The following is a 144,179-nucleotide window of genomic DNA, read 5'->3' as shown; positions in this document are numbered from 1 at the left end:
AGATTCTGTCATGACTGGCTTAGTTAAAATGTGCAGGGAAGGGGTATCAAGGCAGAGTACTGTCTCACCAGATCTTAGGCCTTACGTTCAGTTACAGGATGAAATTTCTTTACAGGGTGAGCATATCCTTGTGCGAGGTGAGAAATATATACCTCCAGTGTCCCTTAGACCCCGTATCATTGCACTGGCGCATGAGGGCCATCTTGGCCAAACCCTCACTGGCAAACGTGTCAAGGCTAATTTTTGGTGGCCCGGTGTAGATGCACAGGTGAAGGGTTGGGTTGAACAGTGCCAGCTGTGCAAGGAGTCTGAAAAGAGACTACAGGTTTGTGCTAGTAAAGATGGTGTGGGAAAGATTATTGCAGATGATGGTGTATGGCAGAAGATCTGCATTGATTTCATAGGTCCTTTTCATGATCTGGTGGATGTCGAGAAATTCGCCTTGGTTGTGGTTGATTCAACCTCTAGGTGGGTTGAGGTTGCTTTCATGAAGAGCATTACTGCAGAGTCCACCGTCAAGGTTCTTGATGAGATATTTCGACGTGAGGGCATTCCCTCACTGGTGTTAACTGATAATGGTACGCAACTTACCTCTGCCATCATGGAGGATTATTTTGTTTTCCTTGGATTGAAACACTTGCGTACATCGCTCTACAACCCACAAGGGAATGGACTTTGTGAGCGAATAAATAGGCTTGTTAAGGGTACTATGCAGCTCGCTTTAGCGTCAGGTCGCCCTGTGCAGAAGGAGATCAAAGAAATGCTGTGGGCATACCGTACCACTGTTCATAGCAACATGTCTGCCACACCTTTTGAGCTCATGAGGGGGAGGGTGCCTGGCACTAAACTCATTCCCACTTGGCTACATGAAAAGGGAAAGGGTGTGGGAGGTGACTCCAGGGGCAAAGCTGTTCTTTCCAAAATAGCTGAAGGGGACCTGGTAAAAGTCAAACCTGGGGGTAACCAGAAGATGTTCAATAAATTTAGGGGACCCTACCAGGTGAAGTCCGTGATTGGCAACTATGTCAAGCTACAAAATGGCCAAACGTGGAACCTCCGCAGGGTAGCACTTTACCAAAGAAAGCTTAGGTCTGTTCCTTCAGCTCAAACTTCTAAGGATGTGGTTGCTGATAGAGCTGGCAGACCTCTTCGCTGCAGGGTTGTTCCTGCTTATTTGAAGGACTATGTGTAACTTTGTCTGTTTAAGGGAGAATGTGGGGTTGAATGCCTTGTTTCATTTTCTTCTGCTTTCCAAGAGCAAGTAATGTGTTCAATTATGCTTTGTTTTTCTGGTGTACCAGCTTTTCTTCGAAAAAGGTTACTGTGAGCTTTCGACCTATTTCTATTGCTGCATCCTTTTCTTTCTCTGTTTAAGAAAAGGAGATGTGTTATATTCATCCTTTTGCCTTGTGTCATGACGTGTGTCGCGCGCTGTGCTCGCGCTGCTCCGCTCTGTGACATGTCCTGTGTTCCATCTAACGGTTGACAGTTGCCCGTTAGATCTTGTGCACGATGGTTGGGTTTTCTACTGAGTAACTGAATAAACTACCCTGATCTTCACGACGTTGGTGTGCCGCCTCTACTTTCATTTACAACATATTAATAATAAAACATTTCTCAAATCGGGAATAAAAATCACTAGTGTCTTCATCGGGTTTCTGTTTGCAGGCTGAGATTGCATCCCAGTCCTCCTTTTTAGTTGCTAACAAACGTGGCAAAACCTGTACTAACAATCCTGGTAATGCTTTAGTTTTATCCCCAAGACCCAAACCTGGGGTTCGACCAGTCTCTTCCGTTTCTAATGCAGCCCAATCAATCTTTTGGTCTCCCACCTCCCATTCCTTTTCTTTGAGTTTCTCGTAAATACCGGCAGGCAATAACACTTTCAATATTTTCATAATGTCGGGATAGGTGTAATCTCCCATGAGTAACATGTCTTTTATTTCACGGTGAAAACCTGCAGGGTCTTTATCATGACTGGGCACTATTTTCTTCATTTCCAATAATTCCATTTTAGTTATAGGCGTGTATACATACACACGTGTAAGGGTATCATCAGTATTCCTGACTGGATGTACTTCTCGTAAAGGATTCTGTTTGTCAAAGTCAAAGTGAAATGGTTTCCTGACTGGGGGTGGAACAGAAACAAGATGTGGAGTCAAGAAGGTTCTATATTTGTGGCGTTGTTCTAAAATCGTTTCGATTAGATCGGTACCTAGACCTCTCCATCTTCTTAGGAGTAAGTCTTGCAGTAAATTATATAACGGACCTGGATCGGATGCTTGGTTTTCTTACTGTATAATGAGGTGTTGGGTCATGTATATACCAGCTAGTCGCTGTTCTTCTGGAGTAAGACTTAAAAACGTTTGCACTACCGAATCATCTTGATATATACTGTCATCTCCGGCCCACTGTACTGCGGACCGGGCTAGTTCCTGATCACATAGGGTATTGAGTTCTTGATAACCTATCCTTTCTTTTAGTACTTTGTCAGTCATTTGGAATACATGCTCAAGGGTACATCGCTCTGGTATCGGACAAAGGTAACGTTCCTTGGTTTCGAACGTTTCTTGTTTATGAATGGGTCTATCGAAGGGCCTATCAAAAGGGTGCGGTCTAGGGAGTTTCTCTCTACCTACATATGCTATCATTTTTTTATCTGCCAGTTGCGACGTTTCTGCTAGAGTCTCTGATTCATTCTCCTCCTGCGAGGAGTTTGGATCGTCTGATTCGAGTGGCTCATCAGATTCTCGACGGGCATGTATATCTATTATTTCTTTACGGATCTTTCTAACCATAGCATGTACACTTTTCTCTTTATCATGTTTACCCTCCGAAATATTCTGGCTCCATCTGTTCAATCTATCCATCTCATTTTGTGGAAAACCTGCCTGATCTTGTTCTCTTATCAAGCAATTAACAAAAAATCGCATGATTAAACCTTTGTTCTCAACTTTCTGACGTGACATGGCTTCACCAACACTCTCCGGTCTTTCTCCTGTTCTAATAAAATGATACAATTTGTCTAGATGGTCTGGCATTTCTGGTAGTAATTGCAAATAATCTGTAACACGTCTTAAACGTAGGGACGCTAACAACATGGGTCCTGTCGTACCAGGCACTGTGTCATATCTGCAATCTGTAAGCTGTTCTCTAAGCTGTTCTGCCGGGGCACCTCTAGGTGTCCGTGCCATTGCGAATTCTCTCATTGTCACTCGGTGTAACGGTGGTGGGGTTTGATAACCTCCTGTAGCACCTCCTGAGGCGGAGGCTTGAGCATAACCTGGCTGTAGGGTCGGTACCTGCTGTAACTGGGTTGGAACCTGAACCGTGCCAGTCCCAAAAGGATTAAGAGGATGTAGTTGTTGAATACCAGGGGGAACGACAGGTAAGGGTGCAGGAAGCGGACCGGGAGGGGTCTGCTGTTGCGGACCTGGGGGCTGATGATCATGGGGCAGGTTATCGTCAGGTGGTACACGGGCAGGTACATTGGTATATGCGGGGGCTACATCGTCTAAATAGGAAGAAAGGAAAATGTCTGCTGCGGTCTTATGACGTAATTTAGTCGGAACCAATGGAGGGGGCAGATTTTTCGGTGTTTCCGGGGTCGCCTTGGGCAGGCCCTCGGCCAGGACTGGATACAATCCTGTCAAAATGGCATTACTCTGTCTGTCGTGTTGTTCCATTCTAACTCGTTCTCCTTCTTCTAGTAGTTCTTTTTCTTTGGCTTTTTCAGAATCCTCTCTACTTTTCTCTGCTTTTCTAAGTGCTTTCTCTGTCCGTCTGTGTGCTTCTTTACGCCATAATTCAATGGCATCTTTCTGTGACTGTCTGGCTTTCTTTTTCCACAACGCTTCTTCTACTCTCATGATGCACTCGGCATCCCATGTCCCTGTAACGGGCCATCTCTGATTCTCTGCTAAGTCCTTCGTGTAATCCACCCACAAGTCGAGATATAATATGGCGTCTAAGCCGTGCTTGTGGTACATAAAATGACCGGGAGTGTCCCTGGGTGGGATGGGAACAGCTTCCTCAAGTATCCCTTTTCTAGTTCCTATCTGTCTCAGTTTAGAGAATAGAGGCATCGCTACCTCGATCTAGACACTATACAAAACACAGTACGAAATGCGAACAATCACTCATACCACGACATTAAAGCACATTGAAACATTTCAAAACAAACAGCAAATACTGTATAATTATATACTAGATGCACTGCTAAACAGTACAGATACACTGCTAGAACAGTGCAGACCGGGTCTGCGTACCCAAACCCGTCTTGACCGGACAAAATTTAATGCACCCGTCTAGATGCGTCCCCAGCAACGGTACTCACCGGGAAGCACGGAACAGAAGGCCTCGTAAACTCGACTGGACTGGACTGGACTGACGTCACTGCTTCTGCCGCGCACTACGCATGCGCCTCGACGCTACTGGTGGGCCTCTCGATACCTCGGACACTGCTCTCTCGGCTGGGCTCTGGTCGGGATCCTCCGCACTCCTCACCGCCTCGTCTGGATGTCGATCGCAGTCTCCGTCACCTCCGTAGGCCTGAGGGAGATACAGGAAATCCTACGGGTACACGTAGTTGTCCGTCACGGCTGTGGCAGGGGGCAAGGCCTGCGACGCATCGCCGGCGTGTAAGGTGGGGGAGGGGTCCCTATTCGGGCGCCAAATTATGTGGTAAATAAAGATTTACCGTATACTGAATTTCTATGCGGTATAAGTTCAATAAAATAGCTCAATCAAAATGAGAGGCAGAGTCCGTGGAGTCTGAGTTTATAAGGGTTTTATTCCATGTAATGGAATGGTTCGAACCATGGTATCATGTTCCATCACCACGAAGGTTCAGGAAGGGATAGACAATGCTTTATTAACAGTGCACATTATATATAGTAAATGCATACAATGGTGAAGGATACTGAAGGCGTAACAGCTGAAAGAAACGAGATAAGAACACATGTGCGTAACAGAAGGCGTGCACAAGGGCGTACACGGAGGTGTGTGCTAGAAACGTCACATGAAAGTGTCACAAGTGGGTGGATTCATAGAGGAATCCTGCAGTGTCAGCAGAAATATATGGCTGGATGCGCGCGCAGGCAACATGACGTGTGATTGACGTGGAACTGGAGGGTGAAGGGGACTTGACATTTAGCACTATAAGGGGAGACAGAAGTCTGGCGTGTCAGAACAACCTAAACCCAAATCATATCTGATATCTTGTGTTTGAAGAACTGTTTTATCTAGAAGGAAAGGTCTTTCGGGTAGAGGCTATTCTATACTGACTGCTAGTGCGTGCATATGTGTCTACGTGTCTACGTGTAATGCGAGGGGCCATGGGCCTACCATGGTAACAGGAGCAATGAATTTCGTGCACGGAGACAGAAAGGCCGGGCCCTTTGCTCTGCAGCTGGGGAGATGTTTACCTAAATCACTAGACAGGAATGTATTTTCGAGGAGCGGAGCAGATAACTTGAAGGCTAAATTGTCTTGGCAGGCAAGCAGGCCGAGCCGGGCACCGCTCGCCACGCAGGGAGTAAGGTAAGGGTCATGGATGCAGATCCAGGCTGCAGCTTTCTGAGGCAGAAGGCAGAAAGGGCTCGATGGCAGAAATCAGGGCCTAACTCAACAGAGTCAGGAAAACGTGAAAGTGCACCATGTAAAGACGGTGGCACGGCATACTTAGGAACGGAATTATCGACCCATTCATGGTGGATCTGAAAGAAGACATGTTAACGTTGGACGCAAATGTATTTGCGTCTTCATATCTGGTCATGGAGGGAAATTACATGTACTTGAAGCACGTACATGGAGCCGTTGGGGTCTACGTTAGGGGACACAATCAACCATAAAAATTCCAATTACCTCAAAACTACCCAAGCCAACCACTATGTTGTAAGAACTGTTTAAGTTTTGGCCACCTTAAAGAAGAATGCAAAAATGAGAGTTGTAAGTTCTGTGGGGACATAGGCCACAAACACACCGAATGTAAACCTTATGCCGCAGTACTGGCACCATTAATCTTTAAGACAGTTAGTGATGGAGGCACCGGGGAAACACCCAACATAAAAAACAAGTAATACAGGTTGAACCTACCCCTACCCCACAGGCAGAACAGGAACAAACCAAGGAAAGTACACAGGTAGTAGATGAGACTCAAGTGACAGAAATAGTGGAAAGTGAAAAGAAAGTTAAAGGGATGTCAGACATAGACTCACAAGTGGAAGACAGGGAAATAGATTCAGATTGTACTCTTATCCCTACAGATATATATAACATCATCAAAGAAGCCAAGGACAGGGCTCAAGAAAAAAGGGAAAGAGAAGAACAGACCTCCCAAGAAGAGGAAACAAAAACCACCGAGGACCAAATGCAGATGGTTAAAAAAAGAAATAAAATCAAAATTAAAAAGCAAACGGCGGACCCAAGTGGTCCGGCCGCAACAGAACAGAAAGAAAATAGGAAGAAAACTCTACCAAAAGAGAACTGCTCAGGGTCCAGGTATAGTGTACTAGGGGACCTCTCAGACTCAGAAGACCTAGGATATAGCTTATTCTCACAAGAGGTAGGAGTAACCCCCCACAAAGACCTTTTTCTACAGTCCCCATACTTAGGGGGAGCAGAAGAAATTGGCGGGCAAGAGACGCAAAATAGTGAAAGCAATCAGCAAATATGTGACAGCATCTGGTCGCCATTGAGCTTTGAAAATGTTCAGGTTTAACATGTATTGTATATCGTGCAAAGTAATCACCATTGCAAATATAATGTTCAACATCATATCATGGAATGCCCGAGGAATGGGCTCACAATTAAAAAGAGCGTCAGTGTTTGAGCTCTGCAAAGTACAAAAAGGGGACATTATATGTTTACAGGAATGTGCAATTCCCCACTCCACGGACTACAGTCACATATCCAAATATTGGGAAGAAGGCCCCTCCAAATGGTCTGGGGGTGGAAACAAGAATGCTGGAATAGGCATTCTCATAAAAAACAAAGAAATGTCAATCCTTGATACTAAAATTATGCAGCCAGGCAGGGCTATGATGGTCACCATACAATACAGAAACACCACCTTTAAGGTCTGTAATATTTACGCACCAACCGACAAGAATAAAAGAATGTCCCTGTTTGAAATGCTCCCACTTTTTATTGCAGGTGCAACCCCAATGGTGTTAACAGGGGATTTCAACTGCATCATAAACCCCACAGACAGATGTGGCAAGAAAAATTGTTACGAAATTGATAAGTCTGCAAAATGTCTCAAAAACAAGTGTAAACATTTGCAACTGTCAGATACAGGGGCAAAATCAGGGTCAAAACAAAGGTTCACATGGGAAGCAGAAAGTGGCAAAGTCAAATCAAGAATTGATTTCATTTTCACCTCCAAAAATATAAAAGCAAGGAATTATGAAACAAACGAGAGTGGTATGTCAGACCACCAAATCTTGAAAGCAACCGTTGAAATCTCAAACATGTGTCAAATGGGGAGGGGTGTGTGAAAAATGAACACCTTGTTATTACAAGAGGAAAATATATGTAAAAATTACAGTGATATGTACAACAACTTAAAAACCAGAAAGGAAAGTTTCCCATCCTTAGCAGAATGGTGGGAAGAGGTAAAAAAACAAACACAACTTTTTTTCAGAAAACAGAGGATGATCAAAAGCAAGGAAAAGTTTCACAAATTTGATGAAATACAACAAAGAATGATCACACTAGAAAACCTGGAAAGGGCTGGAATGGAAGTAGGGGAGGAAAGAGAAAAAACAAAAACAGAACTGAAAGAATGGCTGAAACAACGAGGGAAAGAATACATTTTTAACTCCAGGGTTAAGATCTTTGAGGAAGATGAAAAGTGCTCAAGGTTCTTTTTCAAAAAGGCACAGCAAGTGCAAAAGGTAATGAATGAACTGAAAGACACAAATGGACAAACACAAAAGGGCACAGAGAAAGTAGGGAAAATAACAACAGCCTTTTTTTCCCAATTGTACAAAAAAGAGCCATCAGATATAAGTGCATGTGAAGATTTTCTAGGGTCTTTGCAGAGCTCTTTATCCCAAGAGGAACAACATTTTCTAAGCACCCCCATTTCAGGAGAAGAACTCTTCCAAATCATTCAGGAAGCCCCAAAAGGATCAGCCCCTGGGCAAGACGGCCTTCCATGGGAGTTTTACAAAGCTTTCTGGGGGCCTATTGCAAAGGATTTTTGGAGTCTGTTGAAAGAATGCTTGGAAAAAAATGTTTTACCCCCCTCCTTTCCACAGGGCATCATCAAACTGCTGGAGAAAAAGGGGGACAAGCTGGACATCAACAATTGGAGGCCAATCACCCTCTTGAATGTGGACAGTAAGATCCTAAGTAAAGTCCTGGCAGGAAGATGCAGAAAGGTGCTGGCCTCCATCGTGCACCCAGACCAAACATGTGCGGTCCCAGGAAGGAAAATCTGGGACAGCTTGACCATCATCAGAGACACCTTGTGGTTAGCGAAAGACAGGGGGAATCCACTTGCTATCTTGGCCCTTGATTTCCAGAAAGCCTTTGACTCCCTAAGTCATGAATACCTTTTTAAAGTGCTCAGGAAAATGGGACTCCCAGAAGGTTTCATCCAAACTATTGGCTTAATATACACTGGATGTGAAAGCCAGGTCCTTATAAATGGTACACTATCTGAGGGGTTCCACATTGAATCAGGGGTCAGACAGGGATGCCCCTTATCACCGGCACTCTTTGTATGTGCAATTGAACCTCTCCTATGTGCCATCAGGAAGGACAAGTGCATAACTGGCCCTCTGGTACCGGGCAGCCAAGGCAAACAGGTCAAATGTGTAGCATACATGGACGATGTCACCATTGCTTGCACTGACGCTAGATACATAAAAAGAACTTTCCTTATAACCCAACTCTTTTCCCTAGCAGCTGGGCTACAGGTGAATGTGGAGAAAACACACTGCATGACGGTGGGACAGTGGGACAAACTGTCTCAGCTGCCAGTGAAACCTTCCAAAGACCCAGTAAAAATACTGGGGATTCTTTTTTCACAGGACATGAAGGGAGAAATAAACTGGGAGAAGATCCAGACAAAGCTCAAGCAGAAAATGGCGCTCTGGACGACAAGAACACTTTCCATGGAAGGGAAAGTCTTGATGCTGAAAGCAATATGTCTACCAATCCTGATGTTTATTGCCATGATTTTCCCTCCATCATACAGGTGGACAAAAGTGACTCAAAGACTTTTTGCAAACTTCTTTTGGGGGTCAAAAATTGAAAAACTAAAAAGAGAGACAGTTTTCAAACTACCCACAAAAGAAGGGAAAGACCTGCCAAACCTCCATGACTTCCTGATGTCACATTTTGTTAAAAACGTACTGGGGAATGCAAAGAAAGACTCAAATGTGGCTGCCTACACACTGTTTGCTACAAGCTTCATCTTATCAAAAGAGGGCATATGTAAACTGGACAATACAAAGCCTTTTTTACTAGAACCACCCCCTGCGTACAAAGGCATCAAACCTTTCTTCAAGAAGCTGGAAGAGAGGCAAATTCAAGCGAAGGACATCGCACCCCAGATGGCCTTAAGCAAAGAACTGAAAGAAACGGACTCAGTGACAATGGTAAAAAACTTATCAGAGAAGCAATCAGGGAAGGTTTGGGAGATGGTGAACCACAAAGACTTGACAAACTCCCAGAAAGACTTGGCATGGATGATGGTATCCAAATGCCTACCAGTGAAGCAATTCCAACATGCAATGAGACTGTCAAAAACAGCAAGATGCCCAACACCAGGCTGTGCAGCAGATGAATCCCTGATGCACTTCATTTGGAACTGCGGCGGAGCACAAAGCATGTGGAAGGCAATGGGACAGCTCATTAAAGAATTAACAGGACAGGCATCCCTGTCCTATGAACTGGTTCTATATGGGTTGGGCATGAATTGCAATGCAAATAAAGAAAGGACACTATGGAGAATAATAAACTGTGTGAAAGAGGCGATGTGGGAAAACAGGAACCTTTCCTTGTACAAACACCAAGCAATCACGGAAAAAGAATGCCAAAAACTTGTTTTCACTAAAATGTTCTCTTACATGTGCATAGACACCCATAGATTTGGACAAGAGTGGGCAAAGGAAACCTGGGAAATCAGGGGTTGGTCTGGATGGGTAAAATGAGAACTCTTGATGGAAAACCACCAAAGATAGCCTAATGCGCTTCTTTGAGAATGGTTAAATGTACAGCACCCAAATATAAGGGACTGCTTAAAATGTAAACCTGACAAATAATTTTAAATAAAGTATATTTTTACAACAACAAAAAAATAAAGATAGAAAAGCTTATTTTATGATATCTGGTCAAGTACAGGAAGATTTTTGTCATTAATTTGAAACTTTAGCACAGTGCAGACAAGTACCCAGTGTCTTCAGCTACGCCCAGGCTTACCCCAAAACCCAAACCTAGTCCTGAACTCTAAAAATACTCCTGTACCCCAAAACAAATATTTATCACTAAATCCTAAAACTATATCTGAATCCTTAAAATACCCAAATATCCCAAAACATATACCTTAGAACCCCAAAACATATACCCCTATACCCATACTTGCCTTATCCAAACACTAGCAGCCTGTCCCGACCTTGTCCGGGAGCTTTCAGGCTTCCCCTACCCCCGCCTGCCCCAACATTGCCCAGCGGCCCGTGCCGCCGCCCGCCCCGTCCCCCGCCTGCCAACTGGCCCGACCCTCGCCTGGCCTGAGTCAATGGAGGTGTTAGTCCCCGTCCCCCGGCTTCCCCGACCCCCGCCTGCCCCGACATTGCCTTTTGTAACTCCCCATCCCCCACCGGGCCCGACACCCGCCTGCTTACCTCAGCTGCCGTTCCTGAGTTGACAGCTCCTTATCGCTCTGCTCATCACCGCCTGTCCGCCGCCGCTCCTCCCCCGCGCCATGTCCGCCTCTCCGCTGGTCGCACCGCCGCTGGCCTGTCCGCTGCTCCTCACGTGACCGCACCTCCCCGCGCCATGTTCGCCACTCCTCTGACGCCGCTCTGACGCCACTCCTCGACGTGAGCACGCACGTCGCGGCCGGCGCTACTTTGGGGGGACTACTTTTTTTTTAAAATACATCTTTTTAAATAAGGTTTATTTTTAAACTTTATATAGCCTATAACCATCTACACACCCTGACGATTTCTATGGTGTATCGGGTGTGTAGATTGGCACAGTGGTTCCGGAGTTTACCCGCCTCAAAGCCTGAAAGTTTCTCCTTTATTATAGTAGTATAGATAAAAAAAAATGCTTTTACCATTCCTGCATTTACAACGAATTTCGTTGTATATGTATGCGTGGTTAAAGCATATAAAATGTAATGCTATGCGTTCTAATGGAATTGCGGAGTCATGGTACTTTCATAATGAAAGTATGCGGAGTGATGGTCTGCTGAAAGAAAGTTGCGGAATAATTGGTGTTTACCCTCCACCGGTAAGTACATTGGTGGCACGGCGGCCCACATCTCCAGCAACATACTCATATTTTTTCACCACCGATTTGAAAATTGCACAGGTCTCTCTCATTGATGGCCAGCACCGACATATACTTTTAGACACACCTCCCGTCACAAGTTCTAGAATTGTGAACTTTAGAGCTGGGGAGCTACGTTCGAATCTCGGCATCAGCTCAACATCCTGTGATTCCAGGCAAATTGCTTTGTCTCCCCGTGCCTACCACAAATGAATGTGTTCTTCTGTAATGTAAATTGTGCTCATGCCATGTTGTCGAGTTCGCGCTATATAATATTGCAAGGAAAAATAAAGTAGGGAAACTCGAGTTCACACACTACTGAATGCGCACTCTTAAGTGCATCAGCAGTGCACTGTGAATGGGAGCGTTTCACAGGACTGTCACAGATAAGAAATGCTATCAAAACGAAATCCTACAAAACAATATACTACTGGCTGGCAGCAATTCATACCCGGACAACGTCGGGACGGGCTGCTAGTATATAATAAAAGTGCACTGACATATGCAGCGTAGACACCACACATCTCCCTCCTTTTAACAAAAAATAAAAATTAACCACTAACATGAGCAAGAAAATAATTTTTACAGTATTTACCTACTAGGAGTCCTTCTGGATCTTGAACACCTTCTGACAGTAGAAGAACTCTGACCATTATTAATCACTGGATCATTAACAGAGTTGGTTCTGGCCAATCAACCAAAATTCCACCATTGACCATTGTCCAATTTTGCATCATTACCTTTAATTGTGACTTTATGTGCAGGATCACTGGGCCCGATTCACAGAATGAATTTAAGACTCAATCCTAAACTTACTACTATTTTGGTGTCCACAGAATGCCCCTACTCATTTTGGTATTCACAGTAGACACTTACTCGTTTCGGTATTCACAGAAGTTAGGACTCCTAACTTTAGGACTCCTAAATGCCTATTGTGAATACCAAAAGTCTTAAAATTAGGATTTTTCTCAATTTAGTAGTAGTAAAGTTAGGAGTCGTAACTTTAGGACTCCTAAATGCCTTCTGTGAATACCGAAAGTCTTAAAATTAGGATTTTTCTCAAAGCAGATGTGCTTTTTGTTTTCAAGGCATCTGCTTGGAACTCCCCCTAGGTTAGGGGGGAGCCCAACATCATCACCTCTCTCATCGCCTAATGTTTTTATAGAAAAAGTTCACTTTTGTGCATTGGTTATATGCTTTTGAACATGTAAAACTGCTATAACAAAGCATCTGAGGATGATGTTGATTTAACTGCTACATTACCCAGGGTAAGTAATAACTGAATTTGATGCTCTACTTTCTGACTGACTCTTCATTTACTGGGAAGGTGGAGAGGTGGTCATGAGTGACCCTAAACAGCTGCCCCGCCTGTCTGATCATCGGCAGGTAAAACATGTCGCTGTCTTGAATGATTTTGGATATGGTCTGGAGACCATTTCTTGGTTTGTTTGTGAACTTGATAGGCCTGCAGACAGCTTTGGAGATACAGGGTGGCTGTGCACCCTCTGCCAGGAGACTTGGTGAAGTCGTGTTTTTCTTGAAAACGCCCGGGGTTTGACTAGTGTTTGGGACTTGTGATGCGCAGTATGATTTCAAGAATTGGTGCGGTCTGCAGGCCGGTTTTTGGCCTTTGAGCATTCAGTATGGTCCGAGAAAGGATCTGTGAGAGGGACATGGTCAGGTACAAGCAGCAAATTTGTTTCTCTTTATTCTTGAATATGCCCTGTTTTAGCAAGTTCTGCTGTTTGAGGTCTCGTTGTTGCTCTGATGATGCTCGGTTGGAAGATAGGCAGCCTGCGCCTCCAAAAGGCACCCCAAACTTTGACATGTATGTGAAGTATGACCATGGCCCTATTATGTTTAGTACATTATGGCACACATATACAAGGGACAACGCCGAGTTGTAGTGGCCTTTGATGAGTACCTTTGATGAACAGATATTGAACTTCTTGCAGGATAAATAATTTGCAAAAAAGAAGCAAGCAGTCGATGTTTGACTATTTTCAGGTATGTCAAAAGGAAGCTAAGCAGAGATGGATGAGAGCAGAGAAGTAGGCCCGGAGAGGGAAGACGCAGGCCATAACACAAAAGGTTATAGCGTACACCCCTCACTCACTTTCCTTGCCCTTGTTGTATGCTGGCACACTGGTGCAGAGACTGGATGATGGGGATTGGGAGGCTTTTAAGGAAAGAATGGGGTGAGTGTTAATTCGGTCTGATGTGGGTGATGCAGAGAAGAAGATCATGGCTGACCAGGCCTCTCATTGGGACCGTGAAGTGGCTTGACAGTGCTTTTTGATTGAGCCAAGAACCATATTGCCTGAGTTATTTACAAGTAGCAGCCGTCCCGACGTTGTCCGGGTATGAATTGCTGCCGGCCAGTGGTATATTGTTTTGTAGGATTTCGTTTTGATAGCATTTCTTATCTGTGACAGGCCTGTGAAACGCTCCGATTCACAGTGCACTGCTGATGCACTTAAGAGTGCACGTTCAGTAGTGTGTGAACTCGAGTTTCCCTACTTTATTTTTCCTTGCAATATTATATAGCGCGAACTCGACAACATGGCATGAGCACAATTTACATTACAGAAGAACACATTAATTTGTGGTAGGCACGGGGAGACAAAGCAATTTGCCTGGAATCACAGGATGTTGACTTGATGCCGAGATTCGAACGTAGCTCCCCAGCTCTAAAGTTCGCAATTCTAGAACTTTTGGCGGGAGGTATGTCTAAAAGTGTATGTCAGTGCAGGCCATCAATAAGAGAGACCTGTGCATTTTTCAAATCATGGTGAAAAAATATGAGTATGTTGCTGGAGATGTGGGGCGCCGTGCCACCAATGTACTTACCGGGGGAGGGTAAACACCCATTATTCCGCAACTTTCTTTCCGCAGACCATCACTCCGCATACATTCATTATGAAAGTACCATGACTCCGCAGTGCCATTATAACGCATGGCATTACATTTTATATGCTTTTACCATGCATACATTTACAACGAAGTTTGTTGTAAATGCATGAATGGTAAAAGCATGTTTTTTTAAATGTTTGGATAAGGTAAGTATGGGTATAGGGGTATATATTTTGGGGTACTGAGGTATACGTTTTGGGGTGTTTGGGTATTTTAAGGGTTCAGATATAGTTTTGGGTTATGGGGTACAGGGGTAGTTTTAGCGCTTAGGGATAGGTATGGGTTTTGGGGTACAGGCGTATGTTTAGGGTTCAGGGCTAGGTTTGGGTATTGGGGTATAGGGGTATTTTTAGGGTTCAGGGGTACTTTTGGGTTTTGGGGTACAGGGGTATTTAAAGGGTTCAGGGCTAGGTTTGGGTTTTGGGGTACAGGGGTATTTTTAGGGTACAGGGCTACGTTTGGGTTTTGGGGTACAGGGGTATTTTGGGGTTCAGGGGTAGGTTTGGGTTTTGGGGTACAGGGTTATTTTTATGGTTCAGGGCTATGTTTGGGTTTTGGGGTGCAGGGGTATTTTTAGGGTTCAGGGGTAGGTTTGGGTTTTGGGGTACAGGTGTATTTCAAGGGTTCAGGGCTAGGTTTGGGTTTTGGGGTACAGGGGTATTTTAGGGTTCAGGGTTAGGTTTGGTTTTCGGGGTTAAGAAGTATTTTTAGGATTTAGGTATAGATTTTGGTTTTGGGGTATAGGATATATTTAGAGGGTAAAGATGGGTTAGTGTTTAAGGGTGTTGGGGTCGATATGAGAAATGGCATGAAGGGCAGAATATAAGAACATCAATTGATGGATATAATGCAGGACAATGTCATACATTCGCCCCAAAACAGAGATTTGATTCTAAATCCATCACTTTATATGCACTCCACACCACCTCAGCCTTGACCCTGTGCCTCATGGGAACATTCCAGGCCTAACTGTCAATCCAAGTCTTTCTTGGACTGGTCTCGAGCATCATAGGAATGATTTTTGGCTATCACCTGTCTTCAGCCAGGATAGCTTGACTCCAGTGGTGTGGAGAACATGGTACTCACGTCTGACCATACCCATAACACTCGGGGTGACAAATGCAAAAACAACAGTTGATGGACAGAATGCAGAACAATGTCATACATAAATCCCAGTACAGAGATCTGGGCCTAAATCCATCGTTTTTTTGCACTCCACACCACCCCAGTTCAGACATGGCCATATGCAAATCAGCCTTGACACTGTGCCTCATGGGAACAGTCCAGCCCGAAGGACGCAACATACCACACGCCCCCAGCATTTGTCAAGCCTCCCAAGCACGAGCCCACAGCACAACACAGACACGCCCACAAGGGACTACTTTTCTGGCATGGTTCTTGGTATCTGCATAGGGTGTGTTACCGCTACAACGCATCTTTTACAACGTAATGCTGTTACAACGCAGCTATTACATCGCAAATACCATTACAATGCATGCCATTACAACGCATGGCATTACATAGCAGATGGTATTACAACGCATACCATTACATCGTAAGTATTGGTAAGTATTTTTTATTTTTTTATTTTATTTAATATGTTATTATTGATTTAATTATTATTAATTATAAAAAAATATTTATTTCGTTTTTAAATATTATAAATTAAATATATTAATTTAAGTATTTTTTAAAATAAGTATGAGTATAGGAGTATATGTTTTGGGGTACTGATGTATATGTTTTGGGGTGTTTGGGTATTTTTAGGTTTTAGGGCAGTGTTTGGGTTTTGGGGTACAGGGGTGTTTTTAGGTTTTAGGGCAGGGTTTGGGTTTTGGGGTACAGGGGTGTTTTTAGGTTTTAGGGTAGGGTTTGGGGTTTGGGGTTCAGGGGTGTTTTTAGGTTTTAGGGCAGTGTTTGGGTTTTGGGGTACAGGGGTGTTTTTAGGTTTTAGGGCAGGGTTTGGGTTTTGGGGTACAGGGGTGTTTTTAGGTTTTAGGGTAGGGTTTGGTTTTGGGGTACAGGGGTGTTTTTAGGTTTTAGGGTAGTGTTTGGGTTTTGGGGTACAGGGGTGTTTTTAGGTTTTAGGGCAGGGTTTGGGTTTTGGGGTACAGGGGTGTTTTTAGGTTTTAGGGCAGGGTTTGGGTTTTGGGGTACAGGGGTGTTTTTAGGTTTTAGGGTAGGGTTTGGGTTTTGGGGTACAGGGGTGTTTTTAGGTTTTAGGGCAGGGTTTGGGTTTTGGGGTACAGGGGTGTTTTTAGGTTTTAGGGCAGGGTTTGGGTTTTGGGGTACAGGGGTGTTTTTAGGTTTTAGGGTAGGGTTTGGGTTTTGGGGTACAGGGGTGTTTTTAGGTTTTAGGGTAGGGTTTGTGTTTTGGGGTACAGGGGTGTTTTTAGGTTTTAGGGCAGGGTTTGGGTTTTGGGGTACAGGGGTGTTTTTAGGTTTTAGGGCAGTGTATGGGTTTTGGGGTACAGGGGTGTTTTTAGGTTTTAGGGCAGGGTTTGGGTTTTGGGGTACAGGGGTGTTTTTAGGTTTTAGGGCAGTGTATGGGTTTTGGGGTACAGGGGTATTACGACTTTATATAAATTAAATTAATTAAATTAATTTTATTTAATTTAATTAAATTAATAACAATATTTACAATTATTAATTTAATTGTATTAATAAACGATTACAATTAAATTATATTATTTAAAAATGTTTAATTAATTAAATTCTTTTAATTTTATTAAATATAATTATATTATGTATTATTTATAACTTAATTAAATTATAATTATATTTATTGTAATTAATTGCATTATATTATTTTCTTTTTATAAATGTTTTATATATCATTAATTATATTATTTTAAATATATTAAATTAATATATTATTAATTTAATTGTATTAATAAACGATTATAATTAAATTATATTATTTAAAAATGTTTAATTAATTAAATACTTTTAATTTTATTAATTATAATTATATTATGTATTATTTATAACTTAATTAAATTATAATTATATTTATTGTAATTAATTACATTATATTATTTTCTATTTATACATTTTTTATATATCATTAATTATATTATTTTAAATTACTATAATTAAATTAATTACTGTTTTAAAAATGTTATATTATTTTTATTATTTTAAATTAATTTAATTAACTTTATTACAATTTTTTAAAAAAAGATATACTTACCAATACTTACGATGTAATGGTATGCGTTGTAATACCATCTGCTATGTAATGCCATGCGTTGTAATGGCATGCATTGTAATGGTATTTGCGATGTAAAAATCGCGTTGTAACGGAACGCGTTGTAAAACATCGCGTTGTACTGACACCAATCCCTGCATAGCCTATGTCCTTCTGCTGCAACTGCCCTTTCGAACGGGGTATTGAGTGTTGTGATTGGTGCTGTGGTTCCCGAGTTTACCTGGCCAAAAGGTGCAAGTTCTCTCTTTATAATAGTAGTATAGATGGATAGATTAGGTGATAGGGGTTTGAGATTTGGCTTGTAAGATTGCCTCTCTATGTGTATGGTCCATGCCATGAGTCTTCATTTGTGTTTTCTTATGATGCCACAGCTGACATTTAGTTGACAACAGTTTGAGAAGTCTTTGATCTCTGACACCTATTTCCCCAGACAGCACTTGATGCCCAAAAAGGTATTTTTAAAATTAAGAAAATGGTATCATTTTTCAATTTGTTATTTTTTTTATAACTATGGGTTTTTGACCTCTAATTAACACAGGTTCTCCGATTATATCAAATTATTAAATTAAACTGAACGAATAAAGACTCATTTGTATCACTGTTTAAGAATCTTGAAACCCATTGCATATAATTAAAGTCTCTCGCTTTAATTTAACACAGAACAACAGAGTAATTTATTCAATCTACTTTTCAGCACGTATTAATGGATCTTCACCGCTAATGAAGATCCTCTAAAAATTAATTCATAGGATCTGTCCTCACTGCTACACAAAGCGCAAGTGATTTCAGATATAGAAATTGTTAAGGGCAGAAGACAAAAGAAATGTTGCAGACACCAGTCCAACTAATCTAAGTCTCTTTGAGTGTTAGGACAGGTACTTTTAAATGTTATATTCCTTAAAAATGTATTAAAAAAAATATTCACGAGCTTAACGTTTTGCTGTACATTCTCATTGAATAATAAAATAGTGCTTCTGATTTTAAAAACAGACGTTTGTATGCAAATATCTGCAAAGGAATATGGGTATTTAGTTATTCCACTGAGACTTATTGGTATTCAGAGAGAGGCCTTTGCTTACACGCCTTTCTTGTTGTAAATAGGCTATTTCCACTTGCGTCCTGGAGGACTGAGTAAGCCTGTTCTTTTACCACCAGGCCGTGCCCCTTCTCTTTGGGTTTTTCCCTTTAGTGGGTCTGGGTAACATAGTTTTACAGGTTTTTAAAGCCTTATGCCCACCACCCCTTCCTGATTGTACTTTTAAGGTCATGATTAGTTGGGTGATCACCGTTGTTTGCCAGGTTGCAATGGTTTGTTCATTAAGGTTACCATCCTTCCTGGCAAAATTCCACAGACAGTAGATGGGCTGAATGTAAATATTTTAGCCCAGGGAGACTTCCAAGCAATTTAAGTATGTTGCCTCTGTTTAGGATGTCATGTCATCCCTGGGACTCATACTCTGGTGTTAGTAGTATTTGTTGTGGTTGTTCTTCTGACCACTCAGTGGTGCTGCTATTGCAGACTTCATGATCAATTCCCGGCGATGTAGATATTTCTATTCTCCGACTGTCAACTTTGAACGTATTGCTCTTTTCAACGTCTTGTACTGTGGTGGTTAGCGGTGGACTGGTGCTCTGGTTGTTCTCTTTCCCTTTTGCAGCGAGGTCCTTTCTTTGGGGTCCCAATTCAGTTTCAAAGGTTGCTGCCCATGGCCAGTTCCCATGTATACTTTCCAAGGGGGCTGCTTTCACCAAATGTAAAGTTTCCATATTGTAGGATAGTCCTTATTGCGGGACGGGGAGATGAGCTTTTAGCAGGCTGGATAGTGGTGGTCATGCAGTCCTTTCCTCGTGGGGTTGTTTTGTTACTGCAAAATTATTAGACCCATGCTTATTTCCATTTTTGTCTTTTTGTTCCATGACCTTCCCAACAGGCTCCTATCAGTGTTCCTGGGTTCCTTACTCTGTTGCAAGTTAGAGCCTTCATTCCCATTAGTCGTTCCTTTTGTCCCTTCCTTCCGCTTCGGGGGCTTAATGCTGTTTTTGAATAGTTGTGATGTCAATCTACCCACTTGCCCCTCCTTTTTCCTTTGTTACATTGTCCCTTCGTAAGGTTCTCTTCTTTTTTTGATTTTCCATGTTGCCTTTTCTTGAGCTTAGTTCACTCTCTGTTTGAATGCTGCTCTGGGCTTGTTGTTAGCTTTTTCCGTACTAGGGATTCAGTACACTCCCCGATATTTGCTACTTTTTCCGCTTTGACCGGGCTCTGCTATACTACTGGCATTGTTATCTCTTCATTTATTAGGCTCTTGTTCCTCCCTGCTGCCATTGCTGGGGACCACTCCTTTTTAGCGTCAATTGAAGTGTCCGTTGTGTCATCTGAAGCCCTTGTGGCATTTAGCGTATTGTCTGTTTCTCTAGTTACGCCAAATATTGGAAACATTTTAGTACCTTGCTCCATGTTGTCTACTAGTTGTTTGTCTCTTGCTTTCCTTTCACATTTTTTTTGTCTTCTTGTTAGTTTATTTGGTTTAGTTGAAATGCACGGTTTTAGAACAGGAGCACTCTTATTTCAGCTGGTTTTTATTTTGCTTTGTCATCTTCTTTCTTTTCCTCCTGTTTAAAGGGGTCTGATTGTGTTTTACTTTCAGCTTCTTTAAGCTTTGTGATTGACGTATGTTTCTGTCTGAGGGCTATTATTTGTTCTAGGAGGGTTGGAAGGAGGCTAAGCTTGTCGATGATTGGGCCGCAGGTGCACATACTTCGCTCTAGCTTGTATTTTGATTGTGCTGCTATTATTAGCTTGTTAAGTTTATCCAGTTTGGTGTCTATCCCTGCTATGGGTAGCGCTATGATGTTCGTTAGCTCTATTTGGATGTCAAGCTCACACGATTGCAAATTAAGTGCCTTTGATGGATGATTGAAGGGTATCTATCACAGACATAAGGAGCTCCGGGTGGGTTATTATGTCTTGCTGGGATGTTTGCTTTGAGCCCATATGTTGTTCTGAACTTGACACAGGATTGCTGATTGTTGTTTGAATGGTATTCTGGATAGGTATCATCGCTGTTTTATTTCTTTCTAGGTTTTTTCCCAAGTAAGGTAATTCCCCTTCATTTTGCATTGGGGCGTTATTGTCCTCGGGTCCCTCTATTTTGGTTGAGTTTTGTGATGACTCCTCATTACTTCAACCATGAATTTTCTAGATCTTCCAGGTCGTTTACTTCATCTAAGCTAGTCCTGCTAATCTGAGCTTCTGTTCTGAGGGCCTGAAGTATGCTCACGTTTGTGAAGTCAATCAATCAATAATAGATGACCAGTAATCTTCAGTCTTTCCCCAGGTTTAATGAAGTAAACGGGATACACAGGAATAAATGTGAAAAGGGCTCAGGATGGTCACTCCAACTGACTACGGAGCAGTTCCAATCCTTGGCCCAAACATTCTATTATAAGTAATGCATGGAATACAAGAAAAGCACAAAGCAACATTCTAACATTAGTCCATACTAATTTAATAAAGAGAGAGCCCAAACCTTTGAGGCGGGTAATCTCAGGAACCACAGCACCAATCACAACACCCAATACAGCGTTGGAAAGGGCAGTTGCAGCAGAAGGACATAGGCTACGCAGTCGCCCACCATATACATTTAAAAGGTAAAATAACCATGCCAGCAAAGTAGTCCCTTGTGGGCGTGTCTGCATTGTGCTGTGGGTGTGTGCTGGGGGGGCATGACAAACGCTAGGGGTGTGTGGTACGTTCCGCCCTTCGGGCTGGACTTTTCCCATGAGGCACAGGGTCAAGGCTGATTTGCATATGTCCATGTCTGAACTGGGGTGGTGTGGAGTGCAAAAAAACAATGGATTTAGGCCCAGATCTCTGTACTGGGGTGAATGTATGACATTGTTCTGCATTCTGTCCATCAAATGTTGTTTTTGCATTTGTCACCCTGAGTGGTATGGGTATGCTCAGACGTGAGTCCCATGCTCTCCACACCACTGAAGTCATGCTATTCTGGCTGAAGACAGCTGATAGCCAGAAACAGGTTTTAAAATGGTTCAGGAAGGAATTGGCTTGGCAGGTTGGGCTGGATTGTTCCCATGAAGCACAGGGTCAAGGCTGATTAGCATGTGGCCAAATCTGAATTAGGGTGGTGTGGAGTGCAAAAAAACAATTGATTTAAGGAGTGCAAAAAAACGATGGATTTAGGCATAGTTCTCTGTACCTGGGTGAATGTATGACATTGTTCTGCATTCTGTCCATCAAGTGTTGTTTTTACGTTCTGCCCTTCATGCAATGTCTCATATCGTGTGCTGGTGATCTGGGCGTGTGTGGGGCGCGGGATTACGGGGAAAAAAAGCAAGCGTTGTGTGAAATATTTCATTGTTTTTTCTTCCCAGGTTCTGTACATTCCAGCTCCGGGTGTCCACCCTGCTCCCTTTAAATACCCCTGCACCCCATAATCATAACCCACCCTTACTCCTTAAAATACCCCAACACCCTTAAACACTAACCCATCTTAACCCTATAAATATACCCTGTACCCCAAAAAACAAACCTATCCCTAAACCCTAAAAATACCCCTGTACCCCAAAACCCATACCTTGCCCTGAACCCTATAAATACCCCTGAACCCTAAAAATATCCCTGTACCCCAAACCTAGCCCTGAACCATAAATATAACCCTGTACACCAAAACACAAACATACCCCTGAACACTAAACTACCCATGTACCCCAAAACAAGCCCTGAAACCTAAAAATTCCCCTGTACTTCTAAACTCAAACATATCCCTGAACCTTTACGCTACTCCAAAACCAAAATTTACCCCTCAACCCTTAAAATACCCCTATTCTAACTCTGAGCTTAAAACATCACTATCAATAGCATCTAAATGCAATACTCTCAGATGCTTTGAGTAAATAATTTAACATGCTTAACAGCATATAAAATATTCACAACGAAAACATTAGGTAATGAGAGAGCTGATGATTTTGGGGTCCCCCCTAACTTAGGGGGAGCACCAAGCAGATGGCTTGAACACAAAGAGCATAAACAAAAAGCACATTTTGTTGAACTTGAGTGTTGTTCCCATCATTTTAGGACCACCCCAAGCACAGTTATTGGCAACAAACAATCCCAACCAAAGGCCCTGCAAAGCATTATGGGACAGGATTAGCAGTGGCAGTGAATATTATACAGCCTGATTCATCATTCTCCCGTTTTGCGAGCCCCTAGTAGCGACTCATAGCGAATCGCTATTAAGGACTCGCAAAACGGGATTCATGTAGAAATTGCATAAAGAAATACGATTCCTACATATTCCTTATTTGCGATTAGGAAATTGCTAATCGCAAATAAGGAATAACTCCCCATGCATTCCTACGGGCCAAAAGGCCCATAGGAATGAATGGGGAGCATTATTTATTTGCGATTAGCAATTTGCTAATCGCAAATAAGATAGCGATTTGAAGGGTGCCAGGGGTGTCCAAAGGACACCCTGTAGCACCCCTCAAATGAAATTTTACACAGGTGTTGCACACACACATGTCCAAAGGACATGTTTGTGTGTAACATGCAACTCAGAAAAATGCATTTAAATGCATTTTTCTGAGTTTTCGCAATTTACCAAGAGGTCTGACCTCGCGGTAAATTGCGGCCAGAAATTGCGAATTCGCAAACAAAAATTGGATGATGAATTGCATTTAAGGAATCTCAAATAGAGATTCCTTAAATGTAATTCCTCGCAAAATTGCGAGATCACAATTAGCGATTTTTGCATTTGGGATGCGGAATCCCAAATGCAAAAATCGCACTCGCAAAGGGCCAGATTCTCAGAATCTGGCCCTTTGCAAGCCGATTTCGGCTTCATAAATTAGGTTGATAGTATCCAATATCAAAATAATTCTACAAAGAGCTGCAGTTCCACTGGTCGTCCCTAGATGTGCCTCACAAGTCAAATGCAAAGCATTGAAATTATTCTTACATCAAGCTGCAGTTCCACTGGTCGTCCCTAGATGTCCCTCTCGAGTCAAATGCAAAACCATTGAACCCTTTCATCAAGCATTTGGATTTGACTCGTGAGGGACATCTAGGGACGACCAGTGGAACTGCAGCTCTTTCTAGAATACTTTTGATATTGTATACTATATCATATTCACTGCCCACAGCTAATTTCATCCCATAATGCTTTGCAGGGCCTTTGGTTGGGAATGTTTTTGCCAATAACTGTGTTTGGGTTTGTCCTAAGAGGATGGGACCACAACTAAATCGTTCAATAAGATGTCCTTTTTAGTTTTCAAGGCATCTGTTTCCTACTCTCCCTAGGTTAGGGAGGATCCCAAAATTATCAGATCGCCCACTGCTTGCCATATTGTTAGATTCACCATTGTAAAAAGAACTACATGCACTTTAGTACCTAGACTCATCTCCCACAAACCTTTGCATCGGGCACAAACAGAGGCTATTTAAACTACTCAAGCCAACCGCAATGTTGTAAGAACTGTTTAAGTTTGAAGAATGCAAAAATGAAAGTTGTAAGTTCTGTGGGGACATTGAAGAATGCAAAAATGAGAGTTGTAAGTTCTGTGGGGACATAGGCCACAAACACACCGAATGTAAACCTTATGCTGCACTACTGGCACCATTAATCTTTAAGACAGTTAGTGATGGAGGCACCGGGGAAACACCCAACATAAAAAAACAAGTAATACAGGTTGAACCTACTCCTACCCCACTGGCAGAACAGGAACAAACCAAGGAAAGTACACAGCTAGTAGATGAGACTCAAGTGACAGAAATAGTGGAAAGTGAAAAGAAAGTTAAAGGGATGTCAGACATAGACTCACAAGTGGAAGACAGGGAAATAGATTCAGATTGTACTCTTATCCCTACAGATATATATAACATCATCAAAGAAGCCAAGGACAGGGCACAGGAAAAAAGGGAAAGAGAAGAACAGACCTCCCAAGAAGAGGAAACAAAAACCACCGAGGGCCAAATGCAGATGGTTAAAAAAAGAAATAAAATCAAAATTAAAAAGCAAACGGCGGACCCAAGTGGTCCGGCCGCAACAGAACAGAAAGAAAATAGGAAGAAAACTCTACCAAAAGAGAACTGCTCAGGGTCCAGGTATAGTGTACTAGGGGACATCTCAGACTCAGAAGACCTAGGATATAGCTTATTCTCACAAGAGGTAGGAGTAACCCCCCACAAAGACCTTTTTCTACAGTCCCCATACTTAGGGGGAGCAGAAGAAATTGGCGGGCAAGAGACGCAAAATAGTGAAAGCAATCAGCAAATATGTGACAGCATCTGGTGGCCATTGAGCTTTGAAAATGTTCAGGTTTAACATGTATTGTATATCGTGCAAAGTAATCACCATTGCAAATATAATGTTTAACATCATATCATGGAATGCCCGAGGAATGGGCTCACAATTGAAAAGAGTGTCAGTGTTTGAGCTCTGCAAAGTACAAAAAGGGGACATTATATGTTTACAGGAATGTGCAATTCCCCACTCCACGGACTACAGTCACATATCCAAATATTGGGAAGAAGGCCCCTCCAAATGGTCTGGGGGTGGAAACAAGAATGCTGGAATAGGCATTCTCATAAAAAACAAAGAAATGTCAATCCTTGATACTAAAATTATACAGCCAGGCAGGGCTATGATGGTCACCATACAATACAGAAACACCACCTTTAAGGTCTGTAATATTTACGCACCAACCGACAAGAATGAAAGAATGTCCCTGTTTGAAATGCTCCCACTTTTTATTGCAGGTGCAACCCCAATGGTGTTAACAGGGGATTTCAACTGCATCATAAACCCCATAGACAGATGTGGCAAGAAAAATTGTTACGAAATTGATAAGTCTGCAAAATGTCTCAAAAACATGTGTAAAGATTTGCAACTGTCAGATACAGGGGCAAAATCAGGGTCAAAACAAAGGTTCACATGGGAAGCAGAAAGTGGCAAAGTCAAATCAAGAATTGATTTCATTTTCACCTCCAAAAATATAAAAGCAAAGAATTATGAAACAAACGAGAGTGGTATGTCAGACCACCAAATCTTGAAAGCAACCGTTGAAATCTCAAACATGTGTCAAATGGGGAGGGGTGTGTGAAAAATGAACACCTTGTTATTACAAGAGGAAAATATATGTAAAAATTACAGTGATATGTACAACAACTTAAAAACCAGAAAGGAAAGTTTGCCATCCTTAACAGAATGGCGGGAAGAGGTAAAAAAACAAACAAAACTTTTTTTCAGAAAACAGAGCATGATCAAAAGCAAGGAAAAGTTTCACAAATTTGATGAAATACAACAAAGAATGATCACACTAGAAAACCTGGAAAGAGGTGGAATGGAAGTAGGGGAGGAAAGAGAAAAAACAAAAACAGAACTGAAAGAATGGCTGAAACAACGAGGGAAAGAACACATTTTTAACTCCAGGGTTAAGATCTTTGAGGAAGATGAAAAGTGCTCAAGGTTCTTTTTCAAAAAGGCACAGCAAGTGCAAAAGGTAATGAATGAACTGAAAGACACAAATGGACAAACACAAAAGGGCACAGAGAAAGTAGGGAAAATAACAACAGCCTTTTTTTCCCAATTGTACAAAAAAGAGCCATCAGATATAAGTGCATGTGAAGATTTTCTAGGGTCTTTGCAGAGCTCTTTATCCCAAGAGGAACAACATTTTCTAACCACCCCCATTTCAGGAGAAGAACTCTTCCAAATCATTCAGGAAGCCCCAAAAGGATCAGCCCCTGGGCAAGACGGCCTTCCATGGGAGTTTTACAAAGCTTTCTGGGGGCCTATTGCAAAGGATTTTTGGAGTCTGTTGAAAGAATGCTTGGAAAAAAATGTTTTACCCCCCTCCTTTCCACAGGGCATCATCAAACTGCTGGAGAAAAAGGGGGACAAGCTGGACATCAACAATTGGAGGCCAATCACCCTCTTGAATGTGGACAGTAAGATCCTAAGTAAAGTCTTGGCAGGAAGATGCAGAAAGGTGCTGGCCTCCATCGTGCACCCAGACCAAACATGTGCGGTCCCAGGAAGGAAAATCTGGGACAGCTTGACCATCATCAGAGACACCTTGTGGTTAGCGAAAGACAGGGGGAATCCACTTGCTATCTTGGCCCTTGATTTCCAGAAAGCCTTTGACTCCCTAAGTCATGAATACCTTTTTAAAGTGCTCAGGAAAATGGGATTCCCAGAAGGTTTCATCCAAACTATTGGCTTAATATACAATGGATGTGAAAGCCAGGTCCTTATAAATGGTACACTATCTGAGGGGTTCCACATTGAATCAGGGGTCAGACAGGGATGCCCCTTATCACCGGCACTCTTTGTATGTGCAATTGAACCTCTCCTATGCGCCATCAGGAAGGACAAGTGCATAACTGGCCCTCTGGTACCGGGCAGCCAAGGCAACATGGACGATGTCACCATTGCTTGCACTGACTCTAGATCCATAAAAAGAACTTTCCTTATAACCCAACTCTTTTCCCTAGCAGCTGGGCTACAGGTGAATGTGGAGAAAACACACTGCATGACGGTGGGACAGTGGGACAAACTGTCTCAGCTGCCAGTGAAACCTTCCAAAGACCCAGTAAAAATACTGGGGATTCTTTTTTCGCAGAACATGAAGGGAGAAATAAACTGGGAGAAGATCCAGACAAAGCTCAAGCAGAAAATGGCGCTCTGGACGACAAGAACACTTTCCATGGAAGGGAAAGTCTTGATGTTGAAAGCAATATGTCTACCAATCCTGATGTTTATTGCCATGATTTTCCCTCCATCATACAGGTGGACAAAAGTGACACAGAGACTTTTTGCAAACTTCTTTTGGGGGTCAAAAATTGAAAAACTAAAAAGAGAGACAGTTTTCAAACTACCCACAAAAGGAGGGAAAGACCTGCCAAACCTCCATGACTTCCTGATGTCACATTTTGTTAAAAACGTCCTGGGGAATGCAAAGAAAGACTCAAATGTGGCTGCCTACACCCTGTTTGCTACAAGCGTCATCTTATCAAAAGAGGGCATATGTAAACTGGACAATACAAAGCCTTTTTCACTAGAACCACCCCCTGCGTACAAAGGCATCAAACCTTTCTTCAAGAAGCTGGAAGAGAGGGAAATTCAAGCGAAGGACATCACACCCCAGATGGCCTTAAGCAAAGAACTGAAAGAAATGGACTCAGTGACAATGGTAAACAACTTATCAGAGAAGCAATCAGGGAAGGTTTGGGAGATGGTGAACCACAAAGATTTGACAAACTCCCAGAAAGACTGGGCATGGATGATGGTATCCAAATACCTGGTACACAGACAAAATATCGATTTTTAAATATCGATATACAAAAATATCGAAGTTTAAATATCGATGGGACAAAATATCGAAGGTAAGTAATATCGACAGTCTTACTATCGATATTGGTATGATATCAGTAATATCGAAGTTGTAAATATCGATGTCAATAATATCGAAATTAATAACTTCGATGTTACTAATATCAATTTTTAAATAAATTTAGTGTATATTATATTGTATTTATTATGTTTTATTATTTATTTTTAATGTAATTTAATTAAATATTGTCTTTTACTACTGTAGCGGGTTGTGGGTTTATAGGGGAATAGGGTGGGAAGTAATTTAATTATGTTAAATTAATTTTTAATTAGTAGGAATTATTAATTAATTAATTGTGAAATAATTTTTAATTATTTTTAATTAATTGATTAATTGATAAATATGTTCTGTATCGGGTTATGGGTTTATAGGGGAATAGGGTGGGAAGTAATTTAATAATAATTAATTAATTGATATATGTTTGTACATATTTTAATTATTAATTAGTTGGTAATTAATTAATATTAATTATTTAATTACATTAATTATTTATATATATAATTTATTGTTATTCTTAATTAATTAATTGGGAAAAAAAATATTAATTATAAAATTAAATTAATTACAGCAAATGTGCTAATATATTTACTTTATTGTTATTGTTAATTAATAATTAATTGGTAATTAAATAATAATAATTAATTTTGGGTAAAGGAGTATTTTTAGGGTTCAGGGTCAGTTTTCAGTTTTTGGGTAAAGGGGTATTTTTAGGGTTCTGGGTCAGTTTTCAGTTTTTGGGTAAAGTGGTATTTTTAGGGTTCAGGGTCAGTTTTCAGTTCATGGGTAACGGGGTATTTTTAGGGTTCAGGGTCAGTTTTCAGTTTTTGGGTAAAGGGGTATTTTTAGGGTTCAGGGTCAGTTTTCAGGGTTCAGGGTCAGTTTTCAGTTTTTGGGTAAAGGGCTATTTTTAGGGTTCTGGGTCAGTTTTCAGTTTTTGGGTAAAGGGGTATTTTTAGGGTTCTGGGTCAGTTTTCAGTTTTTGGGTAAAGGGGTATTTTTAGGGTTTAGGGTCAGTTTTCAGTTTTTGGGTAAAGGGGTATTTTTAGGGTTCAGGGTCAGTTTTCAGTTTTTGGGTAAAGGGGTATTTTTAGGGTTCTGGGTCAGTTTTCAGTTTTTGGGTAAAGGGGTATTTTTAGGGTTCAGGGTCAGTTTTCAGTTTTTGGGTAAAGGGGTATTTTTAGGGTTTAGGGTCAGTTTTCAGTTTTTGGGTAAAGGGGTATTTTTAGGGTTCAGGGTCAGTTTTCAGTTTTTGGGTAAAGGGGTTTTTTTAGGGATAAGGGTCAGTTTTCAGTTTTTGGGTAAAGGGGTATTTTTAGGTTTCAGGGTTAGTTTTGGGTTTTTGGGGTGCAGGGATATTTTTAGGGTTCAGGGTCAGTTTTTGGTTTTTGGGGTACAGGCGTACAGGGTAAAAACAAAAAAATATTACATTAAATCAAATAAATTACATGATAAAAATTAAAATTACATTAGATTATTAAGTGTTTTATTTATTTTATATGTATTAGTTTTAATTTTGTTTTAATATTTTTATTTAATATTTGTAAAATTATATGTATTTTAAAATTATTTTTACATTATTATTAATACATTTAATAAAACGATATTTTTGATTCCGATATTTTTGTACTACGATATTATTCTTTCGATATTTTTGTACTTACCTTAATGAAGATAGGATCCCGATATTTTTGCTGTCGATATTTTTGCTCCGATATTTTTGCATTTCGATATTCTGTCTGTCGATATTATGTCAGACATTCAAAATGCCTACCAGTGAAGCAATTCCAACATGCAAGGAGACTGGCAAAAACAGCAAGATGCCCAACACCAGGCTGTGCAGCAGATGAATCCCTGATGCACTTCATTTGGAACTGCGGCGGAGCACAAAGCATGTGGAAGGCAATGGGACAGCTCATTAAAGAATTAACAGGACAGGCATCCCTGTCCTATGAACTGGTTTTATATGGGTTGGGCATGAATTGCAATGCAAATAAAGAAAGGACACTATGGAGAATAATAAACTGTGTGAAAGAGGCGATGTGGGAAAACAGGAACCTTTCCTTGTACAAACACCAAGAAATCACGGAAAAAGAATGCCAAAAACTTGTTTTCACTAAAATGTTCTCTTACATGTGCATAGACACCCATAGATTTGGACAAGAGTGGGCAAAGGAAACCTGGAAAATCAAGAGTTGGTCTGGATGGGTAAAATGAGAAATCTTGATGGAAAACCACCAAAGATAGCCTAATGCTCTTCTTTGAGAATGGTTAAATGTACAGCACCCAAATATAAGGGACTGCTTAAAATGTAAACCTGACAAATAATTTTAAATAAAGTATATTTTTACCAAAAAAAAAATAAAGATAGAAAAGCTTATTTTATGATATCTGGTCAAGTACAGGAAGCTTTTTGTAATTAATTTGAAACTTAAGCACAGTGCAGACAAGTACCCAGTGTCTTCAGCTACGCCCAGGCTTACCCCAAAACCCAAACCTAGTCCTGAACTCTAAAAATACTCCTGTACCCCAAAACAAATATTTATCACTAAATCCTAAAACTATATCTGAATCCTTAAAATACCCAAATATCCCAAAACATATACCTTAGAACCCCAAAACATATACCCCTATACCCATACTTGCCTTATCCAAACACTAGCAGCCTGTCCCGACCTTGTCCGGGAGCTTTCAGGCTTCCCCCTACCCCTGCCTGCCCCAACATTGCCCAGCAGCCCGTGCCGCCGCCCGCCCCGTCCCCCGCCTGCCAACTGGCCCGACCCTCGCCTGGCCTGAGTCAATGGAGGTGTTAGTCCCCGTCCCCCGGCTTCCCCGACCCCCGCCTGCCCAGACATTGCCTTTTGTAACTCCCCATCCCCCACCTGGCCCGACACCCGCCTGCTTACCTCAGCTGCCGTTCCTGAGTTGACAGCTCATCAACGCTCTGTTCATCACCACCTGTCCGCTGCCGCTCCTCCCCCGCGCCATGTCCGCCTCTCCGCTGGTCGCACCGCCGCTGGCCTGTCCGCTGCTCCTCACGTGACCGCTCCTCCCCGCGCCATGTCCGCCACTCCTCTGACACCGCTCTGACGCCGCTCCTCGACGTGAGCACGCACGTCGCGGCCGGCGCTACTTTGGGGGGGGCTACTTTTTTTTTTTAAATACATTTTTTAAATAAGGTTTATTTTTAAACTTTATATAGCCTATAACCATCTACACACCCTGACAATTTCTACGGTGTATCGGGTGTGTAGATTGGCACAGTGGTTCCGGAGTTTACCCGCCTCAAAGCGTGAAAGTTTCTCCTTTATTATAGTAGTATAGATAAAAAAATGCTTTTACCATTCCTGCATTTACAACGAATTTCGTTGTATATGTATGCGTGGTTAAAGCATATAAAATGTAATGCTATGCGTTATAATGGCATTGCGGAGTCATGGTACTTTCATAATGAAAGTATGCGGAGTGATGGTCTGCGGAAAGAAAGTTGCGGAATAATTGGTGTTTACCCTCCACCGGTAAGTACATTGGTGGCACGGCGGCCCACATCTCCAGCAACATACTCATATTTTTTCACCACCGATTTGAAAATTGCACAGGTCTCTCTCATTGATGGCCAGCACCGACATATACTTTTAGACACACCTCCCGTCACAAGTTCTAGAATTGTGAACTTTAGAGCTGGGGAGCTACGTTCGAATCTCGGCATCAGCTCAACATCCTGTGATTCCAGGCAAATTGCTTTGTCTCCCCGTGCCTACCACAAATGAATGTGTTCTTCTGTAATGTAAATTGTGCTCATGCCATGTTGTCGAGTTCGCGCTATATAATATTGCAAGGAAAAATAAAGTAGGGAAACTCGAGTTCACACACTACTGAATGCGCACTCTTAAGTGCATCAGCAGTGCACTGTGAATGGGAGCGTTTCACAGGACTGTCACAGATAAGAAATGCTATCAAAACGAAATCCGACAAAACAATATACTACTGGCTGGCAGCAATTCATACCCGGACAACGTCGGGACGGGCTGCTAGTATATAATAAAAGTGCACTGACATATGCAGCGTAGACACCACACATCTCCCTCCTTTTAACAACAAATAAAATGTAACCACTAACATGAGCAAGAAAATAATTTTTACAGTATTTACCTACTAGGAGTCCTTCTGGATCTTGAACACCTTCTGACAGTAGAAGAACTCTGACCATTATTAATCACTGGATCATTAACAGAGTTGGTTCTGGCCAATCAACCAAAATTCCACCATTGACCATTGTCTAATTTTGCAGCATTACCTTTAATTGTGACTTTATGTGCAGGATCACTGGGCCCGATTCACAGAATGAACTTAAGACTCAATCCTAAACTTACTACTATTTTGGTATCCACAGAATGCCCCTACTCATTTTGGTATTCACAGTAGACACTTACTCGTTTCGGTATTCACAGAAGTTAGGACTCCTAACTTTAGGACTCCGAAATGCCTATTGTGAATACCAAAAGTCTTAAAATTAGGATTTTTCTCAATTTAGTAGTAGTAAAGTTAGGAGTCGTAACTTTAGGACTCCTAAATGCCTTCTGTGAATACCGAAAGTCTTAAAATTAGGATTTTTCTCAAAGCAGATGTGCTTTTTGTTTTCAAGGCATCTGCTTGGAACTCCCCCTAGGTTAGGGGGGAGCCCAACATCATCACCTCTCTCATCGCCTAATGTTTTTATAGAAAAAGTTCACTTTTGTGCATTGGTTATATGCTTTTGAACATGTAAAACTGCTATAACAAAGCATCTGAGGATGATGTTGATTTAACTGCTACATTACCCAGGGTAAGTAATAACTGAATTTGATGCTCTACTTTCTGACTGACTCTTCATTTACTGGGAAGGTGGAGAGGTGGTCATGAGTGACCCTAAACAGCTGCCCCGCCTGTCTGATCATCGGCAGGTAAAACATGTCGCTGTCTTGAATGATTTTGGATATGGTCTGGAGACCATTTCTTGATTTGTTTGGAACTTGATAGGCCTGCAGACCGCTTTGGAGATACAGGGTGGCTGTGCACCCTCTGCCAGGAGTCTTGGTGAAGTCGCGTTTTTCTTGAAAACGCCCGGGGTTTGACTAGTGTTTGGGACTTGTGATGCGCAGTATGATTTGAAGAATTGGTGCGGTCTGTGGACCGGTTTTTGGCCTTTGAGCATTCAGTATGGTCCAAGAAAGGATCTGTGAGAGGGAATTGGTCAGGTACAAGCAGCAAATTTGTTTCTCTTTATTCTTGAAAATGCCCTGTTTTAGCAAGTTCTGCTGTTTGAGGTCTCGTTGTTGCTCTGATGATGCTCGGTTGGAAGATAGGCAGCCTGCGCCTCCAAAAGGCACCCCAAACTTTGACATGTATGTGAAGTATGACCATGGCCCTATTATGTTTAGTACATTATGGCACACATATACAAGGGACAACGCCGAGTTGTAGCGGCCTTTGACAAGTACCTTTGATGAACAGATATTGAACTTCTTGCAGGACAAATAATTTGCAAAAAGAAGCAAGCAGTCGATGTTTGACTATTTTCATGTATGTCAAAAGGAAGCATACAAAGATGGATAAGAGCAGAGAAGTAGGCCCGGAGAGGGAAGACGCAGGCCATAACACAAAAGGTTATAGCGTACACCCCTCACTCACTTTCCTTGCCCTTGTTGTATGCTGGCACACTGGTGCAGAGACTGGATGATGGGGATTGGGAGGCTTTTAAGGAAAGAATGGGGTGAGTGTTAATTCGGTCTGATGTGGGTGATGCAGAGAAGAAGATCATGGCTGACCAGGCCTCTCACTGGGACCGTGAAGTGGCTTGACAGTACTTTTTGATTGAGCCTAGAACCATATTGCCTGAGTTATTTACAAGTAGCAGCCGTCCCGACGTTGTCCGGGTATGAATTGCTGCCGGCCAGTGGTATATTGTTTTGTAGGATTTCGTTTTGATAGCATTTCTTATCTGTGACAGGCCTGTGAAACGCTCCGATTCACAGTGCACTGCTGATGCACTTAAGAGTGCGCGTTCAGTAGTGTGTGAACTCGAGTTTCCCTACTTTATTTTTCCTTGCAATATTATATAGCCCGAACTCGACAACATGGCATGAGCACAATTTACATTACAGAAGAACACATTATTTTTGTGGTAGGCACGGGGAGACAAAGCAATTTGCCTGGAATCACAGGATGTTGACCTGATACCGAGATTCGAACGTAGCTCCCCAGCTCTAAAGTTCGCAATTCTAGAACTTTTGGCGGGAGGTGTGTCTAAAAGTGTATGTCGGTGCAGGCCATCAATGAGAGAGACCTGTGCATTTTTCAAATCGGTGGTGAAAAAATATGAGTATGTTGTTGGAGATATGGGGCGCCGTGCCACCAATGTACTTACCGGGGGAGGGTAAACACCCATTATTCCGCAACTTTCTTTCCGCAGACCATCACTCCGCATACATTCATTATGAAAGTACCATGACTCCGCAATGCCATTATAACGCATGGCATTACATTTTATATGCTTTTACCACGCATACATTTACAACGAAGTTCGTTGTAAATGCATGAATGGTAAAAGCATGTTTTTTTAAATGTTTGGATAAGGTAAGTATGGGTATAGGGGTATATGTTTTGGGGTACTGAGGTATACGTTTTGGGGTGTTTGGGTATTTTAAGGGTTCAGATATCGTTTTGGGTTATGGGGCACAGGGGTAGTTTTAGCGTTTAGGGATAGGTATGGGTTTTGGGGTACAGGCGTATGTTTAGGGTTCAGGGCTAGGTTTGGGTATTGGGGTATAGGGGTATTTTTAGGGTTCAGGGGTACTTTTGGGTTTTGGAGTATAGGGGTATTTAAAGGGTTCAGGGCTAGGTTTGGGTTTTGGGGTACAGGGGTATTTTTAGGGTTCAGGGCTACGTTTGGGTTTTGGGGTACAGGGGTATTTTGGGGTTCAGGGGTAGGTTTGGGTTTTGGGGTACAGGGTTATTTTTATGGTTCAGGGCTAGGTTTGGGTTTTGGGGTGCAGGGGTATTTTTAGGGTTCAGGGGTAGGTTTGGGTTTTGGGGTACAGGTGTATTTTAAGGGTTCAGGGCTATGTTTGGGGTTTGGGGTACAGGGGTCCTTTAGGGTTCAGGGATAGGTTTGGCTTTTGGGGTTAAGGACTATTTTTAGGATTTAGGTATAGATTTTGGTTTTGGGGTACAGGGTATATTTAGAGGGTAAAGATGGGTTAATGTTTAAGGGTGTTGGGGTCGATATGAGACATGGCATGAAGGGCAGAATGTAATAACATCAATTAATGGATAGAATGCAGAACAATGTCATACATTCACCCCTATACAGAGATATGATTCTAAATCCATCACTTTATTTGCACTCCACACCACCTCAGCCTTGACCCTGTGCCTCATGGGAACATTCCAGGCATAACTGTCAATCCAAGTCTTTCTTGGACTGGTCTCAAGCATCCTAGGAACAAATTTTGGCTATCAACTGTCTTCAGCCAGGATAGCTTGACTCCAGTGGTCTGGAGAACAAGGTACTCACGTCTGACCATACCCATAACACTCGGGGTGACAAATGCAAAAACAACAGTTGATGGACAGAATGCAGAACAATGTCATACATACACCCCAGTACAGAGATCTGGGCCTAAATCCATCATTTTTTTGCACTCCACAGCACCCCAGTTCAGACATGGCCATAAGCAAATCAGCCTTGACACTGTGCCTCATGGGAACAGTCCAGCCCGAAGGACGGAACATACCACACGCCCCCAGCATTTGTCAAGCCCCCCATGCACAAGCCCACAGCACAACGCAGACACGCCCAGAAGGGACTACTTTTCTGGCATGGTTCTTGGTATCTGCATAGCCTATGTCCTTCTGCTGCAACTGCCCTTTCCAACGCTGTATTGGGTGTTGTGGTTGGTGCTGTGGTTCCTGAGATTACCCGCCTCAAAGGTTTGGGCTCTCTCTTCATTATATTAGTACTAGCAGCCCGTCCCGACGTTGTCCGGGTATGAATTGCTGCCGGACAGTAGTATATTGTTTTGTAGGATTTCATTTTGATAGCATTTCTTATCTGTGACAGGCCTGTGAAACGCTCCGATTCACAGTGCACTGCTGATGCACTTAAGAGTGCGCGTTCAGTAGTGTGTGAACTCGAGTTTCCCTACTTTATTTTCCTTGCAATATTATATAGCGCGAGCTCAACAACATGGCATGAGCACAATTTACATTACAGAAGAACACATTGATTTGTGGTAGGCACGGGGAGACAAAGGGATTTGCCTGGAATCACAGTATGTTGAGCTGATGCTGAGATTCTAACGTAGCTCCCCATCTCTAAAGTTCGCAATTCTAGAACTTGTGGTGGGAGGTGTGTCTAAAAGTGTATGTCGGTGCTGGGCATCAATGAGAGAGACCTGTGCATTTTTCCAATTGGTGGTGAAAAAATATGAGTATGTTGCTGGAGATGTGGGCCGCCCTGCCACCAATGTACTTACGTGGGAGGGAAATTTCTTTCCGCATACCATCACTCTGCATACTTTCATTACGAAAGTACCATGACTCCGCAATGCCATTATAACGCATGGCATAACATTTTATATGCTTTTACCACGCATACATTTACAACGAAATTCGTTGTAAATGCATGAATGGTAAAAGCATGTTTTTTAAAAATGTTTGGATATGGCAAGTATGGGTATAGCGGTATATGTTTTGGGGTACTGAGGTATATGTTTTGGGGTGTTTGGGTATTTTAATGGTTCAGATATAGTTTTGGGTTATGGGGTACAGGGGTATTTTTAGGGTTCAGGGCTAGGTTTGGGTTTTGGGGTATAGGGGTATTTTTAGGGTTCAGGGGTAGGTTTGGGTTTTGGGGTACAGGGGTATTTTAAGGGTTCAGGGCTAGGTTTGGGTTTTGGGGTACAGGGGTATTTTTAGGGTTCAGGGCTAGGTTTGGGTTTTGGGATACAGGGGTATTTTAGAGTTCTGGGCTAGGTTTGGGTTTTGGGGTACAGGGGTATTTTTAGGGTTCAGGGGTAGGTTTGGGTTTTGGGGTACAGGGGTATTTTAAGGGTTATGGGCTAGGTTTGGGTTTTGGGGTACAGGGGTATTTTAGGGTTCAGGGGTAGGTTTGGGTTTTGGGGTACAGGGGTATTTTTAGGGTTCAGGGGTATGTTTGGGTTTTGAGGTACAGGGATATTTATAGGGTTCAGAGCTAGGTTTTGGTTTTGGGGTACAGGGGTATTTTTAGGGTTTAGGGATAGGTTTGGGTTTTGGGGTACAGGGTAGATTTATAGGGTTAAGATGGGTTAGTGTTTAAAGGTGTTGGGGTATTTTATAGAGTAAGAGTGGGTTATGATTATGGGGTGCAGGGGTATTTAAAGTAGGGGTGGGCGGAATTGGCGCTAACTTGGTACAATAAATCCGCAATATTTCGTTCCGTCAGATTTCCAATTATTAAAACAGAAACCTCATATATTCAAGGTAAAATAGCAAGTATTTCTACATGCTGAAATGCATATAGTCATTTCACAAAAGTGAAATTAGCTTCCAGCAAGCATTGAGAGAGGTGATGATTTTGAGATCAAGCCCCTGCAAACCATTATGGGACGAGATTAGCAGTGGGAAGTGAATATTATAGTATCCAAATAATTCTACAAAATGCTGCAGTTCACCTCGTTCTCCCCAGTTGTCCCCAAGAGGCAAATGCAATAGCATTTAAAATATTATACATCAAGCTGCAGTTCACCTCATGGTCCCTAGATGTCCCTGATGAGGCAAATGCAATAGCATTTAAAATATTACACATCAAGCTGCAGTTCACCTCATGCCCCTAGATGTCCCTGATGCTGCAAATGCAATAGCATTTAAAATATTATACATCAAGCTGCAGTTCACCTAGCCGTCCCTAGATGTCCCTGATGAGGCAAATGCAATAGCATTTAAAATATTATACATCAAGCTGCAGTTCACCTCGTCGTCCAAAGATGTCCCTGATGAGTAAAATTCAAAAACATTGAAACCCTTTCATGAATGCTAAAGATGATGCTAAGCTTATCCCATAATGCTTTGCAGGGCCTTTTAGTTGTACTTTTGCCCATAACTGTGCTTGGGGTGGTTCTAAGAGAATGGCACCTCCACTGAATTACTATTTAAAGGGAGCAGGAATGTATAGAACCTGGGAAGAAAAAACAACACTCTTGACGGAATAATGCAGACACGCCCACAAGGGGCTACTTTGCTGGCACGGTTCTTTTACATTTTAAGGGGCAGATTTATGAGGCCCTTGCGCCACGTTTACGCCGCTGTTGCGTCACGCAAGGCGGCGTAAACGTGGCGCATCCCTACCAATGATTTACAACGTGACGCATCTAGGCAGATGCGTCACGTTGTAATGCCCTGCGCCGTTTGTGGGCGTTCCGGCGCAGGGTGGGCGTTCCGGGGCAGGTGCGCCTCGCAAAAGTGGCTGAGTGAAATCTATGAGATTTCACTCAGTCACTTTTAAGCCAATGCTGCGTCAAAAGCCTGCGCCTGCTTGAAGCAGGCGTAGGTCTTGACGCAGCATTGTTGAAATGGGACACCCCCGAGCCTTGCTGGAGCTGCGTCGCGCTTGCGACGCAACGCCAGCAATGCGCCACATTTCCGGCACAGATGCGTCACGCATCTGTGCCGTTTTTGCACCATGGTGCGCCGCATTATAAATGCGGCGCACCATGGCTGGCGGAGCTGTGGCGCACTGTGGCGCATGTTAACTGGCGCATCCCTGGGGATGCCCAAGTTAACATAAATCTGCCCCTAAATGTATATGGTGGGCGTCTGCATAGCCTATGTCCTTCTGCTGCAACTGCCCTTTCCAACGCTGTATTTGGTTTTGTGATTGGTGCTGTGGTTCCCGAGTTTACCTGGCCAAAAGGTGCAAGTTCTCTCTTTATAATAGTAGTATAGATGGATAGATTAGGTGATAGGGGTTTGAGATTTGACTTGTAAGATTGCCTCTCTATGTGTATGGTCCAGGCAATGAGTCTTGATTTGTGTTTTCTTATGATGCCACAGCTGACACTTAGTTGACAACAGTTTGAGAAGTCTTTGATCTCAGACACCCATTTCCCCAGACAGCACTTGATGCCCAAAAAGGTATTTTTTAAATTTAGAAAATGGTATCATTTTTCAATTTGTTATTTTTTTTATAACTATGGTATTTTTGACCTCTAATTAACACAGTTTCTCCGATTATGTCAAATTATTAAATTAAACTGAACGAATAAAGACTCATTTGCATCACTGTTTAAGAATCTTGAAACCCATCGCATGTAAGTAAGGTCTCTCACTTTAATTTAACACAGAACAACAGAGTAATTTATTCGATCTACTTTTCAGCACGTATTAATGGATCTTCGCTTCTAATGAAGATCCTCTAAAAATTAATTCATAGGATCTGTCCTCACTGCTACACAAAGCACAAGTGATTTCAGATATAGGAACAGTTGAGGGCAGAACACAGAGGAATTGTTGCAGGACACCAGTCCAACTAATCTAAGTCTCTTTGAGTGTTAGGACAGGTACTTTTAAATGTTATATTCCTTAAAAATGTATTAAAAAAATATTCACGAGCTTAACGTTTTGCTGTACATTCTCATTGAATAATAAAATAGTGCTTCTGATTTTAAAAACAGACGTTCGTATGCAAATATTTGCAGAGGAATATGGGTATTTAGTTATTCCACTGAGACTTATTGGTATTCAGAGGCCTTTGCTTACACGCCTTTCTTGTTGTAAATAGGCTATTTCCACTTGCGTCCTGGAGGACTGAGTAAGCCTGTTCTTTTACAACCAGGCTGTGCCCCTTTTCTGTGGGTTTTTCCCCAAGTTGGTCTGGGTAACATAGATTTACAGGTTTACAAAGCCTTATGCCCACCGCCCCTTCCTGATTGTACTTTTAAGGTCATGATTAGCTGGGTGATCTCCGTCGTTTACCAGGATGCAATGATTTGTTCATTAAGGTTACCATTTCCTTCCTGGCAAAATTCCACAGTCAGTAGATGGGCTGAATGTAAATGTTTTAGCCCAGGGATAATTCCAAGCAATTTAAGTATGTTGTCCCTGTTTAGGATGTGATGTCATCCCTGGGACTCATACTCTGGTGTTAGTAGTATTTGTTGTGGTTGTTCTTCTGACCACTCAGTGGTGCTGCTATTGCAGACTTCATGATCAATTCCCGGCGATGTAGATATTTCTATTCTCCGACTGTCAACTTTGAACGTATTGCTCTTTTCAACGTCTTGTACTGTGGTGGTTAGCGGTGGACTGGTGCTCTGGTTGTTCTCCTTCCCTTTTGCAGCGAGGTCCTTTCTTTGGGGTCCCAATTCAGTTTCAAAGGTTGCTGCCCATGGCCAGTTCCCATGTATACTTTCCAAGGGGGCTGCTTTCACCAAATGTAAAGTTTCCATATTGTAGGATAGTCCTTATTGCGGGACTGGGAGATGAGCTTTTGGCAGGCTGGATAGTGGTGGTCATGCAGTCCTTTCCTCGTGGGGTTGTTTTGTTACTGCAAAATTATTAGACCCATGCTTATTTCCATTTTTGCCTTTTTGTTCCATGACCTTCCCAACAGGCTCCTATCAGTGTTCCCGGGTTCCTTACTCTGTTGCAAGTTAGAGCCTTCGTTCCCATTAGTCGTTCCTTTTGTCCCTTCCTTCCACTTCGGGGGCTTAATGCTGTTTTTGAATAGTTGTGATGTCAATCTACCCCCTTGCCCCTCCTTTTTCCTTTGTTACATTGTCCCTTCGTAAGGTTCTCTTCTTTTTTTGATTTTCCATGTTGCCTTTTCTTGAGCTTAGTTCACTCTCTGTTTGAATGCTGCTCTGTGGGCTTGTTGTTAGCTTTTTCCGTACTAGGGATTCAGTACACTCCCCGATATTTGCTACTTTTTTCCGCTTTGACTGGGCTCTGCTATACTACTGGCATTGTTATCTCTTCATTTATTAGGCTCTTGTTCCTCCCTGCTGCCATTGCTGGGGCCCACTCCTTTTTAGCCTCAATTGAAGTGTCCGTTGTGTCATCTGAAGACCTTGTGGCATTTAGCGTATTGTCTGTTTCTCTAGTTACGCCAAATATTGGAAACATTTTAGTACCTTGCTCCATGTTGTCTACTAGTTGTTTGTCTCTTGCTTTCCTTTCACATTTTTTTTGTCTTCTTGTTAGTTTATTTGGTTTAGTTGAAATGCACGGTTTTAGAACAGGAGCACTCTTATTTCGGCTGGTTTTTATTTTGCTTTGTCATCTTCTTTCTTTTCCTCCTGTTTAAAGGGGTCTGATTGTGTTTTACTTTCAGCTTCTTTAAGCTTTGTGCTTGACGTATGTTTCTGTCTGAGGGCTATTATTTGTTCTAGGAGGGTTGGAAGGAGGCTAAGCTTGTCGATGATTGGGCCGCAGGTGCACATACTTCGCTCTAGCTTGTATTTTGATTGTGCTGCTATTATTAGCTTGTTAAGTTTATCCAGTTTGGTGTCTATCCCTGCTATGGGTAGCGCTATGATGTTCGTTAGCTCTATTTGGATGTCAAGCTCACACGATTGCAAATTAAGTGCCTTTGATGGATGATTGAAGGGTATCTATCACAGACATAAGGAGCTCCGGGTGGGTTATTATGTCTTGCTGGGATGTTTGCTTTGAGCCCATATGTTGTTCTGAACTTGACACAGGATTGCTGATTGTTGTTTGATTGGTATTCTGGATAGGTATCATCGCTGTTTTATTTCTTTCTAGGTTTTTTCCCAAGTAAGGTAATTCCCCTTCATTTTGCATTGGGGCGTTATTGTCCTCGGGTCCCTCTATTTTGGTTGAGTCTTGTGATGACTCCTCATTACTTCAACCATGAATTTTCTAGATCTTCCAGGTCGTTTACTTCATCTAAGCTAGTCCTGCTAATCTGAGCTTCCGTTCTGAGGGCCTGAAGTATGCTCACGTTTGTGAAGTCAATCAATCAATAATAGATGACCAGTAATCTTCAGTCTTTCCGCAGGTTTAATGAAGTAAACGGGATACACAGGAATAAATGTTCAGAGGGCTCAGGATGGTCACTCCAACTGACTACGGAGCAGTTCCAATCCTTGGCCCAAACATTCTATTATAAGTACTGCATGGAATACAAGAAAAGCACAAAGCAACATTCTAACATTAGTCCATACTAATTTAATAAAGATGGAGCCCAAACCTTTGAGGCGGGTAATCTCAGGAACCACAGCACCAATCGCAACACCCAATACAGCGTTGGAAAGGGCAGTTGCAGCAGATGGACATAGGCTACGCAGTCGCCCACCATATACATTTAAAAGGTAAATTAATCATGCCAGCAAAGTAGTCCCTTGTGGGCGTGTCTGCATTGTGCTGTGGGCGTGTGCTGGGGGGGGCATGACAAACGCTAGGGGCGTGTGGTACGGTCCGCCCTTCGGGCTGGACTTTTCCCATGAGGCACAGGGTCAAGGCTGATTTGCATATGGCCATGTCTGAACTGGGGTGGTGTGGAGTGCAAAAAAACTATGGATTTAGGCCCAGATCTCTGTACTGGGGTGAATGTATGACATTGTTCTGCATTCTGTCCATCAAATGTTGTTTTTGCATTTGTCACCCTGAGTGGGATGGGTATGCTCAGACGTGAGTCCCATGCTCACACCACTGAAGTTATGCTATTCTGGCTGAAGACAGCTGATAGCCAGAAACAGGTTTTAGAATGGTTCATTCTGGTTCAGGAAGGACTTGGCTTGGCAGTTTGGGCTGGATTGTTCCCATGAAGCACAGGGTCAAGGCTGATTAGCATGTGGCCAAGTCTGAATTAGGGTTGTGTGGAGTGCAAAAAAATGATTGATTTAAGGAGTGCAAAAAAACGATGGATTTAGGCATAGTTCTCTGTACCTGGGTGAATGTATGACATTGTTCTGCATTCTGTCCATCAACTGTTGTTTTTACGTTCTGCCCTTCATGCCATGTCTCATATCGTGTGCTGGTGATCTGGGCGTGTGTGGGGCCCGGGATTACGGGGAAAAAAGCAAGCGTTGTGTGAAATATTTCATTGTTTTCTCTTCCCAGGCTGAACCCTATAAATACCCCTGTGCCTCAAAACCCAAACCTACCCCTGAACCCTAAAAATATCCCTGTACCCCAAACCTAGCCCTGAACCATAAATATAACCCGGTACACCAGAACACAAACATACCCCTGAACACTAAACTACCCAAGTACCCCAAAACAAGCCCTAAACACTAAAAATTCCCCTGTACCTCTAAACTCAACATATCCCTGAACCTTTACACTACTCCAAAACCAAAATTAACCCCTGAACCCTTAAAATACCCCTATTCGAACTCTGAGCTTAAAACATCACTATCAATAGCATCTAAATGCAATACTCTCAGATGCTTTGAATAAATAATTTAACATGCTTAACAGCATATAAACAATTCACAACAAAAACATTAGGTAATGAGAGAGCTGATGATTTTTGGGTCCCCCCTAACTTAGGGGGAGCACCAAGCAGATGGCTTGAACACAAAGATCATAAACAAAAAGCACATTTTGTTGAACTTGAGTGGTGATCCCATCATTTTAGGACCACCCCAAGCACAGTTATTGGCAACAAACAATCCCAACCAAAGGCCCTGCAAAGCATTATGGGACAGGATTAGCAGTGGCAGTGAATATTATACAGCCTGATTCATCATTCTCCCGTTTTGCGAGCCCCTAATAGCGATTCATAGCGAATCGCTATTAAGGACTCGCAAAACGGGATTCATGTAGAAATTGCATAAAGAAATGCGATTCCTACATATTCCTTATTTGCGATTAGGAAATTGCTAATCGCAAATAAGGAATAACTCCCCATGCATTCCTATGGGCCAAAAGGCCCATAGGAATGAATGGGGAGCATTCCTTATTTGCGATTAGCAATTTGCTAATCGCAAATAAGATAGCAATTTGAAGGGTGCCAGGGGTGTCCAAAGGACACCCTGTAGCACCCCTCAAATGAAATTTTACACAGGTGTTGCACACACACATGTCCAAAGGACATGTGTGTGTGTAACATGCAACTCAGAAAAATGCATTTAAATGCATTTTTCTGAGTTTTCGCAATTTACCACGAGGTCTGACCTTGCGGTAAATTGCGGCCAGAAATAGCGAATTCGCAAACAAAAATTGGATGATGAATTGCATTTAAGGAATCTCAAATAGAGATTCCTTAAATGTAATTCCTCGCAAAATTGCGAGATCACAATTAGCGATTTTTGCATTTGGGATGCTGAATCCCAAATGCAAAAATCGCACTCGCAAAGGGCCAGATTCTCAGAATCTGGCCCTTTGCGAGCCGATTTCGGCTTCATAAATTAGGTTGATAGTATCCAATATCAAAATAATTCTACAAAGAGCTGCATTTCCACTGGTCGTCCCTAGATGTCCCTCACAAGTCAAATGCAAAGCATTGAAATTATTCTTACATCAAGCTGCAGTTCCATCTGGTCGTCCCTAGATGTCCCTCTCGAGTCAAATGCAAAACCATTGAACCCTTTCATCAAGCATTTGGATTTGACTCGTGAGGGACATCTAGGGACGACCAGTGGAACTGCAGCTCTTTGTAGAATACTTTGATATTGTATACTATATAATATTCACTGCCCACAGCTAATTTCATCCCATAATGCTTTGCAAGGCCTTTGGTTGGGAATGTTTTTGCCAATAACTGTGTTTGGGTTTGTCCTAAGAGGATGGGACCACAACTAAATCGTTCAATAAGATGTGCTTTTTTGTTTTCAAGGCATCTCTTTGCTACTCTCCCTAGGTTAGGGAGGATCCCAAAATTATCAGATCGCCCACTGCTTGCCACATTATCAGATTCACCATTGTGAAAGAACTACATGCATTTTAACACATAGACCCATTTCCCACAACCCTTTGTATTGGGCCTAAACGAAGGCTATTTAAATTACCCAAGCCCAACCACAATGTTGTAAGAACTGTTTAAGTTTTGGCCACCTTAAAGAAGAATGCTAAAATGAGAGATGTAAGTTCTGTGGGGACATAGGCTAAAACACACCGAATGTAAACCTTATGCCACAGTACTGGCACCATTAATCTTTAAGACAGTTAGTGATGGAGGCACCGGGGAAACACCCAACATAAAAAAACAAGTAATACAGGTTGAACCTATCCCTACCCCACAGGCAGAACAGGAACAAACCAAGGAAAGTACACAGGTAGTAGATGAGACTCAAGTGACAGAAATAGTGGAAAGTGAAAAAAAAGTTAAAGGGATGTCAGACATAGACTCACAAGTGGAAGACAGGGAAATAGATTCAGATTGTACTCTTATCCCTACAGATATATATAACATCATCAAAGAAGCCAAGGACAGGGCTCAAGAAAAAAGGGAAAGAGAAGAACAGACCTCCTCAGAAGAGGAAACAAAAACCACCGAGGGCCAAATGCAGATGGTTAAAAAAAGAAATAAAATCAAAATTAAAAAGCAAACGGCGGACCCAAGTGGTCCGGCCGCAACAGAACAGAAAGAAAATAGGAAGAAAACTCTATCAAAAGAGAACTGCTCAGGGTCCAGGTATAGTGTACTAGGGGACCTCTCAGACTCAGAAGACCTAGGATATAGCTTATTCTCACAAAAGGTAGGAGTAGCCCCCCACAAAGACCTTTTTTTACAGTCCCCATACTTAGGGGGAGCAGAATAAATTGGCGGGCAAGAGACGCAAAATAGTGAAAGCAATCAGCAAATATGTGACAGCATCTGGTCGCCATTGAGCTTTGAAAATGTTCAGGTTTAACATGTATTGTATATCGTGCAAAGTAATCACCATTGCAAATATACCGCCATATTCATGAAAATCGGCATTTGCGATTCTGAAATAGCGAAAAATAGCGAGTCGCTATTCAGAAATCGCAAATCCGAATTCATGAAGAATTGCGATAAAAAAAAGCGATTCGCACGCGATCGCAAAATCCGATAGCGATCCGATCGAAATTGCGATTAATCGCAGATTAATCGCTATTTCGGCCTACCCGCGGCTGGACTGCGATCTCGCAAATAGCGATATCGCTATTAGCGATATCGCTATTTGCGAGATCGCAAACTCGCGAGATCGGGAAAACGGGAAGTCGCATTTCGAGCCCAGTGATGACATCACAACCAGGAAGCTGCCGGTTCCCAGCACCATTTTGCACATTGAGGCAGAGAGACAGGGAGCAGATAGAAGAGCAGCTGCACATCTTGGCTTGTAGAGTGAACCACAGAGCCACAACCCATAACATGGCTGAGGAAGCTGCACCAGGGACCAGCAGCTCGGCTGGGAGGAAGCGAAAGCTCAAATTCAGCGAGCAGGAGCTGGAGCACCTCATCGAGGGAGTCGTGGCTAACCACGACCAACTGTTCGGTGCCAATTCCAGGAGGGTCCCGGAAATGGAGAAGAGGCGCATTTGGCAGGGGATAGCCTCTGCAGTTAACTCGGTGGGAGTGGTGGCCAGGTCCCTTGAAGAACTGAAAAAGAGGTGGTACGACCTCCGAGGCCGTGCCAAGGAGAAGGTGGCGGCGCGCCTTGGGGAGTCCTCGGGCACAGGAGGAGGAGGTCCGACGGTACCACCGAACACCGCCCTGGAGGACCAGGTGGAAAACACCCTCGAGATGGAGGCCGTTGTGGGTTTCACTGCACTGGACTCATCCGCCCCCACACAAGACACCCAAGGTAAGTGGCATGCGACTGCGACCCTGCCCCCTATGGATGTCCATGACCAAATAGGCCCCCCCAATGTCCCATAGGCATGTAATTGTTGCACATCAAGGATTGTCCTGAAGCATTGTGGGAGATGTAGTCTGGCCACAATATAGTAGTACCACAATGCAGCCATTGTGGGAGATGTAGTCAGGTCCCAATGCACACAAAGCCACTGCCATTCAGGGAATGTCACCCAGCATGCATGTAGCAACTGCACGTCTGCCAGATGCATACAACTAATGGTCCTCCACTTACCCCCACAGGTGGAGATACCAGTGACAGTGACAGGCTGGTGATCGACGACAGCGTCCTGGAGGAGCCAACACATACCCAGGCACCAGCCCCTACCGCTGCAACTGTACCACCATCAACTATCACCAGCAGCGTCCCACCTGCAACTGCTGCAGCGCCCTCATCTGCTGCCATCGCAGCCCCCATTGTGCTCCCTGCCACCACTGCTCCTCCCAGAGCTGCAGCCAGGTCAGTCACTCCTGTGGCCCCCGCAGCGACTGCCACAGCCACACCAGCAGGCACACCCCCAGCGACGAGCACACCTGCAACACCGGTGGCCTCACCCCCATCAGCTGGCACCTCAACATCCGGGGCTGCGCCACTGTCCAGTCAGCCCCCAGCCTCACAATCCGGCCAGCAGGGCAGGCGTGGCAGGTCACGCCAGCGATCCGCAGCTGCTACCAGGCGGGCCAATGGTGATGGACAGGCGCGGCTCAGCATCGAGCGACGGATGCTGCACATACATCAGCGCCAGGCACGGCAGCAGGGGGCAATTCACCTCCAACTATGCAACATTGGCCGCAACGTGGCATGTGTTGCTACCCAGATTGAAGGCATGAGGGCCGACCTGGCCGGTGTGGGCAATGGAATGGCCCGCATTGCTGCAGCCGTGGAGGCTAACACCCGCGCCATGAATAGAATGTACGGTGGCCAACGCCGGCACCACCGCCAACTGTTGACCCAGCTTGGCACCTACAGCAGGGCAAGCTATGTGTCGGCAAATGCCACATCCCTATTGGCGAGGCGCTGTCTGACACAGCAGCACACTGTCATCCAGTGCAGTGTGGACATGTCGAGGGTGCTGGAGACCCTTCACCACGGCTGTCGTGGCTCTTCACCCTCCACCCATTCCATCTGTTGTGGGGGGTGATGATGCGAGTGAGGGGGCGTCCAGCCTGAGCTCGCAATCAGCCTCACAGGCCCCACTACCCACCCGCAGCACCAGGACCCCCCCATTGCCTGACGCCCCGGAGGAGGAAGGCCCTCAGAGGCGTTGTGGAGGGACACGCTCTAGGCACACCTAGAGGACTGTAATCACCACTGGCACAGGCTGAGGTCAAGCCTGGCAAGCACAGCAGTATGGCGTAATACTGTTTGTGGGACTAATTTGGCACGGACCATTACATTTACTTTTGTGAATTGAACAGGTACTTTTATTTTGACCTTTGGCACGGACCATTACATTTACTTTTGTGATTGAACAGGTACTTTTATTTTGACCTTTGGCACGGACCATTACATTTACTTTTGTGAATTGAACAGGTACTTTTATTTTGACCTTTGGCACGGACCATTACATTTACTTTTGTGAATTGAACAGGTACTTTTATTTTGACCTTTGGCACGGACCATTACATTTACTTTTGTGAATTGAACAGGTACTTTTATTTTGACCTTTGGCACGGACCATTACATTTACTTTTGTGAATTGAACAAATACATTTCTTTTCCTACACACATTAGCGTTGTGTCTTCTTTACATTTTGCATGCATTGTTGATTAGTGGGGTGATGGCAGTGGTTGTACTAGAAACTGTTCACTGTGATGTGGTTGCGACGTCTGTGCCCTTCTGCTGGGGTCTCCCCTTGTGCATGGCGCGCATGTGCAGGTGGCCGGTTGTCCCCCTCAGATTCACTGCCAGAGATGTCAACAGGTATCCGGCGCTTGGTTGCAATGTTATGTAGTATTGCGCAGACAGCCACTATGCGGCAGCACTTTGCAGGACTGTAATACATGGCCCCACCTGTCTTGTGCAGTATGCGGAACCTGCTCTTGAGCAGGCCAAATGTCCTTTCTATGCAATTTCGTGTCCGTATGTGAGCAATATTGTAGCGCCGTTGCTGGGGTGTAGCAGGGTTGAGGTATGGGGTCAGGAGGTATTCACGGAGGGCGTAGCCACTGTCACCTGAATGGGAGGAGCAGATGGTGATTGCCTGTGCTGCGCTGTTACATCTTTGCAATGTGACATTTCAATCAAAGTGTACTTACCAAGTAGGTGTCCTTCCCCAAACTCTCCCCTGACCAGCCGTGTGTGGAGCGCGCTGTGCCGGAAGATGAAGGAGTCATGGGTACTCCCTGGGTACCGTGAGACAATGTCAGTGATGTATGTCTTGGCATTGCAGACCATCTGGATGTTGAGGGAGTGGTAGCACTTTCTGTTGCGGAACATATACTCCATGCCAGCTGGTGGGCAGACGGCGACGTGGGTACAGTCTATGCATCCGAGCACATGTGGAAAATGGGCTACATTGTAGAATTGTAGCTTTGTCATGTCCAATTCCTGTTGGCTGGCGGGGAATTTGATGTGACGGTGTAGCTGGGTGAGCATGGCGTCTACAAAACTGTTGAGGCAGCGTGACATGGTGGGCTGGGATATTCCCCCAGCGGCCGCTACTACCCCCTGGAAGCTTCCGGAGGCCAGGAGGTGCAGGCTACACAATACCTGCACATGTGTGGGCACAGAATTGTTTCGCCTTGTTGGGTGCTGCATGATGGGGTCGAGTTCTTGTATCAGCCAGGTGATCATTTCCCCATTCAGCCTGTATTTAGCATAAATCTGTTCTCTGGTTTGGCCCAGCAAGGTGACCCGCAGCCGGTAAATCCTTGCCTGCCTCATGCGTCACCTCCGTGCTGCTCGCTGTAGCCTTCGCCGCCTCACCACCATGTACATCCCAGGCATTGTGGAAAGCCTAATGCTGCTGCTGAATGTTCTTATGTGTGATTGGTCAGGCCTGGCCCTGTTGGTGATAGGACAACGGTTTTTTGAAAAAAAAATTCTATGCCTTTCATGGTTACCACCTGCTTTGAGTTGTCCTTATTTTGCGCCGTGCAAATAGCGATTTTTGGGTTTTTCGCAAATTGCGATTTTTCTTGAATGCCGATTGCGATTTTCTATTGCGAATTCGCTATTATTTTCGCAGATTCCGTGGTGTGTCGCTATTTCCGAATCGCTAATGCTCAGCGGCAGGGATTCTGCGATTATATTAGCGAATTCGCTAATATGTGTTAGCGAATTCGCTATTTTGTTGTTGAATGCCGATTACGGAAATTGCGCCCGCATTTGCGTTTTCGCAGCGATTGCGGGCGCAATTTCACTTCATGAATCAGGCTGATAATGTTTAACATCATATCATGGAATGCCCGAGGAATGGGCTCACAATTAAAAAGAGCGTCAGTGTTTGAGCTCTGCAAAGTACAAAAAGGGGACATTTTATGTTTACAGGAATGTGCAATTCCCCACTCCACGGACTACAGTCACATATCCAAATATTGGGAAGAAGGCCCCTCCAAATGGTCTGGGGGTGGAAACAAGAATGCTGGAATAGGCATTCTCATAAAAAAACAAAGAAATGTCAATCCTTGATACTAAAATTATACAGCCAGGCAGGGCTATGATGGTCACCATACAATACAGAAACACCACCTTTAAGGTCTGTAATATTTACGCACCAACAGACAAGAATGAAAGAATGTCCCTGTTTGAAATGCTCCCACTATTTATTGCAGGTGCAACCCCAATGGTGTTAACAGGGGATTTCAACTGCATCATAAACCCCACAGACAGATGTGGCAAGAAAAATTGTTACGAAATTGATAAGTCTGCAAAATGTCTCAAAAACATGTGTAAAGATTTGCAACTGTCAGATACAGGGGCAAAATCAGGGTCAAAACAAAGTTTCACATGGGAAGCAGAAAGTGGCAAAGTCAAATCAAGAATTGATTTCATTTTCACCTCCACAAATATAAAAGCAAGGAATTATGAAACAAACGAGAGTGGTATGTCAGACCACCAAATCTTGAAAGCAACCGTTGAAATCTCAAACATGTGCCAAATGGGGAGGGGTGTGTGAAAAATGAACACCTTGTTATTACAAGAGGAAAATATATGTAAAAATTACAGTGATATGTACAACAACTTAAAAACCAGAAAGGAAAGTTTCCCATCCTTAGCTGAATGGTGGGAAGAGGTAAAAAAACAAACACAACTTTTTTTCAGAAAACAGAGCATGATCAAAAGCAAGGAAAAGTTTCACAAATTTGATGAAATACAACAAAGAAAGATCACATTAGAAAACCTGGAAAGGGCTGGAATGGAAGTAGGGGAGGAAAGAGAAAAAACAAAAACAGAACTGAAAGAATGGCTGAAACAACGAGGGAAAGAATACATTTTTAACTCCAGGGTTTAGATCTTTGAGGAAGATGAAAAGTGCTCAAGGTTCTTTTTCAAAAAGGCACAGCAAGTGCAAAAGGTAATGAATGAACTGAAAGACACAAATGGACAAACACAACAGGGCACAGAGAAAGTAGGGAAAATAACAACAGCCTTTTTTCCCAATTGTACAAAAAAGAGCCATCAGATATAAGTGCATGTGAAGATTTTCTAGGGTCTTTGCAGAGCTCTTTATCCCAAGAGGAACAACATTTTCTAACCACCCCCATTTCAGGAGAAGAACTCTTCCAAATCATTCAGGAAGCCCCAAAAGGATCAGCCCCTGGGCAAGACGGCCTTCCATGGGAGTTTTACAAAGCTTTCTGGGGGCCTATTGCAAAGGATTTTTGGAGTCTGTTGAAAGAATGCTTGGAAAAAAATGTTTTACCCCCCTCCTTTCCACAGGGCATCATCAAACTGCTGGAGAAAAAGGGGGACAAGCTGGACATCAACAATTGGAGGCCAATCACCCTCTTGAATGTGGACAGTAAGATCCTAAGTAAAGTCCTGGCAGGAAGATGCAGAAAGGTGCTGGCCTCCATCGTGCACCCAGACCAAACATGTGCGGTCCCAGGAAGGAAAATCTGGGACAGCTTGACCATCATCAGAGACACCTTGTGGTTAGCGAAAGACAGGGGGAATCCACTTGCTAGCTTGGCCCTTGATTTCCAGAAAGCCTTTGACTCCCTAAGTCATGAATACCTTTTTAAAGTGCTCAGGAAAATGGGATTCCCAGACGGTTTCATCCAAACTATTGGCTTAATATACACTGGATGTGAAAGCCAGCTCCTTATAAATGGTACACTATCTCAGGGGTTCCACATTGAATCAGGGGTCAGACAGGGATGCCCCTTATCACCGGCACTCTTTGTATGTGCAATTGAACCTCTCCTATGCGCCATCAGGAAGGACAAGTGCATAACTGGCCCTCTGGTACCGAGCAGCCAAGGCAAACAGGTCAAATGTGTAGCATACATGGACGATGTCATCATTGCTTGCACTGACGCTAGATACATAAAAAGAACTTTCCTTATAACCCAACTCTTTTCCCTAGCAGCTGGGCTACAGGTGAATGTGGAGAAAACACACTGCATGACGGTGGGACAGTGGGACAAACTGTCTCAGCTGCCAGTGAAACCTTCCAAAGACCCAGTAAAAATACTGGGGATTCTTTTTTCACAGGACATGAAGGGAGAAATAAACTGGGAGAAGATCCAGACAAAGCTCAAGCAGAAAATGACGCTCTGGACGACAAGAACACTTTCCATGGAAGGGAAAGTCTTGATGCTGAAAGCAATATGTCTACCAATCCTGATGTTTATTGCCATGATTTTCCCTCCATCATACAGGTGGACAAAAGTGACACAAAGACTTTTTGCAAACTTCTTTTGGGGGTCAAAAATTGAAAAACTAAAAAGAGAGACAGTTTTCAAACTACCCACAAAAGAAGGGAAAGACCTGCCAAACCTCCATGACTTCCTGATGTCACATTTTGTTAAAAACGTACTGGGGAATGCAAAGAAAGACTCAAATGTGGCTGCCTACACACTGTTTGCTACAAGCTTCATCTTATCAAAAGAGGGCATATGTAAACTGGACAATACAAAGCCTTTTTTACTAGAACCACCCCCTGCGTACAAAGGCATCAAACCTTTCTTCAAGAAGCTGGAAGAGAAGCAAATTCAAACGAAGGACATCACACCCCAGATGGCCTTAAGCAAAGAACTGAAAGAAACAGACTCAGTGACAATGGTAAACAACTTATCAGAGAAGCAATCAGGGAAGGTTTGGGAGATGGTGAACCACAAAGACTTGACAAACTCCCAGAAAGACTTGGCATGGATGATGGTATCCAAATGCCTACCAGTGAAGCAATTCCAACATGCAAGGAGACTGGCAAAAACAGCAAGATGCCCAACACCAGGCTGTGCAGCAGATGAATCCCTGATGCACTTCATTTGGAACTGCGGCGGAGCACAAAGCATGTGGAAGGCAATGGGACAGCTCATTAAAGAATTAACCGGACAGGCATCCCTGTCCTATGAACTGGTTCTATATGGGTTGGGCATGAATTGCAATGCAAATAAAGAAAGGACACTATGGAGAATAATAAACTGTGTGAAAGAGGCGATGTGGGAAAACAGGAACCTCTCCTTGTACAAACACCAAGCAATCACGGAAAAAGAATGCCAAAAACTTGTTTTCACTAAAATGTTCTCTTACATGTGCATAGACACCCATAGATTTGGACAAGAGTGGGCAAAGGAAACCTGGGAAATCAGGAGTTGGTCTGGATGGGTAAAATGAGAAATCTTGATGGAAAACCACCAAAGATAGCCTAATGCGCTTCTTTGAGAATGGTTAAATGTACAGCACCCAAATATAAGGGACTGCTTAAAATGTAAACCTGAAAAAATAATTTTAAATAAAGTATATTTTTACAACACAAAAAAATAAAGATTGAAAAGCTTATTTTATGATATCTGGTCAAGTACAGGAAGATTTTTGTAATTAATTTGAAACTTTAGCACAGTGCAGACAAGTACCCAGTGTCTTCAGCTACGCCCAGGCTTACCCCAAAACCCAAACCTAGTCCTGAACTCTAAAAATACTCCTGTACCCCAAAACAAATATTTATCACTAAATCCTAAAACTATATCTGAATCCTTAAAATACCCAAATATCCCAAAACATATACCTTAGAACCCCAAAACATATACCCCTATACCCATACTTGCCTTATCCAAACACTAGCAGCCTGTCCCGACCTTGTCCGGGAGCTTTCAGGCTTCCCCCTACCCCGCCTGCCCCAACATTGCTCAGCGGCTCGTGCCGTCGCCCGCCCCGTCCCCCGCCTGCCAACTGGCCCGACCCTCGCCTGGCCTGAGTCAATGGAGGTGTTAGTCCCCGTCCCCCGGCTTCCCCGACCCCCGCCTGCCCCGACATTGCCTTTTGTAACTCCCCGTCCCCCACCTGCCCCGACACCCGCCTGCTTACCTCAGCTGCCGTTCCTGAGTTGACAGCTCCTCATCGCTCTGCTCATCACCGCCTGTCCGCCGCCGCTCCTCCCCCGCGCCATGTCCGCCTCTCCTCTGACACCGCTCTGACGCCGCTCCTCGACGTGAGCACGCACGTCGCGGCCGGCGCTACTTTGGGGGGACTACTTTTTTTTTTAAATACATTTTTTAAATAAGGTTTATTTTTAAACTTTATATAGCTTATAACCATCTACACACCCTGACGATTTCTATGGTGTATCGGGTGTGTAGATTGGCACAGTGGTTCCGGAGTTTACCCGCCTCAAAGCCTGAAAGTTTCTCCTTTATTATAGTAATATAGATTAAAAAAAATGCTTTTACCATTCCTGCATTTACAACGAATTTCGTTGTATATGTATGCGTGGTTAAAGCATATAAAATGTAATGCTATGCGTTATAATGGCATTGCGGAGTCATGGTACTTTCATAATGAAAGTATGCGGAGTGATGGTCTGCGGAAAGAAAGTTGCTGAATAATTGGTGTTTACCCTCCCCCGGTAAGTACATTGGTGGCACGGCGGCCCACATCTCCAGCAACATACTCATATTTTTTCACCACCGATTTGAAAATTGCACAGGTCTCTCTCATTGATGGCCAGCACCGACATATACTTTTAGACACACCTCCCGTCACAAGTTCTAGAATTGTGAACTTTAGAGCTGAGGAGCTACGTTCGAATCTCGGCATCAGCTCAACATCCTGTGATTCCAGGCAAATTGCTTTGTCTCCCCGTGCCTACCACAAATGAATGTGTTCTTCTGTAATGTAAATTGTGCTCATGCCATGTTGTCGAGTTCGCGCTATATAATATTGCAAGGAAAAATAAAGTAGGGAAACTCGAGTTCACACACTACTGAATGCGCACTCTTAAGTGCATCAGCAGTGCACTGTGAATGGGAGCGTTTCACAGGACTGTCACAGATAAGAAATGCTATCAAAACGAAATCCTACAAAACAATATACTACTGGCTGGCAGCAATTCATACCCGGTCAACGTCGGGACGGGCTGCTAGTATATAATAAAAGTGCACTGACATATGCAGCGTAGACACCACACATCTCCCTCCTTTTAACAAAAAATAAAAATTAACCACTAACATGAGCAAGAAAATAATTTTTACAGTATTTACCTACTAGGAGTCCTTCTGGATCTTGAACACCTTCTGACAGTAGAAGAACTCTGACCATTATTAATCACTGGATCATTAACATAGTTGGCGCTGGCCAATCAACCAAAATTCCACCATTGACCATTGTCTAATTTTGCAGCATTACCTTTAATTGTGACTTTATGTGCAGGATCACTGGGCCCGATTCACAGAATGAACTTAAGACTCAATCCTAAACTTACTACTATTTTGGTATCCACAGAATGCCCCTACTCATTTTGGTATTCACAGTAGACACTTACTCGTTTCGGTATTCACAGAAGTTAACACTCCTAACTTTAGGACTCCTAAATGCCTATTGTGAATACCAAAAGTCTTAAAATTAGGATTTTTCTCAATTTATTAGTAGTAAAGTTAGGAGTCGTAACTTTAGGACTCCTAAATGCCTTCTGTGAATACCAAAAGTCTTAAAATTAGGATTTTTCTCAAAGCAGATGTGCTTTTTGTTTTCAAGGCATCTGCTTGGAACTCCCCCTAGGTTAGGGGGGAGCCCAACATCATCACCTCTCTCATCGCCTAATGTTTTTATAGAAAAAGTTCACTTTTGTGCATTGGTTATATGCTTTTGAACATGTAAAACTGCTATAACAAAGCATCTGAGGATGATGTTGATTTAACTGCTACATTACCCAGTGTAAGTAATAACTGAATTTGATGCTCTACTTTCTGACTGACTCTTCATTTACTGGGAAGGTGGAGAGGTGGTCATGAGTGACCCTAAACAGCTGCCCCGCCTGTCTGATCATCGGCAGGTAAAACATGTCGCTGTCTTGAATGATTTTGGATATGGTCTGGAGACCATTTCTTGGTTTGTTTGTGAACTTGATAGGCCTGCAGACCGCTTTGGAGATACAGGGTGGCTGTGCACCCTCTGCCAGGAGACTTGGTGAAGTCGCGTTTTTCTTGAAAACGCCCGGGGTTTGACTAGTGTTTGGGACTTGTGATGCGCAGTATGATTTGAAGAATTGGTGCGGTCTGCGGACTAAGCATGGGCGGAAAATCCGTTTCGCTCGCGGATTTTCGGTAAATTCGCAATCCGCGAGATTCGCGAATCTCCCGCAAAATCCGCAAATCCGCGAGCAGCGGATTTTATGGCTTGCTCGCACTGTTCGCGTGAGTTCGCGGCTTCCCAGAACAACTTCGCGCCCCGCGAATAAGCGCTAAATTGCAGAAATACGATCTTAGCAAAACTGAAACTACTTACCAGGTTCAAAAGTTCAGGCTCATCATTAGTAGCCATTTCCTGTAGTGCTTCCTGAGGGGCCCCTCCAGAGTTCAGTTGCCTACTTGCAACTATTATGTGACCCTGCTCTGAACCTCAGAATAGTTACACATATGCCACAAAGGTCCTGAATTACAGCTAAGGGAGACAAGCAGGAGCCAGGCTGGAAGTTCAAATCCATTAATCAGCCCCTAATTCATTATTGTCAGTTGGGGCAGGGCAGGTGTTGTAACTAATTTTGCAACAATGAAAGCACTTAGCAAGTGCAAAAGATCACTAATCAGGAAGCACTAAGGAAGCAGGTGCCAGCTAAAAAAATATTCTGTGACACATTAATCAGCCCCAAATTATTTCAGGTCACTTGAGGCAGGGAAGGTGTGCTTTGCTTTGCCGCAAATAATGTACACTGGACAACCAGAGGGTGCGGTGATGAAACAAAGGGTGGCATGGGTGGGCCAGAGGGTGGCATGAGTAGTCAGAGAGTGGCAGTGGTGACAGAGAGTGGCAGTGATGAAGAAGAGTGTCCCAAACAGGCTGGACACGTAGAAACAACAAGTTCGCAAAACTTGCGACCCGACAGGTAAGTTTGCGTTTGCGAAATTGTACAAAACCCTTGCGAACTGGCAGAAACCCGCGCGAACACAAAAAAAAAAATCCGCAAATTCGCGAGAATTCACGGATTTTGCGGATTGCGAGTTCGCAAATCCGCAAAATTCGCGAACGCGAGATTCGCAAAATTCGCCCATGCTTACTGCGGACCGGTTTTTGGCCTTTGAGCATTCAGTATGGTCCGAGAAAGGATCTGTGAGAGGGAATTGGTCAGGTACAAGCAGCAAATTTGTTTCTGTTTATTCTTGAAAATGCCCTGTTTTAGCAAGCTCTGCTGTTTGAGGTCTCGTTGTTGCTCTGATGATGCTCGGTTGGAAGATAGGCAGCCTGCGCCTCCAAAAGGCACCCCAAACTTTGACATGTATGTGAAGTATGACCATGGCCCTATTATGTTTAGTACATTATGGCACACATATACAAGGGACAACGCCGAGTTGTAGTGGCCTTTGACAAGTACCTTTGATGAACAGATATTGAACTTCTTGCAGGATAAATAATTTGCAAAAAAAGCAAGCAGTCGATGTTTGACTATTTTCAGGTATGTCAAAAGGAAGCTAAGCAGAGATGGATGAGAGCAGAGAAGTAGGCCCGGAGAGGGAAGACGCAGGCCATAACACAAAAGGTTATAGCGTACACCCCTCACTCACTTTCCTTGTCCTTGTTGTATGCTGGCACACTGGTGCAGAGACTGGATGATGGGGATTGGGAGGCTTTTAAGGAAAGAATGGGGTGAGTGTTAATTCGGTCTGATGTGGGTGATGCAGAGAAGAAGATCATGGCTGACCAGGCCTCTCATTGGGACCGTGAAGTGGCTTGACAGTACTTTTTGATTGAGCCAAGAACCATATTGCCTGAGTTATTTACAAGTAGCAGCCGTCCCGACGTTGTCCGGGTATGAATTGCTGCCGGCCAGTGGTATATTGTTTTGTAGGATTTCGTTTTGATAGCATTTCTTATCTGTGACAGGCCTGTGAAACGCTCCGATTCACAGTGCACTGCTGATGCACTTAAGAGTGCACGTTCAGTAGTGTGTGAACTCGAGTTTCCCTACTTTATTTTTCCTTGCAATATTATATAGCCCGAACTCGACAACATGGCATGAGCACAATTTACATTACAGAAGAACACATTAATTTGTGGTAGGCACGGGGAGACAAAGCAATTTGCCTGGAATCACAGGATGTTGACCTGATGCCGAGATTCGAACGTAGCTTCCCAGCTCTAAAGTTCCCAATTCTAGAACTTTTGGCGGGAGGTGTGTTTAAAAGTGTATGTCAGTGCAGGCCATCAATGAGAGAGACCTGTGCATTTTTCAAATCGGTGGTGAAAAAATATGAGTATGTTGCTGGAGATGTGGGGCGCCGTGCCACCAATGTACTTACCGGGGGAGGATAAACACCCATTATTCCGCAACTTTCTTTCCGCAGACCATCACTCCGCATGCATTCATTATGAAAGTACCATGACTCCGCAATGCCATTATAACGCATGGCATTACATTTTATATGCTTTTACCACGCATACATTTACAACGAAGTTCGTTGTAAATGCATGAATGGTAAAAGCATGTTTTTTTAAATGTTTGGATAAGGTAAGTATGGGTATAGGGGTATATGTTTTGGGGTACTGAGGTATACGTTTTGGGGTGTTTGGGTATTTTAAGGGTTCAGATATAGTTTTGGGTTATGGGGTACAGGGGTATTTAAAGGGTTCAGGGCTAGGTTTGGGTTTTGGGGTACAGGGGTATTTTTAGGGTACAGGGCTAGGTTTGGGTTTTGGGGTACAGGGGTATTTTTAGGGTACAGGGCTACGTTTGGGTTTTGGGGTACAGGGGTATTTTGGGGTTCAGGGGTAGGTTTGGGTTTTGGGGTACAGGGTTATTTTTATGGTCTAGGGCTATGTTTGGGTTTTGGGGTGCAGGGGTATTTTTAGGGTTCAGGGGTAGGTTTGGGTTTTGGGGTACAGGTGTATTTCAAGGGTTCAGGGCTAGGTTTGGGTTTTGGGGTACAGGGGTATTTTAGGGTTCAGGGGTAGGTTTGGTTTTTGGGGTTAAGGAGTATTTTTAGGATTTAGGTATAGATTTTGGTTTTGGGGTACAGGGTATATTTATAGGGTAAAGATGGGTTAGTGTTTAAGGGTGTTGGGGTCGATATGAGACATGGCATGAAGGGCAGAATATATGAACATCAATTGATGGATATAATGCAGAACAATGTCATACATTCGCCCCAAAACAGAGATTTGATTCTAAATCCATCACTTTATTTGCATTCCACACCACCTCAGCCTTGACCCTGTGCCTCATGGGAACATTCCAGGCCTAACTGTCAATCCAAGTCTTTCTTGGACCGGTCTCAAGCATCCTAGGAATGATTTTTGGCTATCAACTGTCTTCAGCCAGGATAGCTTGACTCCAGTGGTGTGGAGAACATGGTACTCACGTCTGACCATACCCATAACACTCGGGGTGACAAATGCAAAAACAACAGTTGATGGACAGAATGCAGAACAATGTCATACATTCACCCCAGTACAGAGATCTGGGCCTAAATCCATCGTTTTTTTGCACTCCACACCACCCCAGTTCAGACATGGCCATATGCAAATCAGCCTTGACACTGTGCCTCATGGGAACAGTCCAGCCCGAAGGACGTAACATACCACACGCCCCCAGCATTTGTCAAGCCCCCCAAGCACGAGCCCACAGCACAACGCAGACACGCCCACAAGGGACTACTTTTCTGGCATGGTTCTTGGTATCTGCATAGCCTATGTCCTTCTGATGCATCTGCCCTTTCCAACGCGGTATTGGGTGTTGTGATTGGTGCTGTGGTTCCTGAGATTACCCGCCTCAAAGGTTTGGGCTCTCTCTTTATTATATTAGTATGGATAGATTAGGTGATAGGGGTTTGAGATTTGGCTTGTAAGATTGCCTCTCTATGTGTATGGTCCATGCCATGAGTCTTGATTTGTGTTTTCTTATGATGCCACAGCTGACAACAGTTTGAGAAGTCTTTGATCTCTGACACCTATTTCCCCAGACAGCACTTGATGCCCAAAAAGGTATTTTTTAAATTTAGAAAATGGTATCATTTTTCAATTTGTTATTTTTTTTATAACTATGGGTTTTTGACCTCTAATTAACACAGGTTCTCCGATTATATCAAATTAAATTAAACTGAACGAATAAAGACTCATTTGTATCACTGTTTAAGAATCTTGAAACCCATTGCATGTAATTAAGGTCTCTCGCTTTAATTTAACACAGAACAACAGAGTAATTTATTCAATCTACTTTTCAGCACTTATTTATGGATCTTCGCCACTAATGAAGATCCTCTAAAAATTAATTCATAGGATCTGTCCTCACTGCTACAAAAAGCGCAAGCGATTTCAGATATTGGAATTGTTAAGGGCAGAAGACAAAGGAAATGTTGCAGACACCAGTCCAACTAATCTAAGTCTCTTTGAGTGTTAGGACAGGTACTTTTAAATGTTATATTCCTTAAAAATGTATTAAAAAAAATATTCACGAGCTTAACGTTTTGCTGTACATTCTCATTGAATAATAAAATAGTGCTTCTGATTTTAAAAACAGACGTTCGTATGCAAATATCTGCAAAGGAATATGGGTATTTAGTTATTCCACTGAGACTTATTGGTATTCAGAGGCCTTTGCTTACACGCCTTTCTTGTTGTAAATAGGCTATTTCCATTTGCGTCCTGGAGGACTGAGTAAGCCTGTTCTTTTACCACCAGGCCGTGCCCCTTCTCTTTGGGTTTTTCCCTTTAGTGGGTCTGGGTAACATAGTTTTACAGGTTTTTAAAGCCTTATGCCCACCACCCCTTCCTGATTGTACTTTTAAGGTCATGATTAGCTGGGTGATCTCCGTCGTTTGCCAGGTTGCAATGGTTTGTTCATTAAGGTTACCATCCTTCCTGGCTAAATTCCACAGACAGTAGATGGGCTGAATGTAAATATTTTAGCCCAGGGAGACTTCCAAGCAATTTAAGTATGTTGCCTCTGTTTAGGATGTCATGTCATCCCTGGGACTCATACTCTGGTGTTAGTAGTATTTGTTGTGGTTGTTCTTCTGACCACTCAGTGGTGCTGCTATTGCAGACTTCATGATCAATTCCCGGCAATGTAGATATTTCTATTCTCCGACTGTCAACTTTGAACGTATTGCTCTTTTCAACGTCTTGTACTTTGGTGGTTAGCGGTGGACTGGTGCTCTGGTTGTTCTCTTTCCCTTTTGCAGCGAGGTCCTTTCTTTGGGGTCCCAATTCAGTTTCAAAGGTTGCTGCCCATGGCCAGTTCCCATGTATACTTTCCAAGTGGGCTGCTTTCACCAAATGTAAAGTTTCCATATTGTAGGATAGTGCTTATTGCGGGACTGGGAGATGAGCTTTTAGCAGGCTGGATAGTGGTGGTCATGCAGTCCTTTCCTCGTGGGGTTGTTTTGTTACTGCAAAATTATTAGACCCATGCTTATTTCCATTTTTGCCTTTTTGTTCCATGACCTTCCCAACAGGCTCCTATCAGTGTCCCCGGGTTCCTTACTCTGTTGCAAGTTAGACCCTTCATTCCCATTAGTCGTTCCTTTTGTCCCTTCCTTCCGCTTCGGGGGCTTAATGCTGTTTTTGAATAGTTGTGATGTCAATCTACCCACTTGCCCCTCCTTTTTCCTTTGTTACATTGTCCCTTCGTAAGGTTCTCTTCTTTTTTTGATTTTCCATGTTGCCTTTTCTTGAGCTTAGTTCACTCTCTGTTTGAATGCTGCTCTGGGCTTGTTGTTAGCTTTTTCCGTACTAGGGATTCAGTACACTCCCCGATATTTGCTACTTTTTCCGCTTTGACCGGGCTCTGCTATACTACTGGCATTGTTATCTCTTCATTTATTAGGCTCTTGTTCCTCCCTGCTGCCATTGCTGGGGACCACTTCTTTTTAGCCTCAATTGAAGTGTCTGTTGTGTCATCTGAAGCCCGTGTGGCATTTAGCGTATCGTCTGTTTCTCTAGGTACGCCGAATATTGGAAACATTTTAGTACCTTGCTCCATCTTGTCTACTAGTTGTTTGTCTCTTGCTTTCCTTTCACATTTTTTTTGTCTTCTTGTTAGTTTATTTGGTTTAGTTGAAATGCACGGTTTTAGAACAGGAGCACTCTTATTTCAGCTGGTTTTTATTTTGCTTTGTCATCTTCTTTCTTTTCCTCCTGTTTAAAGGGGTCTGATTGTGTTTTACTTTCAGCTTCTTTAAGCTTTGTGCTTGACGTATGTTTCTGTCTGAGGGCTATTATTTGTTCTAGGAGGGTTGGAAGGAGGCTAAGCTTGTCGATGATTGGGCCGCAGGTGCACATACTTCGCTCTAGCTTGTATTTTGATTGAGCGGCTATTATTAGCTTGTTAAGTTTATCCAGTTTGGTGTCTATCCCTGCTATGGGTAGCGCTATGATGTTCGTTAGCTCTATTTGGATGTCAAGCTCACACGATTGCAAATTAAGTGCCTTTGATGGATGATTGAAGGGTATCTATCACAGACATAAGGAGCTCCGGGTGGGTTATTATGTCTTGCTGGGATGTTTGCTTTGAGCCCATATGTCGTTCTGGACTTGACACAGGATTGCTGATTGTTGTTTGACTGGTATTCTGGATAGGTATCATCGCTGTTTTATTTCTTTCTAGGTTTTTTCCCAAGTAAGGTAATTCCCCATCATTTTGCATTGGGGCGTTATTGTCCTCGGGTCCCTCTATTTTGGTTGAGTCTTGTGATGACTCCTCATTACTTCAACCATGAATTTTCTAGATCTTCCAGGTCGTTTACTTCATCTAAGCTAGTCCTGCTAATCTGAGCTTCCGTTCTGAGGGCCTGAAGTATGCTCACGTTCCTGAAGTCAATCAATCAATAATAGATGACCAGTAATCTTCAGTCTTTCCGCAGGTTTAATGAAGTAAACCGGATACACAGGAATAAATGTGCAGAGGGCTCAGGATGGTCACTCCAACTGACTACGGAGCAGTTCCAATCCTTGGCCCAAACATTCTATTATAAGTAATGCATGGAATACAAGAACAAGCGCAAAGCAACATTCTAACATTAGTATATAATAAAAGTGCACTGACATATGCAGCGTAGACACCACACATCTCCCTCCTTTTAACAAAAAATAAAAATTAACCACTAACATGAGCAAGAAAAGAATTCTTACAGTATTTACCTACTAGGAGTCCTTCTGGATCTTGAACACCTTCTGACAGTAGAAGAACTCTGACCATTATTAATCACTGGATCATTAACAGAGTTGGTTCTGGCCAATCAACCAAAATTCCACCATTGACCATTGTCTAATTTTGCAGCATTACCTTTAATTGTGACTATATGTGCAGGATCACTGGGCCCGATTCACAGAATGAACTTAAGACTCAATCCTAAACTTACTACTATTTTGGTATCCACAGAATGCCCCTACTCATTTTGGTATTCACAGAAGACACTTACTCGTTTCGGTATTCACAGAAGTTAGGACTCCTAACTTTAGGACTCCTAAATGCCTATTGTGAATACCGAAAGTCTTAAAATTAGGATTTTTCTCAATTTAGTAGTAGTAAAGTTAGGAGTCGTAACTTTAGGACTCCTAAATGCCTTCTGTGAATACCGAAAGTCTTAAAATTAGGATTTTTCTCAAAGCAGATGTGCTTTTTGTTTTCAAGGCATCTGCTTGGAACTCCCCCTAGGTTAGGGGGGAGCCCAACATCATCACCTCTCTCACCGCCTAATGTTTTTATAGAAAAAGTTCACTTTTGTGCATTGGTTATATGCTTTTGAACATGTAAAACTGCTATAACAAAGCATCTGAGGATGATGTTGATTTAACTGCTACATTACCCAGGGTAAGTAATAACTGAATTTGATGCTCTACTTTCTGACTGACTCTTCATTTACTGGGAAGGTGGAGAGGTGGTCATGAGTGACCCTAAACAGCTGCCCCGCCTGTCTGATCATCGGCAGGTAAAACATGTCGCTGTCTTGAATTATTTTGGATATGGTCTGGAGACCATTTCTTGATTTGTTTGTGAACTTGATAGGCCTGCAGACTGCTTTGGAGATACAGGGTGGCTGTGCACCCTCTGCCAGGAGACTTGGTGAAGTCGCGTTTTTCTTGAAAACGCCCGGGGTTTGACTAGTGTTTGGGACTTGTGATGCGCAGTATGATTTGAAGAATTGGTGCTGTCTGTGGACCGGTTTTTGGCCTTTGAGCATTCAGTATGGCCAGAGAAAGGATCTGTGAGAGGGAATTGGTCAGGTACAAGCAGCAAATTTGTTTCTCTTTATTCTTGAAAATGCCCTGTTTTAGCAAGTTCTTCTGTTTGAGGTCTCGTTGTTGCTCTGATGATGCTCAGTTGGAAGATAGGCAGCCTGCGCCTCCAAAAGGCACCCCAAACTTTGACATGTATGTGAAGTATGACCATGGCCCTATTATGTTTAGTACATTATGGCACACATATACAAGGGACAACGCCGAGTTGTAGTGGCCTTTGACAAATACCTTTGATGAACAGATATTGAACTTCTTGCAGGACAAATAATTTGCAAAAAGAAGCAAGCAGTCGATGCTTGACTATTTTCAGGTATGTCAAAAGGAAGCATACAAAGATGGATAAGAGCAGGGAAGTAGGCCCGGAGAGGGAAGACGCAGGCCATAACACAAAAGGCTTTTAGCGTACAAGAGGGATAAGATAGAGAAGGGTATAGAGTGTGCTGACCGGAAGTTTAGATGCAATGCAATGTCTTATGTTACATGCGAAGAGGGCAATCCCTTCGTGGAGGATCTGTTAGATGTGCAGCCGCCACCTCCTTATGTCCTGCAAAGGGTATATACAGAAGCACCGCCGACCCAGCACCTTGCCTCCCATGCTCCTGCCTCCTGTTCCCCTGCCCCTAAATCGGCCACTTCAGATGGAGCACCCCACATTTCCTCTTCGGGTACATCGGCTGAGACTGTAGCAATTCTAGGCCGATCTGCTGTGCCCATTGCCCCTGGATCTTCCCAATCTCTCTCACTTACACGCACCAGACATACATTAGTGTCCCCAGTTCTCATAACATTTACGAGTGTGTCCTCCCCTCACTCACTTTCCTTGCCCTTGTTGTATGCTGGCACACTGGTGCAGAGACTGGATGATGGGGATTGGGAGGCTGTTAAGGAAAGAATGGGGTGAGTGTTAATTCGGTCTGATGTGGGTGATGCAGAGAAGAAGATCGTGGCTGACCAGGCCTCTCATTGGGACCGGAGTCCGATTTACAGTGTGGAGGATGTGTGGAGAGTATTGAAAGATTATGAGCCGTTTGTGCAACAGCATGCCCTCAAGCATATGTCGGCTACCCTGATTGGGCTATGAGAGCAGTGTCTTAATTGTGTTGTCCCCCAAATTATCTATGATATTTGGGACAGTATGTATGCAGCTGGCATGGGCCCTGATGACGTTTTTAGTAATGTTACCACGTTGATTGGGTACCAAGGCAGGTTGATCCAGAAGAGCCAGATTGCAGTGTCTCAGGGGCTGATTCCCAGAACTAACTTAAGACAAAATCCTAAACTTACTACTTTTGCTATTCACAGAAGTTAGGATTTTGTCTTAAGAAAGACTTAAGACAGACTTAAGACAGAATCCTAACTTAAGTCTGTCTTAAGTCTGTCTTAAGTCTGTCTTAAGACAAAATCCTATCTTCTGTGAATACCAATAGTAGTAAGTTTAGGATTTTGTCTTAAGTTAGTTCTGTGAATCGGGCCCTCAGTTCCTGATGAGAGAGGTGCATCACATCTACCACCCCAAAACACCAGAGCTTCAAAATGGGAAGGACCAAGTCATCAGGCAGCGAGTAGAGGCCTGTTTCCCGGAACAGTGGGTTTATACTCCTTGGAAAAGAATGAGGTTTTGTCTCTTAAGACTTAGTTGCCTGACCCTAGGAAAAATCTGACTGCTTATTACAAAGAGTTGACAGAGGATTTGTCTTCGACGGTGATGACGCCGGTCGATATTGAGATATTTTCAGTTTTCTGGTGCTGGTTGATATTTGGTCGTAAACAGAAACAGGAGTAAATCCGTTATCCCAGCTGAGACCGGGCGAATATAGTAACAATAAGACAATGTCTCAACTGGTATATCATACAAGGGGACAGTGTAATGTGTGTATTGTAGGAACTGGGACCACCAGTTCCCTGGGGGTAGCCTGGCACGAGCAGGTAGGCACCCGAAAGCTTAGGTGTTAAGTGACTACACAGCACACGCATCCACTGAGACAATAAAAGGCACGCAATGACTGACGCCACTCCAGTGAGTTTGATTAAAAATCAAATAACGTTTATCTAAGCTCAAGGTTCAGGAGTAGAAAATCACAGTATCAATTACTTATCAAAGCATTTCATCAGAGGGGAGTAAAGGGGGCAGTTCAATATCCAATTTAACACATCGCAATAAACAATTCATGAAAGCATTAGCATCTCATTACTTCACAGTAAACCAGGGTAAAACATTTCATCAGACCTTAAATACCAAGGCACCCCGTGAAGGGGAGCCTCTCATTACACCTCGACGACCAGCTCACCAAACAAGGATGAGCATAACATGTAGTAAGAGTCCACGTCTCATCAGGCCAGTAACCTGTTCAGTAATCCCTTTGCGGAGATAGACACTTCCTTACGCCAGGGTACACATTTCCTTGACTGGGAAGAAGATTTCAATAATCAGTTCACTGCAGGAGTAAAGGGTGTGATTCCTTAGATAGAATAAACATTTCATTTACCGTATGTGGCGAATTTCCGTAAGACAAGAAGAGGCAGTGCCTAAGGTAAAATGAGCCTGGCTACACTAGGCATAGAGAATCAACAGTTCATTGACCCAGAGTAAACCTCTCTTTAGATCAGCATAAACCTTTCCTTACTCAGGAACAACCATTAAACTATCCCCATTACCCAAGAGTAACCATTTCATTGGGCAGGGTTATAAAGCACTGGCGTAGGAAGTATTCAACATGTAATCATACCCCACTGGTATATCAATAGGTAAAGGTAATCACCACTTCATGGTAAACTTCTGCAGTCCCACTTGAAACCACAGGCTTAGTAGGCAGGAGTAATTCTGGTGCCTGACGTCTTACTCAGCATTTACCACCATGACCTCTGCATTAACACTTTGTAGGGAGTAGGCCACATTTCATTAGCCATGAATAAACATTTCAGTAGGGTAAAACCATCCCTTTCATTAGGCAACCATTTTACCAAGACTTCAAAGCCATTAACCCCTTTGCTGCTGGCCCGTTTCTGCCGCTGTGCGGTAAACAAACGAACAGGGGCGGGCCATGACGAACCCCAGCCGTCATCAGCACACGAGCACCGTAGTGCATGACGGCTGGGGTTCGTCATCAGCATACAAGGGGTTAAGAAACAGTGCCTGCAGTAACATGAGCACCTCATCACATTAGAAATCAGCATAGCCTTAAACATATGAAACTTGGCTTAGGCATATGAAACTTTTCCTTGGCAGAAGGAAAACATTTCCTTATATCCCTGTAGGCATTCGGGAACCCCTACCCTAGACAGGAGTAAAACATTTAATTAATTAGGAGTGAACGGTTTCATTAGCCAGGTTAAGCCATGCATCAGCAGCTCCTTAAGTAGGAATCAACATTTCATTTAGCTGTTGCCAATCATGGCTGGGGACCCCGGTGCAATCATTAGAACAGGGGCCCAGCGATCCCCTAAAAGCAGTTCTGCATCCGTGTTCACCATTCCCATTATCTTGTGGGCTCTCCAGTTAATACTGGCCTTGTGCCCAGCTCCAGAAGCCTTGCGGGCACAACGGGGGTCAACAACAGAGTTCCCCAGGGGAGAGGCGGACTCGGGCCTTCTGCGGCCTCCCGCCCTCCTCCCCGGGGATTACCTTCAATCTTCGGCCCTCCGGGACCCTTGCGTGGTTGTGCAGCCAGTGGGGGGGCGCCGGCCCTCTGGTAGGCCTCACGCGGCCTGGGGATTTCTTCCGGCCCCTCCGGGGCTTGCGCCAGTTGGTGGGGGCCCTTGCATCCTCTCGGGGGCCCGTCTGAGTCCGCAGGCTGTTCCTGGGCCTTCTGCAGCCTCCACGGCCCGGGTACCATTAGGGACGCGGCTGTAGAGAGCCTCGACCCCGGCGGTCAATCTCGGGGCAGCAATAATGTAATGTAATGATGATGCTTGTAAAGCGCACTGATACCCCATCTCGGGGTGTCCTGGCGCTGAAGACCGCTGGGGAACCCGTCCTGGCTTTCCCTGTGAGATGGTCCCTTCTGGGTATCTCCAAGGTGAAACCAGGCATCCCCGGTGTCTGTGTGGGGCCGTTGTAGAGATGAGGCAAGCTTAATGCCCAGAGTTGCCGAGTGTGATCCCTGGTTAGAGTAGGCACCGAGGCGAGAATTATCAAGTCCGTTGACCCTGGTCCACGACCCTGCCGCGTCGGGAATTGAACCCTGGTCCCGGGCCGTTCTCTGCTTCCGGGTCTGCCGTCTCTAACCAGTGAGCCACACCACTCCACAATAGCGTGTGCCGAGCCCCAGAGCCAATCCTAGGCTCGCTTGACAGGGGCCACGCAGCCAATCAATGCGCGGTGGGGGCGTGGCTTGACGCGCCCCCGTCACGTGATGCGGGCAAAGGCTTCAGGGCCTGTCAGGCCTAGCGCGGCCTGACAGGAATTCCGGCAGCCCTCTTCTGACGCCGGGGGCGGCTGCAATGATCTCCTCAGCGGGGGCCTCCCGCAGGTATACGCCAGGCCGCGGCAGTGATACCAATCGACAGCATTGGCGGCGGCCCTCTCCTGGTACCGGGGGCCACCGAGGGGGATGGCTGGTCATGTCGGCGCCTCAAGGCAGCGTCAGTGAGACTCCGGGCTGCGGCGGTGAGTGGGGGCTAGTCAGCGCAAATAAGGGCAGCGCTTCAGAGATGCACACAGCGCTCAGCCTTTGCAGCGCTTCAGGCAGGAACAGCGCCCAGGAGCTTCGTGGCGCTTTAAGGGCACCACAACTCTGGCAGTCACCAGCGCTTCTCGGGGGCAATTACAACAGCACTCTGTTGGCAGAAGCACTAAGCAGATCGGCAGTCCAGGGTACTGGCGCACAGAAAGGAGAGCGCTTAGCAGTTTAGTCAGCAGCTCAAACAGGACAGGCCACACAGCAGTGGCAAATCAGCAAAGGGGGTCCAGGACAGGATTAAGGGGCGCAGAAGTAACACAGCCCAGTACCTGGTTGGTCCCCAGCAGTCCTGTGGTAGTTAGGTTTCTTCTTGGCGCTGGATGGTTTTGGTGCCCTTATAAATAGCAGTCTCTTGTTTCTTGTTACTTGAAGGGGGGTTGAGTTGAGGGCTGCTGACAGGAATCTTTAGCAGGACACTGTAGATGGTACCTGGGTTCCACTCCCGACGGGCCGGATCAGTGGGCTAGCTCAGGGTACCTCACTCAACTTGGAAGGCAGCACCTAAGACCTGTCACTCCCAGTGGCATAAGTCCCTGACTAGGCCCTACCGCCTAAATCTCCTGCGTGGGTTCCTCAGGTCTGTGATGCCCCAACTGACTGGAAAGTTTCCCTCCCTTTCCTTTTATAGGCCCAGGTCAGGTGACCACCCTCTAAGGCGGCAAAACTAAGCTCCGCCCCTATTCTAGAAGGTGCCAGGAGCTTTCCTACTCTAACTGTGGGCAGACAAGGCAGGCTGGAATGGCAACAATGTTTGGGGTCCCTGCCAGCTCCTGGCAACTAGAATGCGCCTTAACAAGACCACGCTGCAGTAACAGGGGTCATTGGCCATGTTGAGGGTAGAGGGCACCTGCACCTAGCAGTGATTTTAACATTAACTAGGACATTTTAACCTCACAGGGCCTATACAACTACATTACAAGGGGGGACTTCCAGAATTAGGGGAGCAAAAAGCAAAAAAAAATCCGGGAAAAGGGCCAAGTCCAACATGTATCAATCACCGATGATTGTTATGGTTACTGCAATTTAGTTGTAAATTGTGCTTCTCTATGCAAATAACAACTCTCCCACTCTTACCTGGTCTCCTGTGTACCCTTTCTGTGCTCAGTGATTGATCCACACATTACACTGTCCCCTTGTATGATATATTGGTTGTTTTTTTGGTGGCTGCTGCACATGCAGGACCATGTAGTGGAGTTAGGTGGCACTTGGGGTGAGTTCAGGGCATGGGATAAAGAGAGGAAGTCTGGCGAGAAGCCTAAGGCTGAGATACTAGCTTTGCTTGGTCGAATTATCACGTATATGCACGTCTTGATCCTACCTAGAAGAGTAGATTGGGATAAGTTATCAACATGTTGCCAGGAAAAAGATGAAAGTGTATCCGACTGCTTCACTGCGTTTGACGGGGTGTTTTGGGATTTTAACTAACAGGATTTGTCGATGGAGGGAGGCTTCCGGCTATTTGTTAAAAGGTTTGTTATGAACTTGCTTGCTTAGATCGCGACTCGGTTGCAGGCTTCGGAGAGCACTTGGACTACCTCCTCTCCATTGGTAATATTAAGTATTGCACAGTATTACAAGCACAGATAGAACTAAGAGAAGGAGAATGTAGACAAGAAAAATAAGGAGTTGAAGACAAAGGTGTTGGTGCATTAGGCATCCCGGGGCAACGGTAGAGGACAGGGCATTGATCTGGCCCAGTTTCTGCCCTGCACTAGCACGAAACCTATGCCCATGGGGCCGAACCAGTGCGCGTATTGTAAGGAGGAGAGGCATTGGCATAGTGAGTGTTCAATGCTGTTGCAAAGGATTGAGCCTCCGAGGGGACAGGGTTCCAGAGGACGAGTCCGGGGAGCAGGTAGCTATGGTGGTGGTCGGAGAGAAGAGGAACAGCCAGGTCGGTCTGAGCAGAACTATTTCGATGACCCGAGGGGGTGACAGTATTACCATGATGATTATGATTTGGGTGAAGTTAAGGGACTTACCCACGGCTAAGACAGCCAAGGGATCTGTTTAGATCCCTGTGGATCAGCAGGGACTTCATGTTATTGCTGATCTGCAGGGCTCAGCAAAGAAATTCTTGGGGGACACAGGCCCAATGAATAGCTCTGTTTCACGTTCACTGGTCCCTGGGGCAGCCCTGTCTGGACAAAATAACGTTTCGGTAGGCTTCTCAGGTATACCGATTGTGAACCCCATCTCTGAGCCACTGGCCTTCACTACCGGTCCTTTTACCATAGATTCACCCTTCTTATTGACATCTAACTGTGGAGAGAATTTAATGGGTTTAGAATTGTTGAAGAAGTTACATGCAACTCGTTCGTGCTCCCCCGATGGCGTCTATATGACCGTAGGACCATAGGGCCCAATGTAGTGAATTCTAAGCAGTGTTTGTCAGAGGATGAGCCCCTTCGCGCTGAGTTTAAGGAGGTGCCAATGGCATTATGGGCTACAGGTGATACAGACATAGGGCTGTTGCAGATACCTCCGTTCTCCATCAGGGTTAAGGACAATGCTATTCTGCCCCATCTTCCCCATCAGAAAATGCCAAAGGCAGAAGAACCGGCGCTGCTGCAGATTATACAGGCTTTAATTGCGTCTGGGGTTATTGAGGAGACGACTGCGAATGTGTGCAATAGCCCTATTCTTCACATCTCAAAAAAGGCACCATTGGGTTCCCAAGATGATCACCCCAATGTCTACCGCTTTGTGATTGACCTGCGGGAGGTGAATAAGATTGTGGTCCCCCAGTTCTCTGTTGTTTCCGACATCACTCCTCACCTGACCATGATTCTTCCCTGTGCCACATACTTTTCTGTCATTGATTTGAAGAATGCGTTTGGCCTTGTATCTACAACGAACTGGTTAACTTATTGCAACATTTGGCCCATCATAGACACAAAGGGGCATATTATCAAGAACGGCGTTACAATTATCGCCGGTTTAGCGGCAGAAAACTGCAGCTAAAAAGGCAATAATGGCTTGATAATATGCCCTGGAGAATTCCAATAGAAGCCCAGGTTGACACTAGAACCTGGGCTTCTATGGTAATTCACAAGATCATATTATCAAGTCCATTATCGCCGTTTTAGCGGCAGTTTTCTGCCGCTAAACCAGCGATAATTTTTAACGCTGTTCTTGATAATATGCCCCAAAGTGTGGATGATGCAGAGACTTGATAACTATGCATTCCTTTAACCTCTTCACTGCTGCAATAATTTTGCCACGGTGCGGCGGGGCTAGGGGTGAGCGCGGCGCTGCTCATGATGGAACCATGCTGTCATGAGTCACGCGTGGCGTGTGCTCATATTGGCATGGTTCCATCATGACCCCACCCGCTCATTAATTCACTCCCACAGGCGGGGAATTAAGGCCGCGTTGGCAGAGCAGCAGCAGTTGTGCCTGTGGCTCATGACATAAAAAGCACACAACAGAATAAATCACAAAACTGCATCCACAAATGCTTTGATAAAGCAACTTTACATGCTAAAACACATGTACAAAATTGACAGAAGTGAACTTTTGAAAATTAACATCTTAGGCACTGAGAGACTTGATGATTTTGGGGTCCCCCCTAACCCAGGGGGAGGACCAAGCAGATGCCTTGAACACAAACAGCATAATATTTTGAATGATTCGGTGGTGGTCCCGTCCTCTTTGGACCACCCCAAGCACAGTTATGGGCAAAAATACATTCCCAACCAAAGGCCCTGCAATGCATTATGGGACAAGATGAGCAGTGAATATTATAGTATACGATTTCAAAATAATTCTACAAAGACCTGCAGTTCAACTAGTCCTTACTAGGTGTCCCTCACAAGTCAAATGCAAAATTATTGAAATTATTACATCCAGCGTTTGCATTTGACTCATGAGAGACATCTAGTAACGACTAGTGGAACTGCAGCTTCATTAAAGAGTTTTAATGCTTTTGCATATAAAGACAGATATTTGTTTCCTTACAAAAATTATATTAGGTTTCTGTTTTATTTGGGTTTCTCGTGCAGTAATAGGGCTCTGCCAATTGCTGGACGGGTGATATAGAAGATACAGATTGATTGAGCACACGTCACTGCCCATTTGGGGGAGTTGTATCCTTGGACTGTTCATGTGATAAAAGGAACAACGGTAACTGCCTGTAAGGCAGGAGAGACCATCACGGAGAACATCTCCTTTTTCAAGAAGTACCTACTTTCTAAGAGCTCAGACACCAGGACACCTTCTGAAAGGGAGGACATGGACACAGAGTCTGGTGGTGTTCCCCTACCCTCTGAACCCTATGAGGCGAGAGCCTCCTCACCTGCCAGGGGGGACCTGGTGATTGCCTGAAGCCCGGAGACTGTCACAGGTTAAATGTTGGGGCCGGCACGCCAAAGTGTTCCTGAAGAATGTCAGCAGCCCTGAGTGATCCACGGAGGTGATGGTCCGAGCAGTGAGAGACGTCGCGGGAGTGGGAGGTACCAACTCAGGCCCAGTCCGGCAGCCTCTTCTCATCCGAGGGATTATGGGGCAAATTTACGATCTGGTGCATCTCTGCAAATCAGCAGGGATGCGCCAGAACAGATGCGTCACGCAATTCCCTCCCTGCTCCACCACAAACGCATCGCATTACAATGAGGTGCACTGTGGCGCAAGGATAGGGTGATGCGTGTCGCATCATGTGGCGTAAGGGCGGCGCATTCCTGGAGTCGTGTCGCAAGCGCAGCGCAACCCCAGCAATGCTCAGGGGCGCCCTATGCCTAACATGCTGCGTCACTCCTTACGCCTGCTTAGGGTGCAGGGTTTTGACGCAGCATGGACGTAAAAGTGACTCAGTGAAATCTTGTAGATTTCACTACGTCTCTTTTACGAGGTGTTCCTACAACGGACCGCTCACCCTGCGCCGGAACTCCCTATTTACAACGTGACGCATCTCCCTAGATGTGTCACATTGTAAATAAGGAGCAACGTGGTGCATGGTTTACGCCACTGCTGCGTAACAGAAGTGACGCAACCGCGGCATAAATGTGGCGCAAGGGGCTTGTAAATCTGCCCCTATGTGTTAATCTGCTGCAAAGTTTAAAAGAATGTGGGGCATATTAGCAAGAACCTCGTTAAAATTATCGCGGTTTTAGCGGCAGGAAACTGCCGCTAAAACTGCGATAATGGGCTTGCTAATATGCTGTATAGAATTCCAATAGAAGCCCATGTTAGATGTGCAGGACATATAACCTGGGCTTCTATTGGAATTCTATAAAGCATATTAGCAAGCCCATTAGAGCCGATTAGTGGCAGTTTCCTGCCGCTAAAACGGCGATAATTTTAACAAGGTTCTTGCTAATATGCCCCTGTGTTTCTGATCTCTCAATCTCTGTCTCTCTCTGTCTCTCTAGCTCTCTCTCTTTCCTCTCTTTCTCTCTCTCTCTCTCTGTAATCTATTTGTGTGCCTTATGTCACGCAAAAACTTTTGATATGTTGGAAATTGTTTTTTTCATTCAAAACAAAGAAGGAATATTATGTTTTGGTGGGTTCATCCAGAGGGGTGTCTCTCTGTAGGCACCCAGGACAATCAGCATGGTGGTAGGGCGTATGTAAAGGAGGGGCTGGAAACCCGAAGGAAAATAATAAGGGGCACCGGAACCCAAGGCGGGCTATTAGAGTACATCACAAATTTACTACTTGTGTGTGTCTCTTCGTTATGCTGCTTCTGGGCCTAGGCCCGATAATCAGGATAACATTGTCAGCATCTCGTTGTTCGAGAGCCAAATACATGGCTCGATCATACTGTGGCTGTCGTATCCGCACGGTAGGAGGATTGTACTCCCAATTTTGTCCTAAGACTCTACCGATTTATTTGATCCACATAATGGCCAAATATTTGCGAATATGTGTCTTGTTGCGGGGAACGACATTCTCCAAAACGAGCGGAGTGATGACTAATGATTATGGAATCCAGATACTGTAAGGAACCATCAACAAATATTGAGTAAAATCTACAGTTTTACTCAATAAAAACATGCCCCTGTATTTATGTCTTGCTTAAAGTCGATAAGGGACCAGGGGGCATATTAGCAAGGAATAGAGATATTTATCGCAAAACATGCTTAGCGCATTGTTTTTTTATCACTGCATATCGCTGGATATGTTAGCAGAGAAAACATGCTAATAGCAACTTTTTCGCCATTGTGCTAAAATATCCAGCGATAGCAGCGAAATGCATGAATATCGCTGGAAATCCAGCGATATTCACGCATTAACGCCAATGGGGCTTTAACCTGACAATCCACCTCCCATTGGATAAACAGGTAAGTCATATTTTTAGCAGGCATTAGATTATAGCGATAATTGCGCTTAGCGCAATTTTTTTAATCGCTAAGCCCTATTGCTAATAGGCGATAGCTGTGTTAGCGACTGCTTTCAGTCGCTAACAGTTTGGGTACGCCCACTTTGCTTGTCATTAGCGATAAATATCGCTGACATGCAAAGCGGGCCCCAAACAGGTCGCTATCGCCTAAAAGCTGTTGCTAACTGCTGTTAGCGACAGCTTGCTGATAGGGCGATAAAAATATCGCCGCTTTAGCAGCAAAAAGTGTCGCTAAAGCGGCGATATTGCCCTTGTTAATATGCCCCCAGGTTTCCCCCTGTTAGACCCATCATCTTGGGGATAGGGATAGAAACCCGTACCGAGAGACAATCTGAGTACATTGATCCGTCACTGGTAAGCAACTTACCATCATACCTAAAAGATACTTGTGATTTATTGAGTAAAATTGTAGATTTTGAATGGGTAGAGAGACACCAACTAGCCGCACTAGATGTGTGTTCACTTTACACATGCATACCTATGGACCAAGGTATCAAGGCCGTACAACACTTTCTAGACACACGACCAGCAGCACTCTATGAGCACATGGAAATGTTACTGGATCTAATTCAGCTTGTACTAGACAACAGCATCTTTACACATAATGACGAATGGTTTCACAAAATCCAAGGCGTGGCCATTGGTGCAAAATCTTCGCCCTCTTTTGCAAGTCTGTATATGGGTCTTTATGTATCTGTACACATTTGGAGGAACGGTCCTGGGAAATACTTAGAACACGTAGGGGCACATTATCAAGGGCGTGCGAAAAATATCGCAAATCGCTTTTAGAGCATTTTTTTTATCGACGTCTATCGCTGGATCCTATCGCGGGGATAGTGCGTTATTACCAACGTATATCTCCAATGCGATAAACGATCCAGCGATAGCGGCGAAATCCACCAAAAACACAAGTAAAACAATGATAAAACTTTTATCACTAACGTAAAACTTGCTAATAGGCAGGGGAGGACTCAGCCTTAAAATCCACCTCCCATTGACTATTATGGCTAAGTCAGGTTTTTAACAATATACTAGAGTGTGATAGCCTGCACTCCTAAAATGTGTACTATTTTAATCTATTGTACTCATTTATAATCAGGTGCCGTCACAAATCCTGACTAGCCCCTGTCAGGTGGAAAACTATGCAAAGAAAACAGAACCTGATTTTTTTGGGACGCACTATTCACAAGCCCTATTAAGGTGCCAATTTCTACAAAAGTTACTCAATATTCATATGGACTGCCCCGTCCAAAATGCAGCAAATGTTATTCTGTAACGTTAACCAAATATTTAAAAGGAAAACATAATTCAAGTACAAATACAAAATCAAATCAAATCTTCGAAGGAATAAAGAGCTTCGTTTCTGGATCCTGGCACGGTCTGATTGAGAGACCGTTTCGCTCGGCTGGGGGCCAATCCAGCCTCCATTTAATGCAAGCACTGCTTTAACATCACAGCCTTTTGGATCACTTTCTGACTTTGTCTTGGCCTTACGAGCCAGCTTTTGTGGTCTGTTGGTGCCCGGCCTGCCGGCGGCCATTTTCACCAGGTCTCGCGGGCCCCTCCGGGGCGCATATTCCAACATGGCTGGCAGGGGTGATGCTGAGAAGCGGAAGACAAAAACACCTCCTAGTGGGGTACCGGTCCAGACAAACGTTATGGACCGATACAATCAGTCCAAAGGATCCCACGGACTCTCCAGTCATACCCCAGAGGACGCCAAGGAGGACCCGTCCGCTCCTGTTGATCTGTCCTTGCAGGGCGCCATCTCCAACATGAAGGAGACCATCAGCCAGCAATATGAGGCTCTGGCTCGTAAAATCGACACGGTCGCCATTGATGTCACCTTGATCAGGACCGACCTGTCCAAGACCAATGAGAAAGTGAAGTCATTGGACCTGAAGACTTCCAGCCTCACGGCCGATGTGTCGGAACTCCAAACAGAACTTGGCAATCTGAAATCGGCCAATGTAAAATTTGAGAACTCCTCTGTCAATTTTTTCCCGGACTTCACTCAACTTGTCCAGAGACAAAGGATGGGTTTTCAGGGGGTAAAACGACGTCTTCGGGACCTGGGTCTAAAGTACACGATGCTTTTCCCTACTAGGCTTCGACTGGAGTATGAGGAGCGGACCTTCTTTTGCGATCGACCGGACAATGTTAGTGACTGGTTGGATTCCCTGCCTGGCCGAGGCGATCGGACAGGGCACCCTGGCGGTGCCGAGGGTGGTGAGCCTACACAGAAGTGACTTTTCGGTCCCTGACCTCCGAACATTGAACATTTCTCAGCTGGGTTCTTTTTTCTTTTTATAGTATGTTTCATTGTTGTCCACATCCGGGTGGCGGGTGGTGACAGGCCTCTTTCCTCCTCCGGGGTCATTTTGTAGAATGGGGCTGTTAAGGCGACAGGCACACTGCATGTTGGGGTGGCTTCTTAGTCTACTGCAGGGGTGCAGGGAGGGGGGAGTTGTAACGGGTGTTGGTTGGGGGGTGAGATGGGGTGTTTATGTGTGTGTTTTTTTCTCTCAAGGCGGCAAATTGGTTTTTTCTTTGCTTCAGGTGTCCTGCTCTTCGTGGGGTGACGTATGCATCACTTGTGGGGATGGGGGGTAGTGGGTTGAGGTTGGTATCTCGGAACGTCAATGGATTGGGGGATCGTATAAAACGGGGTGTTGTACTGCAATATTTGTGTCGTTTGTCTCATGATGTGGTACTCTTGCAGGAGACGCATCTGGTGGGAAATATGTATCATGCTATGAATAGGTGGGGTTACCGATTGGTTGCTCACTCGGGGTTCACCACTGGCACCAGAGGGGTGGTATTTTGATCCGGTCTTCTCTCCCTATAGAGATTGATAATGTTATCCTTGATGGCAGAGGGCACTACGCCGCCCTCACTTGTAGGTGGGAGGGTAAGACTCTTTCATTGGTTACTATATATGTTCCCCCGGGTCTCCAGACTTCTACTTTCTCGGATGTTGGTCGGATGATGCTGGAGCTCCCTGACAGTCTTCTCCTCATGGGTGGGGATTTTAATTCTGTGCTTTCAGGTGGTTTGGATCGTCACCCTCCCAGGGATCTTCCCACTTCCCACTCTTGGCTCGGTGGGTTCATAGACACCTTTGGTCTGGTGGACTGCTGGAGGTTAATGCATCCGACGCAATGTCAATACACCTTTCACTCCGGGGCTCATGGCAGTCTCTCCAGGCTTGACTACATCCTTATGCCTGCTGTCCAGTCTTCCTACGTTAGGGAGATCAGACACTTGGCCCGTGGCATTTCAGATCATTCTCCTTTGTGGCTTAGTTTTGATACGGGGATACATGCTGCGGGGCGGATCGCCCCTATCAATCCATGGCACTTGCGCAACCCCAAGACCCGTAGCAGCCTGATAAAGTCCCTAGATCACTACTTCCTGGAAAATGAGGGGTCCGTTTTGTCCTCTGTGTCCCTGTGGGAAGCCTTCAAAACTGTTATTCGTGGACAGGCCCTATCTTTAATAGCTGAGACCAAGATGGCTAGAAATAAGGAGGTTGTGAGTCTGGAGGCCGAAATACTAGAGTTGGAGGCTGATCTAGGAGAGACTCCACGCCCTTAGTTTGAAGCAGTTTGAGTATGAGTCCCTTGTTACAGATGCTGCCAAGACAATGTACAGGGAACAGCAGGGTAGATTGTATGATATTTGGGATAAGGCGGGTAAATTGATCGCCTGGCTTGATAAAAAGGAAAGAGCGACTTCGGATGCTGTGTGCGTGACTGACCCTGGCGAGATTGTGGAGTGTTTTGCCGATTATTTTGCCGATTATTTTCGTGTGGTCTACTCCCCGGTGTCCGACAGAGACGAAGATGACTCTTGTTTGCTTCTGAGGGACATCGCACTGCCCTGTCTGTCTGAGAAGGATCGAGAACGCATGGAAGCCCCGTTGTCGGTCGACGAGATTGCTACCGCAATCCGTTCCCTCCGTTCTGCAAGGCAATGGGCCCTAATGGCCTGCCTATCGAACTGTATAAACTGCGCCCGGACAAAGTCGCGCCTTATCTTTGCGCTATGTTCAGGGAGTCACGTGAGCTTGGCACCCTCCCTTGTGACCAGCATCTGGCTACTATAGTTGTAATTCCTAAGGAGGGCAAGCCTCGTGATCGCTGTGCGTCGTATAGGCCTATTTCCCTATTGAATGCCGTGCCGAAGATTCTTGCCAAGGTTCTCGCTAATCGTTTACTCACTGTAATTTGTGACCTGATCCACCCGGATCAATCCGGTTTCATTCCGCACCGAAACACTGCTCTTAATTTGCGGCACCTACACGGCGTTCTCGCTAGGGCGGTGTCTCTTCCGGAGCCGGCCATCTTGGCTTCCTTGGATGCCACGATGGCCTTTGACACGATTGAATGGCCATACCTTTGGGCCACTCTGGCGAAGTTTGGTTTCGGTGCGGAATTTATCAGTTGGGTTAGACTTTTATATACGGATCCGTTGGCTCAGGTAGTTGTTAACGGCAGAGTGTCCCAGTCCTTTGCTCTCGGGAGGGGTACTAGGCAGGGATGCCCGCTGTCCACCCTGCTCTTTGCTCTTGCTTTAGAACCGCTCGCAGCCTGGCTCCGATGGGAGCCGTTGATAAAGGGCATTCAGTGGACCCCGATTTTAAAGATCGTGTCTCGTTGTACGCCGACGATATCCTCCTGTACCTCACCTCCCCTCGTAAATCCCTTCACGTCCTGTTCGACGTTCTCACTTCTTTCGGTAAGAACTCCGGCTTGATCATTAATTGGTCCAAATCGTGTGTGTATGTCATCTAGGGCGGCCTTCCCCCCTTACCGAGTGGGTTTCCCATTCAAATCTCGCAAGCAGGCTTCAAGTACTTGGGAGTCTATATATCGTTAGACCCAGTTGCCCGCTACGAGCATAATCTCCTTCCTCCTCTCCGACGATTAAAGTTGGACGTGGCTCGGTGGCGTAGATTGCCGCTATCGCCACTCGGTCGAGCGGCACTTTTTAAAATGATGTCTCTGCCTTGATTTCTCTACGCACTTCAAAATTCTTTTGACGTTATTCAGGTGGCCTACGTTCGGGAGGTGGAAGGTTTGCAGAGGAGGCTCGTTTGGGACAGTCGTGCACACATCGCTCTTGCAAAACGAACTCTCCCCTGGTATGACGGGGGCATTGCGCTCCCGGACATCAGGAGGCATTATTGGGCCTTCCAGTTGTCCGCCATCAACCATGCTACGTATGCACCCGGTCCGACTCCTGCCTTCGAGATGGACAAATATCAGTTGCCCGGTGGTAACTTCAATAGAGCACTCTACTCTCGGACGGCGGGGAGGAACATAACGGGACCCACTAAGATTGCGGTGCATGTGTGGAAGGATGCCAATGCGGCCATGGGATGGAATGATCGATTGATGCGAGCGACCCCTTTATATGCTTTTGAACAATTGGGATGCCTCTGGACAACGAAAGGTTTTGAGAACTGGGATATGATTGGTATTAGCAGAGTGGGTGATCTCTGGGTGAAAGGCGCGGTGAAGACCTTTGCGATGCTTCAAAGTGAGTACGAGTTGGGGGATCGGGAGTTCTTCAGGTATGTGCAGGTTCGCCATGCTTTGCTGTCTGTCTTCACTGCTGGTGTTACGGTTCCTGAATCTTCCCCACTCGAGGACCGTATACTCGACGGTCATCTGCCCGATAGTACGATCTCCTTGATCTATAAGAAACTAATCAACAATCGGGCAGATCTCCTTGTGCGTCTCAGGGAGGTCTGGACCGGAGACAGGTTGGAGCTGGATGACGAGGACTGGCAGTCCGCTTTGTCCTCCCCGAAAGAGGTCGCCATTCCCGCCCGTCTCCGTCTCGTCCAGCTCAAAATTCTTCATCGTGTGTATGTTACGGGTCCTCGTTTGGTTGCAATGGGTTTTTCCTTGGATGGATTGTGTAAGCGCGGTTGTGGAATGAATGCCACCTTTCTCCAAATCCTCTGGGAGTGTCAGGAGGTGGCGGCGTATTGGCAGCGGGTGCATGCGGTCATGGAGTGTGTCACCGGGGTCGCTCTGCTGCCTGAGGCTCGTAGATGTTTGTTGAATGTGTGGGAGCCGAATGATTACAACGTTGCTCAGGCCCGGTGGGCGGCACTGGGGAACATGATCGCAAAAAGAGATATTGCGCAGTTGTGGGGTTCCCCACGGCCTCCCACCGTTTCGGTATGGAACGAGAATATGGACTGGTGCATGTTTAGAGAGAAGACGGTATATTTGGCTAGGGGCAAGCCTAGGGCGTGGAGTAAAATTTGGGGTCAATGGAACGCCTACCGAGGGAACATCTGCACACCCCCCTTCGAAGACACTCCGGACATTCCACTTTACCCCTGATCCTGAGGTTTCTGAAACGATTTACTCCTTTTTTCCTATTGTCTGACTTCCCCACTGCCTCCCTCCCTGATCATCTTTCTTGCCCTCCTGATTCGTTATCCGGTACTGTAGGTCCCACCATCGGAGCTGGACATATGCCCAGTGTGCGGCGGGCTCCGGGGGCATAAACTGCAAAATAAAGTACCGCAAAATGCCGCTAAATTTCAGGGTGTACTTCCCTTTTCCCCTTCTGGCTTTTTTCCTTTTTTTTTTGTGATGTGCCAGCAGTCATCTTTCAACTGGACATACCAAAATAAAATGAACTCCCTTCTTAGGTACAAACTACACATCCATGTGCATGCGCACCTACAGGCGGTCATTGAGAAATGGTCAAAAACATTTTGATTGACCACTCACTGATAGCGCAGCAGACAGCAAAAAGTAAAAGAAATTGTTAAAAAGTAAAACAAGAGGGTTGGGTGGCGAGAGGTCACTGAGTGGGGAGAAAGCAGCAGTATGGAGAGATGGTTGTAGAGACAGAGAAAAAAATAGTCCCTCACGGCCACTGCATAGCAAAGTCTGGGATCAGCAGTGGCAAGATATATCGGAGCACAGTGAGACCGAAATGCTCCTGAGTGGACAAACACAAGAATACGGATAAAGGCCATTGACTCAGGGGCAGGAAAGAGAGAAAGACAGCAAAGCCATCCAGTCATGAGTAAGGGGCTGACCCAAAGCCCACTCTAATGTTGATCAATGTATTGTAGACAATAGGTCTTGCCAACAGAAAGATAAAGCTGTATATAGAAGAGAAGTAAAAATGATTCTTGCTCAAGGATTCAAAAGTATTGTTACTACGGCAGCCAAATGTCGTTAGAAGTAAAAAAAAAATTAAACGTCAGAAATTGTATAGTGTTACAATATTATTGCGATTTTCAGCTATTGGCTATCTCCAAGTTTGGATTATTTATTGAAGGAGGCGGTGTTACTTTAAATGGTGCATTGCAATTCATGTAACAACCATGTAACAACCACATAAACGGTTCTTCTCTTTGATAACATGTATGCGCTTTAACATTATCATGTATTCAGTTATGTTTTTTACCAAATTTGTGGAGCTGATGGGGAGAAATTTTAATATATAAGAAATCACATATGTGAAGCTCACCCTAACACTCATTAGCACTGACCTGATTACAGCAGTATTTACTCTTCCCCATGTAAGTCCACTTCTATTTAGGCCAATGGTCTGGTAAAAATCACTATTGCACTGGCCTGCATGAACATTTAAGGAACCTCCAGCGTTCGGTACAACTATCACGGCAAAAAGTCGAGATTTGAGGTTGGACTTCTCAAATTCTGATTTATAGAAATATAATTTGTGGCATTTTCTATCTGTAAATCCCCACAATATTGCTGTGAAAACCCTAATATACCAGGGTCCTCGCAAATAAATAAAAACATGCCAATATAGCAGGATCCTCGCAGTCCTAAGTTTAAAACGTTGGGTTGGGGTCATGGGTGCATCCAGGATAGCTTACAGAGGTGAGTAAATGGAATGTGATGGTCTCGCATAAAACATTCCTAAACATTCATTCTGGCCTTTCAAACTGAATTTGCCAATTGTAATGCTAAAAATAGCGTTGTAAGTGTGAACATTTTGGGTCTGATTCACAGAACTAACTTAAGACAAAATCCTAAGCTTACTACTTTTGGTATTCACAGAAGTTAGGATTTTGTCTTAAGACAGACTTAAGACAGAATCCTAACTTAAGTCTGTCTTAAGTCTGTCTTAAGACAAAATCCTAACTTCTGTGAATACCAAAAGTAGTAAGTTTAGGATTTTGTCTTAAGTTAGTTCTGTGAATCGGGCCCAGAGTGTGAAATAGCCCAGGTGCACCCGTAGTCTCAGCAACTTAAAAAAATGAAGGGAGCTCTCCTTGTGTAGTTTCTAAGTCGAGAAAAAGGGCCAAAACATTAAAATCGGAGACTGCCCATTTCCGCCATATTTTTTTATTCCTGAACATTGTGCTCAGGAGGTAAACTAGTGAGTATTATAAGCAAACGCTTTTCACAGATTTGTGCAACTTTGCGAACCTCGAAAAACGAACATCGTAAGGAAAATCGTAGGGATATCCAACCTTTACTAATGTTCCTGTGAATAATAATCTGTGAATTAGAAGACGGTTCAGCTTGGTCACTGTGGCTGTACATTCCTGTCTGAGGGCCAATAGAAGGGGAGTCTGAAGATATCTGGATTTCGCGGGCAATTACAAAAGTGCTGATTTCGTGGGTACTTTTGTAAAAATCGCGCATTTTTACAAAAGTGCCGATTTTGCAGCAAATCGCGAAGTCTAAAAATCGCAAAATCCTGGAGGGTCTGCATAATTTGGACTAATCAGACTCTAAAAACCAGGCAAGAATATGTGGCATGATGACATAGAAATGGACTGAGAATGAGCAGTCCGTCCTCAATGGCGATGACCTACCTGTCACAGGAGTGTATTGAAGACCAATTAAGGACGGGTGTAATATGTTGCGTCACCAGCATTGAGAAAGACAAACCCCTGCCGAAAAGCGCCTGTCTGGCAATAAATTGGTATTTCTGAAACCCGTTGAGTGCTTCTTTTGCTCCACCAGGAGTTTTGTTTTTGAATTTAAACGTGCAGGCACTTGCACATTGGAGGCACCCATTCTGAAAAGTGTTCAGCAGACATAATAGTGGTAATTGTGGTGAAATTGTTTTCTTTTATCACACAGAAGCACTGGTTTAGACCTTCAAGTTACAGTGTCTGTTGGTTAATTGCTGAGTGTGCTGAGCCTCAACATCCAACAGCGGCCTGAAACTGCTCACCCTTGCTAGCCTGAGAGTCAATTCTAAAAGGTGTACTTAGCTCATTCTGCAAAGCCATAGTAGAACAGGCCCCAGGATATCAGAGGCAAACAACCTCAACTCCTACGATAGATGCCCAGTAGCTCCCTGTCTTCCCTACTGGCCCCTCCTTGAAGGGAGTGTGACAGCAGCACTGACGTGTCTCAGGAAAACACAGAAACAAGACCACGGGTCCAAAATAGAGCAGTGAAGAGTGCAACAAGGTCTACTCAGCAATGTACTGGAGGGGGAATCCCTTTAAGGACGGTTCCCCTCACACACCAAAGGTGTCATGCTTCATCATAGGGGTGCCTCCTCGCGTGACAGACCTAGTCTCTACGCGGGCTACAACCCCCTCGCTTTGAGGAAGGAGCACAGGGACGTTTTGGTATAGATGAGGCGGGTTGAACTAAAACCCTATGTGAGCTTGTTGTGCTTAGTGAAAAGTGCAGTGCTAATGTGAACGTGGTTAACACTGGCTACAAGGTTAGCTATATAGCATCATCCTCAGTTGTCCTACTAGGTCGGGACGAACCGACTTGAGCTGATATCGGGGTTGTACATCCCAGGATTTGTTATCTGCTGCTAATTTCTCATCCTCTTCTGGTGTGTAGACTATATTTTAATTGAAATCTCTTGTTATAATGATTTTCCAGAAGGGATTGATGTTTTGTACATCATTGATTGTGGTTGTTTGCAAAGCAGTGGGTGCTTTCTTCTCTTTCGGAGATGGGTGTACATAGGTGTTGACTAATAGTACAGGTTCCGCTTTTGCTGGTAGAGACAGTTTTATTGGTTGCACATTTGTTCCTTAGGGAGCTATTTGCTCCGATTTAATATTGATTGCGGTCGAAACATGAAATGCTTTATCACCAGGCCGTGCCCTGAGTTCCCCTTCTCTGTGGGTTTTTCACCTAGTTGATCTGGGTAACGTGGGTTTGCAGGTTTCGAAAGCCTTATTCCCCATGTATCGAATTGTTGTCTAAAGGTCATGAGTAGCTGGGTGACCTCTGCCGTTTGCCAGGTTGTAAAGGTTTTGTTAGTTAAGGTTGCCATTTCCTTCCTGGCAAAATTCCACAGACAGTAGATGGGCTGAATTTAAATGTTTTAGCCCAGGAATAATTGCAAGCAATTTAAGTATGTTGCCCCTGTTCAGGATGTCATCTCGCCCCTTGGACTTATACTCTGGTGTTAGTAGTATTTGTTGTTGTTCTGACCACCTGGTGGTGCTGCTATTGCAGACCTCATGAACAATTTCCCCAATGTAGATATTTGTATTCTACGATTGTTAACTTTAAACGTATTGCTCTTTCCGGCATCTTATACTGTGGTGGTTAGCAATGGACTGGTGCTCTGGTTGTTCTCTTTCCCTTTTGAAGCGGTGTCTTTTCTTTGGGACTCCAATTTGTGTTTTTGTGAGATGATTATATGCATTTTAGCATGTAAAGATAGTTAATTGAAAATTTTTTAAAGATATGTGAGATTTCAGTGGTATTAATTCAACATTCCATTGGAAACACTAGGGGGCATATTATCAAGGGGGTTTATCTCCGCTTTTTTGGCTTTAAAAGCCAAGAAAGCGGAGATAAAATTATCTCCCTATTACCTAGCTGTCGCTAACACCAGTTAGCGACAGCCAGTAGGATATAGCGACCATCTTGGGCCCCGCTTTGCATGTCAGTGATATTTATCACTAATGACATGCAAAGTGGGCGTGCCAAGATGTTAGCGACAGGAAACAGTCGCTAACATCGCTATCCCCTATTACCAACTTTTGGAGATATTCGCGCTAACGCGAATATCTCCAAAAGCTAACACCTGCCCTGAGCAGTTCTTAGCCATGTTATCCAATGGTAGGTGGATAACAAGGCTAAGAGCATTAGCTCGGTAATGCATGAATATCGCTGACTTTTCAGCGATATTCATGCATTTTGGCCGATTTTTATCGCTTAGGAGATAAACCTTGATAATAGCAAGGGGGCTTATTATCAAGGGATTTATCTCTGCTTTGGTGGCTTTAAAAGCCAAGAAAGCGGAGATAAAATTATCTCCCTATCAGCAACAGGGTGCTAACACGCAAATTTGAATGTTAGCACCCTTTTTCTCTACGCTTCCCCTTGCATCTCTAATGAGATGCAAAGGGGGCGTTCCAGAGAAAACTAATAGGAGAAATGTTGTTAAGCGACATTTCTCCTATTATCAAGGATATCGCTAACCCTGTTAGTGATAAAAAATCAGTTTCCGGTCCGTTAGAACGACTGCCGGGAGGAAAGAGAAGCAGAGTTGCCATCACGTGCTAAGAGAAACGAGTCTAAATAAAAGATTTCCATGGAAAGTCCCTTGATTTGTTGGATTCGCTTTAAAGGGCTATCACCCACGTGAATTACTGTAGGGAAGCTCTGAGATACTTGTAGAATACGGACTATTGCATTAGCCCAAGTCCTGATGAGGCCCATCGTAAGAGGGCTGAAACGCGTCGACACCTTTGTTTGAGAGAAGACCCCAGCCAAGATATTGGAAACTATACATGAAATAATTGGTTTCACAAGGAGTAAAAAGGACACTGAGCAGATCCAAAAATTAAAAAACGATCTGGTATACTCTTTGTAAATAGGTCTGGAGGAGCTTACTGTCTAAGGAATGCTGAGGCTGTACTAGGAGCTAGCATCCTGTGTAAAAAATTGGGCTATCAGAATATACCGCAATACCAGTTTATCAGTGTTTGTATGTATTGTATATATATATATATGTAAAAAGTGATGTCTATATATATGTTTGTTTGTCTAAATGTGGCAAAAATAGACTCAATTGAATAAGAAGTCTAATTCTAGGTTACGTTATAATTACATTTAAAATCAAACTCATAAAAAAAAGCGTTTTGCTGTTCTCTATATTGGGTTGGGTTACCAGAGGAAATGAAATGTAAGAATTTGATTCACCCGAATACAATATATTGGGTATAGGATGAGATAATTAAGCGGTCCCATTCTTGAAGTAATATTGTGCTAGTTGAATCCAAGGCATTATTTTGCATTATAATAGTGATAAAAAAAGCAGCTCTAACCGCGGTTAGCGCTGCTTTTTTTTTACACCTGGGGGCATATTATCAAGGGGGTTTATCTACGCTTTTTTGGCTTTAAAAGCCAAGAAAGCGGAGATAAAATTATCTCCCTATTACCTAGCTGTCGCTAACACCAGTTAGCGACAGCTAGTAGGAGATAGCGACCATCTTGGGCCCCGCTTTGCATGTCAGTGATATTTATCACTAATGACATGCAAAGTGGGCGTGCCAAGATGTTAGCGACTGGAAACAGTCGCTAACATCGCTATCTCCTACTACCAACTTTTGGAGATATTCGCGCTAAGCGCGAATATCTCCAAAAGCTAACACCTGCCCTGAGCAGTTCTTAGCCATGTTATCCAATGGGAGGTTGATAACATGGCTAAGAGCATTAGCTTGGTAATGCATGAATATCGCTGACTTTTCAGCGATATTCATGCATTGCGGCCGATTTTTATCGCATTCGCGATAAACCTTGGTAATACCAAGGTTTATCTGCGATAAAAATCGCCGCAGCTCAGCGGTAAATTTTTGTCTCCAACCAAGCAATAGCGATAATTATCGCTATTGCTTGGTAATATGCCCCCTGGTATTTTCCTGACTTAGCCATGATATCCTATGGAAGGTGGATATCATGGCTAAGTTTTTGAGCCCCTATCAGCAAGTTATCTCAGCGATAATTTCCGGCGATGCTTAGCGATAAAAAAATCGTTGCAAAGCCTCATTAGCGATAAATATCACTACTCGTTGGTAATATGCCCCCCAGTTCCTAAGCGATAAAAATCGCCGCAGCTCGGCGTCAAAAATATTCCCGCTAAGCCAACATAGTGATAATTATCGCTAGTTGTTGGTAATATGCCCCTAGATTTTTTTTGTTTGTATGCATAACATGGAATTCATGCAAATGTTCTGGTGTAAGCTGTTGCACTCGCCATTCTTTGTTAAAACAACTTTACTTTTACATGCTAAAAAGCATATAACTAATTCACAAAAGTGAGCTTTGACAAATATCAGTCAATAAGAGAGGTGATGATTTTGGGGTCCCCCCTAACCTAGTGGGAGCACCAAGCAGATGCTTTGAGCGCAAAGAGCATATCACGCTCAATGATTGTGGTGGTCCCATCCTCCTAAGACCACCCCATTTATATGTTAAAATAAGGTATGTTACCACTTTCGAAGTACCTTTAATTTCTAAGTTGAATTTGCATATAATTGAAAGTTTACCTAGCCACTGCTAATCTTGAGCACTGGCCCTGGGCCTGATATGCAGAGCCCAAAGGACAATCAGGGTCAGTTACAACCAGGAGCAATAGAAAAAATGGGGGTCATCATAGTCTAAAGAATGACTTTCTCACAATAATGTACTGTTGTCAGCACTTTCCTGACCAGTTCTGTGCGCCTCTGGCGTCCTGCTTTGTAATAATCTCAGGGGGTCGGGAGGGGGTCGGGAGAGGGCAAGGGCTTCCACTCTCTAATGAGGGTTTCTGCCACACACACAGGCTCTGCCTGAAAGATAAACCATCAGGTTGTGATTTTGTTTGTCTTCAGGCAGAAATCTGGCAACCCCAGCATACCGCACAGGGAAGCACAGTTTTGAAATGCAGTAAACACACATTTACAAGCAGGCATGCTGCTGGGCCACCCACTCTGCTGTGGGCTGCGGGAGTCTCGGTTACACCCCTGCTAGATTAATGCAAGAATACACACACGCCATAGATGCTAAAGATTGCTATATCTGTGCACATATACCTGCTTCGGCTGCGTAAGGATGTAACTTACCACCAAAGTCCACTTTAATATGGAATAACCTGTGGTATATTGCTTAGCTTATTGACAGAAAGATTTGAGCATTGTTTATCGATTTATAATCTTATTCTTTCAGAATTAGAGATTGAACCCTTATACATGAGGCATAGAAATGGAGACAGTTAGGTACTTCTTTACCAGGGAACATCCATGGAACCTGACACATTCCCAGATTTGTATCAAAGAGGGGGAACAGAAACGGACAATTTTTAACGGGGTCCAATGTACATGTCCTATGAAGTAGTAAGCAACAGCAGTTGTACAGAGTTCCCCAGAATAAGCCAACTAAATGACTAAAACTAACCTTTCTCTCATTGAGTTTGACAGGAAAAGTGAATGTTGTGAACCCTTTGCGGAATTAAGGATACCTCACACAAGTCACCGGTTGAACGACTTTTGTCATCCCACCCGATGATCGTCCAGCGTCATCATTGGTTTCCTGCTCCTGCGACAGGCTGGCGGTGTAATGCCCGTCGGGCAGCACAGGGTGCTGCACTTTGGCGGAGTTCTTTTATTCCTTTGCCAATGGGTGTGTGAGTGTGAGGGGCCTAAAAAAGTGCAATAGTGAGCGTGAGTGTAGTTTAAAAAAAGTCAGTAGAGTCCATTAGGCGAAGTTTTAATAGCATGGCTCACTGCTTTATTAAAAGGAAAATTAAGGGGTATTGAGGCGTGACGAGTTAGGTAATCAAGCCTCATTCAACCCTTAGTGGAAGTGTGGTCGACATGTTTCTTGCCTCTAAGGCAATTCATCAGGACCAAAAGTGCTCATATAATTGCTGCCGATCCCTCAGTGATTGGAGGAATCGAGTATACGACCTGGATTATGTCGTAGGATCAACCCTTCATTGAGGCCCTCCCTGGAACTAGGAAGGAAACAAAAGAAGGGTACAGTCAATAGTATGTCTGTTTCCCGAGGACATCATAATATGCGTAAATTACATGCTGGTGATGTATTACGGGATGTAGAGGGGGATTCACAGACCCCGTCAAGAGGTGGCACTCGTGTGAGAGAGTAGGTTAGAGGGTGAAGTAAGAACGAGGTAAGACCGCGTCCTGTATGTGACATGTGTGCTCTGAAGTTGGCATGCGTAATAGTCTTTGCATATATCGCATACCATACCATGCTGTATGTTGTATCTGTTTCACACAGGCATCAGTGAGTGTGCGCATTCACACACGGAAAAGTAGAGAGAACAATTGGGAAACAAAAAGAGAGAACCATTTTAACACTCTGACTACTGAAAAAAATGCAAGTAGTGACTAGCACCAGTGTGGCAAACGTCCTTATTATGAGTAACCAGGCTAACAGGGAGGTAGTAAACAATGGAAATCTTACCCGCAGTCCCCGGTTGGAGATCCCACAGACTGACCTGGTGGGGCCAGAACTATGTGTATGACAACTAAAACGAGTAAAATTCACCGCAGGATCAGGGGGTTATTTAGCGGCGAGGCTTACCGTTTGGTGTAGTGCCGCTTGGAGTACAACCACGGCGATCGTAATGAAACGCTCGCGGAGGTCCTTGCGTTGGATCAGTGCACCTTACCTTGTTAGTTACTGGCAGCAGGCATCTAGTCACCTACCCCACCCACGTCGGTTTGATCACAGGACAGTCGGTGTAACCGTGGAGTGCAACCTCCTCATAAGAGAGCGAGTTGCGCGGGCGCCGTGGAGGCGTGTCCGATGCGTGTTGCTAGGCAACGCGACGCAGGTGTGGAAAGCGAGGATTACCCCGCCTGGCTGAGAAGGTAAATGTGGGCGCCATCTTGGACCGGGAAAATAGTTTACTAGATGGCATTAATGATTACTGGGATAAGGACAATCAAGTCCGAGTATTGAACTATCTGGCTAACATTGTCCAAGGCACCGCATCATTGAGACCGAGTTCATCAGTGTGTAGACGATGAACCCATCTTTGCTCCAATCTGAAGAGGGCTTGTTGGCTTATTGCGGGTTGACACTCAAGGACAGTCCATCGCATATTCTCCGTAGAGTGGTTGTGTTCTTTGCAGTGGTCATAAAGTCTTGTGTGTGTCTTTAGGCAACGAATGTTACTATTGTGCTCCATGATGCGCTGTTTCACAGGGCGCATCGTCATCCCAATGTAGAGCATCTTACATGGGCAAATGAGAACATAGATACACCTTGAACTGTTACAATTGGTATGTCTATTGATGGTCCAGGTGAAGTCCCTTTGCAATTCGATGGTTTTCCCCTGGATGGTTTGGGGACACACTGCACAGGAGCCACAACGGTAGTGTCCAGTGACCGGTGGGAGGTCCCATAGGGTCTTGACCGGTTGAGTGCTCGATTTTTTGGGCCGGGTGTGGATCAGCGTGTCTTTCAGGTTCGCTGTTCTTTTGAATGCAAAACGTGGGCGCGATAGTTCCATCCCTGCGGTATTTAGGATCCCCCAGTGTGAGTTCACAGTCTTTTTTATGAACGTTGAATGCTTGGTGTAGGATGTCACACATGTAATTGTGTCATCTTGCTCTTTGGGATGAACTTCAAGTAAGGACTCTCTGTTATTATTTAAGGCTCTTTTGAATGATGTCTTCAAAAGTCGTGTAGGGTATCCCCTATCCTGGAGCTTGTGTTGCAGAATCTTGGCTTCTTGTTTATAGTTTTGGACAGAGCTGCAGTTTCTCCGCAAGCGGAGGAATTGCCCGAAGGGCAAGTTATCCCTCAGGGCTCTCGTGTGATGGCTGTTATAGAGGAGTAAACTGTTTCTGTCAGTCTCCTTTTTGAAGAGGGTGGTACTGATCGTTGTCGGATCTAAGCGGATGGTTAGATCTAAGAATGGTATCGATGTTTCAGAGATTGTGCCCGTGAATTTTAAGAATGGGTCTTGTTGGTTGATCCAAACGCAGAAGGCCTCGCAACTGGGTCGGTCCCCCTTCCAGAAAACCAAAATGTCATCGATATATCGACGCCAGAAGGTAAGATTCTCTCGAAATGGGTTGTGTTCTGGAGGGTAGATGTGGTTCTTTTCAAACGAGGCCATGTAAATACATGCCAGGCTCGGCGCACATGTCGAACCCATCGAGGTTCCGCGGACCTGATGATACAGATGGGATTCGTATCTAAAGAAATTCTCAGTGAGGGCAATGTGGGCTAGCTCCATAATGAAGGCTATAGGGGTAGGGGACATCCATTCTTCTTGTCGCATCAGTGAGTCGACCGCTTCTAATGTGGCTTGTTGTGGAATATTAGTGTACAACGCCTCTACGTCTAGGGTTAGGAGTAGGTCGATGTCTTCTCTTCCATCAATGTCAGCGATCAGACGAAGGACGTCTCTGGTGTCTTGTAAATAAGATGGGATTTGTTTCACCAAAGGTTGAAAAAAGGCGTCACAGAATTGGGACAGAGGCTCCAACACCGATCCGATGCCGGAGACAATAGGTCTCCCCGGGACTGGAGTGGTACCCTTGTGTATTTTGGGGAGGGTATAGAAATAAGGTGTGACAGGGTCCAATGTCACCAGGAATTCTGCTTCCTTATTACTTATCCACTCATTTGTCTCAGCTTCAATGACAAGACCCATGATGGTCGTAGTGAGCCGTTTGGTGGGGTCCTCCATGAGTGGTCTGTAATGTGTCGTATTTGATAGTTGTCGTCTGCATTCACGGTCATATTCCTCATAGTTTTGTATGACCGTGGCTCCCCCTTTATCTGCCTGCTTGATGACAATGGAGTCATCCCTGCCCAGGGAAATGGATGCTTGTCTTTCCGCAGCTGATAAATCATGGAAGGGTTTGATAGTTGGTTTGTTCCGCAGGCTCCTAAGCACCGCTCGCTCAAAAGTTAAGACTTCTGGTGGCACCATCCCATCAGTGGGGGTGAAGGTGGAAGGTTTTTTCAGACCTGTGTCTTGAATGGGAAGTTCAGGTCGATTCTCGAAGAAGGCTCAAAGGCGTATTTTCCTAAAGAATTGTTTGAGCTCAATCATTTCTTGGAAGGTATCAGGGGTTGGGGTGGGGACAAACCCCAGGCCCTTTTCCAACACACTCTTCTCCGTTGGTGAAAGGATTCTGTTTGATAAGTTAACGATCAGACTCGTCTCCCTCTGGATGTTGTGCTCCTGGTCTCCATCGCGGTCGGTACTGGCGTTTGGTCCTGCCATTGTACTCCCTTCTGCCCGCCTCGCTTTCGCCCTCTTCCTCTGCCCCAACCTCTACCTTGAAAAGGTGGCGGATTAAGGGGGTAGAATAGCGGGGGGCCTTGTGGATAGAAAGGGTATTGCCACGGTGGTGTCATATGGGGTGGTCCGTGGAATACTGGGCCTTGATGGTAACCTTGTTGCCATGTACGTGGTGGTCGTGGGTTCCTGGAAGGATAGCCACCACTGGAATCGCTGCTTGTCGATCCACGTCTGTTATCACTGCCTGAGTTCTCATCAGACGAATAGTTATTCTTTTTCCCTTTGAAGTCATCTTTCAGATAGGGATATACTTTTTCTTTCGCAAATTTGGCAATATCCTTCTCAAGTTTTGTTGTCTTTTGTTTAAGTAGAAATTCATGGTGGTCAGCCATTTCTTGGTTGATCTCCGATAACTTGGTGGTGAAAGCTGTCTTGTTATTCTTTGAGATTGCGTTTTTCATGGTGGCTTCTAGGGCTGAGATTTTCTCTTGCAATGCATCAGAGAGGCGTTTCGCTGTTTGGGTGATCAAAAATAGTAGATCCTTGGTGCATTTCCAGGAAACCTGGCACCAGTCTACTTTGAAACGTTTATCATCCAGAAAGAGTCTTGGGATTATGTTGACAATTAAGCCTTGTGGTGCTATGTTACTTCTCAAGTATTCCGTCATCATGATCCCATGGATCGTGATTCTTATAAGTTCTTTCTTCATCTCCGTCAGTGTGGTCCATTCATCGGAAGACGCACCAGATGTGGAGACTGGAGGGTTGGTAAGTATTGATGGCGTTGTTCTTAATGCCTCGGCTATGGTGTCCTCATCAAAGCTTAGATCCGGGATATCCTCCATGTTGGTAAAAAGGTGAGGATGTGGTGCCAAGGACTATGCCAGCCAGAGCAGAGTGTAATAAATGGTATTCTTTCGCAGTAAATACTGACTCAGGGTGGTCCAACAAGGTGAAAATTCTTCACCAATGGTAACCTAAGAGGAGGGGTTCCCGTGCAGAAAGCACCCTAGGAATTGTATCAAAGAGGGGGAACAGAAACGGACAATTTTTAACGGGGTCCAATGTACATGTCCTATGAAGTAGTAAGCAACAGCAGTTGTACAGAGTTCCCCAGAATAAGCCAACTAAATGACTAAAACTAACCTCTCTCTCATTGAGTTTGACAGGAAAAGTGAATGTTGTGAACCCTTTGCGGAATTAAGGATACCTCACACAAGTCACCGGTTGAACGACTTTTGTCATCCCACCCGATGATCGTCCAGCGTCATCATTGGTTTCCTGCTCCTGCGACAGGCTGGCGGTGCAATGCCCGTCGGGCAGCACAGGGTGCTGCACTTTGGCGGAGTTCTTTTATTCCTTTGCCAATGGGTGTGTGAGTGTGAGGGGCCTAAAAAAGTGCAATAGTGAGCGTGAGTGTAGTTTAAAAAAAGTCAGTAGAGTCCATTAGGCGAAGTTTTAATAGCATGGCTCACTGCTTTATTAAAAGGAAAATTAAGGGGTATTGAGGCGTGACGAGTTAGGTAATCAAGCCTCATTCAACCCTTAGTGGAAGTGTGGTCGACATGTTTCTTGCCTCTAAGGCAATTCATCAGGACCAAAAGTGCTCATATAATTGCTGCCGATCCCTCAGTGATTGGAGGAATCGAGTATACGACCTGGATTATGTCGTAGGATCAACCCTTCATTGAGGCCCTCCCTGGAACTAGGAAGGAAACAAAAGAAGGGTACAGTCAATAGTATGTCTGTTTCCCGAGGACATCATAATATGCGTAAATTACATGCTGGTGATGTATTACGGGATGTAGAGGGGGATTCACAGACCCCGTCAAGAGGTGGCACTCGTGTGAGAGAGTAGGTTAGAGGGTGAAGTAAGAACGAGGTAAGACCGCGTCCTGTATGTGACATGTGTGCTCTGAAGTTGGCATGCATAATAGTCTTTGCATATATCGCATACCATACCAGGCTGTATGTTGTATCTGTTTCACACAGGCATCAGTGAGTGTGCGCATTCACACACGGAAAAGTAAAGAGAACAATTGGGAAACAAAAAGAGAGAACCATTTTAACACTCTGACTACTGAAAATCGGCAAGTAGTGACTAGCACCAGTGTGGCAAACGTCCTTATTATGAGTAACCAGGCTAACAGGGAGGTAGTAAACAATGGAAATCTTACCCGCAGTCCCCGGTTGGAGATCCCACAGACTGACCTGGTGGGGCCAGAACTATGTGTAAGACACCAAAAACGAGTAAAATTCACCGCAGGATCAGGGGGTTATTTAGCGGCGAGGCTTACCGTTTGGTGTAGTGCCGCTTGGAGTACAACCACGGCGATCGTAATGAAACGCTCGCGGAGGTCCTCGCGTTGGCAGCAGGCATCTAGTCACCTACCCCACCCACGTCGGTTTGATCACAGGACAGCCGGTGTAACCGTGGAGTGCAACCGCCTCATAAGAGAGCGAGTTGCGCGGGCGCCGTGGAGGCGTGTCCGATGCGTGCTGCTAGGCAACGCGACGCGGGTGTGGAAAGCGAGGATTACCCCGCCTGGCTGAGAAGGTAAATGTGGGCGCCATCTTGGACCGGGAAAATAGTTTACTAGATGGCATTAATGATTACTGGGATAAGGACAATCAAGTCCGAGTATTGAACTATCTGGCTAACATTGTCCAAGGCACCGCATCATTGAGACCGAGTTCATCAGTGTGTAGACGATGAACCCATCTTTGCTCCAATCTGAAGAGGGCTTGTTGGCTTATTGCGGGTTGACACTCAAGGACAGTCCATCGCATATTCTCCGTAGAGTGGTTGTGTTCTTTGCAGTGGTCATAAAGTCTTGTGTGTGTCTTTAGGCAACGAATGTTACTATTGTGCTCCATGATGCGCTGTTTCACAGGGCGCATCGTCATCCCAATGTAGAGCATCTTACATGGGCAAATGAGAACATAGATACACCTTGAACTGTTACAATTGGTATGTCTATTGATAGTCCAGGTGAAGTCCCTTTGCAATTCGATGGTTTTCCCCTGGATGGTTTGGGGACACACTGCACAGGAGCCACAACGGTAGTGTCCAGTGACCGGTGGGAGGTCCCATAGGGTCTTGACCGGTTGAGTGCTCGATTTTTTGGGGCGGGTGTGGATCAGCGTGTCTTTCAGGTTCGCTGTTCTTTTGAATGCAAAACGTGGGCGCGATAGTTCCATCCCTGCGGTATTTAGGATCCCCCAGTGTGAGTTCACAGTCTTTTTTATGAACGTTGAATGCTTGGTGTAGGATGTCACACATGTAATTGTGTCATCTTGCTCTTTGGGATGAACTTCAAGTAAGGACTCTCTGTTATTATTTAAGGCTCTTTTGAATGATGTCTTCAAAAGTCGTGTAGGGTATCCCCTATCCTGGAGCTTGTGTTGCAGAATCTTGGCTTCTTGTTTATAGTTTTGGACAGAGCTGCAGTTTCTCCGCAAGCGGAGGAATTGCCCGAAGGGCAAGTTATCCCTCAGGGCTCTCGTGTGATGGCTGTTATAGAGGAGTAAACTGTTTCTGTCAGTCTCCTTTTTGAAGAGGGTGGTACTGATCGTTGTCGGATCTAAGCGGATCGTTAGATCTAAGAATGGTATCGATGTTTCAGAGATTGTGCCCGTGAATTTTAAGAATGGGTCTTGTTGGTTGATCCAAACGCAGAAGGCCTCGCAACTGGGTCGGTCCCCCTTCCAGAAAACCAAAATGTCATCGATATATCGACGCCAGAAGGTAAGATTCTCTCGAAATGGGTTGTGTTCTGGAGGGTAGATGTGGTTCTTTTCAAACGAGGCCATGTAAATACATGCCAGGCTCGCGCAAATGTCCAACCCATCGAGGTTCCGCGGACCTGATGATACAGATGGGATTCGTATCTAAAGAAATTCTCAGTGAGGGCAATGTGGGCTAGCTCCATAATGAAGGCTATAGGGACATCCATTCTTCTTGTCGCATCAGTGAGTCGACCGCTTCTAATGTGGCTTGTTGTGGAATATTAGTGTACAACGCCTCTACGTCTAGGGTTAGGAGTAGGTCGATGTCTTCTCTTCCATCAATGTCAGCGATCAGACGAAGGACGTCTCTGGTGTCTTGTAAATAAGATGGGATTTGTTTCACCAAAGGTTGAAAAAAGGCGTCACAGAATTGGGACAGAGGCTCCAACACCGATCCGATGCCGGAGACAATAGGTCTCCCCGGGACTGGAGTGGTACCCTTGTGTATTTTGGGGAGGGTATAGAAATAAGGTGTGACAGGGTCCAATGTCATCAGGAATTCTGCTTCCTTATTACTTATCCACTCATTTGTCTCAGCTTCAATGACAAGACCCATGATGGTCGTAGTGAGCCGTTTGGTGGGGTCCTCCATGAGTGGTCTGTAATGTGTCGTATTTGATAGTTGTCGTCTGCATTCACGGTCATGCTGGGGGCGTGTGGTACGTTCCGCCCTTCGGGCTGGACTGTTCCCATGAGGCACAGGGTCAAGGCTGATTTGCATATTGCCATGTCTGAACTGGGGTGGTGTGGAGTGCAAAAAAACGATGGATTTAGGCCCAGAACTCTGTACTGGGGTGAATGTATGACATTGTTCTGCATTCTGTCCATCAACTGTTGTTTTTGTATTTGTCACCCTGAGTGGGATGGGTATGCTCAGACGTGAGTCCTATGCTCTCCACACTATTGGAGTCAAGCTATCCTGACTGTAGACGGCAGATAGCCAGAAGTTGGTTCTAGGATGCTTGATTCTGGTCCAGGAAAGACATGGCTTGGCAGTTCGGCCTGGAATGTTTCCATGAGGCACAGGGTTAAGGCTGATTTGCACATGGCCATGTCTGAGCTGGAGTATTGTGGAGTGCCAAAAAAATTATAGATTTTGGCCCAGATTTCTGAATTGGGGTGAATGTATGACATTGTTCTGCATTTTGTCCATCAACTGTTGTTTTTACATTCTGCCCTTCATGCCATGTCTTATATTGTGTGATGGGGGTGTGGGAGTTTGCGGGTCGCGCGTTATGTCAAATATTGCATTGTTTTTTCTTCCGAGATTCTGTACATTCCAGCTCCGGGTGTCTACCATACTCCCTTTAAATATCCCTGCACCCCATAATCAAAACCCACCCTTACTCCTTAAAATACACCAACTCCCTTAAACCCTAACCCATCTTAACCCTATAAATATACCCTGTACCTCAAAACCCAAACCTATACCTAAATCCTAAAAATATCCCTGTACCCCAAAAACCAAACCTACCCCAGAACCCTAAAATACCCCTGTACCCCAAAACCCAAACCTAGCCCTGAACCCTTAAAATACCCCTGTACCCCAAAACCCAAACCTAGCCCTGAACTCTAAAAATACCAGTGTACCCCAAAACCCAAACCTAGCCCTGAACCATTAAAATACCCCTGTACCCCAAAACCCAAAACTACCCCTGAACCCTAAAAATACCCTTATACCCCAAAACCTAAACCTAGCCCTGAACCCTAAAAATACGCCTGTTCCCCAAAACCCATACCTATCCCTAAACGCTAAAACTACCCCTGTACCCCATAAAAAAAAACTATATCTGAACCCTTAAAATACCCAAACACCCCAAAACATATACCTCAGTACCCCAAAACATATACCCCTATACCCATACTTACCTTATCCAAATAATTAAAAAAAACATGCTTTTACCATTCATGTATTTACAACGAATTTCGTTGTAAATGTATGCGTGGTAAAAGCATATAAAATGTAATGCCATGCGTTATAATGGCATTGCGGAGTCATAGTACTTTCATAATGAAAGTATGCGGAGTGATGGTCTGCGGAAAGAAAGTTACGGAATAATGGGTGTTTACCCTCCCCGGTAAGTACATTGGTGGCACGGCGGCCCACATCTCCAGCAACATACTCATATTTTTCCACCACCGATTTGAAAAATTAACAGGTCTCTCTCATTGATGGCCAGCACCGACATACACTTGTAAACACTTAGACACATCTCCCGCCACAAGTTCTAGAATTGCGAACTTTAGAGCTGGGGAGCTACGTTCGAATCTCGGCATCAGGTCAACATCCTGTGATTCCAGGCAAATTGCTTTGTCTCCCCGTGCCTACCACAAATTAATGTGTTGTTCTTCTGTAATGTAAATTGTGCTCATGCCATGTTGTCGAGTTTGCGCTATATAATATTGCAAGGAAAAATAAAGTAGGGAAACTCGAGTTCACACACTACTGAACGCGCACTCTTAAGTGCATCAGCAGTGCACTGTGAATCGGAGCGTTTCACAGGCCTGTCACAGATAAGAAATGCTATCAAAACGAAATCCTACAAAACAATATACTACTGGCCGGCAGCAATTCATACCCGAACAACGTCGGGACGGGCTGCTAGTATTGTATAAAATTAAACTCGATGGCCCGATTGACACTTGAACTTAAGACTCAATCGTAAACTTACTACTATTTTAGTATTCACAGAATGCACGTACTACTATTGGCGTTCACAGAATGAACTTACTACTTTTGGTATTCACAGAAGTTAGGATTTTGTCTTAAGTCTGTCTTAAGTCTGTTTTAAGACAAACTTAAGACAAAATCCTAACTTCTGTGAATACCAAAACAGTAGTAAGTTTAGGATTGAGTCTTAAATTCATTCTGTGAATCGGGCCCAAGAAATTATTAAGGACATTTTGTAATGCAAGGGGCCATTTTAGGAAGATGAGCATTAAAAAACGCACATCGCACATTCCCTATCGCCGTGTTAGCGAGTCATTATCAACGCGCAACACGTAGGCAATATTAAATCCGGTGATAGGGAACATTAACGCGTGAAAACAAGCATTGTTGTCGCGCGCTGATGTGTGCCTTGATAATATGGGGGGGTGGATTCAGCTTTATGATCCACACACCCATGTTATCAATACCTAACACCTGATCAGAGCAGGCGTTGGGAGACCTGCGATAAACGAGTTTATTGCAGGTTTCCTTTTCCCAACGCCTGCCTTGGTAATAGGGTGTTACCACCTCCAACCACATTTTACATGTGGTTGGACGTGGGAATGCCCACTTTGCATGTCATTAGCGATGTTTCTCGCTGACATGCAAAGTGGGCTTGAGGCAAGCGTTAGCATTCCCTTGTTAATAGGGCGCAAGAAGTATCGCCCCTTTCTCGGCACAATTCGCCGAAAAAGCGGCGATACTTCACCTTGGTAATATGGCCCAAATTTTAACAATACTTATATTTTAAACCAGCCAATAATGTCTGTTCCTAACTCTACTGGTAAAAGGACTTGTGTGACAGACCAGCTGGCTCAAGTGGCTTGTAAATACACCCCTTAGTAACTACTTAAAGTTAGGCATTTTAATCTGCTGACTCTACTGCCCCTTGTTCAGCTGACTCTGCAGAGACATCTAGTTACAACTTGAGGTACTGCGCTCTGTGCTGCTGCCTCGCCAGGAACATCCCATACAGTTCTGCACATCGAACTCCTGACAACAGAAGCATTTAATAACCACGCTGATCACTGTGGACTACACTGAACACATAGGGGCAGATTTATGAGTTCTGGCGCATCTCTGCAAATCAGCAGGTATGCATCAGAACTGATGTGTCACGCAATTCCCTCCTTGCGGCACCACAGATGCGCCGCATTTACAATGCGGCGCTCCATGGTGCAAGGAAGGGCAGATGCGTCACGCATCTTGTGGTGTATGGGCGGCGCATTGCTGGAGTAGCGTCGCAAGTGCGATGCAACTCCTGCAATGTACAGAGGCCCCCCATACATAAAGTGGTACGTCACTCCTTATGCCTGCTTCAAGCAGGCGTAAGGATTTGACGCAGCAGCGTCGTAAAACTGACTCAGTGAAATCTTGTAGGTTTCACTGCATCAGTTTTACGGGGCTTTCCTACATGGGAACGCCCACCCTGCGACAGAACACCCACATGAAACCTGACGCAGGTTCCATGTGGCGCAGGGCTTTACAACATGCCTAGATGCGTCACGTTGTAAATAGGTCGCAGGGATGCGCCACGTTTCCGGTGTAATCGTGGCGCAAGTCCGACATAAATCTGCCCCATATTATTTAAGCATAGTTTTTGAAGCGTTGCCCGCATATATCCTGACAGTCAGGCACGGCTGTCTGTTTGAGGGAAATATTGTTTATGTGCAGGGAGGGACACCTTCTTGCATATACACAATTAATGGTATTTGTATATTTATGTGTGAGCTGCACAACGTACCACACATGACAACAGCATGAAAAAAGGATTTGGCACAATTGCACGATTCCCAACATTGTGAAAATGTAAGACCATGTTATCAATAATATTGTTTTTTGGTTTGGCATGCTTTTGCAGCAAGCTTTTCATGTATGTGTCAGCGTCAACACTCAGTAGGTGTAGCAATTGTAAACTCACATGGACACCCATTGCCTGCAACTTTCCCAATGAGTGAGGCGTGAATGGGTGACATATCTACAACACTGAGTGGAGCACCGTGAAGTGGCTTCACAGTACTTTTTGATTGAGCCAAGCACCCTCTGCCAGGAGACTTGGTGAAGTCGCGTTTTTCTTGAAAACACCTAGGGTTTGACTAGTGTTTGGGACTTGTGATGCGCAGTATGATTTGAAGAATTGGTGTGGTCTGCGGACCGGTTTTTGGCCTTTGAGCATTCAGTATGGTCCGAGAAAGGATCTGTGAGAGGGAATTGGTCAGGTACAAGCAGCAAATTTGTTTCTCTTTATTCTTGAAAATGCCCTGTTTTAGCAAGTTCTGCTGTTTGAGGTCTCGTTGTTGCTCTGATGATGCTCGGTTGGAAGATAGGCAGCCTGCGCCTCCAAAAGGCACCCCAAACTTTGACATGTATGTGAAGAATGACCATGGCCCTATTATGTTTAGTACATTATGGCACACATATACAAGGGACAACGCCAAGTTGTAGTGGCCTTTGACAAGTACCTTTGATGAACAGATATTGAACTTCTTGCAGGATAAATAATTTGCAAAAAGAAGCAAGCAGTCGATGTTTGACTATTTTCAGGTATGTCAAAAGGAAGCTAAGCAATGATGGATAAGAGCAGAGAAGTAGGCCCGGAGAGGGAACACGCGGGCCATAACACAAAAGGCTATAGCGTACACCCCTCACTCACTTTCCTTGCCCTTGTTGTATGCTGGCACACTGGTGCAGAGACTGGATGATGGGGATTGGGAGGCTTTTAAGGAAAGAATGGGGTGAGTGTTAATTCGGTCTGATGTGGGTGATGCAGAGAAGAAGATCATGGCTGACCAGACCGCTCATTGGGACCGTGAAGTGGCTTGACAGTACTTTTTGATTGAGCCAAGAACCATATTGCCTGAGTAATTTACAAGTAGCAGCCGTCCCGACGTTGTCCGGGTATGAATTGCTGCCGGCCAGTGGTATGTTGTTTTGTAGGATTTCGTTTTGATAGCATTTCTTATCTGTGACAGGCCTGTGAAACGCTCCGATTCACAGTGCACTGCTGATGCACTTAAGAGTGCGCGTTCAGTAGTGTGTGAACTCGAGTTTCCCTACTTTATTTTTCCTTGCAATATTATATAGCGCAAACTCGACAACATGGCATGAGCACAATTTACATTACAGAAGAACACATTAATTTGTGGTAGGCACGGGGAGACAAAGCAATTTGCCTGGAATCACAGGATGTTGACCTGATGCCGAGATTCGAACGTAGCTCCCCAGCTCTAAAGTTCTCAATTCTAGAACTTTTGGCGGGAGGTGTGTCTAAAAGTGTACGTCGGTGCAGGCCATCAATGAGAGAGACCTGTGCATTTTTCAAATCGGTGGTGAAAAAATATGAGTATGTTGCTGGAGATGTGGGGCGCCGTGCCACCAATGTACTTACCGGGGGAGGGTAAACACCCATTGTTCCGCATCTTTCTTTCCGCAGACCATCACTCCGCATACATTCATTATGAAAGTACCATGACTCCGCAATCCCATTATAACGCATGGCATTACATTTTATATGCTTTTACCACGCATACATTTACAACGAAATTCGTTGTAAATGCATGAATGGTAAAAGCATGTTTTTTTAATGTTTGGATAAGGTAAGTATGGGTATAGGGGTATATGTTTTGGGGTACTGAGGTAAATGTTTTGGGGTGTTTGGGTATTTTAAGGGTTCAGATATAGTTTCGGGTTATGGGGTACAGGGGTAGTTTTAGCGTTTAGGGATAGGTATGAGTTTTGGGGTACAGGCGTATTTTTAGGGTTTAGGGGTAGTTTTGGGTTTTGGGGTACAGGGGTATTTTAAGGGTTCAGGGCTAGTTTTGGGTTTTGAGGTACAGGGGTACTTATAGGATTCAGGGCTAGGTTTTGGTTTTGGAGTACAGGGGTATTTTTAGGGTTTAGGGATAGGTTTGGGTTTTGGGGTACAGGGTATATTTATAGGGTTAAGATGTGTTAGTGTTTAAGGGTGTTGGGGTATTTTATAGAGTAAGGGTGGGTTATGATTATGGGGTGCAGGGATATTTAAATTAGGGGTGGGCGGAATTGGCGCGAACTTGGTACAATAAATCCGCAATATTTTGTTCCGTCAGATTTCCAATTATCAAAACAGAAACCTCATATATTCAAGGTAAAATAACAAGTATTTCTACATGCTAAAATGCATATAGTCATTTCACAAAAGTGAAATTATCTTCCAGCAAGCAGTGAGAGAGGTGATGATTTTGAGATCTAGCCCCTGCAAACCATTATGGGACGAGATTAGCAGTGGGAAGTGAATATTATAGTACCCAAATAATTCTACAAAGAGCTGCAGTTCACCTCGTTCTCCCCAGTTGTCCCCAAGAGGCAAATGCAATAGCATTTAAAATATTATACATCAAGCTGCAGTTCACCTCATGGTCCCTAGATGTCCCTGATGAGGCAAAAGCAATAGCATTTAAAATATTACACATCAAACTGCAGTTCACCTCATGTCCCTAGATGTCCCTGATGATGCAAATGCAATAGCATTTAAAATATTATATACTAGCAGCCCGTCCCGACGTTGTCCGGGTATGAATTGCTGACGGCCAGTAGTATATTGTTTTGTAGGATTTCATTTTGATAGCATTTCTTATCTGTGACAGGCCTGTGAAACGCTCCGATTCACAGTGCACTGCTGATGCACTTAAGAGTGCGCGTTCAGTAGTGTGTAAACTCGAGTTTCCCTACTTTATTTTTCCTTGCAATATTATATAGCGCGAACTCGACAACATAGCATGAGCACAATTTACTTTACAGGAGAACACATTCATTTGTGGTAGGCACGGGGAGACAAAGCGATTTGCCTGGAATCACAGGATGTTGAGCTGATGCCGAGATTCGAACGTAGCTCCCCAGCCCTAAAGTTCGCAATTCTAGAACTTGTGGCGGGAGATGTGTCTAAAAGTGTATGTCGGTGCTGGCCATCAATGAAAGAGACCTCTGCATTTTTCAAATGGGTGGTGAAAAGTATGTTGCTGGAGATGTGGGCCGCCGTGCTACTAATGTACTTACCGGGGGAGGGTAAACACCCATTATTCTGCAACTTTCTTTCCGAATACCATCACTCCGCATACTTTCATTAAGAAAGTACCATGACTCCGCAATGCCATGGCATTACATTTTATATGCTTTAACCACGCATACATTTACAACGAAATTCGTTGTAAATGCATGAATGGTAAAAGCATGGTTTTTTTTTAATGTTTGGATAAGGTAATTATGGGTATATATGTTTTGGGGTACTGAGGTATATGTTTTGGGGTGTTTGGGTATTTTAAGGGTTCAGATATATTTTTGGGTTATGGGGTACAGGGGTAGTTTTAGGGTTTAGGGATAGGTATGGGTTTTGTGGTACAGGGGTATTATTAGGGTTCAGGGGGAGGTTTGAGTTTTGGGGTATAGGGGTATTTTAAGGGTTCAGGGCTAGGTTTGGGTTTTGGGGTACAGGGGTATTTTAAGGGTTCAGGGCTAGGTTTGGGTTTTGAGGTACAGGGCTATTTTTAGGGTTCAGGTCTAGGTTTGGGTTTTGGGGTACAGGGTATTTTAGGGTTCAGGGGTAGGTTTGGGTTTTGGGGTACAGGGTTATATTTAGGGTTCTGAGCTAGGTTTGGGTTTTGGGGTACAGGGGTATTTTTAGGGTTCATGGTAGGTTTGGGTTTTGGGGTACAGGGGTATTTTAAGGGTTCAGGGCTAGGTTTGGGTTTTGGGGTACAGGGGTATTTTAGGATTCAAGGGTAGGTTTGGGTTTTGGGGTACAGTGGTATTTTTAGGGTTAAGGGCTAGGTTTGGGTTTTGGGGTACAGGGGTATTTTTAGGGTTCAGGGGTAGGTTTTGGTTTTGAGGTACAGAGTTATTTATAGGGTTCAGGGCTAGGTTTGGGTTTTGGGGTACAAGGGTATTTTTAGGGTAAAGGGATAGGTTTGGGTTTTGGGGTACAGGGTATATGTATAGGGTTCAGATGGGTTAGTGTTTAAGGGTGTTGGGGTATTTTAAGGAGTAAGGGTGGGTTTAGATTATGGGGTGCAGGGGTATTTAAAGGGAGCAGGGTGGACACCCGGAGCTGGAATGTACAGAACCTGGGAAGAAAAAACAATGAAATATTTGACACAACGCGCGCCCCGCGCACGCCCACACCCACAGCACACAATATAAGACATGGCATGAAGGGCAGAATGTAAATACAACAGTTGATGGACAGAATGCAAAACAATGTCATACATTCACCCCAATACAGAGATCTGGGCCTAAATCCATCTTTTTTTTTGCACTCAAAACCACATCAGCCTTGACCCTGTGCCTCATGGAAACATTCCAGCCCGAACTGCCAAGCCATGTCTTTCCTGGACCTGACTCAAGCATCTTAGGACCGCCTTTTCACTATCAGCCGTCTTCAACCAGGACAGCTTGACTCCAATGGGGTGGAGAGCATGGGACTCACGTCTGCATACCCATCCCATTCGGGGTGACAAATGCAAAAACAACAGTTGATGTACAGAATGCAGAACAATGTCATACATTCACCCCAATACAGAGATCTGGGCCTAAATGCATCGTTTTTTTGCACTCCACACCACCCCAGTTCAGACATGGCCATATGCAAATCAGCCTTGACCCTATGCCTCATGGGAACAGTCCAGCCCGAAGGGCGGAACGTACCACACGCCCCCAGCATTTATCACGCCCCCCCAGCACAAGCCCACAGCACAACGCAGACACGCCCACAAGGGACTACTTTGCTGGCACGGGTCTTTTACTTTTTAAATGTATATGGTGGGCGTCTCTATAGCCTATGTCCTTCTGCTGCAACTGCCCTTTCCAACGCTGTATTGGGTTTTGTGATTGGTGCTGTGGTTCCTGAGATTACCCGCCTCAAAGGTTTGGGCTCTCTCTTTATTATATTAGTATGGATCAAGCTGCAGTTCACCTCTCCGTCCCTAGACGTCCCTGATGAGGCAAATGTAATAGCATTTAAAATATTATACATCAAGCTGCAGTTCACCTCGTCGTCCCAAGATGTCCCTGATGAGTAAAATTCAAAAACATTGAAACCATTTCATGAATGCTAAAAATTATGCTAATCCTATCCCATAATGCTTTGCAGGGCCTTTTAGTTGTATTTTTGCCCATAACTGTGCTTGGGGTGGTTCTAAGAGAATGGGACCTCCACTGAATTACTATTTAAAGGGAGCAGGAATGTATAGAACCTGGGAAGAAAAAAACAACACTCGTGAAGGAATGCCCCCAGCGATTGTCACGCCCCAAGCACACACCCACAGCACAATGCAGACACGCCCACAAGGGACTACTTTGCTGGCACAGTTCTTTTACTTTTTAAATGTATATGGTGGGCGTCTGCATAGCCTATGTCCTTCTGCTGCAACTGCCCTTTCCAACGCTGTTTTGGGTGTTGTGATTGGTGCTGTGGTTCCCGAGTTTACCTGGCCAAAAAGTGCTATAATAGCAGTATAAATATAGATTAAATTAAACTGAACGAGTAAAGACTCATTTGCATCACTATTCCAGAAATCCGATACAAGATTTTGCTTACTACTTCTCGGACGCCGTACGGAAGAATCTTGAAACCCATCGCATGCAACTAAGAACTCTCGCTTTAATTTAACACAGATCAGTAAAATAATTTATTCGATCTCCTTTTTAGCACTTAATTATGGATCTTCGCTATAATGAAGATCCTCCAAACATTCACAGATCTGTACTCACTGCTACACAAAGTGCAAGTGATTTCAGATATCGTAGTGATTTGTTGGCAGATGACAAAGAATAGTGTTACAGGACACCAGTCCAACTAATCTAAGTCTATTTGAGTGTTAGGACAGGTACTTTTAAATGTTATATTCCTTAAAAATGTATTAAAAAAAAATAATCACGAGCTTAACGTTTCGCTGTACATTCTCAATGAATAATACAATAGTGCTTCTGATTTTAAAAACAGACGTTCGTATGCAAATATCTGCAAAGGAATATGGGTATTTAGTTATTCCACTGAGGCTTATGGGTATTCAGAGGCCTTTGCTTACACGCCTTTCTTGTTGTTAATAGGCTACTTCCACTTGCGTCCTGAAGGACTGAGTAAGCCTGTTCATTTACCACCAGGCTGTGCCCCTTCTCTGTGGGTTTTTCCCCAAGTTGGTCTGGGTAACATAGATTTACAGGTTTACAGAACCTTATGCCCCATGTAGCTACTTGTTGTTTGAAGGTCATGATTAGCTGGGTGATCGCCGTCGTTTGCCAGGTTGTTAAGATTTGTTCATTAAGGTTACTATCCTTCCTGGCTAATTTCCACAGACAGTAGATGGGCTGTATGTAAATATTTTAGCCCAGGGAGACTTCCAAGCAATTTAAGTATGTTGCCTCTGTTTAGGATGTCATGTCATCCCTGGGACTCATACTCTGGTGTTAGTAGTATTTGTTGTGGTTGTTCTTCTGACCACTCAGTGACGCTGCTATTGCAGACTTCATGATCAATTCCTGGCGATGTAGATATTTCTATTCTCCGATTTGTCAACTTTGAACGTATTGCTCTTTTCAACGTCTTGTACTGTGGTGGTTAGCGGTGGACTGGTGCTCTGGTTGTTCTCTTTCCCTTTTGCAGCGAGGTCCTTTCTTTGGGGTCCCAATTCAGTTTCAAAGGTTGCTGCCCATGGCCAGTTCCCATGTATACTTTCCAAGGGGGCTGCTTTCACCAAATGTAAAGTTTCCATATTGTAGGATAGTCCTTATTGCGGGACCGGGAGATGAGCTTTTAGCAGGCTGGATAGTGGTGGTCATGCAGTCCTTTCCTCGTGGGGTTGTTTTGTTACTGCAAAATTATTAGACCCATGCTTATTTCCATTTTTGCCTTTTTGTTCCATGACCTTCCCAACAGGCTCCTATCAGTGTTCCCGGGTTCCTTACTCTGTTGCAAGTTAGAGCCTTCATTCCCATTAGTCGTTCCTTTTGTCCCTTCCTTCCGCTTCGGGGGCTTAATTCTGTTTTTGAATAGTTGTGATGTCAATCTACCCACTTGCCCGTCCTTTTTCCTTTGTTACATTGTCCCTTCGTAAGGTTCTCTTCTTTTTTTGATTTTCCATGTTGCCTTTTCTTGAGCTTAGTTCACTCTCTGTTTGAATGCTGCTCTCTGGGCTTGTTGTTAGCTTTTTCCGTACTAGGGATTCAGTACACTCCCCGATATTTGCTACTTTTTTTCCGCTTTGACCGGGCTCTGCTATACTACTGGCATTGTTATCTCTTCATTTATTAGGCTCTTGTTCCTCCCTGCTGCCATTGCTGGGGACCACTCCTTTTTAGCCTCAATTGAAGTGTCCGTTGTGTCATCTGAAGCCCTTGTGGCATTTAGCGTATTGTCTGTTTCTCTAGTTACGCCAAATATTGGAAACATTTTAGTACCTTGCTCCATGTTGTCTACTAGTTGTTTGTCTCTTGCTTTCCTTTCACATTTTTTTTTGTCTTCTTGTTAGTTTATTTGGTTTAGTTGAAATGCACGGTTTTAGAACAGGAGCCCTCTTATTTCAGCTAGTTTTTATTTTGCTTTGTCATCTTCTTTCTTTTCCTCCTGTTTAAAGGGGTCTGATTGTGTTTTACTTTCAGCTTCTTTAAGCTTTGTGCTTGACGTATGTTTCTGTCTGAGGGCTATTATGTGTTCTAGGAGGGTTGGAAGGAGGCTAAGCTTGTCGATGATTGGGCCGCAGGTGCACATACTTCGCTCTAGCTTGTATTTTGATTGAGCTGCTATTATTAGCTTGTTAAGTTTATCCAGTTTGGTGTCTATCCCTGCTATGGGTAGCGCTATGATGTTCGTTAGCTCTATTTGGATGTCAAGCTCACACGATTGCAAATTAAGTGCCTTTGATGGATGATTGAAGGGTATCTATCACAGACATAAGGAGCTCCGGGTGGGTTATTATGTCTTGCTGGGATGTTTGCTTTGAGCCCATATGTTGTTCTGAACTTGACACAGGATTTCTGATTGTTGTTTGATTGGTATTCTGGATAGGTATCATCGCTGTTTTATTTCTTTCTAGGTTTTTTCCCAAGTAAGGTAATTCCCCTTCATTTTGCATTGGGGCGTTATTGTCCTCGGGTCCCTCTATTTTGGTTGAGTCTTGTGATGACTCCTCATTACTTCAACCATGAATTTTCTAGATCTTCCAGGTCGTTTACTTCATCTAAGCTAGTCCTGCTAATCTGAGCTTCCGTTCTGAGGGCCTGAAGTATGCTCACGTTTGTGAAGTCAATCAATCAATAATAGATGACCAGTAATCTTCAGTCTTTCGCAGGTTTAATGAAGTAAACGGGATACACAGGAATAAATGTGCAGAGGGCTCAGGATGATCACTCCAACTGACTACGGAGCAGTTCCAATCCTTGGCCCAAACATTCTATTATAAGTAATGTATGGAATACAAGAAAAGCACAAAGCAACATTCTAACATTAGTCCATACTAATTTAATAAAGAGAGAGCCCAAACCTTTGAGGCGGGTAATCTCAGGAACCACAGCACCAATCACAACACCCAAAACAGCGTTGGAAAGGGCAGTTGCAGCAGAAGGACATAGGCTACGCAGTCGCCCACCATATACATTTAAAAGGTAACATAACCATGCCAGCAAAGTAGTCCCTTGTGGGCGTGTCTGCATTGTGCTGTGGGCGTGTGCTGGGGGCGGCATGACAAACGCTAGGGGCGTGTGGTACGTTCCGCCCTTCGGGCTGGACTTTTCCCATGAGGCACAGGGTCAAGGCTGATCTGCATATGGCCATGTCTGAACTGGGGTGGTGTGGAGTGCAAAACAACAATGGATTTAGGCCCAGATCTCTGTACTGGGGTGAATGTATGACATTGTTCTGCATTCTGTCCATCAAATGTTGTTTTTGCATTTGTCACTCTGAGTGGGATGGGTATGCTCAGACGTGAGTCCCATGCTCTCCACACCTCTGAAGTCATGCTATTCTGGCTGAAGACAGCTGATAGCCAGCAACAGGTTTTAGAATGGTTGATTCTGGTTCAGGAAGGAGTTGGCAGTTTGGGCTGGATTGTTCCCATGAAGCACAGGGTCAAGGCTGATTAGCATGTGGCCAAGTCTGAAGTAGGGTGGTGTGGAGTGCAAAAAAATGATTGATTTAAGGAGTGTAAAAAAACGATGGATTTAGGCATAGTTCTCTGTACCTGGGTGAATGTATGACATTGTTCTGCATTTTGTCCATCAACTGTTGTTTTTACGTTTTGCCCTTCATGCCATGTCTCATATCCTGTGCTGGTGATCTGGGCGTGTGTGGGGCGCGGGATTACGGGGAAAAAAAGCAAGCGTTGTGTGAAATATTTCATTGTTTTTTCTTCCCAGGTTCTGTACATTCCAGCTCCGGGTGTCCACCCTGCTCCCTTTAAATACCCCTGCACCCCATAATCATAACCCACCCTTACTCCTTAAAATACCCCAACACCCTTAAACACTAACCCATCTTAACCCTATAAATATACCCTGTACCCCAAAAAACAAACCTATCCCTAAACCCTAAAAATACCCCTGTACCCCAAAACCCAAACCTTGCCCTGAACCCTATAAATACCCCTGTACCTCAAAACTCAAACCTACCCCTGAACCCTAAAAATATCCCTGTACCCCAAAGCTAGCCCTGAACCATAAATATAACCCTGTACACCTAAACACAAACATACCCCTGAACACTAAACTACCCATGTACCCTAAAAATTCCCCTGTACCTCTAAACTCAAACATATCCCTGAACCTTTACACCACTCCAAAACCAAAATTTACCCCTAAACCCTTAAAATACCCCTATTCTAACTCTGAGCTTTAAACATCACTATCAATAGCATCTAAATGCAATACTCTCAGATGCTTTGAAAAAATAATTTAACATGCTTAACAGCATATAAACAATTCACAACGAAAACATTAGGTAATGAGAGAGCTGATGATTTTGGGGTCCCCCCTAACTTAGGGGGAGCACCAAGCAGATGGCTTGAACACAAAGAGCATAAACAAAAAGCACATTTTGTTGAACTTGAGTGGTGATCCCATCATTTTAGGACCACCCCAAGCACAGTTATTGGCAACAAACAATCCCAACCAAAGGCCCTGCAAAGCATTATGGGACAGGATTAGCAGTGGCAGTGAATATTATACAGCCTGATTCATCATTCTCCCGTTTTGCGAGCCCCTAATAGCGATTCATAGCGAATCGCTATTAAGGACTCGCAAAACGGGATTCATGTAGAAATTGCATAAAGAAATACGATTCCTACATATTCCTTATTTGCGATTAGGAAATTGCTAATCGCAAATAAGGAATAACTCCCCATGCATTCCTATGGGCCAAAAGGCCCATAGGAATGAATGGGGAGCATTCCTTATTTGCGATTAGCAATTTGCTAATCGCAAATAAGATAGCGATTTGAAGGGTGCCAGGGGTGTCCAAAGGACACCCTGTAGCACCCCTCAAATGAAATTTTACACTGGTGTTGCACACACACATGTCCAAAGGACATGTGTGTGTGTAACATGCAACTCAGAAAAATGCATTTAAATGCATTTTTCTGAGTTTTCGCAATATACCACGAGGTCTGACCTCGCGGTAAATTGCGGCCAGAAATTGTGAATTCGCAAACAAAAATTGGATGATGAATTGCATTTAAGGAATCTCAAATAGAGATTCCTTAAATGTAATTCCCCGCAAAATTGCGAGATCACAATTAGCGATTTTTGCATTTGGGATGTTGAATCCCAAATGCAAAAATCGCACTCGCAAAGGGCCAGATTCTCAGAATCTGGCCCTTTGCGAGCCGATTTCGGCTTCATAAATTAGGTTGATAGTATCCAATATCAAAATAATTCTACAAAGAGCTGCAGTTCCACTGGTCGTCCCTAGATGTCCCTCACAAGTCAAATGCAAAGCATTGAAATTATTCTTACATCAAGCTGCAGTTCCACCGGTCGTCCCTAGATGTCCCTCTCGAGTCAAATGCAAAACCATTGAACCCTTTCATCAAGCATTTGGATTTGATTCGTGAGGGACATCTAGGGACGACCAGTGGAACTGCAGCTCTTTGTAGAATACTTTTGATATTGTATACTATATAATATTCACTGCCCACAGCTAATTTCATCCCATAATGCTTTGCAGGGCCTTTGGTTGGGAATGTTTTTGCCAATAACTGTGTTTGGGTTTGTCCTAAGAGGATGGGACCACAACTAAATCGTTCAATAAGATGTGCTTTCTTGTTTTCAAGGCATCTGTTTGCTACTCTCCCTAGGTTAGGGAGGATCCCAAAATTATCAGATCGCCCACTGCAGTCCATGTTATCAGATTCACCATTGTAAAAGAACTACATGCACTTTAGCACATAGACTCATCTCCCACAAACCTTTGCATTGGTGCCAAACAGAGGGTATTTAAACTACTTAAGCCAACCACAATGTTGTAAGAACTGTTTAACTATTGGCCACCTTAAAGAAGTATGCAAAAATGAGAGTTGAAAGTTCTGTGGGTACATAGGCCACAAATACATTGAATGTAATCTTTAAACCGCAGTACTGGCACCATTAATCTTTAAGACAGGTAGTGATGGAGGCACCGGGGAAACACCCAACATAAAAAAACAAGTAATACAGGTTGAACCTACCCCTACCCCACAGGCAGAACAGGAACAAACCAAGGAAAGTACACAGCTAGTAGATGAGACTCAAGTGACAGAAATAGTGGAAAGTGAAAAGAAAGTTAAAGGGATGTCAGACATAGACTCACAAGTGGAAGACAGGGAAATAGATTCAGATTGTACTCTTATCCCTACAGATATATATAACATCATCAAAGAAGCCAAGGACAGGGCTCAAGAAAAAAGGGAAAGAGAAGAACAGACCTCCTCAGAAGAGGAAACAAAAACCACCGAGGGCCAAATGCAGATGGTTAAAAAAAGAAATAAAATCAAAATTAAAAAGCAAACGGCGGACCCAAGTGGTCCGGCCGCAACAGAACAGAAAGAAACTAGGAAGAAAACTCTACCAAAAGAGAACTGCTCAGGGTCCAGGTATAGTGTACTAGGGGACCTCTCAGACTCAGAAGACCTAGGATATAGCTTTTTCTCACAAGAGGTAGGAGTAACCCTCCACAAAGACCTTTTTCTACAGTCCCCATACTTAGGGGGAGCAGAAGAAATTGGCGGGCAAGAGACGCAAAATAGTGAAAGCAATCAGCAAATATGTGACAGCATCTGGTCGCCATTGAGCTTTGAAAATGTTCAGGTTTAACATGTATTGTATATCGTGCAAAGTAATCACCATTGCAAATATAATGTTTAACATCATATCATGGAATGCCCGAGGAATGTGCTCACAATTGAAAAGAGTGTCAGTGTTTGAGCTCTGCAAAGTACAAAAAGGGGACATTATATGTTACAGTAATGTGCAATTCCCCACTCCACGGACTACAGTCACATATCCAAATATTGGGAAGAAGGCCCCTCCAAATGGTCTGGGGGTGGAAACAAGAATGATGGAATAGGCATTCTAATAAAAAACAAAGAAATGTCAATCCTTGATACTAAAATTATACAGCCAGGCAGGGCTATGATGGTCACTATACAATACAGAAACACCACCTTTAAGGTCTGTAATATTTACGCACCAACCGACAAGAATGAAAGAATGTCCCTGTTTGAAATGCTCCTACTTTTTATTGCAGGTGCAACCCCAATGGTGTTAACAGGGGATTTCAACTGCATCATAAACCCCACAGACAGATGTGGAAAGAACAATTGTTACGAAATTGATAAGTCTGCAAAATGTCTCAAAAACATGTGTAAAGATTTGCAACTGTCAGATACAGGGGCAAAATCAGGGTCAAAACAAAGGTTCACACGGGAAGCAGAAAGTGGCAAAGTCAAATCAAGAATTGATTTCATTTTCACCTCCAAAAATATAAAAGCAAGGAATTATGAAACAAACGAGAGTGGTATGTCAGACCACCAAATCTTGAAAGCAACCGTTGAAATCTCAAACATGTGTCAAATGGGGAGGGGTGTGTGAAAAATGAACACCTTGTTATTACAAGAGGAAAATATATGTAAAAATTACAGTGATATGTACAACAACTTAAAAACCAGAAAGGAAAGTTTCCCATCCTTAGCAGAATGGTGGGAAGAGGTAAAAAAACAAACAAAACTTTTTTTCAGAAAACAGAGCATGATCAAAAGCAAGGAAAAGTTTCACAAATTTGATGAAATACAACAACGAATGATCACACTAGAAAACCTGGAAAGGGGTGGAATGGAAATAGGGGAGGAAAGAGAAAAAACAAAAACAGAACTGAAAGAATGGCTGAAACAACGAGGGAAAGAACACATTTTTAACTCCAGGGTTAAGATCTTTGAGGAAGATGAAAAGTGCTCAAGGTTCTTTTTCAAAAAGGCACAGCAAGTGCAAAAGGTAATGAATGAACTGAAAGACACAAATGGACAAACACAAAAGGGCACAGAGAAAGTAGGGAAAATAACAACAGCCTTTTTTCCCAATTGTACAAAAAAGAGCGATCAGATATAAGTGCATGTGAAGATTTTCTAGGGTCTTTGCAGAGCTCTTTATCCCAAGAGGAACAACATTTTCTAACCACCCCCATTTCAGGAGAAGAACTCTTCCAAATCATTCAGGAAGCCCCAAAAGGATCAGCCCCTGGGCAAGACGGCCTTCCATGGGAGTTTTACAAAGCTTTCTGGGGGCCTATTGCAAAGGATTTTTGGAGTCTGTTGAAAGAATGCTTGGAAACAAATGTTTTACCCCCCTCCTTTCCACAGGGCATCATCAAACTGCTGGAGAAAAAGGGGGACAAGCTGGACATCAACAATTAGAGGCCAATCACCCTCTTGAATGTGGACAGTAAGATCCTAAGTAACGTCTTGGCAGGAAGATGCAGAAAGGTGCTGGCCTCCATCGTGCACCCAGACCAAACATGTGCGGTCCCAGGAAGGAAAATCTGGGACAGCTTGACCATCATCAGAGACACCTTGTGGTTAGCGAAAGACAGGGGGAATCCACTTGCTATCTTGGCCCTTGATTTCAAGAAAGACTTTGACTCCCTAAGTCATGAATACCTTTTTAAAGTGCTCAGGAAAATGGGATTCCCAGAAGGTTTCATCCAAACTATTGGCTTAATATACACTGGATGTGAAAGCCAGGTCCTTATAAATGGTACACTATCTGAGGGGTTCCACATTGAATCAGGGGTCAGACAGGGATGCCCCTTATCACCGGCACTCTTTGTATGTGCAATTGAACCTCTCCTATGCGCCATCAGGAAGGACAAGTGCATAACTGGCCCTCTGGTACCGGGCAGCCAAGGCAAACAGGTCAAATGTGTAGCATACATGGACGATGTCACCATTGCTTGCACTGACTCTAGATCCATAAAAAGAACTTTCCTTATAACCCAACTCTTTTCCCTAGCAGCTGGGCTACAGGTGAATGTGGAGAAAACACACTGCATGACGGTGGGACAGTGGGACAAACTGTCTCAGCTGCCAGTGAAACCTTCCAAAGACCCAGTAAAAATACTGGGGATTCTTTTTTCACAGGACATGAAGGGAGAAATAAACTGGGAGAAGATCCAGACAAAGCTCAAGCAGAAAATGGCGCTCTGGACGACAAGAACACTTTCCATGGAAGGGAAAGTCTTGATGCTGAAAGCAATATGTCTTCCAATCCAGATGTTTATTGCCATGATTTTCCCTCCATCATACAGGTGGACAAAAGTGACACAAAGACTTTTTGCAAACTTCTTTTGGGGGTCAAAAATTGAAAAACTAAAAAGGGAGACAGTTTTCAAACTACCCACAAAAGGAGGGAAAGACCTGCCAAACCTCCATGACTTCCTGATGTCACATTTTGTTAAAAACGTACTGGGGAATGCAAAGAAAGACTCAAATGTGGCTGCCTACACACTGTTTGCTACAAGCTTCATCTTATCAAAAGAGGGCATATGTAAACTGGACAATACAAAGCCTTTTTTACTAGAACCACCCCCTGCGTACAAAGGCATCAAACCTTTCTTCAAGAAGCTGAAAGAGAGGCAAATTCAAGCGAAGGACATCACACCCCAGCTGGACTTAAGCAAAAAACTGAAAGAAACGGACTCAGTGACAATGGTAAACAACTTATCAGAGAAGCAATCAGGGAAGGTTTGGGAGATGGTGAACCACAAAGACTTGACAAACTCCCAGAAAGACTTGGCATGGATGATGGTATCCAAATGCCTGGTACACCGACAAAATATCGATTTTTAAATATCGATATACAAAAATATCGAAGTTTAAATATCGATGGGACAAAATATCGAAGGTAAGTAATATCGACAGTCTTAATATCGATATTGGTATGATATCAGTAATATCGAAGTTGTAAATATCGATGTCAATAATATCGAAATTAATAACTTCGATGTTACTAATATCAATTTTTAAATAAATTTTGTGTATATTATATTGTATTTATTATGTTTTATTATTTATTTTTAATGTAATTTAATTAAATATTGTCTTTTACTACTGTAGCGGGTTGTGGGTTTATAGGGGAATAGGGTGGGAAGTAATTTAATAATAATTAATTAATTGATATATGTTTGTACATATTTTAATTAATAATTAATGGGTAATTAATTTCTATTAATTAGTTAATTAATTAATATATTTTTGTACATATTTATAATTATTAATTAGTTGGTAATTAATTAATATTAATTATTTAATTACATTAAATATAGTAATTTTTTATATATATAATTTATTGTTATTCTTAATTAATTAATTGGGAAAAATAATATTAATTATTAAATTAAATTAATTACAGCAAATGTGCTAATATATTTACTTTATTGTTATTGTTAATTAATAATTAATTGGTAATTAAATAATATTAATTAATTTTGGGTAAAGGAGTATTTTTAGGGTTCAGGGTCAGTTTTCAGTTTTTGGGTAAAGGGGTATTTTTAGGGTTCTGGGTCAGTTTTCAGTTTTTGGGTAAAGTGGTATTTTTAGGGTTCAGGGTCAGTTTTCAGTTCATGGGTAAGGGGGTATTTTTAGGGTTCAGGGTCAGTTTTCAGTTTTTGGGTAAAGGGGTATTTTTAGGGTTCAGGGTCAGTTTTCAGTTTTTGGGTAAAGGGGTATTTTTAGGGTTCTGAGTCAGTTTTCAGTTTTTGGGTAAAGGGGTATTTTTAGGGTTCTGGGTCAGTTTTCAGTTTTTGGGTAAAGGGGTATTTTTAGGGTTCAGGGTCAGTTTTCAGTGTTTGGGTAAAGGGGTATTTTTAGGGATAAGGGTCAGTTTTCAGTTTTTGGGTAAAGGGGTATTTTTAGGTTTCAGGGTCAGTTTTGGGTTTTTGGGGTACAGGGATATTTTTAGGGTTCAGGGTCAGTTTTGGGTTTTTGGGGTACAGGCGTACAGGCTAAAAACAAAAAAATATTACATTAAATCAAATAAATTACATGATAAAAATTAAAATTACATTAAATTATTAAGTGTTTTATTTATTTTAAATGTATATGTATTAGTTTTAATTTTGTTTTAATATTTTTATTTAATATTTGTAAAATTATATGTATTTTAAAATTATTTTTACATTATTATTAATACATTTAAAAAAACGATATTTTTGATTCCGATATTTTTGTACTACGATATTATTTTTTCGATATTTTTGTACTTACCTTAATGAAGATAGGATTCCGATATTTTTGCTGTCGATATTTTTGCTCCGATATTTTTGCATTTCGATATTCTGTCTGTCGATATTATGTCAGACATTCAAAATGCCTACCAGTGAAGCAATTCCAACATGCAAGGAGACTGGTAAAAACAGCAAGATGCCCAACACCAGGCTGTGCAGCAGATGAATCCCTGATGCACTTCATTTGGAACTGCGGCGGAGCACAAAGCATGTGGAAGGCAATGGGACAGCTCATTAAAGAATTAACAGGACAGGCATCCCTGTCCTATGAACTGGTTCTATATGGGTTGGGCATGAATTGCAATGCAAATAAAGAAAGGACACTATGGAGAATAATAAACTGTGTGAAAGAGGCGATGTGGGAAAACAGGAACCTTTCCTTGTACAAACACCAAGCAATCACCAAGCAATCACGGAAAAAGAATGCCAAAAACTTGTTTTCACTAAAATGTTCTCTTACATGTGCATAGACACCCATAGATTTGGACAAGAGTGGGCAAAGGAAACCTGGAAAATCAGGAGTTGGGATGGGTAAAATGAGAAATCTTGATGGAAATCCATCAAAGATAGCCTAATGCGCTTCTTTGAGAATGGTTAAATGTACAGCACCCAAATATAAGGGACTGCTTAAAATGTAAACCTGACAAATAATTTTAAAGAAAGTATATTTTTACCAAAAAAAAAATAAAGATAGAAAAGCTTATTTTATGATATCTGGTCAAGTACAGGAAGCTTTTTGTAATTAATTTGAAACTTTAGCACAGTGCAGACAAGTACCCAGTGTCTTCAGCTACGCCCAGGCTTACCCCAAAACCCAAACCTAGTCCTGAACTCTAAAAATACTCCTGTACCCCAAAACAAATATTTATCACTAAATCCTAAAACTATATCTGAATCCTTAAAATACCCAAATATCCCAAAACATATACCTTAGAACCCCAAAACATATACCCCTATACCCATACTTGCCTTATCCAAACACTAGCAGCCTGTCCCGACCTTGTCCGGGAGCTTTTAGGCTTCCCCCTACCCCCGCCTGCCCCAACATTGCCCAGCAGCCCTTGCCGCCGCCCGCCCCGTCCCCCGCCTGCCAACTGGCCCGACCCTCGCCTGGCCTGAGTCAATGGAGGTGTTAGTCCCCGTCCCCCGGCTTCCCCGACCCCCGCCTGCCCCGACATTGCCTTTTGTAACTCCCCGTCCCCCACCTGGCCCGACACCCGCCTGCTTACCTCAGCTGCCGTTCCTGAGTTGACAGCTCATCATCGCTCTGCTCATCACCGCCTGTCCGCCGCCACTCCTCTCCCGATACACCCTGACGATTTCTACGGTGTATCGGGTGTGTAGATTGGCACAGTGGTTCCGGAGTTTACCCGCCTCAAAGCCTGAAAGTTTCTCCTTTATTATAGTAGTATAGATTAAAAAAATGCTTTTACCATTCCTGCATTTACAACGAATTTTATTGTATATATATGCGTGGTTAAAGCATATAAAATGTAATGCTATGCGTTATAACGGCATTGCGGAGTCATGGTACTTTCATAATGAAAGTATGCGGAGTGATGGTCTGCGGAAAGAAAGTTGCGGAATAATTGGTGTTTACCCTCCACCGGTAAGTACATTGGTGGCACGGCGGCCCACATCTCCAGCAACATACTCAAATTTTTTCACCACCGATTTGAAAATTGCACAGGTCTCTCTCATTGATGGCCAGCACCGACATATACTTTTAGACACACCTCCCGTCACAAGTTCTAGAATTGTGAACTTTAGAGCTGGGGAGCTACGTTCGAATCTCGGCATCAGCTCAACATCCTGTGATTCCAGGCAAATTGCTTTGTCTCCCCGTGCCTACCACAAATGAATGTGTTCTTCTGTAATGTAAATTGTGCTCATACCATGTTGTCGAGTTCGTGCTATATAATATTGCAAGGAAAAATAAAGTAGGGAAACTCGAGTTCACACACTACTGAATGCGCACTCTTAAGTGCATCAGCAGTGCACTGTGAATGGGAGCGTTTCACAGGACAGTCACAGATAAGAAATGCTATCAAAACGAAATCCTACAAAACAATATACTATTGGCTGGCAGCAATTCATACCCGGACAACGTCGGGACGGGATGCTAGTATATAATAAAAGTGCACTGACATATGCAGCGTAGACACCACACATCTCCCTCCTTTTAACAAAAAATAAAAATTAACCACTAACATGAGCAAGAAAAGAATTTTTACAGTATTTACCTACTAGGAGTCCTTCTGGATCTTGAACACCTTCTGACAGTAGAAGAACTCTGACCATTATTAATCACTGGATCATTAACAGAGTTGGTTCTGGCCAATCAACCAAAATTCCACCATTGACCATTGTCTAATTTTGCAGCATTACCTTTAATTGTGACTTCATGTGCAGGATCACTGGGCCCGATTCACAGAATGAACTTAAGACTCAATCCTAAACTTACTACTATTTTGGTATCCACAGAATGCCCCTACTCATTTTGGTATTCACAGAAGACACTTACTCGTTTCGGTATTCACAGAAGTTAGGACTCCTAACTTTAGGACTCCTAAATGCCTATTGTGAATACCAAAAGTCTTAAAATTAGGATTTTTCTCAATTTAGTAGTAGTAAAGTTAGGAGTCGTAACTTTAGGACTCCTAAATGCCTTCTGTGAATACCGAAAGTCTTAAAATTAGGATTGCTTTTTGTTTTCAAGGCATCTGCTTGGAACTCCCCCTAGGTTAGCCCAACATCATCACCTCTCTCATCGCCTATTGTTTTTATAGAAAAAGTTCACTTTTGTGCATTGGTTATATGCTTTTGAACATGTAAAACTGCTATAACAAAGCATCTGAGGATGATGTTGATTTAACTGCTACATTACCCAGGGTAAGTAATAACTGAATTTGATGCTCTACTTTCTGACTGACTCTTCATTTACTGGGAAGGTGGAGAGGTGGTCATGAGTGACCCTAAACAGCTGCCCCGCCTGTCTGATCATCGCCAGGTAAAACATGTTGCTGTCTTGAATGATTTTGGATATGGTCTGGAGACCATTTCTTGATTTGTTTGTGAACTTGATAGGCCTGCAGACCGCTTTGGAGATACAGGGTGGCTGTGCACCCTCTGCCAGGAGACTTGGTGAAGTCGCGTTTTTCTTGAAAACGCCCGGGGTTTGACTAGTGTTTGGGACTTGTGATGCGCAGTATGATTTGAAGAATTGGTGCGGTCTGTGGACCGGTTTTTGGCCTTTGAGCATTCAGTATGGTCCGAGAAAGGATCTGTGAGATGGAATTGGTCAGGTACAAGCAGCAAATTTGTTTCTCTTTATTCTTGAAAATGCCCTGTTTTAGCAAGTTCTGCTGTTTGAGGTCTCGTTGTTGCTCTGATGATGCTCGGTTGGAAGATAGGCAGCCTGCCCCTCCAAAAGGCACCCCAAACTTTGACATGTATGTGAAGTATGACCATGGCCCTATTATGTTTAGTACATTATGGCACACATATACAAGGGACAACGCCGAGTTGTAGTGGCCTTTGACAAGTACCTTTGATGAACAGATATTGAACTTCTTGCAGGACAAATAATTTGCAAAAAGAAGCAAGCAGTCGATGTTTGACTATTTTCAGGTATGTCAAAAGGAAGCATACAAAGATGGATAAGAGCAGAGAAGTAGGCCCGGAGAGGGAAGACGCAGGCCATAACACAAAAGGTTATAGCGTACACCCCTCACTCACTTTCCTTGCCCTTGTTGTATGCTGGCACACTGGTGCAGAGACTGGATGATGGGGATTGGGAGGCTTTTAAGGAAAGAATGGGGTGAGTGTTAATTCGGTCTGATGTGGGTGATGCAGAGAAGAAGATCGTGGCTGACCAGGCCTCCCATTGGGACCGTGAAGTGGCTTGACAGTACTTTTTGATTGAGCCAAGAACCATATTGCCTGAGTTATTTACAAGTAGCAGCCGTCCCGACGTTGTCCGGGTATGAATTGCTGCCGGCCAGTGGTATATTGTTTTGTAGGATTTCGTTTTGATAGCATTTCTTATCTGTGACAGGCCTGTGAAACGCTCCGTTTCACAGTGCACTGCTGATGCACTTAAGAGTGCGCGTTCAGTAGTGTGTGAACTCGAGTTTCCCTACTTTATTTTTCCTTGCAATATTATATAGCCCGAACTCGACAACATGGCATGAGCCCAATTTACATTACAGAAGAACACATTAATTTGTGGTAGGCACGGGGAGACAAAGCAATTTGCCTGGAATCACAGGATGTTGACCTGATGCCGAGATTCGAACGTAGCTCCCCAGCTCTAAAGTTCGCAATTCTAGAACTTTTGGCGGGAGGTGTGTCTAAAAGTGTATGTCGGTGCAGGCCATCAATGAGAGAGACCTGTGCATTTTTCAAATCGGTGGTGAAAAAATATGAGTATGTTGCTGGAGATATGGGGCGCCGTGCCACCAATGTACTTACCGGGGGAGGGTAAACACCCATTATTCCGCAACTTTCTTTCCGCAGACCATCACTCCGCATACATTCATTATGAAAGTACCATGACTCCGCAATGCCATTATAACGCATGGCATTACATTTTATATGCTTTTACCACGCATACATTTACAACGAAGTTCATTGTAAATGCATGAATGGTAAAAGCATGTTTTTGAAATGTTTGGATAAGGTAAGTATGGGTATAGGGGTATATGTTTTGGGGTACTGAGGTATACGTTTTGGGGTGTTTGGGTATTTTAAGGGTTCAGATATAGTTTTGTGTTATGGGGTACAGGGGTAGTTTTAGCGTTTAGGGATAGGTATGGGTTTTGGGGTACAGGCGTATGTTTAGGGTTCAGGGCTAGGTTTGGGTATTGGGGTACAGGGGTATTTTTAGGGTTCAGGGGTACTTTTGGGTTTTGGGGTACAGGGGTATTTAAAGGGTTCAGGGCTAGGTTTGGGTTTTGGGGTACAGGGGTATTTTTAGGGTTCAGGGCTACGTTTGGGTTTTGGGGTACAGGGGTATTTTGGGGTTCAGGGGTAGGTTTGGGTTTTGGGGTACAGGGTTATTTTTATGGTTCAGGGCTAGGTTTGGGTTTTGGGGTGCAGGGGTATTTTTAGGGTTCAGGGGTAGGTTTGGGTTTGGGGTACAGGTGTATTTTAAGGGTTCAGGGCTAGGTTTGGGTTTTGGGGTACAGGGGTCCTTTAGGGTTCAGGGGTAGGTTTGATTTTTGGGGTTAAGGAGTATTTTTAGGATTTAGGTATAGATTTTGGTTTTGGGGTACAGGGTATATTAAGAGGGTAAAGATGGGTTAGTGTTTAAGGGTCGATATGAGACATGGCATGAAGGGCAGAATGTAAGAACATCAATTAATGGATAGGATGCAGATCAATGTCATACATTCACCCCAATACAAAGATATGATTCTAAATCCATCACTTTATTTGCACTCCACACCACCTCAGCCTTGACCCTGTGCCTCATGGGAACAATCCAGGCCTAACTGTCAATCAAAGTCTTTCTTGGACTGGTCTCAAGCATCCTAGGATCAATTTTTGGCTATCAACTGTCTTCAGCCAGGATAGCTTGACTCCAGTACTCTGGAGAACATGGTACTGACGTCTGATCATACCCATAACACTCGGGGTGACAAATGCAAAAACAACAGTTGATGGACAGAATGCAGAACAATGTCATACATACACCCCAGTACAGAGATCTGGGCCTAAATCCATCGTTTTTTCGCACTCCACACAACCCCAGTTCAGACATGGCCATATGCAAATCAGCCTTGACACTGTGCCTCATGGGAACAGCCCAGCCCGAAGGACGGAACATACCACACGCCCCCAGCATTTGTCAAGCCCCCCAAGCACAAGCCCACAGCACAACGCAGACACGCCCACAAGGGACTACTTTTCTGGCATGGTTCTTGGTATCTGCATAGCCTATGTCCTTCTGCTGCAACTGCCCTTTCCAACGCTGTATTGGGTGTTGTGATTGGTGCTGTGGTTCCTGAGATTACCCGCCTCAAAGGTTTGGGCTCTCTCTTTATTATATTAGTACTAGCAGCCGTCCCGACGTTGTCCAGGTATGAATTGCTGCCGGACAGTAGTATATTGTTTTGTAGGATTTCATTTTGATAGCATTTCTTATCTGTGACAGGCCTGTGAAACGCTCCGATTCACAGTGCACTGCTGATGCACTTAAGAGTGCGCGTTCAGTAGTGTGTGAACTCGAGTTTCCCTACTTTATTTTCCTTGCAATATTATATAGCGCGAGCTCAACAACATGGCAGGAGCACAATTTACATTACAGAAGAACACATTGATTTGTGGTAGGCACGGGGAGAAAAAGGGATTTGCCTGGAATCACAGGATGTTGAGCTGATGCTAAGATTCTAGCGTAGCTCCCCATCTCTAAAGTTCGCAATTCTAGAACTTGTGGTGGGAGGTGTGTCTAAAAGTGTATGTCGGTGCTGGGCATCAATGAGAGAGACCTGTGCATATTTCCAATTGGTGGTGAAAAAATATGAGTATGTTGCTGGAGATGTGGGCCGCCGTGCCACCAATGTACTTACGTGGGAGGGTAAACACCCATTATTCCGCAAATGTCTTTCCGCATACCATCACTCTGCATACTTTCATTATGAAAGTACCATGACTCCGCAATGCCATTATAACGCATGGCATTACATTTTATATGCTTTTACCACGCATACATTTACAACGAAATTCGTTGTAAATGCATGAATGGTAAAAGCATGTTTTTTCAAAATGTTTGGATATGGCAAGTATGGGTATAGCTGTATATGTTTTGGGGTACTGAGGTATATGTTTTGGGGTGTTTGGGTATTTTAATGGTTCAGATATAGTTTTGGGTTATGGGGTACAGGGGTATTTTAGAGTTCAGTGCTAGGTTTGGGTTTTGGGGTATAGGGGTATTTTTAGGGTTCAGGGGTATGTTTGGGTTTTGGGGTACTGGGGTATTTTAAGGGTTCAGGGCTAGGTTTGGGTTTTGGGGTACAGGGGTATTTTTAGGGTTCAGGGCTAGGTTTGGGTTTTGGGATGCAGGGGTATTTTAGAGTTCTGGGCAATGTTTGGGTTTTGGGGTACAGGGGTATTTTTAGGGTTCAGGGGTAGGTTTGGGTTTTGGGGTACAGGGGTATTTTAAGGGTTATGGGCTAGGTTTGGGTTTTGGGGTACAGGGGTAGTTTAGGGTTCAGGGGTAGGTTTGGGTTTTGGGGTACAGGGGTATTTTTAGGGTTCAGGGGTATGTTTGGGTTTTGAGGTACAGGGATATTTATAGGGTTCAGAGCTCGGTTTTGGTTTTGGGGTACAGGGGTATTTTTAGGGTTTAGGGATAGGTTTGGGTTTTGGGGTACAGGGTAGATTTATAGGGTTAAGATGGGTTAGTGTTTAAGGGTGTTGGGGTATTTTATAGAGTAAGAGTGGGTTATGATTATGGGGTGCAGGGGTATTTAAAGTAGGAGTGGGCGGAATTGGCGCTAACTTGGTACAATAAATCCGCAATATTTCGTTCCGTCAGATTTCTAATTATTAAAACAGAAACCTCAAATATTCAAGGTAAAATAACAAGTATTTCTACATGCTAAAATGCATATAGTCATTTCACAAAAGTGAAATTAGCTTCCAGCAAGCATTGTGAGAGGTGATGATTTTGAGATCAAGCCCCTGCAAACCATTATGGGACGAGATTAGCAGTGGGAAGTGAATATTATAGTATCCAAATAATTCTACAAAGAGCTGCAGTTCTCCTCGTTCTCCCCAGTTGTCCCCAAGAGGCAAATAGAATAGCATTTAAAATATTATACATCAAGCTGCAGTTCACCTCATGGTCCCTAGATGTCCCTGATGAGGCAAATGCAATAGCATTTAAAATATTACACATCAAGCTGCAGTTCACCTCATGTCCCTAGATGTCCCTGATGATGCAAATGCAATAGCATTTAAAATATTATACATCAAGCTGCAGTTCACCTAGCCGTCCCTAGATGTCCCTGATGAGGCAAATGCAATAGCATTTAAAATATTATACATCAAGCTGCAGTTCACCTCGTCGTCCAAAGATGTCCCTGATGAGTAAAATTCAAAAACATTGAAACCCTTTCATGAATGCTAAAAATTATGCTAAGCTTATCCCATAATGCTTTGCAGGGCCTTTTAGTTGTATTTTTGCCCATAACTGTGCTTGGGGTGGTTCTAAGAGAATGGGACCTCCACTGAATTACTATTTAAAGGGAGCAGGAATGTATAGAACCTGGGAAGAAAAAACAACACTCGTGACGGAATAATGCAGACACGCCCACAATGGGCTACTTTGCTGGCACGGTTCTTTTACATTTTAACTGTATATGGTGGGCGTCTGCATAGCCTATGTCCTTCTGCTGCAACTGCCCTTTCCAACGCTGTATTGGGTTTTGTGATTGGTGCTGTGGTTCCCGAGTTTACCTGGCCAAAAGGTGCAAGTTCTCTCTTTATAATAGTAGTATAGATGGATAGATTAGGTGATAGGGGTTTGAGATTTGGCTTGTAAGATTGCCTCTCTGTGTGTATGGTCCATGCCATGAGTCTTGATTTGTGTTTTCTTATGATGCCACAGCTGACACTTAGTTGACAACAGTTTGAGAAGTCTTTGATCTCTGACACCCATTTCCCCAGACAGCACTTGATGCCCAAAAAGGTATTTTTTAAATTTAGAAAATGGTATCATTTTTCAATTTGTTATTTTTTTTATAACTATGGTATTTTTGACCTCTAATTAACACAGGTTCTCCGATTATATCAAATTATTAAATTAAACTGAACGAAGAAAGACTCATTTGCATCACTGTTTAAGATTTTTGAAACCCATCGCATGTAAGTAAGGACTCTTGCCTTAATTTAACACAGAACTACAGAATAATGTATTCAATTTACTTTTCAGCACTTATTAATGGATCTTCGCTACTAATGAAGATCCTCTAAAAATTAATTCATAGGATCTGACCTCACTGCTACACAAAGCGCAAGTGATTTCAGATATAGGAACAGTTGAGGGCAGACAACAAAGGAAATGTTGCAGGACACCAGTCCAACTAATCTAAGTCTCTTTGAGTGTTAGGACAGGTACTTTTAAATGTTATATTCCTTAAAAATGTATTAAAAAAAATATTCACGAGCTTAACGTTCTGCTGTACATTCTCATTGAATAATAAAATAGTGCTTCGGATTTTAAAAACAGACGTTCGTATGCAAATATCTGCAAAGGAATATGGGTATTTAGTTATTCCACTGAGACTTATTGGTATTCAGAGGCCTTTGCTTACACGCCTTTCTTGTTGTAAATAGGCTATTTCCACTTGCGTCCTGGAGGACTGAGTAAGCCTGTTCTTTTACCACCAGGCCGTGCCCCTTCTCTGTGGGTTTTTTCCCTAGTGGGTCTGGGTAACATAGATTTACAGGTTTACAAAGCCTTATGCCTCATGCATCAAATCGTATTAGAAGGTCATGATTAGCTGGGTGATCTCCGTCGTTTTCCAGGTTGTAAAGGTTTGTTCATTAAGGTTACCATCCTTCCTGGCAAAATTCCACGGTCAGTAGAAGGGCTGAATGTAAATATTTTAGCCCAGGGAGACTTCCAAGCTCTGTTTAGGATGTCATGTCATCCCTGGGACTCATACTCTGGTGTTAGTAGTATTTGTTGTGGTTGTTCTTCTGACCACTCAGTGACGCTGCTATTGCAGACTTCATGATCAATTCCCGGCGATGTAGATATTTCTATTCTACGATTGTGAGAGAGCGCAAACTGAACAAAATGTATGAGTGCACCAAAGTCGCAAGTAGTACGCACAAATCATAAAGAGTAATGCTATGAGTGCTGAAATATATTCACCTATGCTTAGAATTGTGCGGTTAACCTAGAGATTTTATATAGAAGTGGAACTAATGCAGAAATGTGTGGAAAATGTATAACCTTATTAAACGTGATTAATCCGGATCCATATTATGTAGCTGCTAATGGAAGAAATGACAGGCTGCAGAGCACAGAACGGAATAGGCCTCATGGCCAGAGCTGAAAGAGTTTGGGAAAGTGATTCAATTGCATTAATATGGATTGCACTAATGTTCTAATGATTTGTTTATTAGTTAGATTTATGTTGCATAGATGTGGTTTCTCAGTAAATAAGAATAAGATGCTAACATGATACTTTAGTTTAGCTTTGCGAGAAATGTTGTAGGCCTGAAGTAAATCAAAGACTTTTGAGTTACACGTATTGGTACATGCCAAGCTGTGCTTTAGTGTGTTAGAAGTTTATGAGAATTGGAATTCTAACTGCGGATGTCTGTCTGCGGGTGCGCGGGGGGATCCAATTAAATATTGGATGAATAGAGTCTGTTCAGGAGAATGGTACAGACATGGAGGAGGGTTCAGGAATGTTTGAGGGGTATCGGCGGGCCGGAGAAGAGTCTGAGAAGCAAGGTCAACTATAACGCACGAGGCCCAAATGAAGATCATCATGGAAAAAGCCAGAAGAGACACCACGTGAGGGGCGTCTCGAGAGGGGCGTTCCAACTGTAATTGGGGTTTTGTATTAGGGACAGCACCCCTGGGTGGAGTTAGAGCAGATGCCTGAGGACCCTTTAGAGAGCGGATGGGTAGGCAGAGAGGGGTCATGACTGGAGATCATAGGTTTTCATCTAGAGACTAAGAGTGAGTGATCTTCCTAGGAAGACATTCACAACTGACACCTTCTGATAGGTTGGGATTCTGTTAAGTAGGGATACCATCCAGAGCAGGGTAGGGACAGCCTAACCTGAACCTTTTATTCCTGCTGTAAATGACGGAGAGATCACAATACGTGTCTATGCTTGCAGCCCTTTTGATTTTAGAACTGGTACTCGTAGTGTTCTTTGCTCGCCTGAGGGCTTTTAGAGAGCACATGTATGTAGTGGTGCCCGTATATCTTTTGAATCTCATTCTGAGATGCCTGTACTTGCAGTTAACCTTAACCTTGTAATAAATCTTTAAAAGCTAGAAGTAGTTTGTGGTTTTTCCGAGCCGAGTCCATTATTGATTGAACTAACCTGGTAAGAGATGCACTTTCTTCCCTCAATGACAGGCAATAAAGATTCAGTCGACCAGAACGGGGTTTAGATCTAGAGTGATAAGATAGTGATCAAAATCCCGCCCCCACAGTTGGTAGCTATAGAGGATGGTTGCCTTCTTGAGGAAGGTGATCTAGGCCAGGTTAGATTACCCCAAGGCCCCTAGAGATCGATGATCGGAAGAACCACCCGCCGAAGAAGGTCCGGATGACGTGAGACAGAAAAGCAGCAGTATCGGTCGAGAGTGAGTATAAAGGGTCATGCGTGTTAGATTGCGGTGTTTTTGTGTTGTATCTATGTTGTAATGTCTGGCGGAGTTGAATGCCTGCAGAGTGACTGTGGAACAGGTTGTGAGCGCGCGCAACCGGTGAAAATCTAAAGTTCAAAGAGAGCTTAAGTGGTTCGGGTGTATCGGACATCCAGAGTAATTGTCAACCAGTGTGAAGGGGGTCATGAGGTACCATTGATCGCCCGCAGGACCGAGATAGGGGGAACGTAAGAGTGAGTGCGTGAGTAACGGACGCTGGTCGGAAGTTACTGTGTGTGTAAGCAAGCTATCAGAGAGACGATAGACATTTCGTCAGTTGTGGTGACAATTACAGATAGACTGTGGACGAGAGAAGTGACCGCTTGGTCGGAAGTAGTCATTTTTCGGTGTATGAATGGGACGCATGCATGACCGGGAGACGAGCTGAGAAAGGAGGGTTGCTGCTGCGAAGCGGAGACGAGTGACGTCAGAAAGTGCCGCGCTGGGATTGGCCGGCCGGAACAAGACCGCGCTGTGATAGGCCAGCTAGCAAAGCCGCGCTAGGAATGGTGGATTGTCATCAGGAAGTAAACAGAATAGTGAGGCTGGGAATTGTACGATTAATCATGAAATGTTTTAAATGGTTAAGAGCAGCGTTTAAAAGAGAAAGGCGGAGATCTTATGAGGGGGAAGAAGCCCCGCCGGAGGGTACGCCGGCTTATTATATGGCGGCAAATGTTGGGTTACACACAATAATGTGGATTACAGAGTGGAGTAAGATTACAGAAGGATTTTAGGAACTGACGTTTCCAAAGTACGGAACGTTCAAATTAGAGGTACTACACCGATTAAAAGCAGTCATGACCTCAATGAGACCTATGCCTAGACCAACCCAGTTTGAAGCTCTCAATGCATGGATTAGGGCAGCCCACGAGAGGAACCTGAATAGACACCAAGAAAGAGTGAAATGATCGGTAAGAGCAGTGCAGGATGCCAAATGGGATGCGGATGCAAAAAGATGGAGAGTGCATAACATTGAAGTAAACAAACTGTACCCAGTATTAGAGGTGGCAGGAAACAAGAGCCCATTAGAAGAAGATGATGAGAGCGAGACAGAGGACAGCCTGATAAATAGGTTACTAACAGATAGGCCACCCCCGTATAACAAAGAGACAGGTGAGGATGAGCCCAACAGAGAAGGGGGGGCTAGCATAGGGGAGTATGGACCGCTTCCCATTACAGATTGGGATCCCACTGCAAAGAAGGAACCGTCCCAACCTAGCCCGGTGCAGCAGGTAGTCGGAAGGTTTGTGGTACAAAGGGTGCCAGAAACAGAGTGTGCCACATCCTATGCACTGCCAGATGCCTTGCAAGTACCCGTTACTATAGGTCCTATAGTATCGATTTATGACCCGGAGAGAGCTCGAGGGGAGGAACAGGTACGGAGAGACAGAGAGAGAACAGAAACGGCAAGGAGGAACGATACAATTAATTCCCCAAGTCAGATGTCAGGACCGAGAGATTGGAGCACCCCAGTATATACAGCAGTAGATCCCACAGGAGATCCGGGGGGCCCCAGATGGCCGACGGATCTAAGGGGTGCAAGACCGAAATCCTTCCAGGAGTTAAATGAGTACATGAAGAAATGGGATGAGGCAGTAGAGGCTCACAAGAGCATCATAGCTGCGGAAGCTGGAAGGGAAAGCCAGGATAGCAGGACCCGGACTCACTGCGGGGCTGATGAAAGCAGTCCGGAGTGGGATGGGAGGGGTCAGGACAGTAGGGGAGACACCCATCATACCAGGAGTGGAGGTAGACCAGACCTGGAAAACAGGAGCCCTGAGTGTGGGGGGGTGTCCCGCCCAATACACAGTGAAGGAGACAGGAGAACTCAAGAGTACAGAAACAGCTTTAAGTGTACCCACTATGCGTCTGGCAATGGTGGACAGAACGGGAGTTGCGAGAGGCCTCGCCATAACCCCCGTGATTGCGGACATGAACGTGGTCCGGGGGATATGGGGAGCCGAGAAGGGTCTTACCAGATACTGAGCGACACTAGACAACGAGAGAATAATGACAGGGTGGAGAACAACAGAGAATCTTGCCATGAAGTGAGGGAGGCCAGAGAGAATGGACAAAATGGGATTGGGGGAAACAGGCCGTGTTTCATCACCTCCCCAGGCAGGATGGCCGAGCATGGGATTTAGAGAGATGGGAGCAAGGGAGGACTCTCCTTAACTCTCCTGAGCCCAAGCGTAGGACTCGGAGTTGGGATGGTAGAGAGACCAGTGAACCCCCTTCGAAAGACATACTGCGAGCTGAGATAAAAGCCAAGAGACTCGATGTCGCCAGCTTAAAGTCAGATCTGGATGACATGGTGGATGGTACCTTGCCTCTAGAAAGAATGGAGATGTACGAGCAGGATGAAATACTGTTCATGGCAAAGGACATCACCCGAAAGGCGAGAGCAGCCCATGAGAAATTAGTTGAACTAGCAGGCAAATATATGGTAGACCTGTCAAGGACCAAAGCATTGCAGGGTAACCATAGGCTACATTATTCAGACCGGGATCTAGATGAAAGAAGAACAATAGGATTGAAAACACACATAAGGGAACTGATAACTGGAATAAGGACGTGGAGGGCGCTGGATAAATGGGAAGAAAGATGGTCCAAGAAAGGGATCGTTAGGAGAAGCATGCTTGGGATGACCCCAGAGGGAGGATTACAGAGAATAGAGGCATACCCTTTGCGTGAGGTTGCAAATGGGAACTATGTGCATGTGCCATGGAGCAGGGGGGACTTGGCAGCCTTTACCAACTCCTTCCCTAAATTAAGGGAGAATCCAGTCGAGTGGTACAAGCAGGTGGAGAGGTTCGTAAAAATCTCCAAAGTATTATGGATAGATCTGAACCAGGAGACTTGTGGACAGCATGTAAGGTTAGTGCTGAGTGGCCCACAGCCGAACCAGAGAGAGATGCCCGGACCAATGGACCGTCCGAGATAGTAATGGCAAAATTCGAGAGAGTGATGACTTGGCTGAAAGACAAGGTGCCAATGCAGGACATAGATTGGGTCAAAGTAGATCGAACTAGACAGGAACCCAAAGAGACAGTGCACGAATATTATGAGAGATTGCTGAAGGCGTTTAAACAGTATAGCGGACTGGATGTAATGGATCCTAAAGACATAGGGCAATTTGTGTCTAAGTTCGTTTTGGGCTTGAGACCGGATATTAGTTTAATGATTCAGCAACACTTGATTTGTTGGCAAAATAAACCTTTGGATGAAATTCTGAGATATGCCAGGTACTGCTGTGATGAGATAGACTCAAAGACAAAGAAGTTGAAAGAAAAATTGATGGTAGTACAGATGCAGTCAGCTGGCAAGCGTGGACAGCAGCAACAGCAACAGGGAACAGGAACTGGGGGTAAGAAACAGTATAGTCAGAACAAGGGCAATGAGGAGAACTCCACCTTTAGACCTAGGGTAGACATAGCCGCATTGAAGAAGACGACCCGGTGCCACCAGTGTAACGAGGTGGGGCATTGGAAACGCGAGTGTCCTTACAACGTTGAAATCGGAGAACAGGAGATAGAGGAGGAAGAGGTTCAGAGTGCTCCAGTGAGAGGGGTAACACCATACCAAGGAAAGGTGCTCAAAGGGGGGACCCCACCCCTGCGAGCCCAGTTCCCTCAGCCACCCAGAATAGGGACAACGGGAAAGACCTATAGGCAAATGCCTCTTTTTGTAGGAGGAGAAGAGTGTTACTACGTTGATCCCTTAACAGGACAGAGAGTAGAGAGAGTAGACTGTACCCTCGGGCCAGCCTTAGATGTGGACCAAAGGGGACCCTATGTTGAGGCCGAAGTGGCAGGGTGTCCCACGACATTCTTAGTAGACACAGGAGCCACCCGATCCACAATAAGATCAGCCGCAGTTCCAGGCCTGCCCATGTCTGGAGAGACAATTCAAGTGGTGAGGGTCGCAAACAGAAGAATAACTAGCCCATTGACAGAACCAGTGCAAGTAAAAATAGGGAAATACAGCGATGAACATCAGTTTGTGGTTTGCGATTCTAGTCCCGTATGTTTGTTAGGAAGAGACCTTTTGTGCAAATTAAATTGTACAATATATTGCACACCACAAGGAGTGGAGGTATTAACCAATGATGACGATGCTGACTTCAAAGTCGCAAATTCGAGAATATGTGTGGAGCTGTATCCCACTTTGACCATAGATGAGCTACCATGGGATCTAAGAGAGACCGTGGCACCGGAAGTGTGGGATTTCACTGGGGAAGAGATCGGACTGGTTAAGGGAGTGGACCCAGTGAAAATTGTAGTGAAACCGCATGCCGAGTTTCCGAGAACACCCCAATATAAATTGACTCCAGAAACGATTGCAGGCATAAAGCCCGTGATCGAGTCAATGATTAAGCAGGGAATATTGAAAGAAATCGTGGGTAGTCCATGCAACTCCCCGATTATGGGTTTGCAGAAACCAAATGGGAAATTCAGGATAGTGCAAGACCTCCGAAAGATTAATAACATAGTTGTCTCATGTTGTCCAGTGGTACCGAATCCATCAGTGATACTGTTTCAGATACCGTTTCAAGCCGAATGGTTCACTGTGATAGATCTTTGCCAGGCTTTATTTTCGATCCCTCTGGACGAGGAGAGCCATTTTCTTTTCGCATTTAAGCTGGAAGGTCGCGTACTAACATGGTGTCGTATTCCTCAGGGGTATACAGAGAGCCCATCGATCTTTAACCAGCTATTGAAGAAAAATCTTGAAAGTCTAGTGCTGCCCCAGAAGTCAGTTCTGGTCCAGTACATAGACGACCTACTTGTGGCGTCAGAAACTGAAGAAGCTTGCAGGGAGGACTCCATTGCTTTGCTAAATCACCTAGCTGTAAATGGGCACAAGGTGTCCCCGGAAAATTGCAGTACTGCCTGACAGAAGTGCAGTACTTAGGGCACAGAATTGAGAAAGGAAAACGAAAAGTGTCACCAGACAGAATAGAGGCGATCACGAAGATGAATGCGCCTAAAACACAGAGAGAAGTCAGGATGTTTCTAGGGATGGTGGGTTATTGCCGACAGTGGATCGTGAACTTTTCACTGAAAGCAAAACCCTTGCAAAAACTGACGCACAAAGAGGTGAGTGATCCGGTACCATGGGACAAAGACTGTTTGATGGCGTTTCTGCAGCTGAGAGAGGCCCTGTGTCGTGCTCCTGCTCTGGGAATGCCTGATTACGATAAAATATTCTTGCTTTACTGCTGTGAAAGAGAGGGTTGTGCTTTGTCTGTTTTGGTCCAAATCCATGGGAATACCCGTAGACCAGTTGCCTATTTCTCGGCTACCTTAGACCCAGTAGCCGCAGCGTTGCCCGGATGTCTCAAATCTGTTGCTGCAACAGGTGTCAGTATCGAGCGCTGTGAAAATATTGTAATGGGGCACCCGTTAGAGGTGTATGTGCCACACTCTGTTGAACTGTTGATAGCAGGCTCACGCGCTATGAGCAAGTCATTCTTGCTGCAGAGAACGTGACCCTCAAGAGATGCTCTGTTTTGAACCCTGCTACCTTGATGCCACTCCCAAGTGACATAGATGATGATGTATGTACAGACCATGATTGCCTTGATGTTACTGAACTATGCACCAAACCGAGACCTGACATCGTGGATGAGCCACTGACTGACCCCGATGAAATGTTCTTTGTCGATGGCTCATGCGTAAGAGACGAAGTTGGGCAGTTGAGAGCAGCTTACGCTGTTTGTACAATTACTGGAGTTGTGGAAACCGGATGCCTGGAAGGAGTACACTCCACTCAGGTAGCTGAAATTATTGCATTGATGCGTGCCTGCCTGGCAAGCAACCAAATTCGAGTCACCATATACACCGACAGCCAATACGGTTACGGGGTAGTTCATGATTACGGGCAGTTATGGTCTCAAAGAGGTTACATGACTTCTTCAGGCTCTCCCATTCGTAATGGAGAGTTTGTACGTTTGCTGTTAGAAGCTTTGCAATGTCCAGCAGGTATTGCAGTTGTGAAATGTACCGCCCATACCAGGAATATGGACTTCGTGTCACAAGGCAATAGATATGCCGACGAAGTAGCGAGGTATTGTGCAGAACAAGGGTACTCTTTCACGGAGGTGGAAGTGGGCGGAATAAATGTAAGAACTGAATTAGCCATGATATTGGAAACTGTCGACACTTGAGATGAGCTAAAGTGTATGCAAGAAAATGCACCCGATTTTGAAAAACAAACATGGGCAACTGCAGGATGTGTGATAGGTGAGGCCCATTTTTGGGTCTCAGCAGATGGAAGAGCAGTGCTACCCAATGAGATGGTGAGCCCAATGGCCAGACAGATACACGGTCCAGTACATCTAGGGAGAGATGCTATGCTGAGAGTATTCAGACAAACCTGGTACAACCCTAAGTTCAGAGTAGCAGCCGAAGCAGTGTGCCAGCGTTGTGTGACCTGTCAGCAGTTGAACGTAGGAAAGAGAACACCAGTTGCATTGAGTCACATAGGGAGGTCTAGAGGTCCATTCAATAGGATGCAGTTAGACTTCATTGAAATGCCAAGGAGCAACCGCCTTCGTTATGTCTTGGTGGTTGTTTGCATATTTTCCAGATGGGTCGAGGCATACCCTACACGTAGGTGTGACACCCTCACAGTAGCCAAGTTATTGCTTAGGGAGCTCATACCAAGGTTCGGGGTGCCGGCCTCTTTGGAATCAGATAGGGGAACGCATTTCAACAGCGAGCTCGTGAAGATGATTTGTGCGGCCCTGAACATAGACCAGAAATTACATTGTAGTTACCGACCAGAAGCTTCGGGAATTGTAGAGCAGATAAACAGTACCATCAAGTCCCGAATTGCCAAGATGTGTTCATCAACGTCCCTGAGTTGGCCTGATGCTCTGCCATTGGTCCTTATGAGCATCCGTAGTACCCCAGACAGAAGAACGGGACTATCACCGCATGAGGTGTTAATGGGGAGAGCAATGAGATTGCCATCAGTACCAACTGCTGCACTGTTAAACATCACAGATGATATGATCCTGGACTATTGTAAGGGGCTGTCTGACGCCATTCATTCTGTGTCCCTTCAGGTGCAGGCTGCCGAGGTTCCGTCGTGCCAGGACCCGTGCCATGACCTGTGCCCTGGAGACTGGGTGCTTGTGAGAAAGCACGTAAGAAGAAGCTGCCTGGATGTTCGTTGGCGTGGGCCCTACCAGATCATCCTGATCACGAACACTGCAGTGAAGGTGGGAGGCCTGCCCAATTGGATCCACGCGTCGCATACGCGGAGGGTTCCAGCACCTCTGGAAGAAACAGCTCCTCTCTCGGATGGAAGTCCAGCTGCGGACCGAGAAGCCATAGAGGGGGCTAGCCAAGCTGTAGAGGTGCCAGAAGAAGCAGGGAACGAGTCTGATCAGCCTGAGGACGGTCAGTACAACAGCGAAACAGACGACGCTACAGAAGGAGAAAGTAGCTGGGAGTACGAATCAGACACTGACCAGGCTGAAAGAGAGCGAGAGCAAAGCAGAAGGACAAGGAGCAGAAGGGTAAGACGTGGAGAAGCCAGCTGGCCTCAAAGAAGGAGTTCAAGCCTGAGGTCGACTCCAGAGAGAACACTTCCTCCAATATCCGAAGACTCAGACCTGGAAGAAGGTGCTCAGGGCTCTGAAGCACTAGATCTAAGAAGATCAAGAAGAGTACGTGTGCCTAGCAGAAGATACGCCACCCCTGAGTGGACATATCTGGCGACAAATGTCTTGGGAACGAGCGACAGGGAGGATCAGAGCGGTGCTGGTGTCCAGCTCTGAACCCATCATCACTGTGGAAGTACAGCTGTTAGTGCCCGGAGTCGAAGCAGAAGGGTCACTAACGTTTACACTCCCCAACCCTCCCCGCCTAAGCAAGTTAAAGCACATGTTTTTCACCAAATTGCAATTCCCCGACTTTGGAACAAAGATAACAAGCCATGAAGAGCACGTTCTTCGTTTGGAAATATTGAACTATGCTGTCCAAGCCGCAGGCCCAAGCCTGATTGTAGATGCTTAAAGACTTTGTAAATAAGCAAGAAAAAGAAGATTACCTAGCGCCTAGGAAGCAGAGAATCTTAGGGACCTTCCCATAAGCTGACGGAGAAGGGCTAGGGTTGTCTGTGTTAAAGCTTTAAAGAAAAATACTTTTGCTAAAGGAGATTGCCAGCTTCCAATTGTGTGATTCTAAAGACTGGATGATCAAGAGAGACTGTAAAGGAACAAAGAAGAAAAGAACTTTAAATTGAAAAAGAGAAGGAATCATACTGTCTGACGAAATGGAGGTCGGCACCCCGAATCGTAGAGCAAAATGTATAATAGGCACACTAATAGTAGGAGTGATACTTCTAATAGCTTTAGTAGTTACAGTATCATATGTAATGGGACATGAGAGTGAGGCAAGGGTACCAGATGAAAAATCTGTAGTGACACCGAAACCCACTGTTGCTGGTAAGAAGGAAGAAAACATACAGGAGAAAGCGTTATTAGCAGCAGAAGCCCGTAGATTGCACATGGATGAGTCCCAAGGTGACTTTAGGTCAAATGCTTATGCCAAACTTTTGTATGAATACGTGGATGTCATGGAGGTTAAGGACTGCTACGTCTGCATGCAGCTGCCGGCGTCTGTAGATGAAGGCATTAGGTATCATCATCTCTCGTTGACATATGGCATTACATGTAGTTTATTGCTTAGCATATTTTATGGGAGAGATAGTTTTGAATACTATTTCTCTAATTATGACTCAGTGTTACCAGATGTCCCAAATTACAAGCAAATGAATAAATGGGACTACTGGAAGAGTGAAGACAGATTGGCCAAGTTCTTAATTCCTTGGGATACTTTAGATACTTCACATGCCCGCAGAAATAACCTGACATGCAAGGTATCAGAAGTCGAAAAGAAGTTTATAGGGCAAGTGGATGATCGATACAGGAGGCAAAAGATTTTGAAAATATCAGGACAATGGAAAACAGATTGGACCGAGGAAGAGAAGGCACACAAGAGGAAAGGTAGTAGTGGTCCAATAGCTTTGGATAAAACGCAGAGAGGGAAGTTATGTCTTCACAGAAGCAAAACGTATTACGAAAATGTATTTGTAGGGGAAGTCAGTTGTGAACACGCTTTCAGATTAGAATATTACACAAAGGATTTCTTGAAAGGAATGCAAGTGATTCCAAATGTATATTTTGTGTGTGGAAGAAATGCCTACGTGAGACTACCTGACAATTGGTATGGATCATGTTACTTGGCAATTGTCTTTCCCAAAATATACCATGCCCAAGACTTAGTGATCATCGAGGGCAAGGCCTTGACAAGAGGGAGAAGAGACCTAGGAGATGCAGAAATAGTTGGAGATGTGTTTGGAGCTGCATTTCCTCTCTTAGGACTGATCCTCAATGATGTCAAAATTAGACGACTGGCAACAGTCGTAGACAGGTTGTCTGCCAGCACTGCTAGGTCTTTAATGCTGGTGGAAGGAGAGATGCAATCGATAAGGGCCAAGGTGCTTCAGAACCGTCTTGCGTTAGACGTCCTGCTAGCAAAAGAAGGCGGAGTCTGTAAGGCTTTGAAGGTCCAGGAATGTTGCACTTACGTTCCAGACAATTCAAAACCTCTGGAGAAGGTCATTATGAATATAACTGATATTCACAAGGAGATCGAAGACCTAACTAAAGTAAATGTTTGGGAAAAAGTGGGTCATGGAATGGGAGAAGTTGGAGGTTGGTTTGCCAACCTAGGGAAGAGCTTTGTATGGTATGTGCTGAAACCTATCATCATAATAGTGATCTGTGTGATCATGTTGTGGGGATTGGTAAGGTCATACCAATGGTACAGATCGAACAGATTGGAGAGATCTAGGAGAGAGCAGCTACAGAGATTGTCTGAAATACAAGATAATCAGTACCGGACTCTGAGGGCTCTAGAAACACAGAAACGAGGAGCATTAGCAATTACTTCAGTTTAAATGTTAGTGATGACCCCTAGAGGTCATCAAAGGGGGGAACTGAGAGAGCGCAAACTGAACAAAATGTATGAGTGCACCAAAGTCGCAAGTAGTACGCACAAATCATAAAGAGTAATGCTATGAGTGCTGAAATATATTCACCTATGCTTAGAATTGTGCGGTTAACCTAGAGATTTTATATAGAAGTGGAACTAATGCAGAAATGTGTGGAAAATGTATAACCTTATTAAACGTGATTAATCCGGATCCATATTATGTAGCTGCTAATGGAAGAAATGACAGGCTGCAGAGCACAGAACGGAATAGGCCTCATGGCCAGAGCTGAAAGAGTTTGGGAAAGTGATTCAATTGCATTAATATGGATTGCACTAATGTTCTAATGATTTGTTTATTAGTTAGATTTATGTTGCATAGATGTGGTTTCTCAGTAAATAAGAATAAGATGCTAACATGATACTTTAGTTTAGCTTTGCGAGAAATGTTGTAGGCCTGAAGTAAATCAAAGACTTTTGAGTTACACGTATTGGTACATGCCAAGCTGTGCCGAGAAGTAATGTTGCAAACTTCTGTTAGAAGTTTATGAGAATTGGGATTCTAACTGCGGATGTCTGTCTGCGGGTGCGGGGGGGGATCCAATTAAATATTGGATGAATAGAGTCTGTCAGGAGAATGGTACAGACATGGAGGAGGGTTCAGGAATGTTTGAGGGGTATCGGCGGGCCGGAGAAGAGTCTGAGAAGCAAGGTCAACTCTAACACACGAGGCCCAAATGAAGATCATCATGGAAAGAGCCAGAAGAGACACCACGTGAGGGGCGTCTCGAGAGGGGCGTTCCAACTGTAATTGGGGTTTTGTATTAGGGACAGCACCCCTGGGTGGAGTTAGAGCAGATGCCTGAGGACCCTTTAGAGAGCGGATGGGTAGGCAGAGAGGGGTCATGACTGGAGATCATAGGTTTTCATCTAGAGACTAAGAGTGAGTGATCTTCCTAGGAAGACATTCACAACTGACACCTTTTGATAGGTTGGGATTCTGTTAAGTAGGGATACCATCCAGAGCAGGGTAGGGACAGCCTAACCTGAACCTTTTATTCCTGCTGTAAATGACGGAGAGATCACAATACGTGTCTATGCTTGCAGCCTTTTTGATTTTAGAACTGGTACTCGTAGTATTCTTTGCTCGCCTGAGGGCTTTTAGAGAGCACATGTATGTAGTGGTGCCCGTATATCCTTTGAATCTCATTCTGAGATGCCTGTACTTGCAGTTAACCTTAACCTTGTAATAAATCTTTAAAAGCTAGAAGTAGTTTGTGGTTTTTCCGAGCCGAGTCCATTATTGATTGAACTAACCTGGTAAGAGATGCACTTTTTTCCCTCAATGACAGGCAATAAAGATTCAGTCGACCAGAACGGGGTTTAGATCTAGAGTGATAAGATAGTGATCAAAATCCCGCCCCCGCAATTGTCAACTTTGAACTCATTGCTCTTTTCAACGTCTTGTACTGTGGTGGTTAGCGGTGGACTGGTGCTCTGGTTGTTCTCATTCCCTTTTGCAGCGAGGTCCTTTCTTTGGGGTCCCAATTCAGTTTCAAAGGTTGCTGCCCATGGCCAGTACCCATGTATACTTTCCAAGGGGGCTGCTTTCACCAAATGTAAAGTTTCCATATTGTAGGATAGTCCTTATTGAGGGCCTGGGAGATGAGCTTTTAGCAGGCTGGATAGTGGTTGTCATGCAGTCCTTTCCTCGTGGGGTTGTTTTGTTACTGCAAAATTATTAGACCCATGCTTATTTCCATTTTTGTCTTTTTGTTCCCCGGCCTTCCCAACAGGCTCCTATCAGTGTTCCCGGGTTCCTTACTCTGTTGCAAGTTAGAGCCTTCATTCCCATTAGGCGTTCCTTTTATCCCTTCCTTCCGCTTCGGGTGCTTAATGCTGTTTTTGAACAGTTGCGATGTCAATCTACCCACTTGCCCCTCCTTTTTCCTTTGTTACATTGTCCCTTCGTAAGGTTCTATTCTTTTTTTTGATTTTCCATGTTGCCTTTTCTTGAGCTTAGTTCACTCTCTGTTTAAATGCTGCTCTGTGGGCTTGTTGTTAGCTTTTTCCGTTCTAGGCATTCAGTACACTCCCCGATATTTGCTACTTTTTTTCCGCTTTGACCGGGCTCTGCTATACTACTGGCATTGTTATCTCTTCATTTATTAGGCTCTTGTTCCTCCCTGCTGCCATTGCTTGGGACCACTCCTTTTTAGCCTCAATTGAAGTGTCCGTTGTGTCATCTGATGACCTTGTGGCATTTTGCGTATTGTCTGTTTCTCTAGTTACGCCGAATATTGGAAACATTTTAGTACCTTGCTCCATGTTGTCTACTAGTTGTTTGTCTCTTGCTTTCCTTTCACATTTTTTTTGTCTTCTTGTTAGTTTATTTGGTTTAGTTGAAATGCACGGTTTTAGAACAGGAGCACTCTTATTTCAGCTGGTTTTTATTTTGCTTTGTCATCTTTCTTTTCCTCCTGTTTAAAGGGGTCTGATTGTGTTTTACTTTCAGCTTCTTTAAGCTTTGTGCTTGACGTATGTTTCTGTCTGAGGGCTATTATTTGTTCTAGGAGGGTTGGAAGGAGGCTAAGCTTGTCGATGATTGGGCCACAGGTGCACATACTTCGCTGTAGCTTGTATTTTGATTGAGCTGCTATTATTAGCTTGTTAAGTTTATCCAGTTTGGTGTCTATCCCTGCTATGGGTAGCGCTATGATGTTCGTTAGCTCTATTTGGATGTCAAGCTCATCCGATTGCAAATTAAGTGCCTTTGCGGATGATTGAAGGGTATTTATCACAGACATAAGGAGCTCCGGGTGGGTTATTATGTCTTGCTGGGATGTTTGCTTTGAGCCCGTATGTTGTTCTGTATTTGACACAGGATTGCTGATTGTTGTTTGACTGGTATTCTGGATAGGTATCATCGCTGTTTTATTTCTTTCCCAAGTAAGGTAATTCCCCTTCATTTTGCATTGGGGCGTTATTGTCCTCGGGTCCCTCTATTTTGGTTGAGTCTTGTGATGACTCCTCATTACTTCAACCATGAATTTTCTAGATCTTCCAGGTCGTTTACTTCATCTAAGCTAGTCCTGCTAATCTGAGCTTCCGTTCTGAGGGCCTGAAGTATGCTCACGTTTGTGAAGTCAATCAATCAATAATAGATTACCAGTAATCTTCAGTCTTTCAGCAGGTTTAATGAAGTAAACGGGATACACAGGAATAAATGTGCAGAGGGCTCAGGATGGTCACTCCAACTCACTACGGAGCGGTTCCAATCCTTGTCCCAAACATTCCGTTACAAGTAATGCATGGAATACAAGAAAAGCGCAAAGCAACATTCTAACATTAGTATATAATAAAAGTGCACTGACATATGCAGCGTAGACACCACACATCTCCCTCCTTTTAACAAAAAATAAAAATTAACCACTAGCATGAGCAAGAAAAGAATTCTTACAGTATTTACCTACTAGGAGTCCTTCTGGATCTTGAACACCTTCTGACAGTAGAAGAACTCTGACCATTATTAATCACTGGATCATTAACAGAGTTGGTTC

This window comes from Lissotriton vulgaris, unplaced genomic scaffold, assembly GCF_964263255.1.
Source record: "Lissotriton vulgaris unplaced genomic scaffold, aLisVul1.2 SCAFFOLD_1739, whole genome shotgun sequence".
NCBI lineage: Eukaryota > Metazoa > Chordata > Amphibia > Caudata > Salamandridae > Lissotriton > Lissotriton vulgaris.
This window is presented reverse-complemented; position numbering follows the sequence as displayed.